The following is a 119836-nucleotide window of genomic DNA, read 5'->3' on the forward strand; positions in this document are numbered from 1 at the left end:
CAATAAATAAACACAAGAGAGAAAGTCATTTTTTGGCTTTTTAATTTTTACATTTGGGCTACTACATGTGGCGACACCACATTTGCCTCAATAGCCCTAACAGTCCTGAATCCTCCAATTTTAATATAATTTTGCACACCCCCTAGGGAGTTAAGGTTAATGAAAATAAAAAGGGGGTGCCAGCTGATCGTCATTCAACTAATGGGGACACTGATCAAACCACGTATGTATATGTATACATTATTCGCGAACATTCTAACCTGACTTGAACAAAAACCGGCGCCAGCGTAAGTCAACGCAAATATTTATCGCAAAGTTTTGCTTTTATTTTTGGGACTCGAGTCTCATTAGCCTTCCTTGAGTCGAGTCGAGTCATTCTGATGAGGGACTCAAGTCGAGTCGAGTCACCAAAAATTGTGACTCGAGTCGGACCTGAGTCGAGTCATTGACTCGAGTTATTACAACTCTGGCTAAAGGCAACAGGCAGGAATTGTGTTAGACTATTATCAGGATGGCTTGTTCAATTACCTGAATAAATATAATTATATGAGACACAGCCTCCAAAATATTTCTTAACTCAGAATTTGTTTTAATAATTTCATAATTCATTGAAAAACAGGTTGACAAATTCATTTTGACACTTAAGCGCCACATAATTTGTTAGTACATTTTGGTAAAAATAAAATATTTAACTATAATTTATTTTGAATTTTTTTTTTTAATACTTGTACATGATTTAAAAAAAAACTACATGAATGAGTTTTATAGTATACAAATATTGAATGCTTCGAGTGGTGTGGTAAAACAAGCCTCCCGAGGTGATCCATGGACATTCTATTATAGAATGCTCCATGGATCACCGAGGGAGGCTAGTTTTACCTCACCACGAGATAAAGCGTTCAATATTTGTTTCATAACACTTCACCCACAGATTCTGCTTGGTTTAAATATTTTAAATTATTTGAATCTGAACACAGTTGAAATAAACTTCAATTTCAATATAAAATTGGTGGAAAATGTATTTCTCTCTTCCAAACTACCCCTTCACGAAATGTTTGAACCCAACTCTGCGGCGCGATCTCTTTGGAACAAAACGCGTTACGCGCAACGTGCACACCAGCATGCATTTGCACACAAATACCATGCCGTGGATATAGTACTTTGGTTGCTAATGGTATAGTACTTTGGTTGCTACGGGTAAAGTATTTTTGGCCGTGCACAGAAAGATAGCAAAAATAGAAAGTATTATGTGACTCGCTCTCGGCCATTCAAGACACAGAATCTGTGGGTGAGGTGTTATAATTCAAAATATAAAACAAGCAAATGAATGTATTCAAAGGTCATTTTGAAAACCGAGTTTCATTGGAAGAAACTGGAAAGAGCCGCCAGAAAAAATATGAAAATTTGAGGAAGATTTTGTGGATAAAAAGTAGGAAATTTACCCTGTGGGAGGCAACTTTGACGAGAGAAATTTGTGAACGTGTGGCCAGATCTTGTCAGACTCGGTCCCGGTAAATTGCTCCAGTAAGTTCATTTCTCTAAAAGAAAAGGAAACGAGGAAAAAAAAATTGCCTAATTAGTCATCTAAAACTGATATATGGAAAGACAGAGCAATTAAAATATCAACAGAAAATAGAACATACAGGTAAATAGGCAATACAACACAACAGAATGATAGGTAGTACATTTTATACAACACCTGAATAAATCCCTGTCATCTGATTGGTGGGTCACTGTTCAAGTGTCATTAAATTATTCGTCCCAACCCATGGCCCATTCCCCATGGCCCATGTGAAGGAATGGAATACCGCAGGTTTTTTATTTCAAAACATGAAAAATTCAGAATTCTGGCTGCAGTCCGAAAACTGGCATCTCTGTTTACTCGATCGAGTTGTTGACGGAAACGCAAGTATTAAAGTTTTGATATCTTCCCTACCTGAAGAAGTCGGTTACTGGTGTTGTCATTTCCTGGTAAGCCTTTAGCCGTGCCAACACTGTCTCTGGCCTGTCATCGTCTCGCTGAGTGAGTGGCTCACCGGTTACGTCATCTTTACCCTGCAAACAAATAAATACCGGTATCAAATGCTGAACCCAAACATGGCGAGTCATATGGCTTGAGAAACTTAGCCTTGGTCAATGCTCTCGTCGTTATTCGTCCCGTACGCGGTCAATCGTCGGCATATATCCTCACACGCTATGCACATGCATGTAAAATTACAGCGCGAACAGCGACCTCATGCGGCCACTATTTTTATATGCAAATCAGTTGGGGACGATCGAGAGCCTTGGTTCAATCGTCCATGTGAGGTTTTGGGGGTGGTGCTTATTATGTAAATAGCCTTAGCTGACCTTACATGTCGTTTTCTTATTGGTCGATCGTTGCGTGGAAACTTGCATAGTGAAACGTGGCACTGTACATAATCCATACACGTAAACGCACCAATGCACAAAAACTGTGGTTCCTGTCACGTCCGCAAAAGGCGAATAGCTGCAAATAATTTGATGACGTCCGGATTTACCAAGGTGTGATTGGACACTCTACATATTAGCCCCGCCTACACTTATCTGTATTCGCATACGAGGTCGTGCGCTAGAAATCCAGCGCAAAACGAAGAAAAACATAAGCTTTTGCCGACGATTGAACCAAGGCTCGAGATCGTCCTCAACTGATTTGCATAAAAAAATAGTGGCCGCATGAGGTCGCTGTTCGCGCTGTATTTTTACATACATGTGCATAGCGCGTGAGATATGCCGACGATTGATCGCGTACGGGACGAATAACGACGAGAGCATTGACCAAGGCTATGAGAAACTTTGTAAGTAACCCCCCCCCCCAACACACACATCTTCGTAGACACCAGCAATCGTGGATCCCCTATTGTCCCTAATCCTCATTTCTTTGTTTGTACTCAAAACAACAGCTCTCATCGGTTTTGTACTCAAATTTCAATCGAGGACGTTCGGTCAATCGTGGACATATTGTTTGTGCCCTAACCCTTTTGTCCGAGGTCCACATTTGCCGGTGTTTACATGCTCACGTTTGTTTATGGTGTAAATCGAGGATTTTCTATTGTTCCTCTTCCTTTTCCTTTGTTAATATACTTTTTTGCAACAGCTCTCATTGGTTTTGTACACATTTTCTAATCGAGGTCGTCCTCGATCAGGTTCCTGTCCTCAATTCATCGATGATGTTGCATGTGTGTGTCCTCGATTTACACCATACCCACACACATACTCAAACTATTAACACCCCCCCCCCCCCTACCAATCCACTGAAATGAACATTTCAGGAACTCAAACCTTACTTGTTCCTTCGGTGGGTTCCATTCCAAGTTATACACCCTTCCACTGGCTGCATGCACCCATCGTCCCTCCAGTCGACTGACAATGACGTCAAAAGGGACATCGAGGTTGATGACAGTGTCGACTGCCACGTCATCGGCTAAAGCTTTGGCCTGCTCAACGGTGCGTGGAAAACCTGAACGAGGGCGACAATCCCGCAAAACCTTAAAGCTATAGTCCATCATTTGTAATTAGTGCATTTTGTTCGTTTGAAGCAACAAAAGCGTTCAAAATCTAATAAAGGATACTGAGCAACTAACCTGATGAAGTTTCAGCTAAGCTTCAGCTGTACATTCCGAGAAAAACAGCATTCTAAGATCTCAATTTCAAATCAAAAGTTACTGAATCATGTTTTGAATTGTTTTGTAATTGCAGCTATACGCGATGTCGCGCACTGATCCGACGAATTATAGCAACCTCGCGCGCGTGTGCGTCGTGCCAATGCTTGCGCGCGCTTCGCCGAATAACAAAACAAACTACTAATTTAAATGTTCCTACGGTGCGTCTTAAGATGCACCGTTGGAAAGGCCTTCTTTCGTTGATTACTGCAAAATGACAGCTTGCCAGAAAGAATAATTTCACAGGGAGTTTAGTCCCCTTACTATCTTTCAACCAAGTATGTTTTTCAACAATAATTACACCAGTTACTTTTCGGATGGCTGCAAATGATGGACTATAGCTTTAAGGTATTGAAAACATGCAATACAAGAAAATAGACTGGCACCTGAAACAACCAGTCAAACACCGCTTCAGTACTGCATCAATCAACCATGCCAAAAGAATTACAAAAACATGTGGCATAGCCTCAATCCTGCAAAATCTCTCATTTTGAAAAGGAAATTTTGGAGGATGTTTGATATGTAAAGCATTGAATGATAAAACACATTACCATCAAGGAGCCAGTCTGTGGATGATAATCCTTTCAGTTCATCCAGTATTAGGTCCACCATTAACCGGTCTGGTACCAAAGCTCCTCGCTCTATATACTCTTTTGCCTTTAAACCAGCAGCTGCACAAAAACAAGGGGGAAAACATTTGGTTACAATTATGTACCAGGTTTCTGCTTCCAATTGCATGGCAGGGTAGGTAATGTAAGTACAACGTAGATGTACGGAATTTTAGTTTTGGGTCAAATGTAGCCTCATGAACGTGGCTTGTAAACTACGCCACGCTGTTGTGTATTTTTGAACCTGGCGAAATTGTCCCTCTGACTCTCTCCGTTACACACACTGGACGTTATTTTGCCCATGTAATAAGTACTCACATATGAAGCTGTCTTGAAATCTGTTTGTACATCAAAACTTGCATTTGACGAAATTTGAGAAAATTCTGGCCCCGGTTCATGAAGTCCTGCTAGCTGCCACTTTCTCCCAACTGACGCATGCGCATTGCGTTTTATTGTACCGTCCTGTTTCGTATGATTCGACGGCTGTTTACTGTCGCAGCTAAAAGAGACATCGTTTTAGACAAGTTTCAAGTGTTTTCCTCTCTCACCGCACCGCGATGAGCCGAGCAGCCAATCTTCTGCGGGTTTTTTTCGGGGTTGCGACATGAAACAGCCGTCAATCTGTCCAAGCGACAGGAAGCAGACGGGTAGCTCAGAGGGCTCCGATAATTTTGCACGCAAATGACTCGGGTACTCGTCCGGGGTCATTTGTCAGGGTCACTTGTCAGGTTAAAATCTATTTCTACGTCGTATGGGTTTTTATTGATGGCAAATTTCGTCGAAATTACACAGCCTGAACAATCGGACGGGCAAATTTAGATTTCTAGGTGAGTACTCAACATCCATACGGAATTACAATGTATGTATGGCGGATCGATTTCGCTTGGTTCTAAAATACACAACAGCTTGGCGTTGTATACAACGCCACGTTCAAGGGTCTAGTTCGAATGATGATTTGGGTGGCATGGGTGGCTTGTGCGTAAAGCACTCGCCTCTCACCAAGGTGACCACGGTTCGAATCCTGGCTGCGGATCCTGGCCCGGCCGTGGATCACATGTGAGTAGAGTTGTGCGTTGGTTCTCTCCTGTGCCACAAGGATTTTCCTCTGGACCCACCGATTTTCCTCCCTCTGGAAAAATCAAACACTTTCGATCTTAGGCTGTGCTCCATGGTCATATATGGGTCGATGTGGCCGGCAGCCGGCCATAGGCACCTTTACGTGCCATCGGCCCGATCACATTGTAGCCGCTTCCTTTGCAATTCAGCGTCTCAGCTGCCAGTAAGGATGATTAGCCTCCCGAATTATTATTACTAAATAGGCCTACTTATTATTATTCTTAATTTTCGTTTAAATAACAAGCCAAAACTCACCTAGAAAACACTATTTTTTCCTTTATGCAGTGCTAGTCCGACTAACTAGGACTCTACAAATCGCCTCTTTTAACTTTTGGACATGGTCGCGCAACTTCTATCGGCAACCATGTCTCAATGTTAAAAAAGGCGATTCGTATTGTTGATGTACCCTAACGTGGCGCGGCCCCTAACGTGGCGCACTTTGATTTTTTGCCTGTAGCGCCTAGCTAGAGCACAAGTTTTAACTGAAATTTTACAGAAAGTGAAATTTCATCAAGTTATAAACACTTCCGTTCATAAATCGTGAATTTATTTACCCGCTACAAAGTTAAAAGAAAAACTTATTTTGGCGTGATTTTCCAATTTTATTTCCAAGTGCAAAGTGAACCCTTTGAAAATGCCCCGAAAAATAAGAAAATAATTTTGTGACAAACATCTGGCTGGGTATGTAAGTAGAGATAATAATGATTTATCAGAATTATCAAGTTTTCAGAAATTCTTAAATGTTAATTTGGAATTTTCCGAGATTTATTTAAGTGCGCCACGTTAGGGAACACTCCGCAAAATTGTGCCCAATTTCCGGACGCCACCGTTTTTCAATTTCGGCTTAAATTTTATGAAACCGAAATTGTTCACAGAGGTTAAATAGCAAGCATTGATAAGGTAAAAGTACCAGCATTTCACTGCATGAATTTGAGGTTTATCAACAAAGAGGTTTGGCGACACTACACGAGGAAAGTTGGGTAAGCTTCGAAGTGCGCCACGTTAGGGAACACGACTATACTAGTAATATCGCCTTAGCTTTCAACACATGTTCAATCAGGGATCGTTCAATTCACCTGTTTGACTTCGCACCTGTGCCCTGAGCAGGTCGCCGCTAGACAAGTGATTCAGCTTAAAGTCTCTCACGATCCTGGAGGAGATGGTCCCTTTACCGGACCCTGGGGGCCCCATTATGATGGCACGGAACACTTTGCTTATCATGGCGATTAAATGTTGTAATTTAGGCTCAAGTCAGTACAATAATCAATTGACATGATCTACGAAAGGTTTCGTGTACCGTGTAGCCTTGCCAAAACTCTTCGCTCGCACAGCGCCCTCATTGTTGGTTAAGGAATTGGGCAGATGATTGAACATCATGATAATAATGCTCATCTTTTCCTTCTATAAAAATAATTTGTACACGAACTTAACCATTTTCATAAGCAAACAATTAAAAAAAGTACTTTTCCTCGCAGATATCCACAGTTAAAGCAAAGTGACCACTTTAAATTCTTTAATGATAAACTTTTTTGGGTGTCAAAGTGTTTTGTTATGAAGAATACAGAGGGCGCTGTGCAATTTATATAAGTGACCAATCTTACTGGACGTGCGCGATGCTGAAGAACCACTTAATAGCGCACTATCTACCAACAGTTAGGTACTCAGGGCGCTGGACTATTATATATATATTAACCAAAGGTAAATGAAATTAATGAGAAAATGTGAGAACCATTATGTAGAAATTTATAAAGGGTATACAACGTGCTGCGGCACACCCCTTCTCTAAGCTTAGCGATAATGTTACCGGGTTCTTAGACGTGCACATTCCACACAACACCGTGCCCCACGGCCTTACGTCCCCTTCGAAGAACAAGCAATTATGGTAAAGTGCCTTGCTCAAGAGCACAAGGGCCAGGTTCCCTGTCAGGATTCCAACCTATGTATCACGGCCGCACGAGTCAAACACCATAACCATTGGACCACAGCCCCGGCCGCCCACATGAACAACTTTGCCGATCCGAACCAACACAAATATCGCATAACGTCACCTGCCTCTAATATCGATCCGGTCGGATGATTTTTGCGGTTGGTACGAACACTCCCCATCGTTGTTGGGAATTCAGTTGCCCTCAAGCGACGATCGGAAGTGGAGTGATTTTTCTGTCCTCTCCGAGTCTGTGAGCTGGGTTGATCGTCTGACTCTCAAACATCAAGCGCAAGCCAAATTCAGCTCGGATCAGCGGCAGTGCTTACTGTAAGTACCGTAAAAAGTGTTGTATTAGTTTCATCAGATGATTACTTGTTAAAGCCACGTAGGATTATCCAGAAAAGTTCCTTCTGATTTATTTACAGTAACCAGGCTAAAAGTGAATAAAGGTGGCAACAAATATCCTCGATTACTCGATCTGTCTGAAAAAAAAAAGAAAACTACCAATGGAAGGGGTTTCCAAAGAAGCTGTCCCAATCAATTTTCTTCCTATTTTTTTTCTGGACAATAATAATTCTCCGCGATTTTCTTCTAAACCTTTAATGGTATACACTTAAAACTTTGTCCATTATATCAAACCTGCTCCCAAGGTGTACATATTACTCTGATGTCACGATGACGTAATCAGGTATCAAAATTACAAGTGATATAACTCATGAACACAATGAACTATTCATACTTTGGGATAGACCATACCTTGTTTAACATTTTTGATAAACGCAGTCAAAGTCGTCTGACTAGACCTTTCCTTCCGGGGCTAGTTTATATGAATTCAAAATATAGAAATGAGCCTCAAATCAAAACAAACCAAAATTTCTTCCAAGCGGTTGACGGGTGATCATAAAACCTGGTGTGAACTGGGACCTCAATCCGAAGGTGTTATAAATTTTATGGCTTCATCATGACACCATCAGATATCAAAGTAATAGCGATTTAAGGTCAATATAGGAATAATTACTTTGAATTATAACTTTCTAAATGACTGTAGTACCTTTTTACTGTTGGTGATCGGTTTGACAGTGCCTCGGGCAATATATTGGATTCCCAGGCACAAAGCTGTTTGACCTTTACTTCCGGTGTTACCGGAAGTGCAGTTAATAATTGAATATAACTTGATAATGGAAGCAACTTACTACAAACAAACAAATTATGGAAGTGCTTTATAGCTATGTCAAACACAAAAAAATAAACAATTTTAATCAAATTGTCACAATTTTACCAAATTGCACCTAGATATTCTTTACACAACCACAAATGACTTTACAAGGTTTCAGAAACATGACGACATCAGACCGGTGTTAATTGGGGGGAGAATTTGACAATTATCAGGCTGTTTTTTTTTTTAATTCAAATCCATCATTTGATCCGTGTTTAACGATTATGATCTTAGCACCAATAACGATATCCGGTAATGTACAAAACCCTGAAGAAACCTGTAGAGAGGTGACAATGAGAATAACTTTGTGGGGTGCTGTGGTCCAATGGTTACGGTGTTCGACTCGTGTACCGTGGTACATGGGTTCGAATCCTGACCGTGGGAACATGGTTCTTGTGCTCTTGAGCAAGGCACTTTACCATTATTGCTTCGTCCTTCGGATGGGACGTGAAGCCGTGGGTCCCGTGTGTTTGTGTAATGCACGTTAAAGAACACTTATCGCTAAGAGAAGGGGTTTGCCCCGGTGTTTCTGGCAGTGGCTGCAATATGCGCCGCAGCACCTTGTAAACCCTTATAAGGTGCTACATTATGGGTCTCATGTTTCTCATAAACTTTATTTACCTTTCTTTAATAATATACATAATTTCCAGCGCCTTGAGTACCTAATTGTTGGTAGATACGTGCGCTGTATAAGTTATTATTATTATTGTTATTATTATTATTATTTTAGAGGTGGGGGGGGGGGAGGGGAAATCCCAGGATATTCTGGGTAAAACCAAAACTGTAAAACCTATCCACATGTTTTCCGGGCAGGAATCGAATCGGGCGCCGGGCCATAGCAGTAGAACGCGAGGAAAGTAACCACTGCCAAAAAAAGGGAAAATGAAGACAAAAGTACAAAAGTACGGATCGTGAAGGCTCCAAGGACGAGACCGCTTCCTACGCTACTTATAGACAAAGCTGGGGCAAAAAATGGCATTGTCAGAATACTCAACCAAAGAGCAGTGAAATCAACCCGGAAAATTGGCTTTTGTTCAACTTTTCGACTCCAACTTATGATAACAGTCAGTTAATTATGTTTGGGTCAAAGTTCATGTTCCCGAAATCGACGTGGCGCTGCTGGCAACGATAGTTGTGCAGTCCCCCCCCCGGCTCGGCATCAAAGAAAAAATTAACAGAAACAAGTGACAAGTGTTCTTTTTTTCAAGGATAGCAGGCACCAGTCATACTTAAGTGCGCACAACACGGAAGCTCCGACTCGAAAAACAAGAACAATGCATCACGACATAAAAGTTTAAATGAATGGAATTCCTAGCGGCAGCACAGTTCAGTTCACACAACACCTACGTTAAATAGCACGAAGAAGTTTGGCCATATTTTTACAAGTTTTCTGTGGTCTGCTTCCGCAAATTAATACTTATCTGATTGATGTTTATCGTATGAGCCTTTATCTACAGGGTTTCCCAAAAGGTAACCAACAAACAAAGCGAATTGATCAAGCTTTGAACTTAATGACTATAACTATGGTTTCGTCTTGCATGTATGTTTAAAACTAGTGGCTGTAAGCTTTTGATTGATATCTTGGATGTTTTCCTATCATCATGCATCACTGAGATCCATTGTTTTAATTGAAAATGGTTAGTAGAAACTTTCTTGGGACATGTTTAGGTAAAACATACTGAAAACAACCAGACATAAGGCAATATAGCTTTAAGGGATATTTAAGAAAACATGAACAAAACAGGATTGTCATCAATGGGTGCATGATCATTTTTGTGCTGCAGTGCAAGTTACATTTCGGGAAGGACGCGTGAGGGGGGGGGGGACTGGAGAGGATATATTTCCAACTTTTTTTCACTGGGGAAATAGCCATTGCATCACCTTGTTGGGTTTTCCTTCAACCTTTCAACAGCCAAAACGTAAAACGGAGAGCATAAAGTATACAGAAGCTTAAACGTCAGCACTCAACTAGGCCCGGATTAAGTGTTTCGTAGGCCCTAGGCACCAGTGTTCCGAAGAATGGAGAAGGAAGGGGAAAGGAAGAGGGAATAAGAACAAAGTGGAGAATGTAAACAATAAACACCGCTGCTCAAAACTCCGGGAAGCTAAAATCCGTTTCTGAAACCCATGCCAAAAGATTGTACATTCTTACGGTCGTGTCGGCACAAGCTGCCGGGCGAAGTCGCTCCATATACGGGGGTTGACAGCTACAGCTGTGCATATAAAAAAAAAAAATACAAAAAAAAAAAATACAAAAATCCATTATAGGATTTAAAGACCCCCCCCCCTCCAGTCTGGGATCAGGGAACAAGCCTGAACAAGGAATGCGCAAAGGTACTGAGCATGTACGTGCAGTTTTGCGACAATGAAATAAAAACATTATAGCTGGAAGGAATTTTGTATTTTCGAGCAATTTTAAAAATTAATTTCGAACGATTACAGCACAAGCTCTCGGTATAACAAATTAATTATTCTTGCAATTGTCCTCCGATAGAAAATAAAGAAAATAAAACTTTGTTGCGATGGCCAAGTCTTCATTTGTTGACCATCTCTCACAATGCACTAGGAAAAATGAACTCTCCGTGGCAAACTCTTGGTGGCACATGAAACTCCCGAATTGCCGGGACACCACATAATACTGGGACGCTCTTTATGTATACTCGCGCTTACATTTTTAAAAGCTTTTGTACTTCTTTCTCGACATTCCAGCGCTATTGAATACATTTATTTCAGTGCTGGGACGTCCGGAAAATACCTCAAAATCCTCATTAACTTCTCAATAAAAAAGTGGGGGTTGATTCAATAGCCCATCCCCGCGGTCAAAAAGTGTGGGGTATATACCCCTTCCCCACCCCACCCCGGGAATTACGCCCCTGATGACGGCGCATGGAGCCAACGAGCCTGCCACGTCCACTCGCATGGTCTTTTTTTTTCGTGTCCGGGTTGCCATACGCCTTGACTCAAGTCTATGGTCATAAAAATACCTTTCAGATGAACCAAAGCAAATCCATATACCTTTGGCGACTGAACAATCTAAATCGGGGTCGTATTGTGTATAAGTACTGAACAAGCGAGTATAATTTTTACTAACACCTGCACATGTGATACGCCAATCAGCTGCGGTGGAACTATTTTAAAACTGGGGCATCACCAAAACGAGGCATTTGCTCAGAAAAAAGGCACCTACGCGTCGGTGTGAAAAAGGAGAACATTGTGAAACTATTTTAGTTCACATTGCAAGGAAAGCATGTTACCCAGAGCAAAATTTACTACCAACATTGATATACACTTTTAAAAATGTTTGCATTACCTTTTTAAAAGCGTAAGGAGCTATATTATTTCTTTACAGGCCAGTTTTCCATTTTGAGAGGGGCACAATTTTTTAATTGTGAGAGGGGTCATTCGTGTTTTCGAGGAATAGTTTTCCATCTCGAGAAGGTTTATAATCTTGTTAATGCGCAAGGGGTATTTGTGTTTCTGAGGGGCACTTTTGCATTACAAGAGAGGAGATCATTTTTAAACGCGATCATAATGCTTTCATGCGCGTTTGAGGGCAGTTTTGTTTTCATCTCGAGGGGGCATTTTGTGACCTAATGTGGCAAAATGAGGAATGTCCCCCAAAATCATGTTATGAGTAATCAACGCCTGAAGTTGGATACACTAGGAAAATCATGTAATAAGAATCGGAAAATGTCCCTGTCTACAAAAAAAACACTTAATACAAATCTGTGGCTATAGATTAGGCCTAATGGGAGTGAGGGTACAAGGACGGATCCAGAACATACTTTTGTTGGGGGGGGGGGGCTGTACAAATTAGGCCAGGCCAAACTGGTATAGGTCCTAGCTCTAACAGCCTGTTGGCACCAATTCCCGAGGGCGTCATTCGCTTCTCAAAGTGTGGGTGGTCCATGTGTATCTTGATCAGTACTAATTGTGCGAGTGCGAAGCCTAAACGGCGCGGAGTTCGGGGACCGCTTGAGGGACCCTGAAAAAGTTGGATTCTAGGCGCCGTGTGATGTGGTGCGATCTGAGGCAGTTTTTGACGAGTGCAAAAGTTTTAGCACAAGATCATCATTCAAACATTTTTATCGAGTTTGGGGTCATTAAATCAACTGTTCTGAGCTATAGAATCAAATGTACGCTACATTATTTTTTATTCAGGGACGAAAATCGTTGGGGAACGACATCAGTCCCCCCCCCCATTCCCCACCAATCGACGCCCGTGGTCGGTACCGTGCTTCAGAATGACAGACTTTACACGTACATTTTATACGTAGGGCCAATGCATACATGCCCTACAGCGTCAGTTGGTGAAATCGAAAATTCTGAGAGAGACCCAAAACTTTTTTTTTTTAACTTTTCTCTGCGCGCGCGTGTGCGTGTACAACCACTGCCTTGTGGGGTACCGGAACAATGGGAGGTACCCCACAAGGAATGCCCACCGACTTGCGGGGTACCGTTTTGGTACCCCACAAGTTTTTCACGAAAAAGATATATGGATTTTACCCAAAACCTAGGAATTTCCAAGGTGGGTTGATTTGTCGCAAATGGAAGAGTTTTAGAAAAGGGATATTAAGTCCGAATTTAAGCCCAGGAAATTAACCATGGTTAAAATATGACATAAGTGGCATAAGTGTGCGACGTTGCAAAATTTTAGTACACGAGAACAAAGGAAGTACCCCATTTCTATGCCTATGTAAGCGTGGGTGTGTGTGAGAGAGTAGGCCTATGTGGTTTATGCAAACTGTGGTATTTTTTTGTGGGCCCTCCCCCAAGTTTTGGTAGGCCCCACATTTTTCGTAGGCCCCAATTTTTTCGTAGGCCCCAACATTTTTCGTAGGCCCTAGGCTATTGGGTAATCCGGGTAATAGCTTTCGTGGCGAATTTAAAATAAATCAGACCCCAGTACACAACACTATGTGTTTTCTATAGCGATCGCGGTGCGGCGACCCGCATTTAATCCCGCAATGCACTGCGGTAAACACTGCGTGACGTAATTAGTACAGATGGTTATGTAGATGTACAAGTACAGTTAATTTACGTTTGGGTCATAACGTCACAGTTTTGGTTTCCGAATTCGATGTTGCTCTGCCGGCAACGATAAATGTACAGCTCACCCCTCTTCTCCCCCTCCGCGGTTCGGTATCCAAAAAAACAAAAACAAATTCACTCACGGAAAGGAATGCGTTCTTTTTTTACGGAGGGCAGTCATGTCACTGTTAACTGCAAACACCACGGAAGCTTCGATTCGGATAAAAAACAACTGCACAATGCATTAGGCCATAAAAGCCACACACAGAAAGCTTTTGAAGTTAAAAGAGTGGAATTCTCAGTGGCAACACAGTTCAGTGCACATAACACGTATACATACGTTAAATGGCAAGAATTTTAAAGAATTTTCTGTCCGCTTCCGCATATTAATAATCATCTGATTGACGTTTACCCGGGAAAGTTCTGTCAGTAAATTGGCGACGGGGGTTTCCCCCATAGCGACCACAGTGACGTGTATCATCACCCATCTGTCAGTGAATGAAACAAAGACACGTTCGGCATGGAAGATGTCGGTAAATGCTACGAGATATATCGAGGCTTAAACATGCATTTTCCATTTATATGTCAAAGTTTGCCCTTGTTATCATAATAGTCCAGCTCACTGTGAGCCAGAATCTGAAATCATCGAAGATTTTGAGGGCTTAGGTATGAGCTCAGTCTAGCACGCACTGCGGGGACCAGCCTCGTTCTTAGTATCATCACTGTATACCCAGTGGCGTAGCCACCGGGGGGCGTGGGGGCGGGGGCGGGCCCCCCATGAAACCTTGTCGACCCCCCCCCCCCAGTCGCCCCCCACTGAGATTTTGACTTTCTAAAAAAATTATCATTGATCTACATGACGCCATGGGCGTCAATCCTGGGGAGGACAGGGGACATGTCCCCCCCCCCCCACTTTTTGAAGGGTGGGGGACACAATATCAAATGTCCCCCCCCCCCCCCCCGATTTTTGAACTCGTGTCTCATTTACAGGGCCCTATTATGTACTACAATGTATCTTTTTCTTAGAAAATATTGGTTAAAGTGGTCAGAAATTGCCTCAGATAGCACCACAGAGCATTTAGAATCCAAAATTTAAGCGGGCCCCGAACCCCACGCCTAAAGCTCAGAATTCTGGTAGCTGATTGAATGACTCCAACCTGGAAAACAATGTTCAAAAAATTGTCTTATGCCTTTAGCTGAGAAAACCTCGAAAATTATGTTTAAATTATTTTCTTTTGTGCTAAGATAATTATTGGTTAAAGTGGTAAGAAATTGCCTCAGATCACACCACAGAGCATCGAGAATCCAAATTTTTTTCGGGGCCCTTAAGCGGGCCCCGAACCCCACGCCTATAGCTCAGAATACCGATATTCAATGACTCCAACCTCGAAAACGATGTTCAAATAATTATCTTTTGCTAAGAAAATATTAGTTAAAGCATGGAGGAAAGTGGTAAGAAATTGCTTCAGATCACACCACAGAACATCTAGAATCATTTTTTTTCCGGGGCCCTTCAGCGGGCCCCGAACCCCACGCCGTAAGGGCTTCGCGCTTGCATCAGTTCTGATCAAGGTATGTCCGCCCCCCCCCCACTTTTGAGAAGCGATTGACGCCCCTGCATGACGCCCCCCATGAAATGTTCCAGCCCCCCCCCCCCCAGCGCCCCCCCCCCCCCCCCCACTGAAAAATTCCTGGCTACGCCACTGTGTATACCTGAGTGTTTACTTCTTTTAGCGACAGATTTGGTGCCGCGCTTAGGTTATCCACAGTGGTTGCTTGGAGGCAATTTTGAATTCCATGTTTAAACTGACGCACTAATCTAACTATGTGACACAAATTGGGAAAATTCCGACACAAAAGGGGCCTCTCGCTTCGCCCACTTTGCGTAGTAGGCAGGCCAACTCGTGAGCGATCAGGAGTTTCCCCGACGCTAATTTAAAAGAAAGTGCAAACCAAGTGAAGCCACACCAAGTTTGGAAAACAGGAACTAGTCCAGGGTTGTTAAATCTTTCGTAAGTTCCGTGAGGTGTGCGCTAAACTGTAAACTGCCATCGTTTCATCGATGACAATAACTTCCTCTTTCTAAACTTAAGGTTTTTTTATCCTGGATCACCCGACTTTGTTTGATGTTTTAAAATAAATTGCCTCAGTTCCGTGTAATATGCGCTGAACTGTGTAAGCTGCGTGCACCCGCTGAAACGAACAGTTTTCTTTCCATGCATAAACTTTCTGATTTTTTAAATGGGTGTTTGTGCCCCTTTTGATCTAGCTCCCGGATTTCTTTTGATGAAGCTTCCGTGTTGTGTGCGCTTAACTGTGGCGGGTGCATATTTATGACTATAATCTGAAATCGTTCATCTCTTTTCTCTATCGAATTCTCTGACCCGGTACCCAGTGAACGAAATAATGCATTGTCATGGCGACAGTTGCGATAATGGCCCAAAACGGGCTCGCGCGATACCACTGACCTCGCCGGAGGCAGGTATTTATCCAGGTTTTCGGGATTATCCTCATTATGCTGGTCACGCAGCCAATATTCCAATGGAGCACGGTACCATACCAAAAATGTATCATTCTATACGAAATTACATGGCTCTACATTGTATAGACACCCGACAGACACCTATATTGTCTCTAGTATAAAAAAAAAAAGAAGAAGAAAAAGGGAGAAAGAAAATGCGTTGACCGACCTGCGTTCCAAATCTACCCCATTTGATTGCCGATTTTACAAAGTTTATCCGCTCACCAAACTTACACACCATTGCTGGACATTAAATCTCACTGAGACTTGGAAGTCCACTCTCGACTTCTAAAACTTGTTCCTTGTATTGGTGCTGACGGAGTCTATATAGCAGCAGCGGATCTCTTATGAGATGCTGTATCTTCATGACTCTTATTTTGATAACAACTCCACCAAAAGCTTAGTTCGGGCGGTCTATTCTTGACGTGGGTCTTATTGTTCTCGCGCTCGAACGGCGAGAACACGACCTACGAACACTGCACTCGAAACAGGATCACACACCACCTTCTCGTCGGGATTTTTCTTGAACAATATACCCATGTCGAGAACAGACCGCCCGAACTCGGCCTATATACCTATCAGGTTTATTCAGGAATATGTTCGTCTCAATTGAGGGCGCACTATAGAAACATCTCCTTAAATTTGGCCTAACGTGAGTATTGAGACTTGAGAGCTCTGTGTAGCTAGAGAGCCCTCACGCAAAATCGCTGCAATACGCTATGCATGGATTGAACGATATCGGTTGGGAAAGAAGAACCACGCTGTTGTGAATCGATTCAATAAAATTGTATTCGCTGTGGAACCACCTCCATTGGCTTGCCTCATCATCTTGTTTAATACCGGTACATGCTGACAATTTTCCTTAACAATGGAGAATTGAGATTTGTGCAGATTTAATCTGCCATATTCCCAAGTCGAATACGAGTACCAGTTATAAGGCAGACTTGTATGACTCGTGACTGGGACTCGATTGAGTCCGACTCGAGTCCCATTTTCCGTGACTCAGACTCGGACGCTGCGGACTCGGACTTAGACTCGGACTCGACCCGCGTGAATCGTGAGTAAACCAAAATTACCAAAAATCATTTATCTTTTTTTAAACACTATAATTACAAATTTTTTTTAAGTCTATTCTCTGTGTTGCAGAAGAAAATAACGCACTGCCCGATGTGCAGCGCGATTTACATTGTTTCCGATATTCATCGCACAATGTATAGATTTGGGGAATCAATGTATAGAAACACGCGTTCACATTGTCTTGATACTGCGTATAAAAATTATGCTAGTTTGGAGTAGCGTTCGCCGGTGCCAGATTATCCTTTCCCGGTAGACACTGCATGCAGTGTCTTGCCTTATAAGACACGTAGGCCTATGTTATACATGCATTTGCAGTTCATTAGATTAGAGAAAAGCTGTGAAAAAAAGGAAACATCTACACTGTGATGTTTAAGGCCAAACAAAAAAATAAGTCGGTCTCTGGTCAGCGCGCGCGTCGATTTTAATCATGCCCGTTGATCTTTTTTTTTCTCCAAAATGTTCCGCGGTAGCTCCAACAGCGCCCTCTATTTCCGGACCTCCTCAATTGTTTTTACCAAAGAGCACCAAGGAATGGGAAATTGCACCAAGGCAAATGATCGAAAGCACCAAGGCAAATTATGGAGGACACCAATGTACATGAGGACACCAAAAAAGCAAAATAGTACCCCACCTTGTCTGTACAATCCAAGCTTGAAGAAGAAAAAAAAAAGCAAAAAAAAAAAAAAAAGCCGCGTGGCCGCGTCAATTCCGGAACTTTTGTCTGACCAGAGACCGAATATTTTTTTTTTGGGGGGGGGGGCCTAAGCAGTACCTTAAAATTTATTTCCAATATATATTAGAGGTGACTCATGACTCGTACTCGGACTCGACCTTTGTGACTCGTGACTCGGACTCGGACTCGACCTTTGTGAATCGTGACCCGGACTCGGACTCGACATGCATGACTCGGGACTCGGACTCGGACTCGGGAAAGGTGACTCGGACTCGATGTTTGGTGACTCGAATACAAGTCTGGTATAAGGCAATTATCCACGAGTACAAGCACGAGTCCGAGCACTTTCCCATGGATACGAGCACATTTTAACGCTCACACTTGTTTTCAATAACCTTTTTGCTTTCAGAATAGGACTTATAACAAAACAGTAGAAAGTTATCTCTTTCGCTGCATGTACTAGTACACTTACCTTTTCACGAATACGATTGTAGGTAACTCCTTTTCTTGCCATGCAAGTACGAGCAAGGGCGTAAATCCCGGGGTTGGGACTATATATCCCTTCACTTTTTGACCAGGGGTGGGTTATTGAATCATTCCCCCACTTTTCCGTAAAGAGAAAAAAATGTTGATTTAGAGGTATATTTCGAACATCCCGGCCAACAACCAAAATTCAATAGCACTGAAAATTGGAGAAACAAAATACAAAAGCTGTTAAAATGCGCCGTTGATATACTATGTATCCTGAAGAGCGCCCCTAGTAGTATAATGTGGTGTCCAGGCCCCCCCCCCCCCCAGCTTTTCGAATTTCCACGGCCGGGCAATTTTTGAATTTTGGTCATCCCCCATGCCCCCACCCGCCGGCACAGATTTACGCCACCGAGTAAGGGTACGAGTAAATTCTAATGAGAGTAGGCCTACACAGCAAATTTTACATGTACCTGAGTAAGTTCCCATACGAGTACTTAAACACTGGTATGGACTAATTTTGGGTGAAGCCGGGTGGGGCTTTTCAATCACAATTTGGTTTGAAATTCACTTTGATTAAATTCACAGACACTCCATATTTTGGTGAGAGATCCTAGACGATCGTCAACCATGACCCTACCGAAGGTGTTGGTTCTGCTGATGTTGATCTCATGCCCTCTGACCTGCGTAGGTGAGACTGGTGCAGCCTGACCGTTTCATATCTTGCACTCAACTAACATTTGATTGGTATTTGCTTTTTTGTTAGTATGGGCAGTACTAAAATTAATGGTAAATTTGAATGTAACTTCGAATTTTGTGTTTTTCTTTCCGATCACTAATTGTGGTACGCAGCTCCTCCCCAACCTTGTCTCCAACGCTACTGCCCGGATGAACCAGGAATCTGCCCGATTGGCCAACTTTGGATTAACAATCAATGTAGTGGTAAGACATACCTTATTGAAAAAAAATTGAAGACGATCCTTGATTTTGCTTGGTGCCCCAAAGAAAATTGCGTTATTTCCGTCACTCCCAACTTGTGAAATAAAATTCTAAATTTTTGTAACATTAAAGAGCCCGTGGCATAAATTTTACTTGGGAACACATATTGTGAAACTTCCTACTCCTCTAATAATTGTATGAAAATTATTTGACATCATTTTTGGTTAATTTTAGTGAAAAGTGCACTTCTTTAAACATTTAAAAACATTTACACGCTTTTCCTGACAAATGAGAGTGCTGTTGCTGTGATGTCATTTCAGGAAGACACTGTTCAGTTTAGGGTGTTTGTAAACATTTTAAACATTTGTTAGCACCTTTGCTCATTGGCCTATTGTCATGCACTGCAACAACAACGAATCGCTAAACAAAAGAAAATTTTAGTCAAATTTCAAAAATTATGGCAAATTTTTGTGCTGAAACAGCTGTAACATTTATATTTTCTGCCAATAAATGACATCACACTTTTGCTAATTAATAAGCAAATGCCTTTAGCATTAGCATAAGCATTAGCATGAAAACAAAAATGGCAAGATTAATTGAAAATAAGGTTAAATTGGACACAAAAGTGCATATACAAGGTCTGCATTGAAAAATTACATTCCATTGCCTTTATGCAAAAATACTCATCACCTAGCTGTGTGAGTCATCATGCATGGGTGCTTTAGGGCTGAGGTCAGGTTTTTTTCCTTGAGTGTGCACCCAATCTATGACGAAATATTTTCATCATATTGATTTTTTGCTACAAAATGACTGTGATTGTTGTATTGCAAAGCCAATCTGGGGGAAAAAATTCTTGAAAGTAAAAAATAGTAGAATTTGTGTCGCATACTTTTCAATGGATATACAGGCATATGTAGCCATAGAACACAATGTAAGCCGGTCGGTTCTGAAGTTAGATACAATTCCTTCACCCACACTCTGTCAGCAAGACGGCAAAACCAAATATCATAAGGTTTAAGTACATCCCTGTAACAAACCTCTTTAAACGTTGAAAGCAAATCATCTGATAAAAAAAACGCTGAAAAATGTTCCACTTTCAATCGACAACACGCTTGTGTAATTCATAAATCCACACCTTCCCGATTTTACCGGTTCAACGGATCATCGGGCCATCGTTCAGAGACCGGATGAAATCAAACATGCTTGGTATTTTCGCATCCGATTTCGCTGGACGCAATATTTATGTTAACCAATCAGATTCACGAAGAAAGTCACATGGTTGTCATTATGTGACTGGTACTTGTATGACTTATTATCATGTGACCGATTAAAGGACAGAATCGGCCATGAGTGCGGGTAACATAGCGGTCTAACTGCAACGGTGAAAAAAAAAACGTACCGCGGATGGGGTGATCCGGGAAACCGGTAAAATCGGGAAGGTGTGCATATTATATAACTTAAATTTTTTACATCGACTTGTATAGATATCAATGAATGCACCTCTGGTTCGCATAGCTGCCATTCTAGAGCCCGTTGTACCAACACAGTTGGAAGCTACACCTGTGCCTGTTATACTGGCTACACTGGAGATGGAATGTCCTGCTTTGGTATGTTTATCTTATGAGGGACAGGTTAAAATTAATCTTACACAAATTGGTTTGTTTGTTGATATAGATCTTTGTAGTAGTCTTTCGTTTCGGACATTAATTTGTTTTGACTTTCAAATGAATTGCATGTTTACGTTTGTAACTTTGTTAAAATGTGAGACGTTAATACAAAGAAAATTTGTGTGTGTGTAGATATTGATGAGTGTCAAGTAGGACGCAACAACTGCCCGACAACGCACGCTGTGTGCACCAACACAGATGGGAGTTACACTTGTTCATGTGATACTGGCTTCTTAGGGAATGGAAGGACTTACTGCAATGGTATGATATGACCTTGTCCGAGGAGAGCTTTTTATTTAAATAGGTTCACATAGCTGCCAGACCCATGCTGGATGTACCAACACAGACGGAAGCTACACATGTGTCTGTAATACTGGTTACAGTGGCGGTAGAAGGACTTGCATAGGTATGATTGTGGGTATGGGTGGTTGGAAATTGATATCCACTTTTGTGTGTAATGGGTTCCTGCACGGACACTGAAAGCATATCTCATTGTGCTTTGATACTTTCATTCAGATTTTTCGGTTTGTCGGCCGGATGTGGAAGTTTGTTTTGACCTACTGCGGAGAAGGTTCCCACAGAAAGCTTGCCGCAAATTTTTATTAGGTTTAACAAAATTGCAGCAAGCTTAAATAATTATGCGTGAGATTGCACGTTTTCAATCTACATGTAGCCTAGTTGCAAGCAAATTACATACATACTGCAACAAGAGCTTGAATGCTTGCACGGGTATGACGCAAGCTTGTACATGTAATTTGAGGCTTGTTGCCAACTTGAGCATGTACTTGCAAGCTTGCAGCAAGTTTGAGCATGTACTTGCAAGCTTGCAGCAAGTTTGTGCATGTACTTGCAAGCTTGCTGCAATATTGCTATCACGCCTGACTGCAAGCTGAAGCGCATCGAGTGTTGTATCACAGTTGTATTTTTTCATTCTTAACTCATTTTGTGTAGATATCAACGAATGTACATCGGGTTCACATAGCTGTCATACCAATGCTGGATGTACCAACACAGTTGGAAGCTACACGTGCGCCTGCAACACTGGCTACAGTGGCGATGGAAGGACTTGCACAGGTATTTTCAAACATGAACAACTAGTTTGGTTTTCTCCAAAAGTAATATTGATATGCGATTGTCAAACGGCTAATTTGTTTACCCTTTCAGTGCAAAACCACAAAATAGTTAGCAAGACGATTGTTGAATGAAAGAATGTAAATCTTTCTGAAATCACACTCTCAATTGCAATGTGTTCTTTCAAAACCAAACGTGTCATGGCAGAGCTTGAATTAAATTCAAAGTTGTTTTTCTTCAAGATATCAATGAATGTGCTGCAAATACAGACAACTGCCACACCCAAGCCCAGTGTGCTAATACAGTTGGAAGCTACACGTGCGCCTGTAATGCTGGCTTCAGTGGTGATGGAAGGACTTGCACAGGTATTTTCAAACATAGAAAACGCTTTTGGTTTACGTTGAAATACTGTTTTATGCAAAGACAGCATATTTTTTGTTTTTATTTATTTCAACGGAATTGCAAATAAGTATTTTCTTTTCGCTTGTCACGCTTTGCTACAAGATTGCAATTTCTTGTTATTTGAAAGCTCTCCAAAAGTAATATCGATATGTGATTGTCAAACGGCTAATTTGTTTAACGTTTCATGGCAGAGCTTGAATTAAATTCAAACTTTTTTTCTTCAAGATATCAATGAATGTGCTGCAAATACTGACAACTGCCACACTCAATCCCAGTGTACCAATACAGTTGGAAGCTACACGTGCGCCTGTAATGCTGGCTTCAGTGGTGATGCAAAGACAGCATAATATTGCAATATACCTGTTATGGTATGTCCGTGTAGAGGTTCTATTAGGTGCTAGTGAGCTCAAGGCCATTGCAACTTTGTACGATTAGATCAGGCGTAGTCTGACTCGGCATTCGTCAAATGATGTTATAGGCTATAGTTTTAAACGACTATAATGAACCTGGGTATCGCATAGGATAGGGCTACATTAAAGTGCTTCTTGCATTGTGTCACAGTTATCTTCATACCTGGATTTGTAATATGTATAGATATCAACGAATGTACTTCAGGGTCACATAGCTGCCATACCAATGCTGGATGTACCAATACATATGGAAGCTACACGTGCGCATGTAATGCTGGTTACAGTGGCGATGGATGGACTTGCGCAGGTATGATTTTGGGTATGGGTGGCTGGAAATTGATAACCGCTTTTGTGTGCAATGGGTTCAGCATATTTTCATTTGGCTAAAGATGTTTTGGTTTGTCGGCCGGATATCCAGGGCTTGAGGGCTATAATATCATAAAGTGTAATAGGAAACTTCTAAATTTATGTTCAGTTATCAATGTTAAACGATGAATTTGGGTGCATTTAGGCTATATTTTGCAGTCCCTACTTGGAATTTTGTTTTGTCTAATACTGCGAAGAACTTTCCTACAGAAAAGTAAGCTTGCCTCGAAGTTTCATTAGGCTGGTGAAAAGACTGCAACAGGCCTCATAGTTTGTGGTTGCACTCTTACATGCAAGCAAGTTGCAAGCAAATTATAAGCTTGCAGAAACCTTGCAGCAAGAGCTTGAAATGCTTGTACACGTGTGAGCCAAGCTTGAACATAATTTTAATGTACTTGCGGGCTTGCAGCAAGCTTGCGATTGCCAAACTTGTAGCAGGCTTTCGCATGTACGCGCACAATTGTGGCAATTTTTGGAATCGTCCAAGCTTGATTGGACAGTTCCAAATATATGTGTGTCAAGATCGCCGGCAAGTGTGCACGCAAGATTGCGGTATGGTTGACTTGGTATGCTTGGCTGATACGCCTCGAGTGCTGTATCATAGTGTTCTTATATAACTTCTTACTTTTCGTATTGTATAGATATCAACGAATGTACCGCGGGTTCACATAGCTGCCATACCCATGCTGGATGTACAAATACAGTTGGAAGCTACACGTGCGCCTGCAACACTGGCTTCAGTGGCGATGGAAGGACTTGTGCAGGTATGATCAAACATAGAAAACTAGTTGGGATTTCGTTGAAATACGTTTGATGAAAAGACATGTGCATTTTTTGGCATTTATTTCAAATGAGTCTTTTCGTTTGCCAAGCTTCGCTAAACTGATTGCAATTTCTCGTTACATGAAAGCTCTCAAAAAGCAATATTGATATGTGATTGACAAATGGCTAATTTGTTGTCAAGTTTCAATACAAAATCACGAAAGTGTGCTCAATGTTTACTTGGTAGTTTACACTAATTATCATTGACAGAAGGAATGTAACTCTTCGGGGCTCTCGACCGTGGTAAAAAGCGCCCTCTGTTGTTCGCGCATAGAGCCCATACTCAAACAGATCGAGTACAGTGAACTCTTTTGAGAGATTACAAGTCGAAATCCGCACTTCTTCAAAATGGCAACACTCTATCGCCCGTTGCAATAACACCCGTTTTTAACTGGCGTTCAGAGACGTAGCGACGAAAAATATTCAGAAATTTGATTTCGGTTCGAAGTTTTAAACAATAATATGACCGGCTACACACGAAAGATTGACTGTTGCAGCCATGCATTCAAAACGACCGCAGAGTTCAGTGAATACAATCGTAGTTTGTATGAATTTTCCGAGGGAACTCATGATTTTATAATACCCTTTGCACTTGTTGTCACATCTAATGCAGGGTTTGTCCCTTTGTGATACACACGAAGAGACTGTTTGTACTTTTATTGCCTCTGAATCTAAATAACAACAAATTGTCCTCAGTGAGGGCGCCCTTTGTAAGGGGTCTATTGATAGAGCAGTTGGAAGCCTCATAATGTGTCATTACTGTGTATTATCATCAGTCATCATGCGTGCTATACATAGTGGTAAAAAAACCCCGCAACCTCATTCTTCCACTATTCAGAGACATACATTATTAATATATATGGATAGGGAATTTTGTTGGAAGGAAAATGATAACAACAACTCCCGATTCGGTCCAGTATTTCTGATTCCAGCGCCATTTTTGTTAACCAAAGTCAGGGGCTCTAATTAGGATTATCACACAGAGTGAACAAAAGGAAAAGATGGGAGTTACACTTGTTCATGTGATACTGGCTTTTCAGGAGATGGAAGGACTTACTGCAATGGTATGATAGGACTTTGTCTGAGTTTCTCTTAAAAAAGAGGAGAGCTTTTTATTTACGTACCTAATTCATAGCCAAAAAAAACATACAACTAAACATACAATCGCAGTTTGTATGAATTTTCTAGGGGAACTAATGTTTTGTAATTATTTACCCTTTGCAACTATCGTCACATCTAAGGCATGTCTTTGTCCCTTTGTAATACACATGAATAGACGTGTCCTAGTCCGTGAGGGATAGTTTGATTGAAGTTGAGGTGGGCAACTCCGCTAACATGATATATTCTAGTACTGACTCTTGTGTTTTTTTTAACAAACGGAAATGAACTTGATCTTGTATAGAATAGGCCTAAAAGCGCCTGCTGTTTTGTGTTACTGATCTGTTCTTAACTCGATTTGTACAGATATCAACGAGTGTGATGTGGGTTCACATAGCTGTCATACCCATGCTGGATGTACAAATACAGTTGGAAGCTACACATGCGCCTGTAATACTGGCTTCAGTGGTAATGGAAGAACCTGCATAGGTATGATTATGGGTATAGGGCGGTATTAAAGGGAATATACAACATTTGCAAACTTCGAAAAATAAAACTACCAAGTTTTTACGAAATACCTTAATAGGATGTTGGTAAATGACAGTCTAAAGCATCCTGTAAAATTATGGCACCTGGTGTGAAGTCATTTTCAAGAAAATGGTATTTTTGTAAACATTTCCAGCGGTGGTCGGCCGACCACCGTTAGAAAAACCTAACTATTTTTCAACTACTGCTCCAAATTTACCATTAATTTAGTCCAAATTTTGTTTGCTATTGGTTACATGTTCATGAACTGGTGCAGGCCAGCTAGACTGGTACCCTTACCTTACAATTTTCCGGCATCTGTAAATTGATCCATTTTATATTTAGTGGAGTACCAGACTACTTGAACAGGTTTGTTTTTCTTGGTTTTTCCAGCATTTTCGAACACAAAACTTCAAACATGTCAGTGTAACAATATTTGATCTATTATACTTACCCCCAAAGTAATTCATTTCTGAAAATTACAGCAAAGGCCAATGATGTACATTCCCTTTAAATCGAAAAAAAAGTTTTGTGTGCAAGCTAACTTTATCGTTGGGTGTAAGATTATGTTGGTATCGGTCGGATGCTTGCTATAGGGTCAATATCATGTAGTATAATGCGAATTTTATGTTCAATATATTGTTGTTAATGAATTTGGGCTCATTTATATTTTGACCCTGCTTGTAAGTATGTTTTGACTTACTTGGAATAACGTATTTTCTATGGAAACATTGAAACGTGGAGGCTTGTGTTTAATCACAGTATCTTCTTACCTCGATTTGTACAGATATCAATGAATGTACCACTGGTTCACATAGCTGCCATAACCATGCTGGATGTTCCAACACAGTTGGAAGCTACACGTGTTCCTGCTATGTTGGTTACAGAGGCGATGGAAGGACTTGCACAGGTATGATCAACCTCAGTGTGCAGTAGAACTTGACAACCAGTTTGGTTTTCTTTGAAATATTTTAACATGCAAAGACAGCATATTGTGTTTGTATTTCGCCCTTTGAGCCCTATCTCCTGCATCCGCAAATGTTGCAAAAAAAATACATTGCAAAAGAATTGTATGTAACTCAACTGAAATTGTTTACAATAAAAAGTGGCGAAGTAGAATATGTCCTTTGTCAAGTTCCAGCCAATTTGAGAAACCTCCTCAAATACAATTTTTTTCCATTTATTTGCGTTTCATTTCTAACCCAAATGCCACTGTTTTCAATGTAAAACTAATATACCTCAAAATATTTCATATATATTATGTAACGCAAACTTGAATTTAATTCAAACCTTTTTTTCCACAAGATATCAATGAATGTGCCGAAGATACTGACAACTGCCACGCCCAAGCCCAGTGTACCAATACAGTTGGAAGCTACACGTGCGCCTGTACTACTGGCTTTAGTGGCAATGGAAGGACCTGCATAGGTATGATCATCGTGTCGTGGATTTATTAAGTGCTAGATAATGAAAGGCCGGTTAAGTTTTGTTAAAGTAGATCTGGCTTAGTCTGATTCGGCCTCTTTCAGCCCAATTTGATGGAAGCTAACTGTATACATCAATTTGTAATACTGGCTGCAATGATGGTAGTACATGCATGTAGGTATTGGTATTGTCTTAGATTAGATTTATGTTTAAGTTGGCAACTCTGTCATGACGGTAATTACCGACTCTTTATACATCAATGCAAAATATGGTCCTTAAAGCGCTTCTTGTGTTTTTTTCTTATCTCTATTTGTATAGATATCAACGAATGTACCGCGGGTTCACATAACTGCCATACCCATGCTGGATGTACCAATACATATGGAAGCTACACATGCGCCTGTAATGCTGGCTACAGGGGCGATGGAAGGATTTGCACGGGTATAATTGTGGGGCCGGGTATAGACAGTTGAAATTTTATAATTAGTTGTTTGTGCAATGAGTTGCCGGACTCTTTCAGCAAGCTTTCATTTGGGTTGAAGGTATTTCGGTACATTAAATATAACGCCCTTTGTGTTTGTTATGAGTATCGTTCTTATATCTATTTCTGTATAGCATAGATATCAACGAATGTACCACGGATTCACATAGCCGTCATACCAATTCCGAATGTACCAATAATTGAGTTAGTTTAGAACAGTCAGTTGTCGTGTCACGCGTAGCTGCTCTTATTTCTCGTCCACACAACTGACAGCAACGCAAGGCAAGCGAACGATGGCCGTAAAAAGGGCTTTTGAAAATTCGCAATTTCAATGCCGAACCACAACCGATCCATACAAACAAAGCTGTTTTAGGTAGTAAAAGATCGAATAGATACATCTATCAACTAAGGTCTTTTTTTCTTAAAATGCATTTTGACGATTATTATTTCACTGACAAATCGACTAAAAAATTACGCAATGAAAGTTCAGTTTTTTCCGACAACGACGAAAGTCTCCCAAATGTTGAGGTAATCAAAGGAAGGAATAGAACCTTCATCTACAAAAAACCTCGAACGTCATATCGTCAATATTTTAAGAATTCGATGTACACCTAATTTTCCAACAACTTCCATTTGTCACAACGCGAAAAGATCGTCGCCATTGTAAAAGCATAGAGCAAGGAACCGTTCAGGAACTTGTTGAGTCAGCGATCCAGTTTGGTTTATCTCATCTATGACTATTTGCGTTTTATTTCAAACCAGGGCGCAACTGTTTTTGATGAAAATCGAAACAGCTCAAGAGTATACTTGAATTTAATTCATTTTTTTTTCAAGATATTAATGAATGTGCCGAAGATACTGACAACTGTCACGCCCAAGCCCAGTGTACCAATACAGTTGGAAGCTACACGTGCGCCTGTAATGCTGGCTATAGTGGCGATGGAAGGACCTGCATAGGTATGCGATATTGCCTGGAGGGAACCTTACATAGTTTGAGTTATGTTGAAGTAGGCGACTCAGCCAAGACGGTGCTCATGCACTGACTAATGCATCCTTGCAATTCCTTTTTTGCCATAAAAAATGATGTTCGGCTTGTTTTGACATACTGATATGAACTTGATATGGGCCTGAAGCACCTCTTTTGTTGTGTTTTAGTGCAGTTGTTGTTTTTTTGTATAGATATCAACGAATGTACAGCGGGTTCACATAGCTGTCATACCCAAGCTGGATGTACAAATACAGTTGGAGGCTACACGTGTGCCTGCAATACTGGCTACAGTGGCGATGGAAGGACCTGCTATGGTATGAATGACAATAAAGTTAGTTTGATATTCGATATTTGACATTCACATGCGTTTGTGCTGCGAATGTATGAGTTTCAAGTTGGATGTTCGATATGCGATATTCACATACATTTGTACAACGAATGTGTGTGTTTGTGTCGGACGCGGCTGTGCTTCGGTCGCTTTGCGCATAATGAACTCGTGAACATCTCATACAAGTGTGTATTTGCCTGCAATCGGGGACCCCCTATACCCTCTTTTTTGTCCCATAACTTCCCCTTTTGAATGCAGAAACAAACTCGGGATATCAGACACAGCGAATGTGTGTGATATTGCAATATTGGATAGTCGACATTCACACACGTTTGTACGGCGAATTAATGGTTTTTAATATCGATATTCGACATTCACATTTGTTTGTAAGCAAATGTGGATATTTTGATGTTCGATAGTCGCCTAGGTCGGTATGCGTACCTCGGGCGTTGTAAAAGGCATATCGCACATCAAAGTAGTCAGCAATAGTTAAATAAACATCAAACAAACAAAAACACAATATTTTTCGAATAGACCTATTTGAACATAAAAAAAAACAAAAACACACACACACATTCGCTATCATTTGATTTAAATCTTAAAACGATGAAAATGAATTAAATGGGAGGAAAAATACAGGATATACTTGGGCAAAAAAACACCAATATAATGTGCAGATTAAGTTTGCTGGCGGCCTCAAATCCGACTTTGAATATAACTTTCAGCCATTATTAACTTTCGGGTAATTCAACTAGATAGCATGCGTTCTATTGGAAGTTACATCAAAAGTTAACCTTGTGGATTGTTTATAGATATCAATGAATGTTTCCTCGGAACTGTTGACTGCGATATTAACGCTCTGTGCACTAATACTCCTGGAAGCTATGAGTGTGGCTGTATTGAAGGTTTCAGAGGCAACGGAAGGACGTGTGATGGTAAGACTATTAAATCTTTGTATTAAGGCTGATTATTTTGGTTCAATATAGGTATTGTCATTTTAGTGCAGACCAGGAAAGCTGTTCTACTTAGAGAAAACAGATCAAACTTGGCACTTCCAATTTAAAAGAACTGATCTAATAGGCCTAATAATTATACATCTTTGTCAGGCGAAAAACTTTAATGCCCCCAAAGTTCTAATACAGGATTCTCTTTGATGATAATAACAGAAAAATTGCGAAATTTATGACATGACACTTTTTATTTCATTGCAATTCTGTTCAAGATATTAATGAATGTTCTGAAGGATCTGATAATTGTAATGAAAGCACTTCGGACTGCAGCAACACAATTGCAAGCTTCACGTGTGACTGTAAGACCGGCTACGCCAGAGGACCAGGAAGGACCTGCATAGGTAGGGTTCCATCAAGTGTGAAGAACCAATACGCAAGGCAGATTTCATGAAACAAACCTTCATACACTCATCTATTATTTGAAGAAATAATGATCTGCGGTATTTGCTGGAATTCGGGAAAATATTTCGACAATGTTCTTACGACCAGTACCGCTTTTAAGAGGTTTCGACCAGCCGTCCACTCAAAAGGCAATGTTAGGCTTCAGGTCCCTTAGTTCAGAGCAGTCACTGTAATTGTTTTCATATTATTTCTTTATAATATAGATGTCAACGAATGCGCTGTAGATAATGGCAACTGTCACGCCCAAGCCCAGTGTACCAATACATTTGGAAGCTACACGTGCGCCTGTAATGTTGGCTTCAGTGGTGATGGAAGGACCTGCTATGGTATTACCGTGTGGTTTATTTCAGTTCTTGTAAATTGAAAACCTGATCATATAGATCACATCGGGCAAAGACCGCGACTCAGCAGTTATTCGCTCTTTTCACACTTCCGCCATGGGCATGCAGAGCCTCGATCTGGCAACTTTACACAACAGATATAGCCGGTTCAGTGATTCCCATGTCGGGGTTCAGATCACTGAACCCGCTATTTTTATTGTGTAAAGTTGCCAGATCGAGGCTCTGCATGCCCAATGGCGGAGTATGAAAAGAGCGAATAGGCCAATTTTGATTTTAGTTACATTTTATCCCGGATTTTCAGTCAAATATGTCTATTAGGCTCTAGGGGAGAAAAAAACAGGGACAGTGACAGGTCAGGGGACATCAGAATAAATGAGCAGTTACGCTTGCGATCACTATGTAAGGAGAATGTGACTAGCCTACGAGGCATTCATACACAAAGAAAGAGTGAAATCTTTCATATCTTGACGCCCTAGATAGATTTGTCTGCGGAATCTACATCAGTCTTATTAGTATCTAATTCGCAAAGTTTTATTTTGTATTTATTTTGTGTGTGTGTGGTTTTTTTTTTAAAAGAAATCAATCCATGTGACCCAACAACAGTTGCATGTCATGTCCATGCTTCCTGCACGGTCACAATGGGAAGTTACATGTGCATCTGTAATGTCGGCTACACTGGGGATGGCAGGACCTGTACAGGTAAAAGAAAAGTCAATAAAACAGTTGTGATTGTGTGCTACTGCTCTACCAGTTCCGTTGAATCGTTGATATTGTTGATCGGCTTATTTATTCAATTAAATGAACAAGACAAATAAGCTGACACATGGTCGAGCTGTTTTGGTTACATTTATTGAGAACCATGTATTTTCAAAGGCCAAACAAATTTTGTAGAAAAATTGCATAAAACAAAAGGGATAGAGGGTGTGAAGAAAATTGCTGAAGTCAGTGCTGCTAAGTCTTGATCCCAAATGAAGCTGATCTCCTTTCCATTTTATACATTATGAACCCATTCCATGGTACTATAAAAGCATTACACTCTTATTTCATGGAAATCACCTCCTAATGTAAGGCCTTTGGTTCTTGGTTCTTGGTTTGTTCTTCTACTAAATACTCCACGTGGGAGTTTATACAGGAGGCCAGAAACACCGGGGCAAACCCCTTCTCTTAGCGATAAGTGTTTACTGGGTTCTTTTACGTGCATTATACAACACACGGGACCTACAGCTTTACGTCCCATCCGAAGGACGAAGCAATAATGGTTAAGTGCCTTGCTTAAGAGCACAAGTGTTGCCTCTGAAACACCAGAACATGAGTCCGGTGCTCTTAACCGCTAGGCCATGACACTCCTTTGGCTTGGTCTACGACATTTTCGGGGGCCTACGAAAATACCACAGTGTGCCAACAGGCTTTTGCAGCCACCAGTTTGGCCTGGCTTGCTTAGAACAACGTACCATCAACATGAAATTGGTGCTGCTGCCTAGCGCGGATCAGTAGGACCTACGGAAACAGCGGGATGTGTGTGAGGGACCTTACTTACGTGTCGCTCCCCTTAAAAATACAAAATTTGTATAATGTCTATATCTTGCTTTTCCTTCTAGACATAAATGAATGCTCCCGTGGAACAGATGACTGTGTCGATAGTAGATCTGTCTGCTCTAACACCGAAGGAAGTTTCACTTGTACCTGTAAGCCAGGCTACACTAGGGGACCTGGAAGGACTTGCATAGGTAACGAGTTTGGGGATGAAATTTTTTACGTTTTTACCGACCCGAAAGTGCTGTCGTAAGAGCTGAGGTTTTAACGTTGTCCTCATTTCTTTTCTATAGATATCAACGAATGTGTACAAAGATCTGATGATTGTGATGTCACAACATCAGTCTGCCATAACACGGAAGGAAGCTTCGCGTGTAACTGTAAGGCTGGCTTCGTTAGAGGAACTGGGAACATTTGCTTAGGTAATAAAGAAAATGTTTGGGTTTTTTTGTTTTTCTTTTAGATCCAATGTTTCATAAGTGCTGAATATACGTATCGTGACAGTTTGTAATAATTGTTTTATTGTTCATATTTTCTTTAGGTTCCGTGACTCTCAGCAGAGAGTAGGTTTGAGAGACAGTATATTATTTATTTGTTTATTACTTAATGTATTATATCTTGTATTCACAGATATCAATGAATGCAGCCTCGGAATTGATGCGTGTCACGTCAAGGCTGAGTGTTCTAACACTCGAGGGAGCTACGGATGCACGTGTGATGCTGGCTACACTGGCGACGGAATCAATTGCGAAGGTTATATCTATGAGCTTTGCGTCAGTTTTTAGCGTTAAGTGCTTTGAGTTTTCTTTAGGACATTTTAAACTTTTGATTCCTTTTCAGGGAGTGTTCATGTAAGACTGCTCTTGTTCTAGCTAGATTGTTCTGGCTTGAGGGTTTGACTTGTTTTAAGTAGTAGGCAGATCTTTAAGACAAGTCATGAAAAGTAAAAGGCCTTTTCATAGATCGTCAGCAATGGCGTATTACAACATGTATCCATGGTTAGTTTCTGGAGAGTACAATCAACGGTTATAACAATAAAAAGTTACTTTTGCTTTCCCCTCAATTTTGAGCGGACAATCCATCAAATTATGTACCGATGCCTCGTAAACGCTAACAGGTCTCTTGGCATGTATCTACAGAAAGATCGGTTTGAACGGTGTCCACTCATTTTATAGGTGTCCACTCATTTTATAGATATCAATGAATGTGATGGAGCGAGCCATGATTGTGATGAAGGAACCTCAGTTTGTGCCAACACGGACGGGAGCTATGAGTGTGGCTGTAAGGATGGCTACACGAGTGGAACTGCACGGACTTGCATAGGTACGGTTGAAGAGGTTCTACGAATTAAATTAAATTTGGCAATCACTTTCGACTCCTTTTTGAAAGGACATGTTTTGTTAGTCAAATTCATTGACAATGAAAGCACTCTGCGTCTGCACATGCGTATCATCACAGAGATACAAAGACGTTTCCTCAGATGTCACATTAATTTGGATGCTACGATTATTATCACGATACACAATACACTCTAGTGCCTGTTTGAATCGGCTGAGTTTGTCTGTTTTGTCCATTTTGTTGCACAGATATCAACGAGTGTTTCCTTGGAACTGTTGACTGCCACACAAACTCAGAGTGTAAAAACACACTAGGAAGCTACGAGTGTACATGCGATGCTGGCTATAGAGGCGATGGAAGGAATTGCTGGGGTGGGTTATGTTCATGACGAGCACACTTTTGTCTGGTTTGGTTTTCAAGATCAAATAGAGGCTCAAGGTACCGCTAAGCCGAGTGAATTTGCCAAACATTTCTTGTATTTAATGTAATTTCTTTTAATGCAGACATCGACGAATGTATTTTGGGAAGTCATTGGTTGTCACGATAACGCCGAATGTGGCAACACACAACCACTGCCTTGTGGGGTACCGGAAATGGGAGGTACCCCACAAGGAATGCCCACCGACTTGTGGGGTACCGTTTTGGTACGCCACAAGTTTTTCACGAAATAGATATATGGATTTTACTAAAAAACTACGAATTTCCAAGGTGGGTTGATGTGTCGCAAAATGGAAGAGTTTTGGAAAATGGATATTAAGTCCGAATTTCAGCCCAGGAAATTAACTATAGTTAAAATAAGAGCATTTTGACATAAGTGTGCGACGTTGCAAAATTTTAGTACACGAGAACAAAGGAAGTACCCCACTTCTATGCCTATGTAAGCGTGGGTGAGTGTGTCTCTGACTCCGGATATCGGAGCGACGGGAGGGCTTGCACAGGTAGGTAAAGCTGGTAGGAAAAGGGAAAACAATTTGAATGGATGAACATCGTGATCTGAAATAGTCTTTTGAATGTAATCATGAATGCACTCAAATTGTCTTGTATTCTTGACATATTGCGGCAATTGTCCAGATACAAGTATAAGACATAGAATGCACGGTTCATGTTCAGGATTTGATGAACCTCAGGGAAAGGGGCCACTGAACCAGCATTGCTCGGTCTCATGGTTTCTGCCAGTTTTGATTTGAAGGTATACAATTGGTCTAGTTAGAAAAAATTAGTCTTGCAAAAACTGAGCGCGTGTAAATAGGTCTATGGCCACACAATCTTGAAAGTCTCGGTTCAACAAGCTTCAGGTGCGCGTTAATACGAAGGTTACACGATTTTCAATGTCAATGCAGGCCATGCATTTTAAGTGGAAGCAGACCATTCTGACTGAATGACCGTATTCAACTGAAGAAACGCTTTCATGTCCAGCATAGTGCCAGGTCTGGACAAATTATAGGGTTAGAACCAAATTACTAATATTTCTTTGAGGAAACTGTAGAACAATCGGTCAACTCAGCAAAATTTGTCCACAAATTTTCCTATAGATATCAACGAATGTTCCGAAGGAATTGATGATTGTGATGACAGCACCTCAGTCTGCCACAACACAGATGGCACCTTCACGTGTGACTGTATGACCGGCTACACTAGAGGATCGGGAAGAACCTGCATCGGTAAGATGGCAGAACTGGCATTGAAATGTTAAATGTTATATTAAGTTCTTAAGTTTTGGTGATATGTTAAACACGATTTCAAAAAAAACCCACCATAATAATCAGGACCTGAGTTAATTCACTATAGTAAAATTTACACCCAGTGATTGGTGGTTTAATTATCGATAGCATAAGGAGCTATTTCGTTTGATACAACACCTCAGTTTTTGTAGTGTGAATCCGCCCCCCCCCCCCTCCCTCAACATTTTTCCGCGATAGCCTCTAAAAAAATAAATTTCGCGACCCGAGCTGTTATGCCTTGAGCTTTGCGCATCTTTTGATACCCAAAACATAAAAATCGGACCACGGGTTGCCGCGTAGCGAAAATTATTCGTGAAAACTGATTTTTTTTGCATATACGTCGTGTACACGGAGCAGAACTGCCATTCGTGCATATGAATAATTAATTAGCCATAATTCCAAAATCCTTTGACCTATAGTCATGACATTTCGTGGGTATGTTTAGAGAAGAGTTGCTCTATGCATGTACTGAGTTTCAAAATGTTTCGTCACTCGATGGCCGAGATCTTGGGGGGGGGGGCGGAATCCCCCCCCCCCCCCCCGGTTGAGAGATGGTCAAAATAACCCGGCCCCTTTAGGGTTAAGTATTCCCTACCTCTGATTATCTTACCGCATCCCGAAACCTTAGTGTTTAAATTCAAAGAAGAAAGAAAACACTGGTTGGTTAGCTCCTATAAACTGCAAAGCTTTAAAGATGCAGTGAAACCAAACACAGCGAACAGACTGAGGACCGGTTCATACTTCACGCGAATGCGAACGCTAAGTGAAATTTACGTCAGGAAACATTCACTGCGAAATTCGCCAGAGTTGAAATGATAGTATGTTCAATTGGGAATTCGCAGTGCGAATACTTGCCATGACGTCACAAAATCGCATTCGCGCTCGCAGGGCACCGAGTATGAACTGGCTATTCCTGACGTCAATTTGGCTTCGCATTCGTGCGCAAAGTACCAACCAATCATTAAGCGATCTTCAGGCGTGTACAGTGCTATTCAAGTGCTATATGCCAGAAGTATAAGAAGTACTCAACCGTCCAATGTGTATTATCATGTCATACTAAATTCCACACCTACTTCACTTTTAAAAACATCTGGGTCACATTGACCCGGAGTCCAAGTATTTGGCTCAACCCTTTCCCGAGTCAAAACTGAAACTTTTCCAGGTCACAATGACACTTTTTCAGGTAAAAAATGACCCGAAAAAGTGTCATTTGACCCCCAAAAGTGTCTTTTTACCCTTTTTTTTTAGCCAATTAGAACCCGGATTCCGGGTCAATCTGACCCGGATGTTTTGAGAGTGCAGATGAGAGACTGACCATATCAAGAAATGATGAGTAACTGATCGTTTGGCGGGCGCGCCGATTGATTCATGATATGAGGTCAGATATCCTATCTACAGATGACCCACCTTTAGCAATGCAACAATTGTTATTGGAATCACTGGTCTCTCGCTATGACATTAATTTTTCCCTTCACTGTCCCAAACACCAATTATTCTTGGTATTGTATTTATTTTACTTGCAGAAATCAATCCTTGTCAACCAGCACCAACTGAGTGTCACGTGCACGCTAGCTGCATCCTCACCTCACCGGAAACATACACCTGTAGCTGTAATGTAGGCTACAGTGGGGATGGAATCACTTGCAGTGGTATGGGCCTTATGCACGAGTTGGGCATTTTTGTCATGTATTTCGTTAACTATTAACTGTTGAATGTCAGCTCTGCGACGAGATGATAGAAGACAATGATGATAGTTGCTTTAGATTAGGTAAAGTCCGCTCTGGGCCTACAGGTTTTCAGTGTTCGTCCACCTCTCATTGAGATGGCTCGTCCTGATTTGCATCCGATAGCCTGTCAAACAGCTTCTTTTAAATGACTTGGATTTTAATGACTGCAAGACTGAATATACCAAAGTGAAAGAAATATTGTTTCGGTTTGCGGTTACGCCATGCGGTAATAACTATTGTCGCTCAGTACATATTTAGTTCCGATAAGAACTTGTCCTGCTTATTATCAACTTTCGCTAAGTACTTTTTAGTTCTGATAAGAACAGTCCTGCTTAAAGTTCTAAAAGAACTTGTCTTTGGTCTCAACGTTTCGACTAGCCTGCTCTAGTCATCGTCAGGAAACCGAAAGAAATACTTTATATGTGCAGGATGGGTCTGTATAGCGATGGGAAATGTTGGCTTTTTGTATAATTTAATTATCGATGGACTGTGCGAACTTCAGAGGTCACTTTGTTCTTTTTGCAGAAATCAATTAATATTCTCAAAGAACTTTTAAATTGTGTGGCATTGTTGTAGTCGATTCCATAACAAATCCTCTCCATTCACAATTAAGTCCAGTCACAAGTCCTTTCATAAGTCCAGTCTGACTGAATGAACATTGACGAAGGAATGCTTTAAAATATAGCTTCTGAACATGAGAATGAAGAGTCGTTATGGACTTGTTTTCAGCTTACAGGGACGTGCATGCACTTTTTTATACTTCCTTTAAGTTAATGGCAGCGACGTCATTCAAGAGTGTTTAAAAATATTACCGCGCAACAAGACGGCTCAACCATGCTTGGTATAAAAGGAGCGATTTCTCGTGTGTGATTTGATAAAGGGCACGCAGTCCCTACAACTTTTGAAATAGACCCCTGCATGGATCTGTGGAACAAAGTCGATCGAACGCAACCGCAATCCAAGTTCCTTGCTACCTTTAAGTAGTGTTGTCCCTATAGAACCTTCGGGTCCTATTATTAATAATTACATTGTTTGCAAGGCCCTTCAGAAAAGTAATAGAAGGAATTCGGATTTGTTTTTCTAGATATCAATGAGTGTGCTCTTGGACTGGATGACTGTGATGGCAGCACCTCCGTCTGCTCAAACACAGAAGGAAATTTCACGTGTAACTGCAAGGCTGGCTACACTAGAGGACTTGGAGGGACGTGTGTAGGTATGTTCGACGCACTGATTGTTGAATGTAGTCTGAAATTTTGTAACAGAAATCATAATATATAACTTACGGTTTATGTTTAGAGACTTCTTACACAATTTGGCTGAGTTCCTTATATATACATACCAGTAATATACTTTACATAAATACTAGAAGTATAGGCCTTGGTTACAATCGGCAACTGTTGATATAGTTTTGTGTATTTTGTTCTTAATTTGAAGCAATTTCCGAACCTGTACGCCTATCTGCGCCAGTGATCGTGAAAGGAGGAAAGGAATCTCCCAATAGCTTCAAGGTGTCTTTGAAGCCAGCAGATGAAAGTTTGGCCAATATCAGGTGACAATAATACTGATAATTTGTTTAAAGGTACACATGCAGGCCATGATTGTTTACAGTCAAAACATTTCAATTATTTTGTAAACTTTCTGTTGTATATGCAGTTGCTATGATTTTGTTGTGAAGGAACTGCTAGACGACGAAGAGATCAGCGACATGGATCCTGACAGAGACTACCCTCCGGAAACCATGGTAACGTACGAAGAGGCTCAAAACACTCCTGGTGAACCTTATATCGCATGGGTTAAAGAAGGGTAAGTTGGACTGTTCATTTTTTTCTGCCTCGAGAGAACTGTTTTTTTTTTCAAAGTAATCTGCAGACTATTTCAGTGAACCTTCAAGATTTTGAGTTAACTCTGTAAGCCTGAAACCAAATTCAGAATCCACTACATTATTAATTACCGATTACAACGTACATGCTAAGGCATGGCATTAGCATTGTCACCCAATGGTTAGCATTGTCACCCAATGGTTTGGCTTTTTGTAAAGTAATAAACTTAAATTGCCGATGTTGACATTTCAAAACTTGTTACATTTTATTACATTGATTAGGCTCTTCGCCTAAAAATATCCATATATGCTCGTGATGCATTTTCTATCAGTACTTGTTCGACGTGGGTTTGCTATCACGCTTTGTTTTGTAAGGGACGAGCTTGATGCACCGGAGACTGTAGAGATTGGCTCGGGAAGAGTTTCCAGATGCCGGGGAGATGGCTCTAGAAGGAGAAAGAGAGCGACTATCTACGATCACATTGGCGACAATGGACCCCTGAAAGCCAATACTTCGTATACAGCTTTCCTGAGGGTGTATGTCATAATGGCAAATAGGGTGAGTACTTATATTGCCGCAGTAGGGTTAAGCAGTGATAAGCATTTATTCTTTTCGGTGTAGCATATCATGATTGGACAGAATATTGACGTAACTAATTTATTTGGCTTCCACATCCACAGGAAGTGTACTTCTCAAGCTCGTTCATGTCGCCTCACAAAACAGCAGGTGAGTGCATGCAATTATGAAATAAAATGATGCTGATAAATATTGTTTATGATGAGGGATTCTACTTAAGTACCGGAACTCACTATGTATCTATTTGTCAACTACTTTCTAAAAACCTTAAGTAGATGAGGTAGTTCTGTCGTAAACTCCATAAATAAAGCAACGGAGAAGCAGTTTTAACTTCAAGGACAACAATACAAATTTAATTTTAAAAAAAATCCAATGAAATATTTACAAAGAATACTTACCAAATAATCAAATTCAATCAAATTATATGTTGCCTCCAATGCCAGTGCCTGAGACAACAGGTACACCTACTACCATGATCATCATCATATCTGCCTCCGGTGCTTTCTGCCTGTTCCTCATCATTTTAGTCATCATGTGTGCTGTGAGGATTAGGGCGAAGCGCCGTACAAATAATAACGAGCCAGACAACAGGGACATAGAATTGGTACGTATGAAGTATAATTGTCATTTATGTGGAATAAACATCAAGTTGAATCGTAGATCAACACATGTTGATTGAAGTATGGTCTGTACTTTCTCAGTCACTCGAAGTATACATACAAGTTCCAGCATCTTGTGTAAAACTGTTCACACTATTTCGTATCGCACAGAGTAGTTATCTTATCTCTAACCGTAACTTGTTCACTTCAACACAGTTCTGAAGACTACTTTGTTACAGAGGAATGAACAAAATCAAAGGGTGTTGAGCAGTCTGAAGACCTTTCTTTGTAATTGTATATTTTTATGCATGTATAGGCCTATAGAATCTTTAACGGTATAACAACTTCTTTGCTATCGGCAACAACAGCAAGCTCTTTGTTAAAGGAGACACATTTTATGTATTACTTCTAATTTGTTTGCTGTTGGCCTACGCCTTTTCACCACATTCACACCTGTATTCATACACCTGTATTTACACATTTACAGAGTGGAGTTTGCCACGGAACTCCAGTGGAAGCGAAAGGTATAGATAGTCCAGTGTACGAAGACGTAGGGCTGCCGGCCTGGGCTGCCAAATGGCAGATTACATGGAATAACCTGCTCATTGAAGACCGTGTACTCGGAGGTGGATTCTCTGGGGAAGTGAGATCCGGAAAAGTTAAAAAGGGCGGAAAAACCACCCCATCGGCTATCAAGATTGTGAAAGGTAGCATAGACCACGCAAAGTATATTGAAATATAACCATAAAAGTGCTATAGGAGATTTCAGTGATTTCCACTGTGGTATTGAAAACATCAGTTCTATACTAATTGGTTGAATAATTTTCCTTGTTTTCAACAATGTTTATTTCGTTATTAATTTCCAGTTTTATAGCACATTTTGTTTGCAGTCTCTGTTAAATCATGATGTGGTAGGCGAATTGGAAAACCAACAGATTATCTGCTGGGTCATTTCTGTTCACTACTGCCATTGCATTCCTGCTTTCAAGTTTTGGAGCGATTGTGTTTCCCAGGAGCAGTGACGATTGCTTTCTTATGACTGATTTCATGATTGTGATTTTCATCTTTTAGGGCGTGTCTCCCTGATAGATAATCGAGATTTTATGGATGAGTTTCGTAACATGACCAACATCGGCCACCATCCCAATATTGTAGCACTACTTGGTGCCTGTTATCATGAAGGTAGGCCGCTCATATTATAACAGGTGGATGGTGGAAAATTAACTGACTTGTTACTGAGACAGTTCAAGGTACCGGTAATTACGTGTGTACTCGCTAATGAAGCCCGTTTTGCATCATTTACTAGATGTCCTGTACATCGCAATGGAGTACCTTCCCAACGGTGATCTGCGCAGCTACCTGCGCACGGCTCGCGCGCAGTCCGAGTCGGGTGGGGGCGCCCTATCTTCGGGCCAGCTGATCAGCTTTGCCCTGGATGTTGCCAAGGGGATGAAGCACCTCGCCAAGTCAAAGGTATGTGGGCATTTTCACTTCTCAAGGGTCAAACTTTGCAGACGAATGAAGAATTTTCATGGGAAACATAAGGATGCATGTTGAGATTTTTCACCAGAAACAAAAAGTTGTCTCATATCATATCCCAGGTTTCATCTGGCAATTGTTACATTTTCTTTAACGTCTTGTACTATAAAGCAATTGTTCTTTGACTCAATTTACATCTTACAACCTTAGACACCGTTCTTCACAGAAAACTGCCCAGGACCTAAACTTCTTATAAACTCATATGATAATGATGTCAAAGGTCACATTTCAAGGTCAAAGGTCACATACCAAGGTCAAAGATCATCAGAGGTCAAGTTGTAAATGAGGCCGAAAATGTAAAATTGGTCTCATTTGAAAAGTTGAAGATGTCAAAGGTCACACACCAAGTTTAGATTTAATTTTACAGACAACATCCTCCAAGCTTAAATGCGCGACTGTTGAGTCTTCACTTCATGCTGCAATTCAGTGTAGGCTTAATGTTTCTATAATTATTAGCAGTTCATACAATTCCACCCTCATTACTACCCACAGTTATTTCTACACTGATCAGGGCCCTCTCATCCTCATTAAATACCACCCCTTGCCATTGCCACCCTTCAATATACACCAAGCAGTCTGGCCCTGATTAGTCACTCTTTCGAAAAAAAAATCAAAAAGCAAACAGGCGATACGCGTGGTTCGAGAACCACCTTGTTTGACGCAGTTGTCATTTTCCCAGATGAATGGAATTTTATGAAGTCACTGTGATAAAATCTTCACGACGTTGGTTCGAGAGATGAACGTTTTTCTTTATAGCTACTGAAAAGCACTTTTAAACATTGATAGGGCTAATTACATATACAGCGAGTGAAGGATGAAACAAATTCATTTCCCTCTGTTTACTAAAATAATATTGATAATACCCAACTATATCATACAGGTAATTCATCGCGACTTGGCAGCCACCAACATTCTACTAGGGGAGGGTTTGGTGGCCAAGGTGTCTGACTTTGGATTGTCCCGAGAAGAGGATGTCTATGTCGAGACGTATACTGCGGTAAATTTGTCCTCAATATTTGAATCGATGTTCACGGTTTGAGATTGTTTTCACTCTGGTGCATGTGTGCTTGCTCTGTTATATCCAACGAATGTTATTCAGCCCCTATATTCAAGTGAAAAAAACAAACACTTTATCCTTTAGAAACACGGGATAAGACAATTATAAGTGAAATTCCTTCAATTGAATAGGCCTAGATTGCATTTTCACTCCTGATTCGACGATTTTATATCAAGGTATTCAAAGTTCAAAATTCAAAAGATTGGAGTGATTTTCACTCTAATTTGACTCATCTCTAGCATCATTCTTTGAAGTTTGGAGAGGAGGAGTGCCACACTTTCCCCACATCTGCTATCCATGTCCACGTTCATCGAGTACGATGACAATTACTGGATTATTGTGTGTGATTGCATGTTGATATTTAATTTGTGATTTTCAACAGCTCCGTATTCCAACTCGCTGGCTGGCCATTGAATCCCTGACCCATCAAATCTACACAACCCAAAGTGATGTGTAAGTTTTGTTGTTGTTTTTTTTTACCGAGATTTGACAAGTGTATTGCTGGTCACGAAGGCAGCCGTCCTTAAATACCCCAATGCCTGACTGACTCATTGACTGACTGACTGATTCAATGGCTGTCACTTGCAAGCAGTGTAGTGTTATCGGTTACTCCTTAACACCACTGAATGGCTAGATCCGGGTCATTGTGTAGACCAGACGCATGACAGGATGTCGTGTGAGCAGCCGTTCGGAATAGAGTTTAGCGCCCTCTTGGATCTACTTTAATTGGCTTGCCTTGTCTAATTGTTTTAGGTGGAAAGGGGGTAACATGAGGGTCAATATATGCGGACTGTTTTGCATTATTAAGCTTTAAATCGACCGTTTGATCCAAGGTGCATGTACATGTAATTCTTGTTATATAACGATTTATATGTTTTTAAAATTGTCATCAATGTGGGATTTTTCGGCAGAAATAACTACAGCCAGTGATATTTTCGTTTATTTTCTTTATTCGAATGTTCGACGTCAGGTGGTCCTTTGGAATTCTCCTGTGGGAAATCGCCACTTTCGGTAAGTTTGATTCTTGGATAAAGTTGTAATCCTTCTTCTGCAGTGTTGAGGTAACAAGTGTGTAGACTTTACGATGTAATTGGGAATTTGTTTTATTTGTGCAGGTGGAACTCCCTATGCATCTATTAAGGGCATGTCTTTGGTAGAAAGACTCGAGTCAGGATACCGCATGGAGCAACCAAGTAACTGCGATGATGAAATGTAAGACAGTGGACCGATCTTAACCCGACCTTCAATGGCATCAACATTATTAGTCGAACAAATTTCACCCAATTTGCAATTTCCAAAATTTTCAGATCTTTAGGTTCTGTCTCATATTGATATCTATTTCTGAATCATTTTCTGCAGAAAGTATCCATTCTCCGTTATCTTAACTTCCCCGTACTTAATTAAAAAAAGACCTTGTCAACACCTAATTTGTGGTTCTTGATTGATTGACCACTTGACTATCAGATAAAATACTGGAAGGCAAGACCAACCGATACAATGCTAATTTGTCCATATAGATTTTAAGGAACACGTTTGTATAATAAATGCAACAGCAGTGGTTCTTGTCAACAGCGTTAAATGATATCAAGGCACGTATAAGTGTTGCACACCCTTATGCAGAATGTATTATTAAATTTACATTTAAGTGGTTCTGTAAGAGCAATAGCTCTGCACTATTACACGATAAAAAGAAAAACGATTGGGAAGTTTAATTTAAAAAGGGTACAAAGCTAGCTATGTGCACCGGAAATAACTATATTTTAATTATTTTGGAATTGCACTGTTTTGACTCTGTTGCGCTATTGATAAGCTCAGTGATACAATGTAATAGTTCAAACTTCTTCCTGGCTTTCAGCTATGCTACGATGCTGCAGTGCTGGAGTGAGGATCCCAAGCAAAGGCCTACCTTCGCGAGCCTGGTTACTACTCTCGGGAAGATGGCCCAAAATGACAAACGACAGGTAAGTTACTGTGTCGTAAATAATCTCAGGAAAACCTACAAAGTAGCAATATTTTCAATTTCAGAAAAAGAAAGTTGAATATCCAACCTGACATTTTTTTTTAGCACAGAACCAATAGAAATACTATAAGTAGTCTCAGTGCCACTTCATTTGCGTTGCGAAAACGAACTTGTGACGTCACCGATGCAAGGCAAGTATTTGCGCTGCCATGTTGAAAAAGTCAGACAAAATAATTCCAACTTGGCTAAATTCCGTTGAGCATAGTTCTGTGTCCAAATTTGTTTCCGATTCATATTCTCGTTAAGTGTGAATCTCCACGTACTCTTTAATGCTACAAAACCACGTGAGTACAGTATTAACGAACCTTGCCTATGAATACACTGCAATGCTTCGTCAAACATGAGATTAAGAATTTAGTTCAGCCACTGCCATCCAAAATTGAAAATGTCCATTGTGTTTCTTAAACTTGTGTATGTTTTCACCTGATATCAATGCTGTTACTCCTGAATTGATTCCCACCACGAAACGTCAATGAGACATAAGTTTCCGGTCCAATAGGCTATATTATTTTCTAAAATTAACTGCCTTCGTGGTATCCCGGTCAGAGCACTGATCGGCCTCAAGCCAGAGTTACTAACAATTTTTTTTTTTTAAGAGTGCGGCATCCTTAACAATTAATTTCTTCTTTCTACCTACAGTCATGCATTGCGGTTGACCCAGCCTACTACGAAAATTTCATCATCCGACCGGAGTTTGACGATAACTAATCCTACGAATCTACTGGATATACTCCAAGGCGAAAGTTACATTTCGCTTATACCCACTCTCGCTTATACCTGTGACGCCCCAACTATGGCACCGTGCCAACTAAAGTTTGGACAGTCCTAATTGTTTGTTGGGGCAGTCTTTATCAAAAGTTTTTTTTTATAGAGAATTTTAACTCACTTACGCAGAATTGTTTATATGACTTCGCATTTCTTAAGCAACATTTATATCTTAACACTCGTTTATGCACGATTGTAAGAACACGAATGTAGTTGAATACTTTTTTACGCAGAATCAGCATTTGGTACGTCGTTAATGTGGAATTGTAAATATACAGGTATCGTTTTTACTGAATACTATGGTAAAATGTTTTTGAAGTGCATGCCATGAATCGATTGGGTTATTCTCTAAACATTGCCTAATATTTTTGAGACCTCATCTGAGAGCATGATTAAAATTACATGTATAATATCGACATCGTTCGCGCGTCATTATTATCAAAGTATGAATTTGTTTAAACACAATTATTGTTTGAATACTTCGTTTACGCAGATTTACTATTTGCATATATTAGTCATACACAAGTTTATCTGAGTACTAATTTAGAATATCGTTTGAGTTCATGGGTTATATATTTACGTAAAATACTATTTTTTTGGTAATTATTTCCCTTGAGTACAAATAATCGGTGACCCTACGCAAGTTTTTTTGTCTTGGTGATTCGTTTACAAATAACTGATAATTCCTTACCTTGTTTAATATTGTTTCTTTAACTTGCTATCTCCCTATACCCCATTAAAAACATATCTTGTTTAATTGTTTACCCAGAATGTGGCATGAGTAATTGATGATTTTTACACGGATTTTAAATTACTTCTTTTAATGAGGATATTTGAATAGTGGATATTGTTACTTTGGTTTATTCGATTGAGGATAAATTACCCGAGCACATGTTTACGTATATAATCCTTACTGAGTGTAATAGGTCTACACGAAATTAAGGTCACTTTATTTTCTGATTACTTTTATTTTCTGATTATTTGTTAACACAGAGTGTTTGCATTTGTAAATATTTAAACATATTTTTTTATTCATTTTACCCAAGTTACGTGTAATAATAATTTGAAAGGGTTTTACGCAGAAATGGGGGGAAAAACGCAGAATTTTATTTTTGACAATTTTTATTGATTGTTTTTTTTTTGTCCAGGAGCAGGATAATTACCAGAACCAAATCGTTAAGCAGAAGGTTTTTTTTTTGTTTCCATAGGCCTATCTGACTACGGTTTACACAAAGAATGATGGTCTTTTTTTCGTGGTACAGTTTTAATTACGCAGATTTGTTTTACGTGATGTGAAATTACAAAAGTATGTGAATCCTTGAATTGTATACGCATAATTTGGTTATACGCATAATTTTTGTATAATTTGTTTACAATTATTACAATTATTTTACTCGGTCCTAGTATGTAGCTTATAAGATTTTGATTACACAGAATAAGCACTGAATATATCCATTCTTATTAGGAGTTTTGGCAGCCCGACCCTAGAAATTCCGAGCATACATCACGCGTTGTATTCAAGGTATGTTCGGAGTTTCCTAGGTCAGAGTGCCAATGTTCCCAAGACTGGATTCGATTCATCTGTTGATGAATGTCGTCTGACCTCGTTTTGGTGCCATCCAAGATCTCCTATTAGACGTTTTGATCGCTTATTCACAGACGATAACGAGTCCATTAACCGGTGCGTTTTACGTAATATTTATGTCACAGGGAAGCATTATTTGAATATATTGTTTAAATACTTATAAGAATAATTATCATGCGAGTATAGATGGACTCTCTTTACATGGGAATGTTCTTTGAGTATTTTGAGCTTTGAGCCCAAATACTATTCTCTAACAAGAAACTGTAAGCCGAGAACTTTGCGTACACAGAATATGCTGAGCATATTGCTCAAACAGAATAATAGGAGAACTTGAATTTGTTGAACAGAATAACAAGACTTTGATAATTGTTCAAACGGAAAACTAATTACATTATACAATTTATATTAAAGTATTATCTCAGTTAGCGTTTACGCAGAATGTTTACCTTACTACTCAGTTTACAAAGAATTGTTTATGTGAGTTTGTATTGCCAAAGGTATACGGCATTGATATCGAATTACAAACATTCAGGCATCATTCTTAATGAAAACAGTGGTTCACATGAATTATCGTTGGAGGTGTATGCAATAGATGAATGATACGATAATTCTCTGAACATTTCGAAGTGTTTGAGGGCTTATCTGAGTACACGAGATAATTAACATATACAATATATAGGGACTTAGCGCGACATTACTATCCAAATAGGATTTGTTTACACAGAATTATTGTTTGAGTGACTACTTTGTTTACATACATTTACTATTTGAGTATATTGGTGATACACACGTTTATCTGAGTACTAATTTAGAAATATTATTTGAGTTTATGTTTATGTTTGTCCGGGTGATTTGTCTACAAATAACTGTTATTTGGTAACATTGTTTAATATTGTTTCTTAAACTTGTTTTTTCCTATACCTTTATACATGTAAATAGTACCGGTACATATTGCATTTGTAACTATTTACACATACATTTTTACACAATTTACTTCCGTGTAACATTATTTTGGGAGACGTGTTTTCGTAGAAATGGAGCAGTTGCTTTCTTTTGTTTCCACAGGTGGTTTTCTTTGTTTTCATATAATTATCTGAAAACGTTTTACACAGACTAATGGTTTTTTTGTTCGTGGTACTATTTTTAAAAAGAAAATTTTCTACTGATACAAAATTACAAAATTATGCGAGTACTTTGAATGTATACGCAAATTATCATCCATGTATTTTAACGGATCCTATTATATGTAGTTTTTAGATCTTGAGTACACAGAATTTGCATTGAGTATATCACACAATATACACTAATAGAACCCAATTACTTGCTTATACGTATTTGAAGTATTCATACTTAAGCAAAACTATTACGAAATTAAAGATCTAACTGGATGTTCCTTGTCTGAGATAGGCCTTGCTGCATATCGTCTTGGGAGAAACGTTGCTGAGGTCACGAGCTGTCAGTCAAAAAGGAACCAGTAGAGGATCTTGTAAAATGGGACCAAAAACTAACATACGGAATTGTATTGACCATTTGGGCAGAATTAATACCTGTATTTTGATTTACACAATGGTAGATGATTATCTGTTGTCCCGACCTATATAAACTTGAGCTTTTTAATAAGTTTAACTACAGAGTCTTTATAACATTCAAATACACATTTGTACCGAGTTCGGAACAAATGATGCAACCTGACGCCATTTTTTCCTCATTTCATCTCAATGAAGGTCAGTCACTGCAAACATGATGATAAGACATGAATCTTGGACTTTTTCCCCCGAGTTTGACTCAAAAATTCACCAAAACCGAAGCTTAAAGTGCCCCTAATTACACATTTGCCAGCTTATTTTGAAATTACAGAAACTGTAGATGTTAGAAAAATGCAAATTATTAAAAGAAATTCAGGTAGAAACATCAGAGATTCAGGTTTTCCGTCATTACATTACGAATTGCAGATGCAATGAGGTATATATGACTTTATATATCGGACCACAATCTCTTTCCCAGGGTTGTGTTAATCTCACTCTGGCTCGCACACCCTGTGAGGTCATTGGCTAATTCATATATTCTGAATTATAGACTTTGGCAGCTGTTCATTGTTATAATTGTTCATTGTCCAATTCATAAACGTTGTTCATTGTTAATATGACATTTTGCTATTTTTGACTTATGGGGCCGAATCTCTGACCTTGTAACAGCAAACGTCCACACTGAGTATACAGTGTTTATACGTCGGTGAAGGGCAAAAACCTTATATTGATTTACATCACCCCGACGCAAATTCATCCGTTATGAATAGCAAACATCCAATTGATTTCTTTGCATGGTATTGACAGCCTTGTGAGTCGTGAAGTGCTGCCAAAGTTACCCGGTGGTTTGGGGCAATTTTGGCAGGGTACCGGAATTTAATGAAAAACAGCCAAATCAATCATACTAAATAATAAAGTTTCACAAATGATAAACTCTTCAGGCAAAGATGTATGACGTGTTTATTTACACAAAAAAACACAAGAAAAGAATCAATATCAACAGTTTTTATTAATTTCGCGCGATGCGTTGTTGAGACGACTGCAAATAAAGGGTGTAGCTTCTGCTTACTGTAACCCCAGGGTGCCAAAGTTACTCCAGTTGACGGTACTCATTTAAATGTTTAACTTGTCTGACCAAGGTATTTGTAGGGTTATGCCAATAATCTTGCTTATTATATTGCCGTGTTAATTTCCATCAATTTTCAAGGAAGTTGCGGTGAACGATTATCGTTGTTATCAGTTTGCGATGTCATGAGGATATATCCACTTTCGGATTCCCGGAAAACTTTTGTACTCTGGTACCCTTTACATCGTCTAAAAATAAACATTGATCGGTGTTATACTAAATAAAATCTCTGGATACAAAACCTGCACGCGTAACGATGTCAGGTTCTGTTCTTGTCCCCCCCCCCCCACCTCCCGCCTTTAGATTTCGCAGCAGCCGGTTTGCTGCCTGTTTCGTCGGTACGGTCCAGGCTAATACATGATGTGACCAGCAGTTAAAGGGTTCATCGTGATGGGTATAGTATCTTGACTCTGCGCAGCCCTGGCGCTAATGCTTCACCTGATTTGGACCAGAATAATCTCAAATGATCTTTGGCCAAGATTCAATTCAGTAGCCCAATAAGGAAACTTGCAGACAAGTCACGTTTACAGGTGAATAATGCAATTAATTATAACTAAATTACTAAAGAAAGGTCCTACAACCTGGTCGTTGGACTTTTCTTTAAGACCTGGTCTTTAGGACCTGGTTATTCGACCTGGCCTGAAGACCTGGTCTTAGGACCTGGCCGTAGGACCTTTCTTTATGACATGGTCTTATTGGAACTGATCGCAGGACCTGGCCTCAGGACATCGCCATAAGATCCGGTCGTAGGACCATGGCCGTAGGACCTAGTCTGTAGGACCTTGTCTAAGGAGCTGGTCGACTCATAAGACCTAGAAATAGGACGTGGCCGTAGGATCTGGCAGAAGGACCTTTTTATGACTTGGTCTGAGGACCTAGTCGTATGACCCGGTGGTAGAGCCTGGTCGTATGAACCTGGTCAGTATAGGACCTTGTTTAAGGGAACTGCATGGTTGTAAGGCCTGGACGTTGGATCTTTCTTTAGAACACGGTCTTAGGAATTTGAAGTAGGAGCCGGTCTGAGGTCTGGGGACCTGCCCGTAAGACCCTGTATCAGCACCTTGTCTTAAGGCCTAGACGAAGGACTTGGCCGTATGACTTTTCTTTAGTATATGTTCCGAGGAGCTGGTCGTAGGACCTGGTCTAAAGACCTGGTCTAAAGACCTGGTCGTAAGGCCTGACCGTAGGACCTGGTCTCTATAAGGACCTTCTCACAGGATCTTGTCATGAGACCGAGTAGTAGGAACGGCCAAAGATCCTGGCAGTAGGACCTTTCTTTATGGCATGATCTGAGGACCTTTCGTAGGACCTGGTCTGAGGACCCTGCCGGAGGACCTAGTCGTAAGACCTGATTGTAGTACCTTGTCATAAGACAGGGACGTAGGGCCTGGCCGTACGACTTTTGTTTACAATATGGTCTTAGGAACTTAGACTATTTGGACCTGTTTTAAAACCTGATCGCAAGACCTGGCGGTAGGACCTGGCCTTAAAACCTTGGCGTATGACCCGACCGTAGGACCTTCTGTGAGGATCTGGTCATCGAGACCGAGTAGTAGGACTGGCTGTCGTAGAACCTGGTCGTAGGATGTGATTGTGGTACCTTGTCATAAGACAGGGACGTAGAACCTGGTCGTACGACTTTTCTCTAGAATATGGTCTTACGAACTAAGACTATTTGGATCTGGTTTTAAAACCTGATTGCAAGACCTGGCCGTAGAACCGGGTCTGTAGGAGCTTGTCTCAGGGCTTTGTCATAAGACCTAGAAGCAGGATCTGGCCGTAGGATCTGGTAGAAGGATATTTCTTTTGGACAAGGTCTGAGGACCTGGTCGTAGAACTAGTCTGAGGACCTCTACGTAGAACCTGGTTGTAGGACCCGATTTTAACACCCGGTTATAAGACCGGGTCGTAAGACCTAACCGTAGGCCCTGGTCTATAGTACCTTGTCAAAGGATCTGGTCATAAGACCTAGTAGCAGGACCGGCAGTACAATCTTGCAGGAGGACCATTTTAGGACATGATCTGAGGACATGTCGTAGAATCTGGTATAAGGACCCCGCCGTAGAACCTGATCGTAAGACCTGATTGCAGAACAAGGCAGTAGCACTATTCATTAGGGCATGGTCTTAGAAACGCAGTACGTGGTCCTAGGAACTTTCCTGTTAGAAACCTGGTCTGTAGGACCCTGGTCTTAAGACCTGGTCGTAGGTCTTGGTTTTAGGACCTGGTCTTAAGACCAGGTCGATGGTTATGGCAGTACGACCTGGCCATAGGACCTGGTCTTAAGGCCTAGACGTAGGACCTATCATAATGACCTTGCCGTAGAAGCTGGTCTGAAGAACTGGCCGGAAGAGTCGGGAACCTTTCTTTAGGGCCTGGTCGTAGGACCTGGTCGTAGGACCTGATTGAAGGACCCGGTCTTAGGACCTGGCCATAAGACCTGGTAGAACATTTCTTTCAGGACTTGGTCTAGCGTGGTCTTAGGACCTGATATGAGGACCTTGCCGTGGGACCTGACCGTAAGACTTGATTGAAGGACCCGTTTTTAGGACCTGGTCATAGAACTCCAGTAAAGAAAACACCAGAAGAGAACCACTTTTTTTGGTGAATAGTTAGTGAATTTTAGGTTTGGTGGTTTTTAACCAAATCGTCACGTTCTAATCACATTTCAAATCACCTCTTAATCAAGTGAATAAAGTAACGTGATTACCGAAGGTTATATGGTGTAAATCACATTATAATGACCACATGACCGAATAACGGGATTTCAACCTGTCAATTTGTGGTGCTTAGAATAGGAGATTACTTCGTAGTTGAAACACCAATATTTCTGTTTTTACAGTTACCACGAAATCACTGGTGAAGATTACGTTATGATCACTGAACAATCACCTGGACATGTTACTGTTGTATATGACGTGATTATTTGGTGTATAATAACAGGTTATTATTTCGTTTTTAAAACACTAATAGTTTTGGTTGTACAGTTACCATCAATTCACCGGTAAAGATTACGTTACCGGTAAAGATTACGTTACAAGGTAATCATGACCTTGGGAAAGAGATTGTGGTCCGATGAATAAAGTCATACCTCATCTCATTGTGTCCGCAAATCATAATGTCATGACGCAAAACCTGAATCTCTGGTGTTGTTACCTGAATTTCGTTCAATAATTTCAATTTTTTCTATCATTTACAGTTTCTGTTATTGCGAGATATAGGCTGGGAACTATGCAATCGTGGTCACTTTGAGCTTCGGTTCTGTGAAGTTTTGAGTCGAACTCGGTACAAATCATATTTGAATGTTGTAAACACTCTGTAGTTAACATTATTAACAAGTTCAAGTATAAATGTCGGGTAAACGGGTCATCATTCACAATTGTGTAAATCCAAATATAGGTATTAATTATGCATTAACAATGAATACAGATTCTTTATGTAATATATTCATTTTGTATTATAGCATAATACCCCGACTATGCTTTCGATCTAACTGAAAATGTTTCAATTCTCGTGACAAAGTTTCGGAAGAGCTTATGGAACCTTACAATGGCTATTGGTTGATTATTAGTTGGGTTAGTTGGCATGGTTTGGTCCCTAGGGGCGGATCTAGCATCAGGAAAAGGGGGGGGGGCGGAAAAGGGGGGGGGTATAAGGGTGTGGGCGAGTGGGGGGGGGGTCTGAGGGCATGCTCCCTTAAAAGTGTGAAAACTAGACGATGCTTTATCCTACATTCCAAGGCAATGAGAGAATACATTTAGGAACTTTAGCATTTCATTGATTATTTTTGGCCCCATTTTACTAGATCCGCTACTGACAGGTCGTGACTGACGTCACAGCTCTTGACCTCAACGATGGCCAAAGGCGACCTGCTACAATAACATTATGGAACATCAAGTTAGATCTTTGATTTTGTAATATAGGTTTTCCTAGCCAATTTCCTATAATGTTCATTCACTTCTGAAAATCGGTCATTCAATTTCGTCTGAATTTGAGAATAGCTCTGATGAACACGCGTTTCATTTTTGCTACCAGGGCATTCGATTCCATTTCAGTTCAATCAATTAAGTGATTAAGCAGCACCTTTGGTTTATGTCCATTCAGATTCGTTTACAAGACTTCTTTTTCGCTTTTAGAGGGCGATTTCAAACATTTACCATTCTATTTCACTTTTAGTTTAATGTCATCGGCATCAGATACAATTAGGGGATTCTTTTTCATTAACCGTCAATCATATTAGCTGTACCTGAAATCAATTTAGAAAAGGTACGCTTGCGTAAATGAATGTACAGGTAACGTAATTTAACGTCTGTTTCTCAAAACCGAATGCACGGACAAAGAAAATGATTGAACTTTCGTTGAATCGAAATGGGATTAAAGACGTGCATTCAAATTCAGACGAAAATAAATGACCGATTTTCAGAAGTGCGTGAACATTTAATAATTCAAGAAAATGGCCGGGAAAACTTATACTTCTGAGTAAGTATGAATACTTCAATTATGTATGAGCAATGATTGGCCTCCATGCAAATTCTGTGTACTCAAGATCTAAAACTTGCATATAATTGGATCGGGTAAAATACTTTTTTTTTTTGGTCCACTTCGGACACATAGAGCCACATCTTACTCACATGAACAGGAGTAGTAAATAACATAACACAGAAAATAAAAGAATGAGAAAAAAAGAAAGTGCAAAATTAACATCAGTAAATAACATAACTAGTAAATAACATAACACAGAAAGTAGTAAATAACATAACACAGAAAATAAAAGAATGAGAAAAAAAAGAAATTGCAAAATTAACATCATACTAAATACTTAAAGTAGTGCTTCAGGTACATGTACAGTATAACTTTAATAGATAAATTACGAAGTAAATTACAAAGTCTGATGGGTCAGGTGGCGGTGAGCTCTCTGACAGAACTTCTTGTTTTCACCGTGGTGAGGATGGCCGACTATTTTCTTCTATTTATCCTCAGTTACGATCTAAGTCAAAGTATCCATATTAATATCCTCGATAAAAGAAGTAATTTAAAATCTGTGTCATCAATTACTCATGCCGCATTCTGGGTAAACACGTAAACAAGATTATTAAAAAGGTAAAGGGAAACAACAAGTTCAAGAAACGATTCTAAACAATTAGAATGGGGAATTAACTCAGTTATTTGCAAAGATATCACACACACACAAACAAATCTGATGACTACTCAAGGGTAATAATTATGCAAACAGTTATACTTCTCAAAACAAAATATATATATAATCCATGAACTCCAATCATATATATGAATTAGTACTTAGATAAACTTGTGTATGACTAATATATTCAAATAGTAAATCTACGTAAACAAATACTCAAACAATACTTCAGGGTAAACAAATTGATCCTTGGATAATAATATCGCGTGAACGCAGTCCAGATATGTATAATGTTAACTAAATCACCATGTACTCAGGTGGGTCCTCAAAAAGGCTATAGCCAATGTTCAGAGAATTATCCTAGCCATTTATAGCATGTACTTCAGGAACAATCATGTTTAACAATTGTATTTAGCAAAAACTATAGTTGTATATTTACAAGTCCACATTAAAGATGTAACAAATGCTTATTCTGCGTAAACAAATCTTCAAACTATATTTATAGTACGCTTACAATGATCGTAGACAAATCTGCGTGAACGAGTGTTAAGATATTAATGCTGCTTTAAGAAATACAAACTCTAACAAAAATTCTGATGTTGTAAACTGAGAGGTAAGGTAAAATTCAGCGTAAACATCAACTAAAATCAAACTTGTGTAAGCAATTATTTTTTCCGTATAGCGAAATATTAACGTCTTGATATTCTGTTCAACAGATACAAGTTCTCTGATAATAATTCTATTCGAGCAATATGCTCAGAGTATTCTTGTACGCACAGTTCCCAGCTAACACCTCCTTGTAAGAGAAGATATTGGGGCTGCCTCATAGTTCTGTGCAAACAAACGAAGCACTATAATGATGAAGTAATCAAATAAATCATTCCCGTTTAACATGATCCATCTAGATACTCACAAGATTATAAAAAGTATTCAAACAATTAGATTCAAATTTTACGTTAAACTACTGGTTACTGGACAACTTGGTTGGCCCCAAGACGAGATCAGACGAGATCCATCAACAGATGAATCAAATCCAGTCTTCGGAACATTGGCACTCCGAACATACCTTGGACACAGCGCGTGATGTATGCTCGGAATTTCTAGGATCGGGCTGTCATAGTTCCTAATAAGTCTGGTAACATTCATATTATTATTAGCGCAATCTACCACCGTGACAACTTGCCTGCTCTTGTCAGGGACTGGTTATGTTGTTTTTTTTTTTTTTCCCCCGAAATGTCTGCTTCGTCTGCGGCATTGGTTATAATTCCGACCTCTGAATTTTTGGAAAGCAAACCAAATGAAATTCATTGGCCTCGTATCATACGACTGAATGTTCCTAGGGCAGAATATGAACCAAACTTCGGCCGGAGTCCCCGAAATTCGGGGCCTAAAAATGTCTTTAAGCAATAGACAAAGACGAAGTCAGGATTTCAAAAAGGTCCTGTATGAGGCGAGAAAGATCACACCCAGTCTTGACCAAGATTACAGCGCCCTTGGAAAGGTGTAGGATATGAGCAAAATATATCTGTTGCCTTGGAGTGTACAGGAGACTCGTACAGGATTAATTATCGTCAAACTCCGGTCGGATGATGAAAGTGCTGTAATATACTGGGTCACCCACAATGCTGGGCTGTAGAAAAGCAGAACAAATTTGTTATTGAGGATGCTGCACTGGTTTTGTTTAAAAAAACAAACATGTAATTTTTTTCACAAACTGTGGTTGGAGGCTGATCAGAGCTTTCTCAAATTCAAGAAAAACAGTTTATTTTGGAGGGGAGGGGGAATATCAAGATTGCGATCTGTCAGGAACTCGGAAAACGTGTTGGCCTGGACTGAACTGCCATTGAGTGTACATGGTCGAATCGATTCGGGAGCTGATATATGAGGACTGATATGTGAGGGTAAAATGTACAAAATAGTGGACACTTTGACTGAGTAGTTAAGTTGAACTATTTTATTTTTATTCATAATTAAGGTGGATAAATCACGGTGTCCATTATAAGCCAGTTTTTTTTTTACTGGTTTCAGGTTGAGGCTTAAAGAGCACCTTTTAGCCGGTTCATACTTGACGCGCATCGCAATCCAAAACAATGCTGGTGCCAGAAGGTTTCCCCTCAGAACCACGTGCAAAGAAGTTTGGACGATTAGGATTAAATTTGTCTAACTTTTTCAACCTGGCAGCGCAAATGCTTTCCCTGAATTCAAACCCCACAACTTTGCGTTCGCTTTCACATAAAGTAGGTGCCTAATGGTATTGCTATATGACATGGGTTCTTGGCTGGAGTGATTTGAATGTTTTTTTTTCGTACTAAAAAAACCCTCATTAATTGGGCGTTCATATCCTAGATTTTGAGAAGTGCTGCAGGCAAAACTGCATTTAAAAATTGGTCCTGCCACTGGGTGGCGTTTTTTTACTCACCCTGTATATCCATTTCATTTTCTGAAATTGAACACAGCGTGACGTGATGTAATGGCATTATTACAGCTACATTTTACAATATAGCGAAAAACTTACGTGTCCTTTGTCTTTTTGGGCTATCTTCCCGAGAGTAGTAACCAAGCTTGGAAAGGTAGGCCTTTGCTTGGGATCCTCACTCCAGCACTGCAGCATCATAGCATAGCTGAAAGCCAGGAAGTAGTTTGAACTATTTAATTACATCACTGAGTTATCAACAGCAAACGAGAGTAAAAATACAGTGAATACCTACAGATACTGGGCTTCCAAAACAGAAGACTTGGTAAATATTGTCACATACTAAGTCTATTAAAGGTGGCGATTGCAAGCGGAAAATGGGACGGAACATGCCCCTTTCCATTCTTTTTTTTTCTATGGGGGACGCCCATGATACAACTGGTCCCCAGTGATTGTTTCCGGTGCAAATAGTTTGGTACCAAATCAACGTAACCTTTCACAATATTATTCACATTGTGTTTTCAACAGTAAATTCTGATGAGGATGGGCGTAAACCCCATATTGTGTGTACATGTGTACATTCAATTTCCAAATTTTCAAGCTGGGTTTTCCCTCACCTTTGACAGAAATCACCGCTGTTGCATTAAGTATTTAAGATCGGTTTGTGCCTTAAGAACTAAATGGACTTGCAACTATCGTATCAATTGGTCCTGCCTTCTATTGTTTCTCATGGTGAAGAACTCCTCAATTGATCAAGCCAAAAATACGTGTTGACAAGATCGGTTTTATTATTATTGATATCTTTGGCAGAATTAGAATCAGAGATGTACATCAATAGATTAAACAGAAATTAAAGATCTGAATTTTAGAAATTGGATGAAATCCGTTTGACATAATGTTGATGTCACAGAAGATCGGGTTAAGATTGGTCCACTGTCTTACATTTCATCGTCGCAGTTACTTGGTTTCTCCATGCGGTATCCTGCCTCCAGTCTTTCTGCCAAAGACATGCCCTTGATAGATGCATAGGGAGTTCCACCTACATAAATAAAACAAATTCCCAATTACATCGTAAAGTCTACACACTTGCTATCTAAACACTGCAGAAGAAGGAGTGCAACATTATCAAAGAATCAAACTTACCGAGAGTTGCGATTTCCCACAGGAGAATTCCAAAGGACCACCTGACGTCGAACATTTCGAAATAAAAAAAGAAATGAAAATATCACTGGCTGTAGTCAATTATTTCTGCAGAAAATCTCACATTGATGACAATAAAAAAACACACTTCAATCGTTTTACAACTATAGCAATAAGTACAGTGTGTATAAAAAAATGATATATTTAGAGGAATTAAAAAAAAAGTACTAGCTCCTATTTTGTTTAATAATAACTTATATACGCTCAATATTGAGTTAGATCAACCTAAACTTATGCTTCAATGATTATGTAAACGAGTTACAGAATCAATGAATCATAGGTTCCAACTAAATATTGAGTGGCAAAGAACAATAGCCTTACAGAGAGATTGCTGGCATGTTAATCTCCTTTCATCCACTTTGCTGCAAATTGGACCACATTGACAGTTAATCTTTCAATTAAATGTCTATATCTCTGGATTTAGGTGTCAAATGAGATAGGGCAAACAAATAATAATAAATAAAGAAATAATTCTTTAAGCGTATTATAGATTTTTAAACTAGAAAAGAGCTAGTATTTGTAATATTTGTTCTCTAAATTATCATATTTTTTTTTTATACACAATGTACATGTACACCTAGGATCAAACGGTCGATTTTGAAGCTTAATAATGCAAAACACTCTGCATATATTGACCCTCATGTTACCCCCTTTCCACCTAAAGCAATTAGACAAGGCAAGCCCGGTAAAGAAGATCTAAGAAGGCACTAAACTCTATTCAATTGATTCACAATGGCTACTCACTAGAACTCTTTTCCAAGGGCGGACCCAGAACAACATTTTTTTTGGGGGGGGGGCAAAAACAATTGGTCCCCCAAAAAGTGGGTCAAACAAATTACGGCATGGGGTTCGGGGCCCGCTTAAGTGCCCCGAATTTCTTTTGGATTCTCGATGCTCTGTGGTTCGATCTGAAGCAATTTCTGATCACTTTAACCAATTTTGTTTAGTATAAGATGGTGGTGAACGCAGTGCATGCCTATATGGGTTCTTTTTTTGGGGGGGGGGGGAGGGAGGGGCATGGCGCCCGTTGCCCTCCCCCCGGTTTGCCGTTGATCTTTTCACGAATCTGGTCTACACAATGGACTGCATGACCGCATCTAGCTGCCCGGCTTGCAAGTGACAGTCAGTCAGTCAGTCAGTCTGCAATGAGTCATTCAGGCATTGAGATAGCTACCAGGAGGACACTAGGCTGCCCGCGTGACCAGCAAAACGTCAAAGATTAAAAGATCACTTGCCAATCTTAGTAAAATTACTGTCAAAAGGTATTAATGTAATAGCAAAACTTACACATCACTTTGGGTTGTGTAGATTTGATGGGTCAGGGATTCAATGGCCAGCCAGCGAGTTGGAACACGGAACTGTTAACAATCACAAACTAAATCATCATGCAATCACACAAAAACAGTAACTGTCATCAGATTCGATGAACGTTGACATGGATAGCGGATGTGGGGAGAGTGAGGCATCCCCTTTCTTTAACTTGTCCAAGAGTGACGCTAGAGGGCAGTCGATTTGGAGTGAATCACTCTCATTTAAAAGTTTGAATACATTGAGAAGAGTCACTTCAGTCGGATCTGGAGTGAAAACGTGATTTATTCAAATGAATGAATTTCACTCATATATGTTGTCCCTTTTTCTGATGAAGTAAATTTTCACTTGAATAGGGAGTGAATACATTCTCTGGAAACAAGAGAGCGAGCACATATGCACACTTAAAAGTTATTAATCCCGAACCCGTAAAAAGTAACGGATTATATAGGCCGTTCTGATGCCCCATTACTAAAACGTTACGGCTGTGATTATAGGGGTTGACTAAATTGTCAACGATACCACGAAGTAACACCCGAGTGGACTTGAGTGCGCGGTACGCGCCTGTATCTTACAGAACCGAGTGATTTTCGTTTTCACGAAGTAACACTCATGTACACTGTGCGCTGACTCGGTCATTTTCGTTTTCACGAAGGAACACTCATCTTTATTTCACAAATTTAAAGGTTTTTTTTATTAAAATGTTCCGTAATCCCACAAGAATATTGATTAATCACATTCCTGTCGAACGTTTTAAAACGTTTTTATCCAAATCGTATTTCCTTAACAGTTTTGTAATCATTCGCGCGAGTGTCCGATGTGCACACGCACACTTGAGTGTTACTTCGTGGAGCCAAAATTTGTCATGTAGCGGTTTTCACGAGGTAACACACTGGAGTGGACTAGTGTTACTTCGTGGTGTTGGTGACGAAATACTTTCCATCTTCTTAGCTACATAAACGGATCTCTGCATTTCCTAGCCAATACGTCAAAACATTCAGTTTCATCCGAAATTCTTTCGCCAGACTGACAGGATATTTCCCATCAAAAGGTTCAAACTGTACATACCAAAGTTTTACCAAACCACACTTAAAATGGGTTCAACTTCTACTGTCATTGATTCCTCAAAATCAATGATAACTGCAGACTTGTTTATGCAATCGCAACAACGATACAAATATTGAGGACAGAACTACCTCAGAAGAAATCTCGACATAGACATTTTCTTCTCGGGACAATCCAAAGTCAGACACCTTGGCCACCAACTCATTCCCGAGTAGAATGTTGGTGGCTGCCAAGTCGCGATGAATTACCTGCATTACATGAAAAAAAAAACATCGGCAAAGTAGGATAGAATGATAATGAAGAATGTTTAAAATCTTGTTTTTCAAGAGCTTGGTAGAAAAATTTTCATCACTCAAACCATCGACGTAGAGATTTTACATCTGGGAAAGTGACCGATTAATGGGTGTATATAGACAACCGCACACAAAACGTTTCCAAAATCAAGCCCATTAATTTTCTTTTGGGTTCAGACAATGCATAATGCATTATTTCTACCGCAAACTTAAAAACAACTTTGTTTTCACTAAATTGTCATTGACTTAAATAAATTGCCATTTTGCAAAATTAGTAAACTGAGCAGTATTCTGTGATGAACGGCGTCCAATGTTCTCGTGTATACATGTAGGCTAGCTCAGTCACCCATGAAGTACGGAAATTAATACCATTGTTTACAGGACATCCTGTCCTTTAACTGTATAGTTGCTTTTCTGAAATATTTAGTACAAATATTTCTGATAATTTACATTATGAATTGTGTGTGCATGTACTATATTTTGGGTCACCCCGAACACCTGTCCCTAGCACTAGACGTTTAAGGAAATGTAACAATTTCCCGATGAAACCTAGGGTTGTGGGAAATAGCCTTATAACCTTAAGTTTTTGTTTGTTGTGAAAAATCTTCACATGCATCGTTTCCAACGAAAACTTTTCATTCCTCTGCATTTTGACCCAAATTGAGAAGTGAAAAGGCCCACTTACGTTTGCCTTGGCGAGATGCTTCATCCCCTTGGCAACATCCAGGGCAAAGCCATTCAGCTGGCCCGAGGATAGGGCGCCCCCACCCGACTCGGACTGCGCGCGAGCCGTGCGCAGGTAGCTGCGCAGATCACCGTTGGGCAGAAACTCCATCGCGATGTACATGACATCTAGTAAATGGTGCAAAACAGTCGTCATTAGCGATATTCGGAAATTTCGAAAAGTTTACATGTAAAACTAATCAACAACTGTAAAATAATGTTGGTCAGGCGTTCTCTTTTAATAGCAACATTGAGAATAAAATACATTGCCTTCAAATGAAATCCCCCCTCTCCGAAATGAAACGATAATTTTTACTTTTTATCAATGGAAGGGAAAAAAAATATAACACAGCATATGGAGCAATTCGAAAACACGATGGGTGCTTTCCCCGGACACCCGCCCTCCGCAAAATAAAATAGAGGAGGGGGGACATCATCTTTCTATAGGGGCACTGTTCCAAGCGGACTATTATGATCATATCGGACAATAGTTGGCCCTGTCTAACCTGACAAATTTGCCGACGGATGCACAGTTTTGCGTGCAGGACAAAAATTGTGCCGACAATAACGATTAATGTGGGACCCTAACCCCTTCTTGCGACGCCGGTGTACACACCTACGTTACCGGTACCTTCAACCTCAATGGGCCTACCTTCATGATAACAGGCACCAAGTAGTGCTACAATATTAGGATGGTGGCCGACGTTGGTCATGTTTCGAAACTCCTCAATAAAATCTCGATTGTCCATCAGGGAGGCACGTCCTAAAATATGAGAATCACAAGCACGAAATCAATCGTTATAGAAAGCAGTCTTCACCGCTCCTTTAATACAATCGATTCGAAGCTGGACAGCAGGAACAAAATGGCTGTAGTGAACAGATAATATGTTGGTTTTCATGTTTTGGCAGAGACTGCAAAAGATCTTGTGAAATCGGTATAAAAACCACGGATACTATTATTTATAAAACAAAAATCAACCAAGTTGAATGAAACTGGTTATATCAATACCACAATAACTATCAATTGGAGTACTTATGGTACTTTAATGGCCATATTATAATATACTTTGCGTGGTCTATGCTACCTTTCACAATCTTGATAGCCGACGGGGTGATTTTCCCGCCCTTTTTAACTTTTCCGGACCTCACTTCACCAAAGAATCCTCCTCCGAGTACACGGTCATCAATTATCAGGTCATTCCGCGGAATCTGCCATTTGGCAGCCCAGGCAGGCAGCCCTACGTCTTCGTACACTGGACTCTGTATACCTGTCGCGTATACTCGAGTTCTTTGACCAAATCCGTTCTGTTCGATATAATCATGTAAAACTTAGAGTGTTAATATAGGTGTAAATGAGAGGTATACAGTGTGGAAATTAGAAATAAATCAATTACATTTTTGTTCACAATGAGCTTGCTGATTTTGCTGATACAGTAAGGTTGTTGTTACAATTAAATACATAGAAAAAAATTAAGAAAGGTCTTTAGACCGCTCTACATTATAACATGGAGCTAGGACCCAAGGAGTTCGAACTCCAAGACTTGAAAAGTAAAAGGATGGTCCCTGCACTCGAAAGCAACAAGAGAAAGCACCTGGCGGCCGGCTTGCTCAGTTGCTCACTACACTAATCTCTACACAATAGAGATCCCCGCTCACTAAGGCCAAAAAAAGTCTCTGGTTTCTGGTATGGAGCTTGCCCAAAAAGTGGTGCGGCGACGCGGCTTTTTTTTTTTTTTACCTGATTTTTTTGCTTCAAATGTCGGCTGATGACTGCAAATGGTGCCCGACTAAACTTAGTGCAAAGATATGGGAGTCCAGAGAGGCCACATAAAGCTTATTCTCGACCATAACCCAATCTAAAAACACGTTAAAATTGTGCAGCAGCAGGATTCCAGTCAAACCAGTGAGTTTGGCGGTTTTGAGACATCATCTTTCATTGAAAAAAAAACGTTTTCATTTTGCCGACGCGCATGGCTACAGCGACGCGCGCGCATACCAGAAACCCTAACGCCAGAAGGAAGAGTTTGCATTGATTTGTAGACAGTACCATGGTAAGTACGCATGCGCAGTTGTCATGCATCGCCAAAAATGACTGATTTTGAAGTGTTTGTTCGCAGTTGGACAATACCGTATATCAATGTGATCAACATCACTGAAACAATCATTTTATTTAGAACAAAATGCTCCATACCTTCAGTGTGAAAACTCATGAAATTTATTTTAAAAAAAATCCCATTTCATCAATGATGTATTGCCAAGTACAATGTCCAAAAGACATGATCACTTTTCTGGAAAAAAAATCCAATCTATCTTCAAACTCATTTTACCTTAGTGTTGATTAAAATATCACTGTTTTAGCTGAATGAGTTTCACACTTACCATTTCTATGTCCTTTGTGTCGGACTCGGTATTATCTCTGCGGCGCTTCGCCCTAATCACCAGGGCACAAATGATGACTAAAATGATGAGGACCAGGCAGAAAGCGCCGGATGCAGATATGATAATCATACTCATAGTGCTAGGCGTGTCGTTCGTCATGGGAACTGGCATGAATAATTGGAGGGGGAAACATTGATGAAAAAATGATACATTCTTTCCAAGAACTTGTCTTAATTTATATTTAGAGATAAACAAAAAACAATCAGTTTAAGCAATCAAATGATTAACATATTGCAGGTTTAGTACTGAGAAATATTCCTAAATATGACTACCTGATTATTGTTTTTCTAATAATAAAAGAAAAGTTTTCATGGCCGGTTTCCTTTAAAACAGGCGACCAGGTCCCTAGCAATTATCCGAGACCAGACCGTTTTTAATTCAAATAATCTACTTTAATTTAATTTAATATTAAATAATTTGCTTATTTAATACCGACCAAGTTCATATTTACACACTTTCCATAAATACCTTTCGGTCAAAAAGTCCAAGTAAAAATTCACGACTTTCCAACGATTTTCATTCAACAAATTTACCTCACGTTTTGTGAAACACCCGTCAGGCCGTGTCTATGCTATGTGTCTTCGCGTACCCTCTGCGTGACGTGGCGCAGAACGCAGCGGTGCAGAAATCAAGTTTTGAAAACCAGCCAGTGTTTTATCAGCGGTTTACACCCACCCTTGTGACGGGCCCTCGACCAATAGTAATGGGTAAACTGTCTTAGGTGTTTATGAATTTTAATTACGTATTTTGAAATAACTTTTAACTTTCACCTTCGCCTCCTTTTCGAATATATAGGTAAACGAATCTAATATATGTTTAAAGGTCATAGTCGAAGACGGGTACCTGTTGGGACCTAGAGCCACTGAAAAAGGTTGTAAACGGTGTGTCTTGATCATCTCAACTTCTTTTTACAACTAAAGGTTTTTTGACCGAAAAAGGTATTTATGAATGGGAATAAATATGTGCTTGGTCGGTTTTAAACACTTTGTTTAAGACCGGTTGGAGTCTGGATGCTGATAATTACCCTCGCCTTCCACTCGGGTAATTATCAGCATCCACACTATAACTAGTCTTAAACATAGTGTTTATCACCTCCCAAGCACACATTTATTCTCTTAATAATATACAAAAACGCAAATGATGTAAACACTTTGAGGTCTCTTACTTTAGTAGCATCCTCGTCATAAAAAAAGTATTGCCTTCAAGTCTAGAGTTTATCTGCAACAATTGGAATCATTATTGCATGCACCCACCTGCTGTTTTCTGAGGCGACATGAACGGGCTTGAGAAGTACACTTCCTGTGGATGTGAAAAGCAAAGGAAATTATAGTCAGATCAATATGACGCAATATTCTGTTCAGTCATGAAATGCTAAACCAAAAGGAACAGATACTTATCACTGCCCGACCTGGTCTTGGTCAAAGCCTGCACACTCCCCTGTGTAGCGACAAATCCCATGACTAATGCAGTACAGCTTGTTGCGATATACTGCAGGTCTCTATCAACAAGATGAACCTATTCCCAGTTTTGGCAACATCACCAGGGCTTTATACAATCTACCTAGAAAATTCCAAGCCTACCTTATGCCCTAGCCCAGGTGTCCTCTCTTACCGCACTACGTTACGCAACGAAGACGGCGTCCAACATGGGCTACCTTATGTCCAGGGGCGGATCCAGGAATTTTTGTAGGGGGGGGGGATTCATCAGCAAAGCAATGCTGAAATGTAGACAGGTTTTTTTCTCTAGACACTTGCCTCCGTAAAATCAAAAGGTGTGTGTGGGGGGAGGCACTGTTCAAATCCGACGATCATGAACACTGCAATACAGAATAGTGTTTATATACCACCGTAACCCAGCTGGATCAGTCTGAATGTTGTGCACAAGCGGACATTATTACCGGTACAATTGTCATAATTTATTTTGGGTGTCGAAGCAGTTGGGGGGGGGGGGGGTTCACATTAATTTGAATGTATTTCCATGGAAAAAAAATTGAACCTGGGGGGTTGACCCCCGGATGCGCGTCTGAATACAGCGAATTTCCTCTGGGTAGCGCTACCAATATTGCCAAGACTGGCTGCATAAGGGCAATACAAATTATCACAATGCAGTCGCGGACTAATTAAATTACGCTCAACCAAATTGCTGTAAAATAAAGACTCACCCTGTTGTCCATCACGACAAACACCCTCTGGAAAGCTGTATATTGAGTATTGGCTTTCAGGGGTCCATTGTCGCCAGTGTGATCGTAGGTTGTCTTTCTCTTTCTCCTTCGGGAGATATCTCCCCTACACCTGGAGACTGTTCCCGAACCTATCTCTACGGTCTCCGGTGCATCAAACTCGTCCCTGACAAAACAAAGCGTTATAGAATATGTTTTATCAAGTGGGTACAGATTTTTAAAAATGCATATTGAGCACTTAGGGAATATTTTGAGAAGAAAATCGACATAACATAATTGTGATAAATTGCACTAAATGAGTCAACATTGGCAATAGTTTATTATGTTACAAAAAGCCAAACCAAATGGTTGACAATGCCAATGTCATGCCGAAGCATTAGCGTTGAACTCGGCGATTGATAAGATGTAGGGGATCCAGAATTTGGTTTTAGGTTTACAGGCTTAACAAACATTTAACAAAATTTAGGTTTTTGTTAGGTTTAACAAAAATTCTTAAAGGTTCACGTACTTAAAGAGCTTGCACAATACATATTACTTTGCAAAACAAATTGTCACCCTCCAGGGTGAAGAAAATAGATAGTCCAACTTACCCTCCTTTAACCAGGGCAATATAAGGCTTCCCGGGAGTGTTTTGAGCCTCTTCATGTGTTACCATAGTTTCCGGAGGGTAGTCTCTGTCAGAATCCATGTTGCTGATCTCTTCACCGCCCAGAAGTTCCTTCACCACAATGGCATAGCAACTGCATTAAACAAATGAACATTTTAGAAAATAATTGAAATGTTTGGCTAAACAAATCACGGCATGCAAGTGCACCATAAAATAATCGTCCGTATTATTGTCACCTGATATTGCCAAGACTTCCATCTGCTGGCGTCAAAGACATCTGGAAGCTATCGGGAGATTCCATTGCTGCGTTTATGACCACGGGTGTAGATAGGCGTACAGGTTCGAAAATTGCTTCAAAGTAAAGAATATAACACACAAAACCATATCAACTGTAACCGAGAAGCTCCTTGCTTTTACTTACTGTATCTTTATAAATAATGAACCCAACCAAACTGTGTGCCAAGTCACCAAACAAATCCGTATGTTTTATGTCATGATTTCTGTCACCAGATTGTAGGCTGCAATCAACTGTCTATGAACAGATGGACAACTAAATTGCGCAGTGCGCGAAGAACATACCTACACACGTCCCTTCAATTCCTCTAGTGTAGCCAGCCTTGCAGGTACAAGTGAAATTTCCTTCTGTATTTGAGCAGACGGAGGTGCTGCCATCACAGTCATCACTCCCTAGGGAACACTCATTGATATCTACAGGGGAAAAAGCCGGATTCCTCCCATTACTCAGGCAGGGCCTCGCAAAGATTATATTAAATACTAACAGGACCTCAAGGTTCTAGGGGACAACACCGAGGGACTTCGCTTGCGGTGGCATTCGATCGACTTGGTTCCACAGATCAACGGGCAGGGGTCGATTTCATAACTTGTAGGGACCGCGTGCTTTAAACAAATCACCATGTACAATGCACAAAAGAAATTGTAGCTGTTAAAATACAGGGTGGACAAAACAAAAAACGAAACCGAGATATTATTGCTAATTGGGACAGAAGTAGGGCACATGTGAATCAAAGGGAGATATCCTCTGTTAGGGTTGAATCTCCTCTTTAAAATGACACCCTGATCATGTCCTTGCATTCACGGTTGACTGGGCAGTGACCAATTTTATGAAAGGGTCTATTTAGAGATATGCGCCACTTTTCATGGTGAAATCTCTTTTTTTTGCCCCACCTGCCTTGATTGGCAAACCATAGCCTTTCACTCTGTGACAATTGACACAACAAAAACCACAACTGAAAAGTGGCGCAATTCTCTAAATAGACCCTTTCATAAAATTGGCCACTGCTCAGTCAACCGGGAATGTCATGACATGACCAGGGTGTCATTTTAAAGAGGAGATTCATCCCTAACAGAAGATATCTCCGTTTGATTCACACGTGCCCTACTTCTGTTCCAATTAGCAATAATATCTCGGTTTCGTTTTTTGATTCACCCTGTTTAAGCATTATTAAGAATATGGCTTGATGTCTGCACAAAGAACTTTCAAGCTCGCACTATCCGTCAATAAATTACACCCAAAAAAGTCCGATCGCTAAACAGACCGATCTTGCTTACGTATGTCCTCCTTTTTCTCAGGTGTATATATCTTGCAGTCATTCAACAAAGCTCCCAATTACTTCAAAAGAGAAGATCTTAAACGGGCTATCAGATGCAAATCGTGCCAGGCCATCTCAAGGAGAATTGGATAAACATTGAAAACCTGTCGGCCAAGAGCGGACTGGTGATGTTTAATCGAAAGCGGCTATTGTCAAAGATTGTCTTCAATAATCTACCTGTGCATGTGATTCCATCTCCACTGTAGCCTACATTACATGTACAGGTGTATGTTTCCGGTGAGGTGAGGATGCAGCTAGCATGCACGTGACACTCAGATGGTGCTGGTTCACAGGGATTGATTGCTACAAAGAAAATATAAACAGGACCAAGAATAATTGGTGTTTGGGACAGTGAAGGGAAATAATGAATGTTATAGAGAGAGACCGGTGCTTTCAAATAAAAACAAATGTTGCTTTGCTAAAGGTGGGTCATCTGTTGATAGGATATCTGACCTCAAATCATAAATCCAATCGGCGCCCCCACCAAAAGATCATTTCTTGATATGGTCAGTCTCTACACTCTGAAAAACATCCTGATTGACCCGGAATCTGGGTTCTATTTGGCTCAACCCTTTTCCGGGTCAAAAGACACTTTGTTTTGGTCAAAATGACACTTATTCGGGTCATTTATTTACCTTAAAAAGTGTCTTTTCGACCCGGAAAAGTTTAAGTTTTGACTCGGGAAGGGGTTGAGCCAAATACTTGGAATCTGGGTTAATGTGACCCAGATGTTTTTAAAAGTGAAGAAGGTGTGGAATTTAGTATTTGACATGTTAATACACATTGGACGGTTGAGTTTAACATTTTTTAAAATAAATTATACTGCTGGCATTGCACTTGATTAGCACTGCACACGCCTGAAGATCGCCTATATGATTGGTTCATACTTTGCGCATGCGAAGCGAAATTGACGTCAGGAATAGCCAGTTCATACTCGGTGCCCTGCGAGCGCGAACGCGATTTTGTGACGTCATGGCAAGTATTCGCGCTGCGAATTAACAAGTGAACATAATCATTTCAACTCTGGCGAATTTCGCAGTGAATGTTTCCTGACGTCAATTTCACTTGGCGTTCGCATTCGCGTGAAGTATGAACCGGTCCTCAGTCTGTTGACCGTGTTTGGTTTCTCTGCATCGTTAAAAGCTTTGCAGTCTATAGGAACCAAACAACGTGTTTTCTTTCTTCTTTGAATTAAAACACTATAAGGTTTCGGGAAGCGGTAAGATAATCAGAAGAAGGGAATACTTAGGCAAGTCCTTCCATCACCACTGTAGCCATCACTACAGGCGCACATGTAGCTTCCAGCTGTATTGGTACATTCAGCGTGATGAGGATGACAGCCATGAGGACCAGAGATACATTCGTCAATATCTGAACAAAGTATTAAGTAACGATACTGTTAACTAATGAGTTGCTTTCTGTAGTGTATAAATACCAAACTTCTAAACATACCACAAAAACTGAGGTATTGTATCAAATGAAATAGCTCCTTATAGTATCGATAATTAAACCACCAATCACTGGGTGTAAATTTCACTATAGTGAATTAACTCAGGTCCTGATTATTATAGTGGTTTTTTTTTTTAATCGGGTAACATGTCATCAAAACTTAAGAACTTAATATCACATAAAACATTTCAATGCCAGTTCTGCCATCTTACCGATGCAGGTTCTTCCCAATCCTCTAGTGTAGCCGGTCATACAGTCACACGTGAAGGTGCCATCTGTGTTGTGGCAGACTGAGGTGCTGTCATCACAATCATCAATCCCTTCGGAACATTCGTTGATATCTATAGGAAAATTCGTGGACAAATTTTGCTGAGTTGACCGATTGTTATACAGTTTCCTAAAAGAAGTATTAGTAATTTGGTTCTAAACCTGATTTGTCCAGACCAGGCACCATATGCTGGACATGAAAGTGTTTCTTCAGTTGAATACGGTCATTCAGTCAGAATGGTCTGCTTCCACTTAAAATGCATGGCCTGCATTGAAATTGAAAAGCGTGTAACCTTCGTATTACCGCGCACCTGAAGCTTGTTGAACCGAGACTTTCAAGATTGTGTGGCCATAGACGTATTTACACGCGCTCAGTTTTTGAAAGACTCATTTTTTTTTAACTACACAAATCGTATACCTTCAAAGACCGTTTGAAATTAAAGCTGGCAGAAACCATGAGACCGAGCATTGCTGGTTTGGCCCCTTTCCCTGAGGTTCACCAAACCCTGAACATGAACCGTGCATTGTCTTATAATTGTATCTGGACAATTGCTGCAATATCTCTAGCCTTTCGCCCAGGCAATCGTGGCTTAGAGCGACGGAGTTGCGAAGACTCGAAGCGACTGGAGCAAAGATTAAGTCAATGCGCACGAGTGGCAAAGCCACGAGGCCTTTCCCTACTTGATTTTGTTGAATTATTCATAGTTTTTATGCAATCTCCAGTCGCTTCGTGTTTTTTCGCCGCTTTGAATGCGGGCAAGTTAAACCTCGATGGCCTTGGTGAAAGGCTACAATATCTCAAGAATACAAGACAATTCGATTGCATTCATGATTACATTCAAAAGACTCTTTCAGATCACGATGTTCATCCATTAAAATTGTTTTCCTATTTCCAACAAACTGTACCTACCTGTGCAAGCCCTCCCGTCGCCCCGATATCCGGAGTCACAGACACAGTCGTAGCTCCCTTGTGTGTTGCCACATTCAGCGTTATCGTGACAACCATGACTTCCCGAGATACATTCGTCGATGTCTGCATTAAAAGAAATTACATTAAATAAAAGAAAAGTTTGGCTATTTCACTCGGCTTACTCTCAGCTTGAACCTCTACCTGATGATCTTGAAAACCAAAACCAGACAAAAGTGTGCTCGTCATGAACGTAACCCACCCCGGCAATTCCTTCCATCGCCACTATAGCCAGCATCGCATGTACACTCGTAGCTTCCTAGTGTATTGTTACACTCCGAGTTTGTGTGGCAGTCAACAGTTCCAAGGAAACACTCGTTGATATCTGTGCAACAAAATGGACAAAACAGACAAACTCGGCAACTTCAAACTGGCACTTGTGTGTATTGTGTATCGTGATAATTATTGTAGCGTCCAAATTAATGTGACATCCGAGGAAACGTCTTTGTACCTCTGCGATGATACGCATGTGCGAACGCAGTGTGTCTTCATTGTCACTGAATTTGGCTAACAAAACATGTCCTTTAAAAAGGAGTCAAAAGTGATTGCGAAAATGGACCTTTAGTTCGTAGAAACTCTTCAACCGTACCTATGCAAGTCCGTGCAGTTCCACTCGTGTAGCCATCCTTACAGCCACACTCATAGCTTCCGTCCGTGTTGGCACAAACTGAGGTTCCTTCATCACAATCATGGCTCCCTCCATCACATTCATTGATATCTATACAATGAGTGAACACTTCTTTAAGTCTTGAATTAATGATAAACGTTTGAATCGATATTTCAGTATATAAATGTAAAGAGCGCCTTAAGTGATGTTATAGACCTTTATCATACTGCCACCATGCATGTCAGTCATGTTCTCTGAATCCAATAACAATACTGAATCATATTTTTTGTGCAAATAGGAACCAGACTAATTTTCCTTCAAGCCTCGCTTTGGTTACGTTGATTTGAATGGGAAAACATCAACATGGCCGCAACATGATAATGGTATATTATGGCATCGATATAATTTGATGGGTTATTCGCTCGAAATTGAGTGGAAGGCAAAAGTAAAAAACAAAAACAAACAAATAAACCTCCCAGTTTCCCAACCTCCTTGCAAATTGGATCCCTGTTTTAATACTCCATTATGACGATCTATGAAAGGCCTTTTCGTTTTCATGACTTGTCCTCAAGATATGCCATATTTACTTAACACAGTCAAAAAACCCTCCAACAAGATAATCAATAGGAGGGGGGGGGGAAACTAACTTCAGGCTGGAACAAAAGCAGTCCTATACATAAACAAAAACGTTAAAAATGTCATAAACAAACTCGAAGCAATTCACGCCAAAACTGACACAAAGCTCATAGGATATAACCTTCGCAATTGATTCCGTCGCCAGTGTAGCCAGCATCACACGTGCATCCGTAGCTCCCTCGAGTGTTAGAACACTCGGCCCTGATGTGACAAACATCAATTCCGAGGCTGCATTCATTGATATCTGAGAATACAAGACACAATACGTGTATGATAGTACAATATGTGTATGATAAACTGTCTCAAATTTACTCTCTTCCTAGAGTCAGGGAGCCTATACATTATGAACAATAAAACAATTACTACAAACTGTCACGCCTGATACGTATATCAAGCACTTAGGAAACATTGGAACTAAAAGAATGATTGTTTCTGCGTGTTGAATTTCTTTAGTACCTAAGCAGGTGTTCCCAGTCGCTCTAACGAAGCCAGTCTTACAGTTACACGTGAAGCTTCCTTCCGTATTATGGCAGACTGATGTGATGTCATCACAATCATCAGATCTTTGTACACATTCGTTGATATCTAGAAAAGAAATGGGGACAACCGTTAAACCTTAACTCTTGCGACAGCCCTTTTGGATCGGTAAAAAATAAGTAAATAACGTTTATCCCCAAACTCGTTACCTATGCAAGTCCTTCCAGGCCCCCTAGTGTAGCCTGGTTTACAGGTACAAGTGAAACTTCCTTCGGTGTTAGAGCAGACAGATCTACTATCGACACAGTCATCTGTTCCAAGAGAACATTCATCTATGTCTAGAAGGATACAAAAAAATACAGACGTTTTATAACTTGTTTGGGTTTTTATAAGGGGAGCGACACTTAAGAGGTCCCCCTTATTCTAACTTATATAGCTCTGAGGCATTAAAAACAGACAGGCAATTCATAAAATAATTGAAATGGGTTTATATTGTTTATATGCAAGTGAGATAAGCCTAATTCTGAATCGAGACATAGCAGCAATGACTACAACAATTTGCTTATGTAATGTTTTTCCCAAAATTTGTTATAATTGTGGCCTTTCAAAATAAACGGTTCTCCATTAATGTAACCAAAACAGCTTGACCTATTTGTCTGCTTATTTGTCTGGTTCATTAGATTGAATAAATAAGCCTAACAATAATAACACCGATTCAACGGAACTGGTAGAGCAGTAGCACACAATCACAACTGTTTTATTGATTTTTCTTTTACCTGTACAGGTCCTGCCATCCCCAGTGTAGCCGACATTACAGATGCACATGTAACTTCCCAGTGTGGGGACCGTGCAGTAAGCATGGACATGACAATCAACTGTTGTTGGATCACATGGATTGATTTCTTCAAAAACAAAAACAAAAACACAAAATACATTCAAAATAAAACTTTGAGAATTAGGTTATAATAAGACCTTAGATTCCGCAGACAAATTAATCTTCTCGGGCGTCAAAATATGAAATATTTCACTCTTACTTTTTGTATGAATGCCTTGATTCACATTCTCCTCACAGAGTGATCGCAAGCGTAACTGCTCATTTATTCTGATGTCTCCTGACCTGTCGCTGTCCCTGTTTTTTCTCTTCTAGAGCTTTAGACATATTTGACTGAAATTCCGGGAAAGTTGTAACTAAAATCGAAATTGGCCTATACCTGTTGAGTCGAGGTCTCTGCCCGCTATGATCTAAATTGATCAGGTTTTCAATTTGCAAGAACTGAAATAAATCACACGGTAATACCATAGCAGGTCCTTCCATCGCCACTATAGCCGGCATTACAGGTACACGTGTAGCTTCCAACTGTATTGGTACACTGGGCTTGGGCGTGACAGTTGCCATTATCTACAGCGCATTCGTTGACATCTATATTATAAAGAAATAATATGACAACAATTACAGTGACTGCTCTGAGGCCTAACATTGCCTTCTGCGTGGACGGCTGGTCGAAACCTCTTAAAAGCGGTCCTGGTCTTAAGCACATTGTCGACATATGTTCCAAATATACCGCAGATCATGAGTGTATGAAGGTTTGTTTCATGAAATGTGCCTTGCGTATTGGTTCTTCAAATTTAATGGAACCCTACCTATGCAGGTCCTTCCTGGTCCTCTGGTATAGCCGGTCTTACAGTCACATGTGAAGCTTCCAAATGTGTTTCTACAGACTGAGGTGCTATCATCACAATCATCAGATCCTTCAGAACATTCATTGATATCTTGAAAAGAATTGAAAACAAAAACAAAAATTAGCACATAGGAGAGTCTAAAATGACAATACCTGTATTGAACCAAAATTATAAGGTGTACGAAGATGTAATTGTCTTACCATCACACGTCCTTCCGTTGCCTCTGAATCCTTCAATACAGCCACAGTCATAGCTTCCATGAGTATTAGTGCACAGAGCGTTGACATCGCAGTCAACAGTTCCGAGGAAACATTCATTGATATCTATAAACAATCCACAAGGTTAACGTTTGATGTAACTTCAAATACAACGCATGCTATCTAGTTCAATTACCCGCAGATTAATAATGGCTGAAAGTTATATTCAAAGTCGGATTTGAGGCCGCCAGCAAACTTTGCTTATTCTACACATTATATTGGTGTTTTTTTGCCCAAGTATATCCTGTATTTTTCCTCCCATTTAATTCATTTTCATCGTTTTAAGATTTAAATCAAATTATAGCAAATGTGTGGGTGTTTGGGTTTTTTATGTTCAATATTCGATATTCGCATACCTTTGTACAGCGAATTTGTGTTTTTGTTTGTTTGATGTTTATACGTGTGTGAATGTCGTCTATCCAATATGCAATATCACACACATTCGCTTTGTCTAAATTCCTGAGTTTATTTCTGCATTCCATAGGGGACGTTGAATAATAGAGGACAATAGGGTCCCCAATTGGGTCCCCAATTCACGAGAGGTCCCCAATTTGGATTCGTGTACAAAGCATAGGAAGTCTTCCTAAAAAGTTATAGTACAAACAAAAGAGGGACAGTAGGGGGTCCCCGATTGCAGACAAATACACACTTGTAGGCCTATGAGATGTTCACGAGTTCATTGCGCGCAAAGCGGCCGAAGCACAGCCGCGTCCGACACAAACACACACATTCGTTGTACAAAATGTATGTGAATATCGCATATCGAACATCCAACTTGAAACCCATACATTCGCAGTACAAACGAATATCGAATATCAAACTAACTTTATTATCATTCATACCATAGCAGGTCCTTCCATCACCACTGTAGCCAGTGTTGCAGGCACACGTGTAGCTTCCCATAGTATTGGTACATCCAGCATGGGTATGGCAGCTATGTGAACCCACGGTACATTCGTTGATATCTATACAAAAAAGAACAACACTAATACACAACAAGAGGTACTTCAGGCCCATATCAAATTCATCTCAGTATGTCAAAACAAGCCGAACATCATTTTTTGTGTGGCAAAAAAAGAAATGCAAGGATGCATTAGTCAGTGCATGAGCACCGTCTTGGCTGAGTCGCCTACTTCAACATAACTCAAACTATGTAAGGTTCCCTCAAGGCAATATCGCATACCTATGCAGGTCCTTCCATCGCCGCTATAGCCAGCATTACAGGCGCACGTGTAGCTTCCATCTGTATTGGTACACTGGGCTTGGGCGTGACAGTTGTCAGTATCCTCGGCGCATTCGTTGATATCTTGAAAAAAAAGATTTGAATTAAATTCAAGTATACTCTTGAGCAATTTCGATTTGCATCAAAAACAGTTGCGCCCTGGTTTGAAACAAAACGCGAATAGCCATAGATGAGATAAGCCAAATTGGATCGCGGACTCAACAAGTTCCTGTTTAACGAATTTATTCTCAGTCAGTGGCCTTGTCACGCACAGAGCCCTGTTCGACCTCAGTTTCTTGTCCCGAGGTCACTCACGCATGGCCCAAAAGCCTTCGCGAGATTTTACGAGAATGTATTCGAGACTAGAGAAAAACACAAAAAGGACTTCGATACATGCACTGTTTGGCCAAGATGGCTAGGTAAGAAAAAAGTTCAAATCGTGTGCTTTAATTATTTTGATACCAAATATAACTGCTTTTGACAAAAATGAAGTGTTGTTACGGCGTGTCAAACAAAAATAATACTTTATAGCTATACAAGTGAGGGCTGATAGTTTTTAGGTGTACATTCGATTCTTAAAATGGCCGAACAAAATGGCAAGGTTCAGTAGATAGAGAATAGTGTATGCTTCATCTTCATGTGAAACACGTGCAGGAGACTTCTATATTTTTGTTCCAAATCGCCGGTTGAAAAATGAAGACTTTAGCGAGATTTCATGATTTGCAATCACAATGTACGCGTGTAAACGGATGTACGTACGGAGGGCTGAAAAAAATTGTGAACAGCACGCGCGACTTATGAATAGTAAGCAGGCCATCTCGAGCTCGACCAATCAGTGGGCGTATGGGGTCACACAGTCATAACGTGTCTGGGTTCCTTGATCTATGCTTTTACACTGGAGACAATCTCTTCGCGTTGTGAAAAATGAAAGTTTTTGGAAACATTAGGTGTACATCGAATTTTTAAAATATTAACGACATCACGTTCACGAGATTTTTTGCAGATGAAGGTTCATTCTTTCCTTTGATTACCTCAACATTTGGAAGACTTTCTTCGTTGTCGAAAAAACCTGAATTTTCATCACTTAGGCCTAGTTGTTTAGTCGATTTGTCCGTGAAATCATATTGTTAAAATGCATCGAAATCATTTTTTGAGAAAAAAGACCTTGATAGATGTATGGACTAGGTCTTTAACTACCTAAAACAGCTTTGTCTGTATCGATCGGTTGTGATTTGGCATGAACATTGCATAAACTTTTCAAAAGCCCTTTTTACGGCCATCGTTCGCTTGCATCGCATTGCTTTCAGTTGTGTGGACGAGAAATAAGAGCAGCTATGAGTGACACCGCAACTAACTGTTCTAAGCTAACTCAATAATTGTTGGTACATTCGGAATTTGTATGACGGCTATGTGAATCCGTGGTACATTCGTTGATATCTATGCTATACAGAAATACAGGTAAGAACAATACTCATATTAAAGGGAATATACATCATTTGCTTTTGCTGTAATTTTCAGAAATGGATGGAATTGGGGGTTGGAAATATATAGCAAATATCGTTACACTGAATTTTTGAGGTTTTGGGTTCGAAAATGCTATAAAAACCAAGAAAAACGATCATTTTCCTGTAGTCTGGTTCCCTGACTCCATATAAGAAGAAACAGAGCAGTTTACATACATTGGGGAATTGTAAGGTCAGGGAACCAGTCTAGCTGGCTTGTACCCGTTCATAGGTTTGTAATCGATTGCAAACAAGTGCGATGGTCAATTGGGGCCAGTATTTGAAAAAAAGCCAGTTGTTTCCAACGCTGATCGGCCGATCAGCGTTGGAAATTGATACAAAAATACCACTATTCTTGAAAATGACAGTATACCAGGTGCCATGATTTTACAGGATGCTTTACACTGTCATTCACTAACAGTCCAGCAAGGTATTTCAAAACGATTTGGTAGTTTTATTTTTTGATGTTTGCAAATGTTGTATTTTCCCTTTAAACACAAGGGGCGTTTTATTTAATGTACCGAAAAACCTTTAACCCTAATGAAAGCTTACTTAACCCTAAAGGGACCGGGGGGGGGCGGAATCCGCCCCCCCCCCCCTCAACATTTTCCGTGATAGCTTCAAAAAAAGCTGTTATGACTTTTTAGCCTGGAGCTTTGCGCATCTTTTGATACCAAAAACATAAAAATCGGACCACGGGTTGCCGCGTATCGAAAAATTTTCCGGCGCTACGCGCCGTGAAAACTGAATTTTCGCATATACGTCGTGTGCACAGAGCAGAATTGCCATTCGTACATATGAATAATTAATTGGCCATAATTCCAAAACACTTTGACCTATAGTCATGAAATTTCTTGGGTATGTTTAGGAAGAGTTGCTCTATGCATGTGCCGAGTTTCAAAATTTTTCGTCACTCGATGGTCAAAATAACCCGGCCCCTTTAGGGTTAAAGAGCTAGCAATTCGTTGCACACAAAACTAACTATCAAATTTCAACCGCCTAAACTCGGCCCCACAATCATACCCGTGCAAATCCTTCCATCGCCCCTGTAGCCAGCATTACAGGCGCATGTGTAGCTTCCATATGTATTGGTACATCCAGCATGGGTATGGCAGCTATGTGAACCCGCGGTGCATTCGTTGATATCTATACAAATAGAGATTATAAATAGTCAGTAGGTACCGTCTTGGCAGAGTTGCCAACTTAAACATATTTAATCAAATCTATGAAGAAAATACCAATACCTATATGCATGTACTACCATCATTGTAGCCAGTATTACAGACTGGTGTATACATGTGTAGCTCCATCAATTAAATTGGGATGACAGAAGCCAAATCTGACAATGCCAGATCTACTTTAACAAATCTAAACCGGCCTTTAATTATCCACGACACGATGATCATACCTATGCAGGTCCTTCCATCGCCACTAAAACCAATAATACAGGCACACGTGTAGCTTCCATCTGTATTGGTACACTGGGCTTGGGCGTGGCAGTTGTCAGTATCTTCTGCACATTCATTGATATCTTGAAAAAAAATTAATTAAATTAATTAAATTCAAGTTTGTTTAAATAATATATATGCAATCGTTTCAGGGTATTAGTTTTACACCGAAAACAGTGCCATTTGGGTTTGAAATGAAACTCAAATACATGGGAAAAACTTGTATTTCAGGAGGATTCTCAAAATGGCTCGGACTCGACAAATAGGCCTTAGAAAAATGCACATGATTTGTGACGTCACATCAAACATGATGACGTCATCCTGATGTAACTTCAATTTCCATTTTAAACACATCCCGGCTTAGGTACACCCCAAGGTACAACCAAATCGGACATATGGTTCTGCAGATATATCCCTCAGAAAAATGCACATGAATTGTGACGTCACAAAAAACCATGATGAACTCATCATGATGTAACTTCAATTTCAGATATTACACATCCCGGTCTAGGTAAATACCAACTTCAGTCGCCTATGAGCTCCCTGCGCCGACGAAAGAGGGCGCCCTTTTACCTAGAACACCGTCCCGTGGGCGGGAAATTTCGCTGGTTGACGCGCACCGTTCCTTAATTGTGTGTGACGCACGTACACCAGGGGATTTGTACTATGTACACGCAGTGGCCGCGCTTCGCGGCAAATGAATTGCAGTCAGGCAAGATGGCGTCGGTCGGTCATCCCCAACTGTACTACCTTTGCCGGTGAGGGGGTACTTGTGAACGGAGCAGATACTTCAACATAAATCAAACTATGTATGGTTCCCTCAAGGCAATGTCACATACCTATGCAAGTCCTTCTATCGCCACTATAGCCAGCATTACAGGCGCACGTGTAGCTTCCAACTGTATTGGTACACTGGGCTTGGGCGTCACAGTTGTCAGTATCTTCGGCACATTCATTAATATCTTGAAAAAAACATTTGAATTAAATTCAAGTTTACTAAATTTTTAGCTTTTTCGATCTGCATCAAAAACAGTTGCGCCCTGGTTTGAAATAAAACGCAAATAGTCATAGATGAGATAAACCAAATTGGATCGCGTACTCGACAAGTTCCTCTTTAACGAATTTATTCTAAACTAACTCAATTATTGGTACGTTCGGGATTGGCATGACAGCTACGTGAACCCGTGGTACATTCGTTGACTATACAAAAATAGAGGTAACAACGATAATTATCAAATGTCAACCGCCTATACTCGGCCCCACATTCATACCCGTGCAAGTCCTTCCGTCTCCACTATAGCCAGAATTACAGGCGCATGTGTAGCTTCCGTATGTATTGGTACATCTAGCATGGGCATGGCAGCTATGTGAACCCGCGGTACATTCGTTGATATCTATACAAAGAGAGATTAGAAAAAAATGACAAAACACAAGTTGCGCTTTAAGAAACCTCCGTGCGAGGTAATTGTATGCGACCGGGTTCACACGTGTGCCGTTCGAAGAAGTAAACTCGCATCCTCAAAAGTAGACGAAATGTGCCGTGACCTCCATAGGAAACACGACATTTTCACTGAGTTGCCCGCTTTTCAAAGGAAAAGTGCATATAAGTATTCGACTTTTACCATGAAGAAATTATATTCAGTGGAAAGAGGAAAACCTATATTTTATAATGCGATGCGAGAGAGTAAGTTTAACAAACATACTTTCCGCATACTAACGAAAGTTTGCTCAGAGCGCCTAGACATAAACCAGTCTTCCCACGTAAACAGAGCTCCACTAGTGGCGAGTGAGCAAATGCTCCTTAGTCCTCCATGGCGGATTACAGGTGCATACATGTGTAGTTTCCATCAAATCGGGCTGACAGAAGCCGAATCAGACTATGCCAGAGATCTAAATTAACAAAACTTAACCGGCTTTTAATTATCTAGCATTTAATAAATCTATGACACGATGATCATACCTATGCAGGTCCTTCCATCGCCACTAAAACCAATACTACAGGCACACGTGTAGCTTCCATCTGTATTGGTACACTGGGCTTGGGTGTGACAGTTGTCAGTTTCTTCAGCACATTCATTGATATCTTGAAAAAAGAGAATTTGCTTGCTTAACTCTCCTCCTAGCCCCCACAACTGAAATTAGAAATTCGCTATTCTAGAAAACCGATTGCGTAAAGCTCTCTGTTTGTTCAACATTCTAACCTTCCGTTCGGATTTAAGGATGTGCCTTTGTCATTACAATTGTTTTTGATCATCCCTATCTCCCTCTCTGTCTCTCCTTTAATGTATATTTATGTTCAGAATCAAAAAGTTTGAAAAAGAAACCTGTCGTTTCTCAAATTCAAGCTGTGCCATAAAGCGACTGAATGTATTAAACAACGTTACAAGTGAGAGAGTGATTTCAAAAAGGTTTACATCCTGTATTCCACGCTCACCAGTGTATACTATCGAGTACAATTATCGCTCATTTGCTTATGATTTCGTGTGGAAATGGGACCACAAATCACCCGTTTGGCAATCTTGGATCAACATTGGTGTTTGAGAGCAAAACTATTTGAAATAAATAAAAACAGAATATGCTGCATAATAAAGAATTTCAACGAAAAGCAAACTAGCATTCGATGTTTACTGCACACTGAAGTTGATCATACCTGTGCAAGTCGTACCATCGCCCCTGAAGCCAACATTGCAGGAGCACGTGTAGCTTCCAATTGTGTTGGTACATCCAGCATGGGTATGACAGCTATGTGAACCAGTGGTACATTCATTGATATCTGTACAAATCGAGGTAAGACGATACTGTGATTAAGCATAAACCTCCACGAAAATACGTTTTTCCCAGTAAGTCAAAACATACTTCCATGGAGGATCAAAACATGATGAACCCAAATTCATCGTCTTAACACCAATAACATATTGAACATAGAATTCGCATTAAACTACATGATATTGACCATATAGCAAGGGTCATCCGACCGATTACCAACAGAAATTTAAACACAACAATCAAGTTAGCTTGCACACAAAACTTGTTTTCAATTTATTACCGCCCTACCCACAATCATACCTAAGCAGGTTCTTCCATCACCACTGAAGCCAGTATTACAGGCGCACGTGTAGCTTCCAACGGTATTTGTACATCCAGCATGGATATGGCAGCTATGTGAACCCACAGTACACTCGTTGATATCTGTACAAATCGAGGTAAGAATAAATCAGGCCTATTCTATACAAGATCAAGTTCATTTCCGTTCATTAAAAAAACACAAGAGTCAGTACTAGAATATACCATGTTAGCGGAGTCGCCTACCTCAACCTAAATCAAACTATCCCTCCTGGACTAGGACATGTCTATCCATGTGTATTACAAAGGGACAAAGACCTGCACGATAGGGGCAAATGGTATATAATTACAAAATCATGAGTTTCCTCAGAAAATTTATACAAACTGCGATTGTATGTTTATTTGTATGTATGTTTTGGCTATGAAGTAGGTATTTAAATAAAAAGCTCTCCTCGTTTTGAAGAGGAGAACTCAGACAAAGCCATATCATACCATTGCAGTAAGTCCTTCCATCTCCTGAAAAGCCAGTATCACATGAACAAGTGTAACTCCCATCTGTGTTAGTGCACAAAGCGTGCGTTGTCAGGCAGTTGTCGAGTCCTTCTTGACACTCATCAATATCTACACAAATATAAATATATATCCGTATAAACGTCTCCAATTTAATAAAGTTACAATAGTAAAAAAGTTATCCGTGCATGCAATCCATTTGCAAGTCAGAACAAATAATAATGACTGAAACGAAAGACTACAAAGATCTCAATCAACAACATCAACCGAATCATTCACATGTAAACTGTCTGCAGATTTTCGCAGCTGAAAGCAAGCCAATTTTTATAAGATTAATTTAAATATGTCCCTCATAAGATAACCATACCTATGCAAGACCTTCCATCGCCACTATAGCCAGCATTACAGGCGCAGGTGTAGCTTCCAACTGTGTTTATACATTGGGCATGAGAATGGCAGCTATGCGAATCAGACAAACATTCGTTGACACCTTGAGAAAAAGATTTGTGAATTAAATTAAAGCTTGCTTTATGTTACATAAACATACGAAATCGTTGGGGTATTACTTCTTGCTTCGAAAACAATATGGTCCCTCGCTCCAAATAAAACGCAAAAAGATGGTTTAACTTCTATTTAAAGATGAATATCGAATTGGTCGAGACTTGGCAAATTGTACTAAACCATTTTATTCTAAATTAACTCAATTGTAAACTCAAAAGTAACATGCCAATATTTTGCAACTGTTGCCATTCTTTAAAACTAAGAAGTGTTTTTGTTTTGAAAAGTTCCAAAGAGAAATTTCTATTCTAGAAAACTGCTACATTGGTGGTGATATCTATACACAACAAGGTCAGAGTAAAACTACGGACAAAACAAAAGTCTCCGGTTTCTGGTCTGCGCAGGCGTCGCCGTAGCTGTGTGTGTCGGCAAAGTTAAAATTAAAAACTGTGTTTTTTTCAATATAAGGTAATGTCTCAAAAACCGCCAAATTCACTGGTTTGACTGAAATCCGGCCGCTGCTCAATTTCAACGTGTTTTAGATGGGGTAACGATAAAGAAAGCTTTATTTGGCCTCTCTAAATTTAGTCGGAATTGTGCGTCTGGAAACGCGACTGAGAGAGCGATGTTGTGTATCTGGAACCTGTAAACGCGTTTTAATTAGCGCAATATTAAAGGGAGTACACTAATGACCATCCTGGCAGCTCATGCACGATGTCAATGTTGCTGTACGGTCTAACGTTTTTATCTTGACTATCCAAATTGCCCAAAGAATGTTCGTGTCGGACGAGATCGTAAGTGGGTGCAGAATTCTTAAGCCTTATGACGTTACTGAGGTCATCTTAAGCTCCACTCTGTTATGAAGTTCATCTCATCAGTACGACCTCTATTAAAACATTGCTAAGGTCAACATTGGGGTTTTTTTTCGGCGAAAACATCATTGCTTTGATGCATTATGAAGAGTATGTATAAGAATACCGTCTTGGCTGAGTCGCCTACTTCAACATACATCAAATTATGTTAGGTTTCCTCCGGACAATATCACATACATATGCAAGTCCTATCATCTCTCTAGCCAGTGTATACATGTGTAGCTATCTTCCATCAAAATAGGGCCGCGACAAAAGCCCACTAAGACTACGACCAATTTAATCTAACAAAACTGAACAGCACTAGCACAACCAGTACACAATCATACCATCAAAGCAGCTCCTTCCATTGCCACTAAAGCCAGTATTACAGGTACACGTGTAGCTTCCATATGTATTGGCACATGTAGCATGGGTATGACAGCTATGTAAACCTGACGTGCATTCGTTGATATCTATATAAATCCAGGTATGAAAAATACTTTTAGACTTCACGATCTATTTTTAATTTAAGAATTACACGAAGTAACATAATGTTAAATATGATGAAAGTGACAATGTTGGTAACTTTCCGTATTATGCAGGGTGGTAAAAAAACGCAACCTCATACTTCCGATATCCAGGGACCTAAACCACTGATATGTATGGCTAGGAAATGTTGATAGAAGGAAAACGATACCAAGAACTAGGTTCAGTAGTTTTGATTCCACCGCCATTTGTGTGAACCAAAGTCAGGGGTTATTTGGTGTTGGATGAATAACGCAAACATGACAATGGGTGCGGAAGAGTCAAAATGTGCCTTATAATATTTTGTAAAGTTTGTTTGTTATGTTTAGCTGAGTCTTAGCTGAGTCAGCAGCGGAAAAGCCAAAATATGTCATTCTTCTATAAAGTACATGGTTATATGTACACGATTTTAAGTTTGCAAATAAAGTTTATTTTATTTCGTTAAGATAATCCTTTTGTTCACTGTGTGCCAAAATCCTAATTAGAGCCCCTGACTTTGGTTCACAAAAATGGCGCTGGAATCAAAAATACTGGACTGAATCGGGAGTTCTTGGTATCATTTTCCTTCCAACAAAATTCCCTATCAATATATATTAATAATGTATGTCTCTAAATAGTGGAAATATGATGTTGCGGTTTTTTTTACCACCATGTATAGTACGCATGATGACTGATGACAATACACAGTAATGACACATTATGAGGCTTCCAACTGCTCTATCAATATACCCCTTACAAAGGGCGCCCTCACTGAGGACAATTTGTTGTTATTTAAATTCAGTGGCAATGAAAGTACAAACTGTCTCTTATTATTGTTTAAAACCTCGATCCGAATTCAAATTTTCTGAAAATTTTTCGCCGTGTGTCTCTGAACGCCAGTTAAAAAAGGGTGTTATTGCAACGGGCGATAGAGTGTTGCCATTTTGAAGAAGTACGGATTTCGACTCAAAAGTGTTAATCTCTGAAAAGTGTTCACTGTACTCGATCTGTTTGAGTATGGGCTCTATGCGCAAACAACAGAGGGAGCTTTTTTACCACGTTCGAGAGCCCGGAGGAGTTACATTCCTTCAGTCAATGATAATTAGTGTAAACTACCAAGTAAAAATTGGGCACACCTTTTTTTGTGATTTTGTACTGAAATGGGACTACAAATTAGCGGTTTGGCAATCACATATCCATATTGCTTTTGAAAGCTTTCATGTAACGAGAAATAGCAATCATTTAAGCAAAGCTTGACAAACAAAACGACTTATTTGCAATCCATTTGAAATAAATACAAACAAAATATTCTGCACATGTCTTGTCATCAAACATATTTCAACGAAATTCCAACGAGTTTTCTATGTTTTTTTTCTATGTATTTCATACCCGTGCAAGTCCTTCCATCGCCACTGAAGCCAGTGTTGCAGGCGCACGTGTAGCTTCCAACTGTATTTGTACATCCAGCATGGGTATGGCAGCTATGTGAACCCGCGGTGCATTCGTTGATATCTACACAATACGAAAAGTAAGAAGTTATATAAGAACAATTTGATACAGCACTCGAGAGGTATCAGCCTACAGTCAAGCATACCAGCAATCTTGCTGGCAAACTTGCCGGCGATCTTGACATACATGTATTTGGAACCGTCCAATCAAGTTTGGACGTTTCCAAAAATTGCCACAATTTTGCACGTGCATGCGTTAGCCTGCTGCAAGTTTTGCATGTGCAAGCTTGCAAGCTTGCAATTACATTATAAGTTCATTATGCCTCACATTAAAATAATTTCAAGCATGCCTCACATATGTGCAAGCATTTCAAGCTCTTCTTGCAAGGATTCTGCAAGCTTACAATTTGCTTGCAACTTGCTTGCATGTAAGAGTGCAACCACAAGCTTATGAGGCTTGTTGCAGTCTTGTTACCAACTTAATGAAACTTTAAGGCAAGCTTACTCTTCTGTAGGAAAGTTCTTCGAAGTATTAGTCAAAACAAACTTCCAAGTAGGGAATGCAAAATATAGCCTTAATGCACCCAAATTCATCATTTAACATTGATAATTGAATATAAATTTACAAGTTTCCTATTACACTTTATGATGTTATAGCCCTCAAGCCCTGGATGTCCGGCCGACAAACCGAAACATCTTAAGCCAAATCAAAGTATGCTTTCAATGTCCAGGAACCCATTGCACACAAAGTGGTTATTAATTTCCAACCACCCATACCCAAAATCATACCTGTGCAAGCCCTTCCATCGCCACTGTAGCCAGTATTACAGGCGCATGTGTAGCTTCCATATGTATTGGTACATCCAGCATTGGTATGGCAGCTATGTGACCCTGAAGTACATTCGTTGATATCTATACATATTACAAATCAGGTAAGAAAAGTGTGACACTACAAGAAGCACTTTAATGTAGCCCTATCCTATGCAATACCAAGTTCAATATAGTCCGTTAAAACTAGCCTATAACATCATATATATTTTAATGGCCCAAAAAAAGAACTACATTGATGCAAAATCAGTACAAGAATATCGTGTTTGCGAGTCTAATTCGACATAAAAAATCAAACTATATGTAATGTTCCTTCCAGGCAATCTCACATGCCTGTATGCACATCATACCATAACTGTAGCCAGTATTTCGGTCGCATACATGTGCAGCTTTGCATCAAATTTGGCTGACAAATGCTGAGTCAGACTACGCCTGATCTAATCGTACAAAGTTGCAACGGCCTTGAATTCACTAGCACCTAATAGAACCACCACACGGACATACCATAGCAGGTCCTTCCATCGCCACTGAAGCCAGCATTACAGGCGCACGTGTAGCTTCCATCTGTATTGGTACACTGGGCTTGGGCGTGACAGTTGTCAGTATTTGCAGCACATTCATTGATATCTTGAAGAATAAAAATTTAAATTTAATTCAAGCTCTGCCATGAAACGTTGAACAAATTAGCCGTTTGGCAATGACATATCGATATTACTTTCGGAGAGCTTTCAAATATAAAAGAAATTGCAATCGTGTAGCAAAGCGTGACAAGCGAAAAGAAAATACTTATATGCAATTCCGTTGAAATAAATGAAAGCAAATATTATGCTGTCTTTGCGTAAAACAGTATTTGAACGAAAACCAAACTAGTTTTCTATGTTTGAAAATACCTGTGCAAGTCCTTCCATTACCACTGTAGCCATCATTACAGGCGCACGTGTAGCTTCCAGCTGTATTTGTACATCCAGCATGGGTATGACAGCTATGTGAACCCGAAGTGCATTCGTTGTTATCTACAGGGTGAGTCAAAAAAAAAAAAAAACCGAAACCCAATTATCGGGACTATTGTTTTAGTGAAGTTCTGCATGTAGCACTTTCAAAATCTAAGATATAAAAGCCTAATTCATAAACTTTGTTGTAGTACAAGATTCATTCAAATCACTCATGTACTTTTCAAGTTTTCAAGGAATTTTAAACACAACCACCTTACCGCATTCAGTGTCCTTTCAGCAAAACGAAAACAAAACACATACCGATGTGTGTGAATTTTTTTCATTTTGCTGAAAGGACGCAGACCTTTTTTGTGATCCGTGGACAGAACTTTAAAATGGTGGTTGTGTTTAAAATTCCGTTACTTAAAAAGTACACGATGCGTTTGTGCTTGCAGTCAGGCGTGCCAGCAATCTTGCTGCAAGCTTGCAAGTACATGCATAAACTTGCTGCAAGCTTGTAGGTAAAGCTTGCAGGTACATGCTGCAAGCTGCCACAAGCTTGCAATGATACATGCGCAAACTTGCTACAAGCTTGCAAGTACATGCATAAGTCGGGCAACAAGCCTCACATTACATGTGCAAGCTTGCCTCATACCCATGCCAGCATTTCAAGCTCTAGTTGCAGCAAGCTTGTAATTTGCTTGCAACTAGGCTTCATGTAGATTGAAAACGAGCAATCTCACGCTAAATTATTTCAGCTTGCTGCAATTTTGTTAAACCTTATAAACAATTGCGATAAGTTTTCTGCAGGAACCTTCTTAGCAGTAAGTCAAAACAAACTTCCACATCCGGCCGACAAACCGAAATATCTGAATGAAAGTATCAAAGTACAATGAAGTATGCTTTCAGTCTCCATGCAGGAATCCATTACACACAAAAGTGGATATCAATTTCCAACCACACACCCACAATCATACCTATGCAGGTCCTTCCATCGCCACTATAGCCAGCATTACAGGCGCACGTGTAGCTTCCAACTGTATTAGTACACTGGGCTTGGGTGTGGCAGTTTTCTGTATTTGCAGCACATTCATTGATATCTTGAAAAAAAATTGAGTTTAATTCAAGCTCTGCCATGAAATGTTTGGTTTTAAGAGAACACATTGCGATTTAGAGTCTGATTTCAGAAAGATTTACATTCTCTCATTAAACAATCTACTTGCTCATTACTAGTGACTTTGCACTGAAAGGGGTAAACAAATTAGCCATTTGTCAATCACATATCAATATTACTTTTAAAGAGCTTTCAAATAACAAGAAATTACAATCATGAAGCAAAGCGTGACAGGCGAAAAGAACATGCTTATATGCAATTAATAAGTTGAAATAAATACAAACAAATATTATGCTGTCTTTTCATAAAACAGTATTTCAACGAAAACCAAATTAGTTTTCTATGTTTAAAAATACCTGTGCAAGTCCTTCCATCACCACTGTAGCCATCATTACAGGCGCACGTGTAGCTTCCAGCTGTATTGGTACATCCAGCTTGGGTGTGACAGCTATGTGAACCCGAAGCACATTCGTTGATATCTATACAAAATTAGTTAAGAATGGGCTTCAGCTTGCAGTCAAGCGTGATAGCAATATTGCTGCAAGCTTGCAAATACATGAACAAACTTGCTGCAAGCTAGCTAGCAAGTACATGCTCAAGTTGGCAACAAGCCTCAAATTACATGTGCAAGCTTGCCTCATACCCGTGCAAGCATTTCAAGCTCTTGTTGCAGCAAGCTAGTAATTTTCTTGCAACTAGGCTTCATGAAACTAGGTAGAATGAAAACGTGCAATCCCAAGCTTATCTGCTTAAGCTTGCTGATAAATATTGTTAAACCTTATAAACATTTGCGGCAAGTTTTCTGCAGGAACTTTCTTCGCAGTAAGTCAAAACAAACTTCCACATCCGGCCGACAAACCGAAAATTCTGAATGAAAGTATCAAAGTACAACGAAGTATGCTTCCAGTGTCCATGCAGGAACCCATTACACACAAAAGTGGACATCAATTTCCAACCACCCATACCCACAATCATACCTATGCACGTCCATCCATTGCCACTATAGCCAGTATTACAGGAGCACGTGTAGCTTCCAACTGTGTTGGTACATCCAGCATGGGTATGGCAGCTATGTGAACCTGTGGTACATTCGTTGGTATCTATACAAATCGAAGTATAAGAACGAAAGGCACTTTAATAGGACTTTCCTATATCCTCAACGCCATTCTGGCAAATATGTCACTGCAGGCAAATTAGACTCACCCAAATGCTAAGTCCGATGTCTGAGTCGGATGATCACCATTCCATCATTGGTTCAAACGGGCAACATATCAGTATAGTAAAAGACTTCAAATATCTGGGCTCTTTAAGTCTTTTTAAATAACCACTATGTAATACATAGTGGTTATTTAAAAAGACTTTTTAACACACAATGCATGCAACAAGCCTCGAATAATCTGGCAGTTCAACATATCCAAGGGCGGATCCAGAACCAAATTTCTGGGGGGGGGGGTTGAGTACTCGAGTATGCTTTGTTCAAATAGGGGAAGTAAATTAAGTATATAGTTTAATCCGTGGATCCGTGGATTAAGTATATAATATTATGTTATATTAAACTAAAAGGTATGTGTAGCTGATGGCTTGCGAGGGAGATGCGCAACGTTTTAAATTGTTTCCTTGATGTTTTTTTATATAAGAAAATAAAGTTGATTTCTACCATGCAAGCGTCGAAATTATCCTCATATACATTCTGTGCCAAAACATTAACTTTGAATACAAATCTTGAAAACCTCTAGATGGCACCTTCACTAGGCTACTAACGAGAGTCAAAAGTCTTAATTGGAGAGACCATCCTACCAAGGAGCACATTTCTGGCGACATTTCGTCACCGACACCACGAACTGACACCCGGTCACGGTGGTCAGCGTTGCAGAAATACAAATCGGAGAAAAACGCTTTTAAAGGTTTGACACGAATTTACTCAGTAAAATATTCCATTTATCTTAGAGGTTTTAGTATCACTCAACGTAAAAATGCTTTCACTACTCAATTATAAACGTTAGAGTGTAAAAATCTGCTTAGTTAATTAGCAATTAAATGATTAAGATGGGTGTCAGTTCGTGAAAACCAAAATGTACGTGTTTTCGGAGAGTGCGCGCATGCGATAGCGTTAGTGAGTGTCAGTTCGTGAAAACCAAAATTGACCCGTTTTGGGAGAGTGCGCGCACACACCGCGCATGCGTGCGCGCACTCTTTCAAAACGCGTCAATTTTGGTTTTCACGAACTGACACTCACTAACGCTATTGCATGCGCGCACTCTCCGAAAACACGTACATTTTGGTTTTCACGAACTGACACCCTGTGCAGAGTCACTTCGTGGTAACCAAAAATACCAGAATTGACAAATTTCTTGAAAATTCATTAGTAAAATTCGCTTATTTTAGATGATTTCAGCAATTTTAACCTCGTCATGTTAAACTTCATGATACAAACTGCTAATATGTCCAAAAAAAGAAAATTTGAATTTTTAATTTTTTTTGTACACATGTGATGCAGAAGGTGTCAGTTCGTGGTGTCGGTGACGATTTTACCAATCTTCTTAACCCTAACTGCAACTAGAGATTCGCGTTTGTTGAGTTATGAATGCTGGGTGATCAGACAGGCTATTGTTTCATGTGGCATTGCCAACTGAAATTGTGAATATTTGTGTACAGAATAGAAAAAAGAATCACGAAATTCACCATTTTCTAGTGGAACCATTTGTTTAATCGCTAGAGGGCGCCCTTTTGGGTGATGCTGTCATCATGCCTATTTATTTTGATATCCTTTGCTGATTATTTACATAATTTATATACCAGTAGTTCAATGCTGCAGTTTTCAAGTAACACCAGAAGTAAATGTCAAACGGCTTTGTGTCCGATCACGTTATACCTGATCACGTGATGGTGACATTACAACATTTTTCCAACTTCGAACCCGGGTTCAAGTTCATACCTGGTTTTTATTACCACCCTATCAACCGTTTAGAAATTTTTTTTAGGTTTGTTTTGATTAGAGGCGTCTTTCGGGATATGAATCCGGTACCTCCGGAAGGACAGGTACCTCACTTACACGACAACGTGCTCACTAAATACGTATAGTCTATCAGATTGCAATTCATTTGAAATAGATAAAACAAAAATAATTATAATGACTTCACAAAATAAAGTATTTCAACGAATCAAAACTGTTTTTCAATGCTTATTGCGCATTGAAGTTGATCATACCTATGCAAGTCCTTCCATCGCCACTGTAGCCAGTATTGCAGGCACACGTGTAGCTTCCAACTGTGTTGGTACATCCAGCAAGGAAATGGCAGCTATGTGAACCTGTGGCACATTCGTTGATATCTATACAAATGGAAGTACGAACAAAAAGTTACACAACACAAGAGCTGCTTTAGTTTAGGCATATCCTATACGATTAGATATACATCAAGTTCATCGCTGTAGGTTAAAACAAACATAATTTTAAAATGGCTGCAACACAATTGCATTAATGCATTATGAAATCAGTACAATAATATTGTGTTGGATGAGTTTCCTACTAGTCAACATCAATCACACTATAACGCAATCTTAAACATAACTGTGCAACTGCAATCACTCTTAAACATAACTGTGCAACTGCAATCGCTGTAGCCAGTAGTATAGGCGCATACGTACATGTGTAGCTTCATCATGGGCTGACAAAAGCTGAACCAGACTATCCAGAATGTACATATCGGACCTAATCTAACTAAAAAACAGTCTTGAATTCACTAGCACCTAATACAACCGCCACACGGACTTACCATTGCAGGTCCTTCCATCGCCACTGAAGCCAGTATTACATGCGCACGTGTAGCTTCCAAGTAAATTGATACACTGGGCTTGTGCGTGACAGTTGTCAGTACCTGCGGCACATTCATCGATATCTTGAAGGGAAAAAAAATAAGTTCAAGCTTCCTTTATAATATTACATAGAAATTATATATGAAATCTTTGAGGTAGTACGTTTTTGCATCGAACACAGTGACACCAGACTTTGAAATGTAAGATGATTTGAAGACGAATGTCAAATTTGGTGGGACTCAACAGATTCAACCACTGCAGTTTATTCTAATTAAACCAGAGATGCCACCAATATATCAATAAAAAGCCTTAACACTTCTAAAAAAACCTGAAACTACCCTTACCCCCTTTCAAAAATGTGTTTTCTTGATGTTTCAGACCAAATCCAGCACTTTCAATTTGTCACATTTTTTGAAAAAAAAACACCCTGAATTCAGGTTTAACCTAAAAAGTGGCATCAATGTGCTTTCAAAATCAAAAATATGTGGATGCAAGACGTACGGGAGATGAGATTTAAGACAAACGTCTCCCCTTCAATTTTCTACGCTTGACTCTTTTTAGCCCAAAAAGGGCCAAGTATGGGAAATTGCCAATGCCCGGCTATTCTAGGAAAAAAAAACTCAGGCTCAGATATGCTGCTAGAAAATCGGAAATGTGGATTGTCCACTTTTGGAGCTCCATTATATTTATAATACCTGTGCAAGTCCTTCCATCGCCATTAAAGCCAGCATTACAGGCGCACGTGTAACTTCCATCTGTGTTGGTACATCCAGCAAAGGCATTGCAGCTATGTGAAAACGATGTACATTCGTTGATATCTATACAAATCGAGGTAAGAACAAAACTGTGACAGAGAGCATAGGAGGCGCTTGAAGTTTAATATAGTATCATCCTGACCAATATCCAGTTCCTCTCAGTATGTTTAAACAAGCCCAATGCTAGCCTCGGTCAAGACGTTCGGGACCTGGGACCGAGTTGACTTGGGATCGAGTTGACTTGGGACCGAGTTGACTCGGACCGAGTTGGTTACGGACCGAGTTGACCGGCACTCGTCGATATATTCCGAAAATTTGGGACTCTCAATACTCTGTATGAGAGTCCCAAAACTTAAGGTATTGAAAGCATGCAACACGTAACAAGAAAATAGCCAGTCCAACACACCCCTTCAGTACTGCATCAATCAACTGTGCCAAAAGAAACATCTAGCATGTTTGGTACTGTGCTAGTCTCTATTTCTACACATTTCTCCATAGTCAGCCACCAGACAATGAATAAAGAGGTCAGTCTTTCCGAACAGTTGGACCATGGTTGGACATGTACAAGTCTAGTCTTTAGCCTCATTTGGAAATCAATTGACTTCTCATGTGCAAAATATTAAAGAAAAGTTGGCTTTAGAATTGAATTGAGTCTTCAAACTTGATAATGGTGACATATTGAGGACCTTGTCTTTGCCTCATGAACATTTTGGCGAATTTTGTCTGCCAAAGAGTGAGTGACGCAGGCCTGATTTTGTTTTGCATGTTTTTCAGCACTCGAGGTCCCAGTCTGCCGTCGATCGGTTCCGTGATATGTTATCTGGCAGTAATACAAACGTTACACACGCGCATGCAATCAGCGGATTGCGGTGTTTTTATTTGCAGCACATATCGTCAATGGATCATGATTATTCAGCTAGTTCAATGTTCATTCATAAGAAAATAACAATGACGTCACACAATTGCTATAACTCAGTCATGCATGTACCTTAAAGCATTTCAAAGAACGGCTTTCGTCGAGCTGCCACAGTGGCCTAGTGGGTAGAGGAATGAACTATGAATCGCAAGATCTGTGGTTCGAACCCCATTTTCATCATATAATTGTTGTTGGTTGGGATAAGTTTAATTGGAGGGAAAACACTACGGGAATCTTAAGTGTCATCCATCCACACAGCGTGATAAATATTCATGTTAGGGTGCGTACTGTGATTGGTCAACATACGATGTATGCTGCAGAAGAAAACAAATACGCAAGCGGATTGTACGAAGTAGGAATAGCGACCTCAAGCGGCTTCAACATGCAAATCGGCCGCGGAAGAACGAGTGCCCTGGGCCTTATTCCCGAGTCGGCCATATTGGATAGAGAGCGAGGTAAAATCTTGATTTTTGGAACTTCTGTAGAGAAATGAGAGCAAGTTAATTACTAATTAATTCCAGTCTGCTTCAATGAATAATTTCAAATTTGTAATTAAACGTTCCCTAATGTTTAAAGCCAGATTTTAAAAAAATGACAGTATTCATTATGCCTGCATAAATAGTCTGGCGCCATCCCATTCAACAGTGAAATACATTCAGGGAACTCGACAAAAATGGCCAAACTCGTGAATAAGGCCCCTGGTACAACGCACCATACTCGGTGCTAATTCTTCGGTGCTAATTACGCATTGGGCTTCGTCAGGTGCTGTAGGAAAGTGAAATGTGTGCACCACCAAAGGCCACTCGATCTCAAATATATGCGTCCTCTCGCGCACGGAGTCCATTACGTGAGCAAATGAACCATCGAATGAAAAAAAAATCAGTCTACAAATGTTATTCCGTGTGCAGTCTTACAACAACCGAACCACCAACACGAAATCACACTCGGAATAGGTCATTTGGGTTACCATTGCATGATGTCCTTCCATCGCCACTATAGCCAGCATTGCAGGTACACGTGTAGCTTCCAAATGTATTACTGCATCGGGCTCGGGCGTGACAGTTGTCTGTCCGGGCTGAACATTCGTCGACGTCTTCTAAATAAGGAAAATACAGGTAAATTGAAATGGTTAAAGATTTGTCATTTTTAATAGCGTTTAAGAGTTGTATGCTAACGGAATGTGTTTAAAATTGGTGATATCTAGTTTCGGCGCCTTGCCAACTGAGGTTTGGTAAAGTGGAATTTGTCCTAAATCAGAACATCTTCCGCTGTCCATGAATATATGTTTTCGTAATTAACATTATTTTATAATTTTAATTATTTTTATAATTTTAAAGACGATGCATTTGGAGGTGTTGGGACACCTGAAAGTTCCCTGAAAGTTCCCTGTGGCAAAGGGGGGTTAACATTATCATTAAAGGGGGGGGGACTTCTGCCCGGACAATGAGATCCCTGTCCGGGCAGAAGTCCCCCCTCTAATGATAATGTTAACCCCCCTTTGCCACAGGGAACTTTCAGGTGTCCCAACACCTCCAAATGCATCGTCTGTAGACAACACATCAGAGAATCGGACTCCTTCACCAGCCATACCGGTGGTACCACCCATAGGACAAGGGGTCATGTCACCTGCACCACCACTAATCTAATCTATTTAATATCTTGCAAAGTTTGTGGTGTTCAATATATAGGTGAAACGAGAACTACACTCAAAGAGACGTTTCTACGGCCACAGATCCCCAGTCAACACCCATAAGCTGGATACACCCGTAGGACATCATTTCAATCTTCCTAATCACTCAATTTCTGACATGATTTTACAGGGCATTGAGGCACTAGGAAACCACAGAGAGATTGTTCGTCTGAGTAGAGAGAAATTATGGATAAGACGTCTCCAGACCATTCAACCCCATGGTCTGAACATCCAAGAAGGAAATGACTAATAACTTTTTGTCTTTGCCTTCTCCTTTTCACCACAGATAAGCCCCCCCCCCCCTCCAGTCTGCCTGATGCAAAATGCAAAAAAAAAAAAGCCGCGTCCCCGCGCCAATTCCGGAACTTTGGTCTGACCAGAGACCGAATATATATTGTTTTGGCCTTACCTGACCTAAGATTCATCAGGAATAGTCAGAATCTTTTGGTCTGGAAACCAGACTAAAAGTTGCCGAGTAAGATATTGAATTGCGCCCTCTTGAGACACCAGGCATACCGAACTCAACATTGGGACACGATTCTCATTCAGCTGGTTGTCACACACGGATTCGCCCAATCGTAAACCTACTACAAATTAGAACGCATGGGGCGGATTCACCGCAATGTCCAAATATGTGTCACTTGACACATCTTTTGAAATGAAGGCTCTTTTTGTTGTTTTCTTTAAAGCTGTAATCCATCATTTGCAGCCATCTGAAAAGTAACTGCATGTCGTAATTATTGTTGAAAAACATACTTGGTTGAAAGATAGTAAGGGGACTAAACTCCCTGTGAAATTATTCTTTCTGGCCAGCTGTCATTTTGAAGTATTCAACGAAAGAAGGCCTTTCCAACGGTGCGTCTTAAGACGCAACTTAGGAAAATTTTTAGTAGTTCGTTTTGTTATTCGGCGAAGCGCGCGCAATCATTGGCACGACGCACACGCGCGCGCAGTTGCTATAATTCGTCGGATCAGTGCGCGACATCGCGTATAGCTGCAATCGGCTGAATTCAGGCCCAATTCAATACATGATTCAGCAACTTTTGATTTTAAATTGAGATCCTAGAATGCTGTTTTTCTCGGAATATGCAGCTGAAGCTGAGCTGAAACTTCATCAGGTTTATAGTTGTTCAGTATCCTTCATTCGATTTTGAACACTTTTGTTGCTTCAAATGAACAAAATGCACAAATTACAAATGATGGACTACATCTTTAAAATAACATCATGCCAGAAGGAATAATTTCGCAGGGAGTTTAGTGTCATTACTAAAGTTAACCAAGTAAACTTTGTTTGAATAATTTGGTCGGTTTTTGGATATAACTGCAAATGGTCTTCTCTATAAGCCCCAAAGCACACATAAGGCCTGGCATATAAAAGTATGGATTTTTGCACTACCTTAAGATATAAACAAATCATTTTATTTCACAAGTTGGAAGTGAGAGAAACAATCGTCCTCCATTCTTTCAAAAGGGTGTAAAAAAATCTTACCACAATCACCGCCCGTCCAAACTAGGCCATCCAGGCAAAGGTCATCGCAGCCGGCACGTAAAAAGTAGCAAGGAATCTGTGCTGTGTACCACCCGGGAAAGTGGGGAGAACACGAAACTCCACATTAAATTCAATATATCAGTTAAAGTATTTCCTCAAGCAAAATAACATAGAAAATAGGCTACACGTGGAATTTAGCTGAGTACAAGATGTGAAATGATCGGGCTTTGTACTAGTCTCACCTTCGCAGGTCAGAGGGTGTGATACCAAAATCAGGAGAACCATCACTTTCGGTAGGATCATGGTTGTCGATCGTCTGGGATCCGTCAGAGTGTCTGTACATCGATAACCACAGACAATGTAAACAGAAAATGTGACCGAAAACTTAACCCCGCCATTGAATTTGCTTCTGGTAAAAAGGAAAGCCGTGTACGCATATAATGGTTGGCCATTATATTTTGCTACATTTGTTTCAATCCTTTAAAAAGGAGTACTGTATTAAACAAGTGTAGCTATATGGCAATGGCAAGAGTTAAAAGTGATTAGGCAACGGATGCGATGCGAATCCATCAGAAGTCCATCACAAGTCACCATCAGTAACAGGCTATTAAAAAAAAGGTAAAGGGACGAACCTGTGTTCACAGGAACGGAGTGCCCATCTCTCTTTCGTTTAGCGATTGGGCCAGACTCATATGCTGCTGTGGGGGGATCGCCACAACTCCTCCACAGCGAGTCTGTTACCTTCCCAGCATTGAATAATGCCGGTACCCATTTAACACCTGGGTTGAGACTTGAGTAATTGAGGTGAAGCGCCTTACTCAAGGGCACAACACGGCGGGGCTCGAACCCACAATCTCACGATCATAAATCATGTGCTCCACCGCTAGACCACACGCTAGACCACACGTGCCCACAAAAAAGCTATTAAACTGTGACCAAAAAAACACATTAATTCATTACTGTTTGTCCCCTGATTCTTGAGACTGGACTTGTGATAATATTGTGACAGCGATATCATTTTACTTTTGGCGGACTCGTTGTACAGTGTTATCAAGACTTGACTTTAACACTGTACAATTTGTCTTTGTAAACATTCTGACCCCTATATTGTAAACACTTTCGCGACTGCATGGACTCGGACTTGGCTCGGACTTGGCTTGAGCGCGAATTATCCTTCAGACTACGACGGATGAGGCGGACTGCAGATCCATAATTGTCTTCTTTCAAAACGTCTCTTTCATTTTATTTTATTTTTTATTTACGTCATCTTTAGTGAGGGTAGTTCCGATCAGTGCAGGGCACTGCTTTCCATGGAGGACCTCAATATGAGAAATATGAGACCCATTATGTTGCACCTTTAAGGGTTACAAGGTGCTGCGGCGCAATATTGAAGCCACTGCCAGAAACACCGGGGCAAACCCCTTCCCTTAGCGATAATTGTTACTGGGGTCTTTAACGAGCATTACACAACACACGGGACCTACGGCTTTACGTCCCATCCGAAGGACGAAGCAATAATGGTTAAGTGCCTTGCTCAAGGGCACAAGTGTCCGGGCCCGGGCTCGAACCCACGCCACTGTTGCCTCTGAAACACCAGAGCATGAGTCCGGTGTTCTTAACTGCTAGGCCATGGCACTCCACAAACCCGTGTGGCCTGGTACGTGACCCATGTCGCTGCACTTTATCGAAATTGTGTGAAACGTCGCGGCTTCGGCGCGGGTTCGTTTAGTAGCTGCATTGAGACCCCGGCCGCAGTACATGGTTGAATGGATATTAAAACAAAACAAAAAAAACCTCGTCCCAACTGACAAACATCGTAAAAATTGTAAGAAAAAATAATAACTGTCTGGTTTCTCAATACAGTATCTTAGAGCATCACAGGGGTTCTTTCGCGATCGTGGTTTCATGATTTCGATGTTGTACTTTTTATTTTGGTTATTTACTTTGTTGGGGGTGTTGGGTTGTTTCCAGATCTTATTTCCCAATACGGGAAAACCCCGCACGCCAACTTACTGAAAGAACTTTACCACGCAGGTAAACACCGATTACGTAATATTTATAGTGTAATGGTGTTATATAGTCGAGTCCTTTCAGAAGCCTTTCCTAAGTCTAGCTACAAGAAACGGGATGAACAATGAAAAGAGAACGCTTTTGTAATAGTCATTTGAATAGCTAGAAACTTTACTTGAGGAAGTGTTATGGACTTGTGAAGGACTTGCATGGAGTAGATCCTTGAAGGTCACAAGGCTTAGCTTCCGGAACCCTCGGCGCGGCCCGCCTACTGTGCATTTTTCATGGGGTTGCCCTTTCACCTGCTATAAGTTTTGGTACAGAATAATTTCTAACCGTAACCACCCCAAGAAACTCTCACGCGCGAATTGTATCTCGGTTTAGTTCATGCGAAGGAAATATTTCTTGGAGCTGGGTAACAACGAATCTCATTTACGGTCGTAAATGAGATTCGAAATGAGATGTGAAAGGTCTCACATCCGGCAAAAGTAGTCGTTCCTAGGTCTCCTTGGTCTTGCACGTTTGTTTTCATATCGTCTACTTGCGTGAGAACGAGAATTATAACGTTGCGACTATTTTCCTACCTACAGCCATTGGGTTCTTGATCTAGTGTGGCTGGTTTGAGCGATCATGGGTGCTGTCCTATTAACGGTCAATTTTAGAATGTTTTTGTTTTTATTCGTTAATAGGAGTGAGTCCTTTAAATTCCTTCACCAAATTATTTGAAAACCCCCCAAAATGGTCTTCTACATTTATTTCACTTTCAGTTTTTACCTAATGACCACCACACATTTCAGAAATTCTGATATTTGTTTGTGAGGAAAACCATGAACACTTTAAAATGTTTAAAGAAGTTCACGAAAAGATGTCAAATATATTTCATACATTTAAGAATAGCAGAACGTTGCACAGAATTTGCACCTAGGCAAGTTGCCAAAACAGCCAATGATGAAAAGTCCGGCTCATTAGACAGCATGCATTTTGAGAAAACAGAGAAAATCCGTTATATTGGGGTCTCGTACCGGATTCCGTTGTTGGTGCGCACGTAAAAAAAAAAAAACCCAAAACATGCGACCTTGCAGCAACCTCTTGCGAAACCACATCGAATGTTAGCTATTCTTACAAACGATACAGCGTCATGAAATCATTTCATACCAGTCCTATCTTCACCCTGAGCAAGATTTCTGGCCAAAAAAAAATCAGAAGGAACTTTTTCTGGATAATCGCAATGATCCTGCGTGGCTTTAAAAGAAAAAGAAAGAAGGAATTAACACACTAAACGAAAAGCACTCTAAACTCACATATACTTCCAGTAACCACTGCCGCTGGTCCGAAGCTGAAGTAAGCTTGCTTTTGATGTATGACACGATTAACCAAAACTCAGAGAGGAAAAACACTCCACTTCCAATCGTCGTGTGAAAGCAACTAAAACTCCAACACGATAAGGAAAATTGTCGAATAACAAAAATCATCCTACCGTATCGAATATAAAAGTAGTTGACATCATGAGTAATTTGATTGGTTGGCACGGGCAAGGGGTGACCTGGGATTTGCATAAGAAGCTACGGTTAACTGGGGTGTAGCAAGGTCATTTTGATGGGGGGTGGGTGTTAGACGTGAAAAGGGGCACTCGCAATATCAGTGCTAACAGGTAGACACGGTTCTTTGTTATGGACACCATGCCTCCGTAAAATCAAACAGTTGGGGAGGGGGAGAAGGCCGGACACCATCTTTCTATAGGGGCATTCTTCAAAGCGGACCGTCATAGGTGGCGCCTTTCATGGCGGCACAATTGCCAACGTTAGGGCAACGTTAAAAAAGGGCCCCTTGTAAAAAAGGTGTTCTTGAAAGAAAATGCGTTCGTAAAAAGGGCACAGGTGAAGAAAGGGCCCTTGTGGAAACTAAAGAGGGCAATTCATGTAGTAACAAAATATCGGGGGTGTAAATACTCCATTTACCCCCCCCCCCCCCCCCGCTGGTTACGCCATTACGTTGCAATTGCAATTGTGACGGAAAGTGAAATGTCATGATATAATAGCTGGACACGTAGAAAACGGGAATCTTTAGCCCCATGACATTAGGATTATTGATCCGCGAAGCGAGCGAGGCAAAGCCTCGTCATGTATGTAGTAGGCTACACACATTTCTACAGGGTGGTAAAAAAAACCCACGAAACCCAAATGTCGGGACTACTGTTTTATTGAAGTTCTGCATGTAGCAAATGTGTGCGTTCTTTCAGCAAAACGAAAACAATTCACACACATCCCTATGTGATTTCTTTTCGTTTTGTTGAAAGAACACTGTTTTTTTGTGATCCGTGGACAGAACCTTAAAACGGTGGTTGTGTTTAAAATTCTGTAACTTGAAAAGTACATAAGTGATTGGAATGATTTTTGTACTAAAAGCAAGCTTAAGAATTTGACTTTCATATCCTACATTTTGATAATGCTACATGCAGAACTTCTTTAAAACAATGGTCCCAACATTTAGGTTCCGGTTTTTTTTTACTCATCCTCTCTGTTCATCTACACAGTGACTTTTTTTGGGAATGCGGTACTTTGCGGGGGGGGGGGCACAACTAATAGCGGAGTAAACCATAGCAATGAAGTTTGGGTGCCGACAGTAGTTAACCATATAGACCTCGAACGAGTCCCACTAACTTCACTCGAACGAAGGATGGTTGGACTAGTCTACTCCGGTCGACTTTTTCGAAAACGGAGCATGGAGCACAGTTGCATCGCCGGTTATTCGCAATGTAAAGCACAACGGGGAGTCAGGACTTTTGACCATCGTTTGACTATAGAGGCGTTCCCAAATTTATAATAGAGCGCAGGCGTAAGTTAAGTCACAAATCAACCACTAGTCGACTTATGGTCCTCGCTCGAACTTGCTCAAATATTATGAACACCTAGTTTATTGATTGAGTAATTGTTTTTATTAATAAAACTTTTTTTTGTGGGCATGGCACAAAACCCAGTCCTTGTTTATGCCTTCAAGATTTAACATCCGTGTCATTTGTTAGTTTCATTTGAATTTCGGGAAAAAAAGGTTCACCGAGTATAGGCCTAGTCGCACTAACTTCACTCGACCGAAATATGGTTCGACTATACTGTAGTCGACTTCAATATGCTATTTTTGCATCAACCCCCAAGTCAAAACGACCTTGCTACGGCCTTAGGTGCTATTGTTCCAGATCTTCTTTCCCAATGCGGGAAAACCCCGAACCCAACTTACTGAAAGAACTTTGCCGGGTAAACATCAATTACGTTGAATAGTCGAGTCATCACAAAACCTCTTCAGAAGCCCTTTCAGAAAGCCTTTCCTAAGTCCAGTCACAATAAACGGGATGAGCACTGAACAGGGAATGCTTTTGTAATAGTCATTTGAATAGCTGGAGACTTTACTTGAGCCTGAAGGATGTTTAATGGAGTTGTGAAGGACTTGCAGGGGATTGTGATGGATTCGACTACAACAATGATATATGATGCAAACATTCGGAACCACAATTCAGCCGGAAAATTGTGTAAAAAAGGGGCGATGCCTCCATGTTGTGTGCACAGAAATATGAGGCCGCTGGAAATCCCTTCCTTGTACAATTCGAAAATGTTCTGACTGTCTCTATGTCCTAAAGCATTGTTCGTTTTTCCCCCACATTGGGGAGTTTGCGTCGGTTTTGTGCCCTTAACTGTAAAAGGTATAGGTGCATGCCTGCTCTCCCTTTCAAAACCGCGTTCCTTTCCTTCTATGGAGTCTATGGATGCATTCCATATATTAATCATTGATGAGCAGCATGTGCATGGGCGTCGCGGGGGGCGGGGCCAAGGGGGGCACTTGCCCCCACCCCCCGAAAACGAAAAAAAAAGGAAAAAGGAAAAAAAAAAGGAAAAGAGGTGCGAAGCCATATTGCTGTTAATTTGATGGGGGGGGGGGGTGTGGGTAGGGTAAATGCTCCCCTGCTCACGCTCGGAAAAATGATAAATTGAGAATGTAATGAAAAAGTTAAGGAATTTTGGGGAAGAATTTGCTTTGCTCCCCCCCCCCCCTGGAAAAAATCCTGGCGACGCCCATGAGCATGTGATTTCATTTCAGGCAGAAACCTCGATAGTTATGTTACATCTGAGAGAATAAGTATCAAGCATAACTCTTTTGCCAAACAAGAATTAGTAAAAAGTGTTTTGCGTTCGTGGCCTGCCGTTAATATCTACTTACATGTAGCTCTCTTTTTGACTGCATCCATGCAGTTCACCATTATATAGGTAGGCCTCTCGTAGGGTGATTGGTTTTTGTGCATTTGTTTTCATTTGAAGCTTCAAAATGGCCCGAAATCTTAAATTGGCTGCATTAACTACAAACCCGGTGAACATCCAGCTCAGTAGATGACATACATTATGAGGAAACAGGAAAATCTGTTATGGGTCTCGTAAACCGGATTCCGTTGTTAACACACGTGAAACAAAAAGGTAATGCGCCCGCGCGGCACACGCTTTTGAACCACATCAAAATGATAGTTATCCTTGCAAACGGCGAAGTAATTGCATACAGTCCTATCTTCATCTTGAGCAAGGTTCCTGGCATTCAATCAGCAGGAAATTTTCTGGATAATCGCAATGATCCTGCGTGGCTTTAAAAAAGGTAATTATCTGATGAAATGAAAATCACACCAAACTCACATTTATGGTACTTTAGCGTGTAACTACTGCCGCTGATCCGAAGCTGAAGTTAACTTGCGTTTGATGTATGACACGATTAACCAAACAACTTTGAGAGCGGGAAAAACATTCCATTTCAGATCGTTGTGTGAAAGCAACTGAAACCACAACAACATAGGGAAATCACAATAGGGAAAGTTGTCAATAACCAAAATCATCCTACCGTATACAGGGTGAGTCAAAAAAGTGGAACCCCAAAACAAAGAAATATGATATAAAAAAAACTATGTAGCACCAAAATTAATTCTGACTTGGTAGCCCATATATTAAACTACTGTTAAGTGAAAAAATTATTTCAATTGCTCTACACGTTAAGATGTTATCACTATATCAACGAAGTAGAAACCATAAAATCAGTTTCGTCAAAAAAACAAGCAATTTGTTGTGTAATCTGACTGTTTCGAACAACAAAGAAAATGACACAGAATACTTTTTTATCAACTGAAGTACACAATATCTTGATTAACAACCCTGCTCTGGTTTACAGGATTTATAAAATCCACGTTTTTTTGTAAAAACTGGCCTTCAAAAGGACTTTTGTTGAATATTTTTTACTTTTAAACTGAGGTTTCATCGTTGGTGTGCTTGAAGGCAATTGTAATGACAATTCTTGAAATCGCATTTTTTGGACGAAACAGATTTTAGGGTAATTTCATTTAAATGGTGATATAATTTAAATGGATTGAATAATTGGAGTATTTTTTTTTTTAATCTAAAATTAATTTATTTGGTTAACCAGTTATAATTATATTTGGTGCTACATATTTTTTTTAATTTGAAATATATTTCTTTTGGTTTGGGATCCGCTTTTTTGACTTTTTTGAAGTGGTATTTTGCTGACTGGGGGGTGCAAACAATCTAATCGCCGAGTAAACAAATTACAATAATTTTGGGGCGCGGACAGTAGTTAACTATATAGGCCTGGACCTAGTCCCACTAAATAATTTCACCGGAAGGAAGGAGATGGTAGGACTACTCCAGTTGACTGTAATAGACCATTCTTGCATCAAGCCCCAAATCCAAATGACCTTGCTACGGCCTAAGGTACTATTGTGCAAGATCTTCTTTCCCAACGAGGGGAAACCCTGGACCCAACTTAGTGAAAGAACTTTTTCCCGGTAAACATCGATTACGTAATACAATAGTCCAGCCTATCACAAGTCCTTTCATGAGTCCTTTTAGACGTTCTTTAAGAAGTCCTTTCAGAGAGTGGCGTAAATCCGTGCCGTCGAGTGGGGGATTGGGGAATGACTGTTTCGCAAACTCCTCAAATGGCCATAATGCAATGCAAACTTGCGTGGTCACGTCCCTTATTTTTACATACAAAGATTGCTTTGAAGTTGTTTTTTCTCTCCACAAACAATTCGGGGATGATCCAATGGCCCATCCCTTGTCAAAAAAGCGGGGATATACATCCTCCACATCCGCTTAGTCCGGGGGTTGACCACGGAAGCTTGCATTAGGATTTTTTATTTTTTTTTTGCATTTTATTGTCATTTGAACCTTGTAGATCAATATTCCTGCGAGAGCCACCTTCACACCCTTTTATATATATTTTAATTCAATTGGGGCGATTTACAATGCAGTGCGCCACCAAGGGTTTGCAACGGAGTGTTCATTTTTCCCAGTGCATGGTGGGAGATGGTCGACAAATTTGCAGTGCGGGACATTTGAAGTTTTTTTCGGGTCAGTAGTTTAGTAAGCGTATGGTTCGAGGATCTGTTTGCCCTTTTCTTTTTCTTTTTATCAATATGGTGTTTTTTGTAAGCCGTCAGAACGCTATGCCCGAATTTATAACAAATTAGCTCAAGTTGTCTACTGACACTCATTCAAATGGGCCATGTTTTGTCGACCGTAAACTTGAAAAATGGACTCTCCATGGCAAACTCTTGGTGGCGCACTGCATTGTGAAACGCCCGAATTACTACCGGTATTAAAAACAGCTACCTCTATTTTGTAAACTACAAGTTTTCTGTACATAGCTCCGTAGGATCACGTCCAAACCTATCAATAACAGTGTCTAGGCCATGTTTGGGGGTCAACACATTCATTAAAGCCATTTTTACAATGATAATGTGTATTTTAATGCATATAAATTAGCACCCGCCATTATAAGAAATGTAATTATCTATATCTTTGCGGAACTGTGTCCAATTGTATCAGTCGGGTGTCTTAAGTCATGTGTTCACGGTCATCGAATCGATTCTACACTGATAATGTCAATATTTTATGCATACTATGCAAATAGCATCCGTCATTATCAGAAATATAACTTTGTTTATCCGCAGAAATTTGCTCAATTCTATCAAATGAGGTGTGTCGAACTAGACCAATAGTTTCGGGCACTGATTGAATTTAAGCTATTACCTACATACTAAAAATGTGATGTATTTTTTTAGCTGTAATCATTTTCATAAATATTTGATCTATTATTAGTAGACACACATTAGTCTATACCGCCGAACAGACATTTCTTCACTCACGAAGTCCACACTGCGTATGTAAGACAAGCTCACACACTCCCACCCACACCCACACACCTGGATTTAGAATAAAATCGCCTCCCGGTCCTCTTACTGGAAATGTGTCAGCCCTACACCGTGGTTAAAGGGAATATACAACAATTGCAAACATCGAAAAATAAAACTACCAAGTTTTTACGAAATACCTTACTAGGATGTTGGTAAATGACAGTCTCAAGCATCTTGTAAAATTATGGCACCTGGTGTGAAGTCATTTTCAAGAAAATAGTATTTTTGTAAACATTTCCAACGGTGGTCGGCCGACCAGCGTTGGAAATACCTCACTATTTTTCAACTACTGCTCCAAATTTACCATTTTTCAGTCCAAATTTTGTTTGCTATTGGTTACATGTTCATGAACGGGTGCAGGCCAGCTAGACTGGTTCCCTTGCCTTACAATTTTCCATCTTCTATAAATTGATCCATTTTATCTTTTGTGGAGTCAGGGAGCCAGACTACTTGAACGTTTTAGTTTTTCTTGGTTTTTCCAACCTTTTCGAACATCAAACTTCAAAAAGGTCAGTGTAACAATATTTGATCTATTATACTAACCTCTCAAATAGTTCATTTCTGAAAATTACAGCAGAAGCCAATGATGTACATTCCCTTTAACGGGTTTAACAAATAATGGGAACCCTCCACCCACACACCCACACCCAATTAAAACACCGGTAATCGTGGACATTCCTTTATTTGTACTTAATTGTTAACAACAGCCCTCATTATTTCAAGTTAGCAACAGCTCTCAAATTTTGGTCTCCCAAAAGTGGGTCCAACAAATTACGGCGTGGGGTTCGGGGCCCGCTTAAGGACCCGGAGGTTTTTTTTTTAAATTATTATTATTATTTTGATTCTAGATGCTCTGTGGTGCGATCTGAGGCAATTTCTGACCACTTTAACCAATTTGAACGCCCTTTTCGTAACCCTTTTGTCCTAGGTCCACGATTGCCGGTGTTTACATATTCGCAGACACACCTGCCTACGCCGTCCAGAAACAGATATTTTTTTCACAAGACAGCGCGCAAAATCATGTGCCCCCCCCCCCAAAAAAAGCACCCAAACAAACAAACAAACCTTCACTGAACAAGAACAAGATCTAAAGTAGAAACACAGTTCGGTTCCACCCACAAATTCTGGAACAGTACCTCACTAAACAAAACTCCATGAACAGAACTGAAACACTATAGTGAACACTAGACAAGAAACATACATGGGGTTATATAAGCAGTGTTTATTTTTGAAGTTCTCAGGTTTGTGTAAGTCTTAAACTACTCATAGCGTTCGGAAAAAAAATATTTTAATAGGTAGTTTAGCGCCCTCTATGGCAATCCAGAATAAATACCTTTTGCAAAATGGCCTCCGGTTTTAGGTTTAATATTTGAGCTGCGGCTGCGCAGAACGTACGTTTGTTACTAAACAGTACTGTAACTAACTAACGAACTAACTAATTAACGGAGAGACATGATGATTTGTTGGGCGGTTGACCGCAGATAAACAAAAAATGCATGTGTAATATTTTTCAACTCAATGAATTTTCCTCAAGTTCCTTTAATATTTAGGTCTGACACAGAGAATCCTACGAGTTTTCATCAATAAAATCCTCCTAACTGAACTAATGTTAACAAATTAATGGCAAGCATAGCGGTCACTGAGTTGCAAATTTTGCACGGTTTTGGTGTTATGATTAGGTTTATTATTTTCTATGTTTTTGATCAACAAAGTTTCGGGGATGTTTGCATTTTGATAGATTATCCAGCCACCAACCAATATTTGTCTATAATCTACTTGTTGATTAAAGATGCATCACGTCAAGTTGTATGAGTCATCTTCGACGAAGACGCTGCTCTCTCAACCGTATAGAGAAAATAAAATACAATGATTTTCTTTTTCATTATAGGAACCCCAGTTTAACGGTATTTTCAGAATGTTAAATTTTGTTACTGAAATGGAATTTGAGTTGCCGTCTGAATATCTATCTGCCATGAACAAGTAGTTATGGTAAAGGAGATCTAAGACGAAATACTTCCATCAAAGTTCGGTTTGACGCGGGGATTTTTTTCTTTTTTTCTTTCTGAAATGAATACGCAGATGAGAGGTCAGACACTTGGGAGAGGCAGAGCGGTGATACTTGCTTCCTTCTCATCTCCCCACCGTATAAAATGGCGCTTTGTATTACACAAATTTGCGCCATTTTGCACAACAGCCACTAGGAGATGTAGTGCAGGGATCCTCGTAAAAGGCGCAGTCTACGTCACCCCGTACTAGAGAAAAAATAAAAACTAATTATTCCTTAAACAAAATACAATTTGGCACATCGATCCCAATGACAAATACTCTCACCCCTTAGGCCTACATTTGTCTCTTATTTCAACCCAAATTATTTTTCCCCAGTTTGTATAATTATGGAAACTAACAGAATTGGACAGTCCTGACATTATTCCTGAGACATCCACTATACCATCCCCCGTGAAGAACCTCTTTTGGGCTAATTTTCTTTTGTTGTTCTGTTTCTTGTGTTTTGGGGTGTGTGTTGCTATGGAGAGTCCCCCTTGGCCCCCACCCCATTTTTCACAGCCCATAATTAGGAGATGGCTTGGCCAGATGATTAACCCCTCCCTTTATTCTCTATCAGCCACAGAAAAAATGAGGTTAACATCCAACTTTTAATAACATTGAATCGCAAGGGCAATGTGAACTTTTGAAACTTTTATACATGAGATAAAAATGACTTGTCGTTCAACAGAATCAGGTTGACCATTCAACCCAACTACGAACAATATAGTCACAGGTAGTATACACATACCTTGACGTTCTCCACTGACTGCATGTTTGCCAGAATCACCGTCACTCCGTCCTACGAAAAACACAAAACGGCACCAAAAATGATTGTTTGTTTATGAATTATGACCTATAAGCTTTTTGCCACTTGCCTCCTTTTTGAATTGTTATTATTTGTACTTTCTTATACTGTCCTATCGCTTTGAATAAATACAGAGGACCTCAAAATGCTGTTTTGGAATCTCCAATGCAAAACAGAATAAATTAAGTTTTGATGTGTAAGTATTCCTAATGTACTAGTGGAGTGTCATGGCCTAGCGGTTAAGAGCACCGGACTCATGCTCTGGTGTTTCAGAGGCAACAGTGGCGTGGGTTCGAGCCCGGGGTCCGGACACTTGTGCCCTTAAGAAAGGCACTTAACCATTATTGCTTTGTCCATGGATGGGACGTTAAGCCGGAGGTCCCGTGTGTTGTATAAGGCCTAACGCACCGCCAGCAACACTTATCGCTAGGAGAACGGGTTTGCCCCGGTGTTTCTGGCCTCCTAGTTATACTCCCTTGTGGAAGTCCTTAGGAGAAGAACCAACCAAGCTTCACTAGTCATCAAAGACCTATCGCGTGTGTTGGTATATTTACCTTGCAGACTAGCTGCTTCACTAGTCATCACAGTACTAGCAATCAAGCCGATTATCAGAAGAGTGACCAGTAACATCTTCATTGTGAGTAGTGGGAAATTCAATGCCGTTCAAAGGAAATGTCTGTGGATCTGTCGCCAAAAGAGAAAAAGAACTATAGGAATGGGTCAAATTCGAATACCGATCTTATCCTTCACCAACAACAAAACAATTGCTCACTATCTTTATAAGGTGCATAACAACTTAACCTGTGGCAGTTTCAGCTCAGTGAGAAACAGAAAACACATGTACACACATGTTCGCCCGAGTTGAAAATGGTCAACTTACGAATTCGCCAGCGCGAATACTTGCCGATTACGTCACAAATTCGCGTTCGCTTTCGCTTTCGCGCCGAGTATGAACCGGGCTTAACACAGTAAAACAAAGTGCGCTCAAGTCACGGAAGTATATATTTCAAAGGTTATTCTATCGTTTCTAAACATGGTTTGAGCACACACAAAAAGGTCCGAGTGAGACGCTACCTTGTCACCTATAAATTAAGCAGTCAAGAAAAAGGAACAACTATTATGTCATGTACACGTACATGAAAATAACGTTCGAATACTTACATTATCTTCAGTGTACTTCTCTGTTCTTTTTATCAAGCAACGCTGCAGTATGCTTTCTGGTTGATGTCAGAGACAATAATTCTCTCAGTGACAGCAGGAAGTTTATATATTTCCCAACCGCTCTTGTAATACAAACTCAACAGACCACCCAATTGCATCATCGTCTACCAAACCTGACTGTAGACGCTCATAATTATCTACAGATGTACAGACATGAGTGTCGCCCATCAAATCCAACCATGCATGTCACTAACAGATCCATGTCAATATTGTCGTTGTGAAATTTGAATTCGTTGGCCATTCTCTGGAAAAGTCATTGCGTTTTTAATCGCGTGTTCTATGTTTCTTTTCATTATTGAGACCATTATCCACTCCAAAACCTAGTCGAAGTGGTCAGAAAGGTGTCAAGATCACAATAAGTGCCTACTTCATAATTCAGCGTGGTTTGTGTAGTCACATATACTGAAATGAAGTTGAGTACAAGCCGATGATCGGATGAGCGGAGGGGGAGGGTGAAAATGCGAGGCGTATAAATAAAGTTTACGGACGTTGATGTAATTCATAGAAATTGCTTTCCTTTTGCTGCCTTTGGTCAAATAATATAATACTTGATTTGATTTTCTTCAACTAATCAGATATCTCTAGAAAATAAGCAGAATCTGCAGGTGAGGTGTTATAAAACGAACGCAAACTGCTTTGACAAGAGTTACATACTTGCAAACATCGAAAAATAAACTACCAAGCTGTTTCGAAATACCTTACGAAGATGTTGGTAAATGACATTCTAAAGCATCCTGTATAATAATGGCACCTGGTGTGAAGTCATTTTCAAGAAAAATAGTACTTTTGCATACATTTCCAACGTTGGTCGGCCGACCACCGTTGGAAAAACCTAACTATTTTACAACCACTGCTCCAAATTTACCATTTTTGTTCCAGTCCAAATGTTGTTTGCTATTGGTTCCATGTTCATAAACGGGTGCACGCCAGCTAGACTGGTTCCCTTACCTTACAATTTTCCGGCATTTTTTGATCCATTTCATCTGTCAGGGAACCAGACTACCTGAACATTTTTGTTTTTCTTGGTTTTTCCAGCATTTTCGAACGCAAAACTTCAAACATGTCAGTGTAACAATATTTGATCTATTATACTAACCCCCATGTGATCCAGGGAGTGTTCGATTTTTCCTCAGAACTCAAAGTATTCAGAACCATAATATTCTAGTCCGTTTTCCGAGTAGAGTTGCAATCGTACCTTACCAGATTTCCTCTTGTCTTATGCAGAAAAATTGTATTTTGTACAGTGTATAACTACGAACCATGTTTTCCTTATCTCACAGCAGAAATTTATTATCCATGCAAAGACAAACAAGTCATAAAAACATGTATTTTTAGATGAAAATAATTATATTGCATAAACTCCAAGGAGGCTCCGTCAAACTCCATATTGGCGTGTACCGATATTGACTCTATTTTTCAGTCTAGCCATAATGTGCAGTATTTTTTACAGGCCTACATTTTCCAGGGCAGCAGCAAAGTTAAAATGATTAAATAGCGACAGCACACCAATATAGCTCAGCGTGATTTTTTTTCGTGTGACGCACGCTGGGCCTGTACGCGCAGTGTCCGGTCGGTCATCCACGTGACCGTCCGTGCACGGTGACATCACTTGTGCCGGTGCCGGCAGCCTAGCCCGTGATTCAGCCCGTGATTCAGCCCGTGATTCAGCCCGCGGTTCAGCCCGCGATTCAGTCCGCGGCTCAGCCGGCAATTTGGTGGATGGTACCCCGAAACACACAGTTATCTTTTTGTCACTCGTGCGGAAAGGAGCCCTGCTGATTTTCTTCGACCACGTGCGAGTTTTTTTTTCTATTTTGTTCCTCACTTAGGCTAGATAGTAAAACTTGTGACGATTTTAAAAGATTCACTCTAGAAAAAAAGTCACAAATCCTGGAGACATTGAGAGAAAATGACTCGAATGTTTGAACCCTTCTACATTTTCATTGGCTCTTTTTTCATGAATTGGTTGACTGAATGATATTGGGGGAACAATTCTTCAATGCAAATTAATATTCATGGCCTTATATAAAGCAGGGAGAACAATTCGTTGAAAGTATTTTCGGCAAGGAGCTCTCATAATTCACCCTTGCACTAGAAATAGGCCTCCTGCCTCCGTGTTGTTGATGAATTGCTCTAGAAAACTAGTCTGAGTATCACCCGTCTTCCACGGAGCCAAGTCTCCTGTCTAACGTCTGACATGTCTACACATGCAGATATATGCAAGCTGTGCGCCAGCCAATCGGAGTCGACTTTACTAAAATCGTGACGTCATTTCATTCCCAAATCAGGACTAAAACTGTGATTGGTCAATTCGAATGCAATGTTTTTTTAATACATCAGCCGCCGCGCGCGTGTCGCGTAACATAATACAGAGCGCGTGACTACGGCCTTTGTTGCTGTGTCTAGCGTTTTTTTTCTATCCATGTCTTGACGCAACAACGGGTAAATGACCCATGACCCGACATAGAAAGCGCCCGCTGATTGGTCAAAATCTAGAGGTCGAGATGCGGCTGTCCAAGTTGCATAATTAATCAGCGAATCTGTTCAAAAATTATAGACCATGGCTTTCGCCACGGTATATTACATAGACAACTAGAAAACAAACTAGTCAACCAAATTAAAAGAAGAACAGAAAAAGTGTGTAGTCGCTATTTACTCTATTTAACTTTGCTTCCGCCCTGGAAAAGGTAGCCCTGTAAACTGCACATAATGTCTAGACTCAACAATAGAGTCAATATCGGTAGACGTCAATATGGAGTTTGACGGAGCCTCTAACGTCCTTGGAGTTTATGCGATATAATTTTTCTCATCTAAAAATAAATGTTTTATGGCTTTTTTTGTCTCTCAATAGACACAATAAAATTCTGCTCTGAGCTAACGAAAGAATGGTTTGTGACTATTGTACACTGTAGGAATCATATATTTTCTGCATTAAGATAGAGGAAAATTTGTAAGGTACGATTGCAATTTAGAAAATGGACTAGAATATTATGGTACTGAATGCTTCGAGTTCGATTGAGAAAAAAAAATCGAACACATAACTCCATGGATCACAGTTTTACTGTACTGGCCCCGTGTAAAAGCAGGCTATGTTGATAACGCCTTACCCACCCATTCTGTGCTTATTTTCTAGAAATATGTCTGCTTAATTTAACAAAATCCAATTCAAGTATTATATTATTTGACCAAAGGCAATAAAAGGAAAACGTCTTCTTTGAAAATAAGAATTGCATGCATCAACGTTCATAACTTTCATTTATATGCCACGCATTTTCACCCTTCCCTCTCGCATCATATACTGAACTTCCGTTCAGTATTTTGTACACTTTAATTAATACAAACCACGCTAAAGTAGGCACTTTTTATTTTGACACCTTTCTGACTACGTCGGGGCATGGTCGGGGAAAAGTGACAATCCCGACGTCTTCGGTGGGGCAGCCATGGGGCCGGAGGGTTGGGGGAAACAATTGATAGCAAGGGCGGATCCAGAACACAATTTTGGGAGGGGCCAAAAAAAATTTTGGTCCCCCCAAAAAGTGTGTCAAAAAAATTATGGCGTGGGGTTCGGGGCCCGCTTAAGGGCCCCGAAAAATTTTTGGATTCTAGATGCTCTGTGGTGCGATCTGAGGCAATTTCTGACCACTTTAACCAATGTTTTTTTGAGGAAAAGATGGTGGTGTACTCATTGCCTGCCTTTATTGCGATGTCACATTAAAAAAAAAAAAAAAATTGGTTTCGTTTTTGGGGGGGGGGGGGGCATGGCCCCCTTTGGCCCCCCCCCCCCCCCCCCCCTGGATCCGCCCTTGATTGATAGGCGCATAAGTTTCATGAAATTACAATTGAATGCAGGCGAAGTTTGCACTATCAAGTTAAGCCAATACAGGTTTCCACGACGGTGGGCGTCGGGGAGATGATAACCGGTATATTCCACTGATCTCGCGCATTCTCGCTTGTGCGTCATCACGTGATTTGTCAAAGGTCGGATGCCGTAATGGCGGCAAGTTTATTTTCACAACCTTGTATTACGCGTGCAAGACGTAAACACAGACAGCCCGGTATGTCACGAACTTGGTCGGGAATGTTTGGCCCGCGGTCTAGGGACGGTGACTCCATCAGCAAAGTGTGATGTGACTTGCCGTCGATACAGAACGGTTATCGCACAAAGTTGACTGAACGTGACATCTCCTCACAGTTCGCCAAACTCAATTAAACTGGTGCTTCTGTCTGTATAACATAACTGCATGCAAACAAATCCTTAAGGTTGCAGACCAGTAAATCGGTCGGAAAATGCCTGCGCCTGCCAAATCACGATTTGCATGCCCTCAAAATCTTCAGTATTTGAGCATGCTGTGGGTCGTGAACTTGAGGGTTTGTAAAAAATATGGGTGGAAGCCGTGCACAGGACTGTGAGCTTGTAGTTCCGTTCAATTTGGATGAAATTGGGGCAAATTTTGCAATGGAGTGTAGGCATCGTTTTTCAACATGGCGATGGGCTTCGGAACTATTTTCAGGGGTGGTCATCTTCGGATGGAAATTTCTCCTAAAAGTCATCAGTTTACCCCCAAAAATTGCAAAGAAAATGAAAGATGATGAAATAACCTTTAATTTGATGTGTGTCTCGAACACCTTGGAGAGTTGTGAGTATTTTTCCCGAATTTCTGAAGTGTGAGCATTTACCATTGGGATCTATGGAAGTTTATTTACTGGTCTGCAACCTTAAGTTTCCTGCTGGTATTCAAGTCAGGCCGTGTCACTTAACGCACAAGTCTATGGCAAGTGGCTGCGCAATGGCTTCCAAAGGTGCGCGTGTTGTACATAACCGTAGCCAAGTGATAACGACGCAGCCTGAACAGAATGAAAACAACGAGTTAATATTTTTTTTTGTCACAAGAGGGCCACGTTATGCATGGCTCGTATTGTGTTTCATTTTTTTTTTCTGGGTACACGTCAACACCGTGACATGGATACTATCGTGATTACTTGCGCAGCTGTCACAGGACTTGTGCCAGTGTTAAGTCTCGATTTGCCTCGTGCCATTAACAATGATAAACTCGTTACTCTGGACATTCTTCTGTAACTGGAAATTCTTCTGTAACTGGATTTTCGTCACATGGAAAGCACGTACTGCACAAAAACACACCCACTGTGCAAACGATATACGTGTAGAGTTTTAAAGGTGTCGACCGGGTAAAGTGTTGTGTATTAAAATTAGGCATACATATATTTTTTTGATGCAAGTTAACAAAAACATGGACCTACACAGAGACTTGGGTTTACTAATCTTCGATATATTTCGAATCATAACTGGGATCAAATTGAGTCCAAGTTTTGTGTCATGTTATCAGACGCGAAAATGAATAGTTCGTCAGTTGGTCCCGTGTCTCTCCAACTTGTAACCATTATTTCGTAACCTGTTTGTGGCATTTTCCTTTTCAATTGACAATCACGACCAAGTGTGTAGTTGTGCATTATATGAACAGACTTTTATATCATGTGCAGTCAAGTCTCGTTATAACAAACTCGTTTGGACGTAGCCCATGATTGTTTGTTATAACTTATATCAGAATTTTTTATTAAGAGGAACATCAGTCCCATTCATTGTGCATGTAAATGCAGTCGGGACCAAGGCTTTATGTTTGTTATACCCAGAATTTTGTATTAACAGAGTTTGTACTAACGAGAGTCGACTGTACATGTGCATTGTACATGACTGATAGGCTACAGCAGGTCTACAGTTGGGCCCGCAGCTTCCGAGATTATTTCGAGCTTGTTCCTCGTAGATGTTCGCCTCATTTAGTTCGCCTATGGTGTCAGAAGAGTGTACTTGAAGCTGACCGCCAGACCTAGACACAAAGACCATGGGCACACAGACCTAGAGAACGGTCTAACATTCCAAGGAGCGTGCAAGGCGGTCTGGTTCCTGTCATATCTCGGCAATCAAGCTGTCAATTATTTCAGTTATCTTAATAGAGCGAGGACCAAACCAATGAATCAAAGCTTGTCAGTCTTCAGGCTAGTTCAGCTCCCATGGCGCCTTTCTCATCATGGACATTAACTAGTCTTACTCCAAGTTCCCTTAAAGGTAGAGTACATCGATCATTTGTCATTTGTGCATTTTTAGCTACCGCTGAGCAGCTCAACAAATGGTCGCGTCCGTTAGTTGGTTAGTTAGTAACAGGCGTCACCAACAGTCTTGCATGGCTATCAATCACCTCGTCCCTGGCAGGCCCTTAATGGGCCTCCTCCTTTTTCATATTTTTAGCTGGTGGACATGATGGAGGAAGCTGAACAATTTCTTTTACATGTACATATATTCTTTGTGTCCAGAATTATGCATATGCCTGGTTTAATAATACAAAAGGTTAATATATCCGTGGGCGACGTGTTTACAATAACCAAATCGTAGATCCATGCTTTTGTTGTAAACATACTGCACGAACTTCTCGTGTGAAGACTTACGCGCGCGTGTGCGTGCGTGCATGCATGCCCTGCATACATGTCATAGTAACCCTGTTGCATTACGTGCGCGTAAGTTGCTAGTTGACCTGGGACCGAATTGACCTGGGACCGAGTTGGTTTTGGACCGAGTTGATTCAAACCGAGTTGAATTGGTTTGGGACCGAGTTTACCTTCACCCCCTGTGTGTGGCCAGCTCGCCCCGCTCAAGTCATGGTCACATATTGCAAAATACGGAGGAAATCCAGTTTAATTTATGGGCCTATAGACACAAGGCCTAGCCAATGTTTTAGAGGGCTAACATACCCTTTAAGGGGCGTGGCAACCATATTAGGAAAAAAAGGGGGGCGTTTTTTTTTATTATGCCCACCATGGAAATATTGTTCCCACATTCATAGCGAAATGGAACTTTCCACAGACATTGACATTCATGACAAAAAAATTCAAGATGTGGACCCATCGCGAACACACCCTTTTAGGGGCGTGGCAGCCATATTGAAAAAAGGGGCGGGGTTCTCATTATGCCCACCATGGGAAAAATGTGCCCACATCTCATAAACGAATGAAGCTAATTCCCACTGACATTTATAATCCCGAGAAAAAAAATTCAGACGTGGAGCCATCGCAAACACACCCTTTTAGGGGCGTTGCAGCCATAGTAAAGTGGGGGGGGGGGGGTAGTCATGATGCCTCTATAAAAAAAAGTTGTGCCAACCTTTCATAAACGGATTAAACTCAACACGGACAATATATTCATGAAAATCTTTCTTTTTTCGAATGTGTGGAACCTATTTTCAACAGGGGGGGGGGGGCAATCATTATGCCTACTAGGACTAAAGCCCACCGTGGACAATTTTGATCGCTTTTCATATACATGTAATGAAATCCACCTCAGATAGCTCTTCTAATGTGTTGTATAAGGCCGCCTTTATAGTTGACTGTTGGCAAACCCCGTTTTTCTTACACTATGCATTCTTGCCTCATCTTTATTAACCCAGTTACTGGTTCTGTCGTCTGTAGAATTATTGTTAACCTCTCAACTTCAGCAATTTCTGAATTGGGGTATAAACTGGGGTACCTCAGTTAGTCTTAGAAAGACTTATGTTACTTCTTCAAATACATTGTGTTTCCCATGTCTTTTTTTGTGACAGACCCAAAGGCATATGCAGTGTCGCACCTGTATAAAGTATAAAATGTAGTCAGGGCTACTGATTTTTGTAATGGATTGGGTTGGGGTAAAAAAAACCCACTCGTCAGAGCTTGATATACCATTTCTAACAGAACGGAGGGGTTGTATTGTGGGGGTACACATATTCATTGAATGTGAAGTTATAGTGGACGTAACCACCACGACGAGGAGAGTACATCGTGTTGTGATCCAACCTGCTGTCAATATGGCGCAACGGGTAGGGGTGGGGGGATTTGGCAACCCCCCCCCCCACACCAGGAGAAAAAGAGAACAGATAATGAAAAAAAGAATGGAAGGAAAGTCAATATTTTACCTCACATTTAACGTATACCGGTACATGTATTGACGACTATTGAAATGGCCATGAAATGTGATTGTTTTAAACAGCGCCCAAAGCGTCATATGACACCCCCCCCCAAAAAAAAAAAAACCCCAGCGCCCCAAGTGTCATATGACACCCCGTAAAAAAAGGATTTCCTTTGAAAAATAATGAAATCACTCTGGAATTTAGATGTGCATGATAATATAAGTACATGTATACACGTTGAACCCTATAACAAGTTAGCCTACCGGTACTTACCCATGCTCTTTGGTGTAAGTCATTGTATTTCAAAATAATGTCATATAGGTTATGGGCCAATCAACATTTTAAGTAATCAACAACAAAACATAAAACATGCAATTGTGGGCGCAGTGAGTAGGCCCCTCACGCCTCTAAAAGGATGAGTTTGCTGTGGTTCCACATCTGAATTTATTTTCTTTCACCAAGTTCTTGTGAAGTTTACTCATTTATGAAAGGTAGGTACAAGTTGCGATGGTTGTCAAATAATTAGTAGCAGCCCCCCCCCCCATTTTTAAAAATATATGCCACGCCTCTAAAAGGGTAAGTTTGTGATGCTACACATTTGAAGAAAGGAAGATTCTCAAACATATATCAGAAAGGTAGGCACAAGTTTCGATGGTGGGCAAATAATTAGTTGCAGCCCCACTATTTTTTTTTTAAATATATGCCACGCCTCTAAAAGGGTAAGTTTGTGATGCTACACATTCGAAGAAAGGAAGATTCTCAAAAATATATTGTCGGTGTGGAGTTTAATCCGTATATGAAAGGTTGGCACAACTTTTTTATAGGGGCATCATGACTACCCCCACCCATTTTACTATGGCTGCCACGCCCCTAAAAGGGTGTGTTTGCGATGGCTCCACGTCTGATTTTTTTTCTTGTGAATATTAATGTCTGTGGGAATTAGTTTCATTCGTTTATGAGATGTGGGCACATTTTTCCCATAGTGGGCATAATGAAACCCCGCCCCCTTTTTTTCAATATGGCTGCCACGCCCCTAAAAGGGTTTGTTCTTGATGGCTCCACATCTTGAATTTGTTTTCTCATGAATGTCAATGTCTGAGGAAAGTTCCATTTCTCTGTGAATGTGCGAAAAAAAATT

General features: G+C 40.3%; 5 protein-coding genes and 1 long non-coding RNA gene across 39 annotated transcripts; 3 read left to right on the forward strand and 3 right to left on the reverse strand.

Moving 5' to 3' along the window:
* Nucleotides 1–1209: 1209 nt before the first annotated feature.
* LOC119729118 (GTP:AMP phosphotransferase AK3, mitochondrial-like) lies at nt 1210–6654 on the reverse strand. The gene is made up of 5 exons (XM_038201632.1): nt 6481–6654; nt 4232–4351; nt 3306–3478; nt 1937–2055; nt 1210–1538 (listed from the first exon to the last, which is right to left on the reverse strand). Exons 1-5 carry the CDS (start codon nt 6623–6625, stop codon nt 1439–1441), a joined length of 657 nt encoding a protein of 218 aa, XP_038057560.1. The 5' UTR covers nt 6626–6654; the 3' UTR covers nt 1210–1438.
* A 12293-nt stretch (nt 6655–18947) lies between these two features.
* Nucleotides 18948–22743, forward strand: LOC119727902 (fibrillin-1-like). Its single transcript, XM_038199980.1, has 6 exons — nt 18948–19008; nt 20741–20863; nt 21056–21184; nt 21875–21997; nt 22237–22359; nt 22622–22743. The coding sequence occupies exons 1-6, from the start codon at nt 18948–18950 to the stop codon at nt 22741–22743; spliced, it is 681 nt and encodes a 226-aa protein (XP_038055908.1).
* A 153-nt stretch (nt 22744–22896) lies between these two features.
* LOC119727903 (fibrillin-2-like) lies at nt 22897–39025 on the forward strand. The gene is made up of 24 exons (XM_038199981.1): nt 22897–22906; nt 23814–23936; nt 25459–25581; nt 26405–26527; nt 26923–27045; nt 27361–27483; nt 28358–28480; nt 28703–28825; nt 29652–29774; nt 30062–30190; nt 30455–30577; nt 31169–31291; nt 32191–32319; nt 32419–32547; nt 32756–32878; nt 33320–33448; nt 33712–33838; nt 34346–34401; nt 34996–35124; nt 36708–36833; nt 37996–38124; nt 38346–38460; nt 38565–38714; nt 39013–39025. Exons 1-24 carry the CDS (start codon nt 22897–22899, stop codon nt 39023–39025), a joined length of 2724 nt encoding a protein of 907 aa, XP_038055909.1.
* A 21-nt stretch (nt 39026–39046) lies between these two features.
* LOC119727904 (angiopoietin-1 receptor-like) lies at nt 39047–46125 on the forward strand. Its single transcript, XM_038199983.1, has 12 exons — nt 39047–39289; nt 39412–39457; nt 39751–39911; nt 40394–40613; nt 40978–41088; nt 41213–41379; nt 42326–42439; nt 42885–42955; nt 43473–43513; nt 43618–43714; nt 44358–44463; nt 45162–46125. The coding sequence occupies exons 1-12, from the start codon at nt 39047–39049 to the stop codon at nt 45228–45230; spliced, it is 1446 nt and encodes a 481-aa protein (XP_038055911.1). The 3' UTR covers nt 45231–46125.
* Nucleotides 46126–54107: 7982 nt separating this feature from the next.
* Nucleotides 54108–100885, reverse strand: LOC119728181 (fibrillin-1-like). Of its 34 annotated transcripts, none has more exons than XM_038200271.1 (54): nt 100736–100885; nt 97667–97759; nt 97425–97505; nt 95213–95341; nt 93270–93392; nt 92535–92657; nt 91969–92091; nt 89739–89861; nt 89118–89240; nt 88625–88747; nt 87606–87728; nt 87220–87342; nt 86677–86799; nt 85829–85951; nt 84283–84408; nt 82954–83076; nt 82569–82697; nt 82080–82202; nt 81664–81786; nt 80974–81096; nt 80285–80407; nt 79853–79975; nt 78974–79096; nt 78589–78711; nt 76025–76147; nt 75684–75806; nt 74785–74907; nt 74546–74674; nt 74202–74324; nt 73681–73806; nt 73114–73242; nt 72884–73012; nt 72549–72671; nt 71774–71902; nt 71387–71509; nt 71128–71250; nt 70163–70291; nt 69747–69872; nt 68679–68804; nt 67471–67599; nt 67128–67242; nt 66875–67024; nt 66267–66450; nt 65359–65404; nt 64046–64209; nt 62752–62971; nt 62319–62429; nt 61629–61795; nt 60782–60898; nt 59565–59635; nt 58221–58261; nt 58020–58116; nt 57180–57285; nt 54108–56294 (listed from the first exon to the last, which is right to left on the reverse strand). In XM_038200271.1, the coding sequence occupies exons 2-54, from the start codon at nt 97725–97727 to the stop codon at nt 56226–56228; spliced, it is 6411 nt and encodes a 2136-aa protein (XP_038056199.1). In that variant the 5' UTR covers nt 97728–97759; nt 100736–100885; the 3' UTR covers nt 54108–56225. The 34 variants fall into 34 exon arrangements, with proteins under 34 accessions (XP_038056199.1, XP_038056205.1, XP_038056207.1 ...); XM_038200277.1 differs by having other exon boundaries at nt 78589–78633; nt 79019–79096; nt 100736–100884; XM_038200279.1 differs by lacking the exon at nt 91969–92091.
* Nucleotides 100886–107884: 6999 nt separating this feature from the next.
* LOC119728637 lies at nt 107885–110847 on the reverse strand. The gene is made up of 4 exons (XR_005271094.1): nt 110687–110847; nt 110080–110209; nt 109469–109519; nt 107885–108926 (listed from the first exon to the last, which is right to left on the reverse strand). It is a non-coding gene; the product is annotated as an uncharacterized LOC119728637 (long non-coding RNA).
* Nucleotides 110848–119836: the final 8989 nt, after the last annotated feature.

The sequence above is a fragment of the Patiria miniata genome, unplaced genomic scaffold (assembly GCF_015706575.1).
Source record: "Patiria miniata isolate m_02_andy unplaced genomic scaffold, ASM1570657v1 HiC_scaffold_20, whole genome shotgun sequence".
Lineage (NCBI taxonomy): Eukaryota > Metazoa > Echinodermata > Asteroidea > Valvatida > Asterinidae > Patiria > Patiria miniata.

Excerpts from the sequence above, each read along its gene's own strand:
- LOC119729118 (XM_038201632.1), bottom strand. The coding sequence starts at position 6,625 with ATGATAAGCAAAGTGTTCCGTGCCATCATAATGGGGCCCCCAGGGTCC. Across the intron at positions 2,056-3,305 it reads GGAACCCACCGAAGGAACAA|GGTAAAGATGACGTAACCGG; the intron begins GTAAGGTTTGAG and ends ATTTGTTTGCAG. Across the intron at positions 1,539-1,936 it reads CCAGTAACCGACTTCTTCAG|AGAAATGAACTTACTGGAGC; the intron begins GTAGGGAAGATA and ends CTTTTCTTTTAG.
- LOC119727902 (XM_038199980.1), top strand. The coding sequence starts at position 18,948 with ATGACCCTACCGAAGGTGTTGGTTCTGCTGATGTTGATCTCATGCCCT. Across the intron at positions 19,009-20,740 it reads ATGCCCTCTGACCTGCGTAG|ATATCAATGAATGCACCTCT; the intron begins GTGAGACTGGTG and ends CGACTTGTATAG. Across the intron at positions 22,360-22,621 it reads TGATGGAAGGACTTGCACAG|ATATCAATGAATGTGCTGCA; the intron begins GTATTTTCAAAC and ends TTTTTCTTCAAG.
- LOC119727903 (XM_038199981.1), top strand. Across the intron at positions 28,826-29,651 it reads CGATGGAAGGACCTGCTATG|ATATCAATGAATGTTTCCTC; the intron begins GTATGAATGACA and ends GATTGTTTATAG. Across the intron at positions 31,292-32,190 it reads GGATGGCAGGACCTGTACAG|ACATAAATGAATGCTCCCGT; the intron begins GTAAAAGAAAAG and ends TTTTCCTTCTAG.
- LOC119727904 (XM_038199983.1), top strand. The coding sequence starts at position 39,047 with ATGCATTTTCTATCAGTACTTGTTCGACGTGGGTTTGCTATCACGCTT. Across the intron at positions 40,614-40,977 it reads GGCTATCAAGATTGTGAAAG|GGCGTGTCTCCCTGATAGAT; the intron begins GTAGCATAGACC and ends TTCATCTTTTAG. Across the intron at positions 43,715-44,357 it reads AGTAACTGCGATGATGAAAT|CTATGCTACGATGCTGCAGT; the intron begins GTAAGACAGTGG and ends CCTGGCTTTCAG.
- LOC119728181 (XM_038200271.1), bottom strand. The coding sequence starts at position 97,727 with ATGATCCTACCGAAAGTGATGGTTCTCCTGATTTTGGTATCACACCCT. Across the intron at positions 92,658-93,269 it reads CGATGGAAGGACTTGCACAG|ATATCGATGAATGTGCCGCA; the intron begins GTATTATAAATA and ends TTTCCCTTCAAG. Across the intron at positions 92,092-92,534 it reads CGATGGAAGGACCTGCAATG|ATATCAACGAATGTGCCACA; the intron begins GTAAGTCCGTGT and ends CCATTTGTATAG.